This window comes from Phyllostomus discolor, chromosome 3, assembly GCF_004126475.2.
Source record: "Phyllostomus discolor isolate MPI-MPIP mPhyDis1 chromosome 3, mPhyDis1.pri.v3, whole genome shotgun sequence".
Lineage (NCBI taxonomy): Eukaryota > Metazoa > Chordata > Mammalia > Chiroptera > Phyllostomidae > Phyllostomus > Phyllostomus discolor.
The window spans coordinates 38,885,532-39,029,710 of record NC_040905.2 but is presented as its reverse complement, the minus strand read 5'-3'; the positions used below and the strand labels follow the sequence as shown (position 1 = coordinate 39,029,710).

The 144,179-nt window shown below is 40.8% G+C and overlaps 1 protein-coding gene across 4 annotated transcripts; it reads right to left on the bottom strand.

The window, feature by feature from the left end:
- Window positions 1-41,548: 41,548 nt before the first annotated feature.
- On the bottom strand, window positions 41,549-128,438 carry LOC114507880 (regulator of G protein signaling 7 binding protein). Of its 4 annotated transcripts, none has more exons than XM_028525936.2 (6): window positions 127,549-128,438; window positions 126,462-126,628; window positions 74,108-74,238; window positions 59,446-59,593; window positions 56,392-56,462; window positions 41,549-46,090 (listed from the first exon to the last, which is right to left on the bottom strand). In XM_028525936.2, exons 1-6 carry the CDS (start codon window positions 127,711-127,713, stop codon window positions 45,999-46,001), a joined length of 774 nt encoding a protein of 257 aa, XP_028381737.1. In that variant the 5' UTR covers window positions 127,714-128,438; the 3' UTR covers window positions 41,549-45,998. The 4 variants fall into 4 exon arrangements, with proteins under 4 accessions (XP_028381737.1, XP_028381728.1, XP_035876222.1 ...); XM_028525927.2 differs by lacking the exon at window positions 127,549-128,438 and adding an exon at window positions 127,075-127,364; XM_036020329.1 differs by lacking the exon at window positions 127,549-128,438 and adding an exon at window positions 127,227-127,276.
- Window positions 128,439-144,179: the final 15,741 nt, after the last annotated feature.

The following is a 144,179-nucleotide window of genomic DNA, read 5'->3' as shown; positions in this document are numbered from 1 at the left end:
AGATTTGGCCTTGAATCATTGTTTGCCAAGACAGAAGTGCCCCGTAGTCAATTAATATTTGACAAAGGAGACAAAACATACAACGGGGTAAGCAAGGTCTACTCAATAAATGGTGTTGGGAAAATGAGACAGACACAAACAAAAAAAAGAAAGAAAGAAGGAAAAGAAATGAGGCCACCTTCTTACACCACACCCAAGAATAAACTCAAAATGGATTAAAGACTTAAATGTTAGACTCAACACCCTAAAATTCCTAGAAGAAAACATAGGCAGTAAAATCTCAGACAGTTCTCATAGCAATAAATTTTCTGATATATCTCCTCCTATAATGGCAACAAAAGAAAAAAAATAAACAAATGGGACTACATCAGACTAAAAAGTTTTTGCACAACAGAGGAAACAATCAACAAAATGAAAAGACAATCACTGAATGGAAGAATTCACCGATACATCTGTTAAGAGGTTAATATTTAAAATTTATAAAGAACTTATAAAACTCAACACCAAAAAAAAATCTAATTTAAAAATGAGCAAAGGACCCGAATAGGCACTTCTCCAAAGAGGACATACAGATGGCCCATAGGCATATGCAAAGATGCTCAACATCACTAATCATCAGACAAATACAAATTAAAATCACAATGAGATATTACCTCACACCTGTCAGAATGGCTATCATCATAAACTAACAAACAACAAGGCAAGGATGTGGAGAAAAGGGAATCGTACTGCACTGTTGGTAGAGATGCAGATCGGTGCAGCACCTATAGAGAAAAGTATGGAGTCGCCTCAAAAAATTAAAAATGGAACTTGCCTTATGACCCAGCAATTCCACATCTAGGAATTTATCTGAAGAAACCTGAAACACTAATTTGAGAGAATATATGCACTCCTATGTTCATTGCAGCATTATTTACAATGACCAAGATTTGGAAGCTGCCTTAGTGTATATCACTCAATGAGTGGATAAAAAAGTTGTGGTGAAAAATAGTGTGGTGAAGGCCAGGGGAGGGGTAGGGCAGAAGCTGGGTGGGCAAAGGGAGGGAGAATAAGGGACATCTGTAACAGTGTCAATAACAGTAAAAACATAAAATAGCTGTGGTACATTATTCCATTTACACAGTGGAATACTACTCAGTCATAAAAAGAAGGAAATCTTAACATTGCAACAGTATGGATGGACCTGGAAAGCATTATGCTAAGTGAAATAAGCCAGTCAGAGAAAGATAAATACCATATGATTTCAGTCACATGTGGAATCAAATAAATAAAATGGACTAACAGCAAAACAGAGACGGACTCATAACTGGCAGCTGTCAGGGGAGTGGTGTTGAGGGGCTGGGATGGGGGATGGAAAGATTGGGCAAAAAGGAAAAACAGAGAAGAAACTCATGGACACAGACAACAGTGTGGTGATTGCCAGGGGGAATGGGTGTGGGAGGAAGTGGAGGAGGGTATGCGGGCATACATGGTGGTGGAGAGAGGCTTGACTCAGGGTGGTGAACACACAGTGTTGTGTACAAATAATGTGTTGTGAAACTGCACCTGAAACCTGCATAATTTTGTTAACCAGTGGCACTGCAATAAATTCAATGTAAAGGAAAAAACATAAAAAGATGAAAATAAAAGCAGAGAGTCCCTGACAACTTTTGATAAAGTGTTCTTAGACCAGTGATATTTGCAAACCTAAAACAAATTTAACTGAATAGTCATATATAAAAGTTTGCAAACTGAAAAATGACTCCTAAAGATTTGGATCCCTTTGTACCCAAATTTCAGGAGAATTTACGAACTTTAAATAGATAGAAATGAAATTTATACAAAAGTTCATATGTGATACATTCTAGTTAAGCTGTAAGAATGTGTGCAATTTTATTAATGCTGATGTGGCATCAGAATCACCTTGTCTTTAATAGTCATCAGACTCTTACCCCTCATAAATAGCTGCTGTTACATCATTACATTCTTTTAAAAAAAGATTTTATTTATTTATTTTTAGAGAGGGGGAGAGGAGGGAGAAAGAGAGGAAGATAAACATCAATGTGTGAGAGATACGTCAATCGATTGCCTCTTGTATGTCTCCAACTGGGGACCTGGTGTACAACACAGGCATGTGCCCTGACTGGAAATCAAACCCGTGACACTTTGGTTTGCAGGCTGGCCCTCAATGCATTGAGCCACACCAGCCAGGGCACATCATTACATTCTTATGAAACAAAATTTATTTCAGGTATGTCCAATTATGGGGTAAAATAATGTAATTCTTAGGAATTTAACTTAGGTAGATTGATTTAGATATTTGGTTTTCTTTTTTCTTTAGATTCAGGTAACATTTTTTAAATAACAGCATTTATCTTAGTAAGTCAGAAAATTACAAACGAGGCTAGCCAATTAAGTATTCACATTTTCATACAGGGTACTGGTTATTTACTACTGCATAACAAATGATCTCAGATTTTAAGCTGTCTTAGCAGCTTAAGCCACAAACATTGATCTCACCATTTCTGTGGGTCAGAATCTTAGTGCAGTGCAGCTGGTTGCTTCTGCCTTGGAGTCTCTGGAAAGGCTGTGATCAAGGTCTCGGTTAGGGCTACAGTCGTCTTAAGTTTCTCCCAGCTTCCGAGCTCACTCAGCATGGCTGTTGACAGGCTTTACTGACTGTTGGATAAACACATTTGTTCTCTGACACATCAGCCTTTCACAACATGGCAACTTGCTGTCCCCAGAATGAGAGCAACAGTCTTTTTGTAACTAATCTCAGAAGTGACGCCCCATTACTTTTGTCATCTTTTGTTTATTAGAAAGGATACTGTGAAATAATAGAACAAAATCTATCTATCTATCTATCTATCTATCTATCTATCTATCTAATCTTACCCCACTTCCTGGCACAGAGTTCCTAAAATCCTGTAATTTCCTAACTGATGAAAACACTAGGAGCATCTTTTGTTCTAATATTTGGTCTTTGACTCTAGTTCCTTACATGGAGCTACTAAATCCACAGGGATTTCCTGGGTGATGGGAGTATCTTTTGTTCTAATGAGGCAACTCTTGCTGGGCTAAGTGGGTAGTTAGGATCGGGGCCAGTTAACAGAAAGAACAAGCCATAATTAGGAGTTTGGACTTTCCACTCCACCCTTCATCCTCTGGGAAGGGGAGCGGGAATGGAGACTGAGCTAATCATTGGTCATACCTAGATGATGAAACCTCCATAAAAATCCCCAAAATATGGGGTCTGAGAGCTTCTAGGTTTGTGAACGCACAGAAGTCCCCGCAGAGAGGCGTACCTGGAGAGGGTGGGGAAGCTCTGTGCCCTTCCCATACACCTTGCCCTATGTGTCTCTTCATCTGGTTGTTCATCCATACCCTTTGTTATATTCTTTGCAACAGATCTGTAAATGTGTTTCCCTGGGTTCTGTGGGCCCTTCTAGTATCGAATCCAAGGAGGGCTTGTGCAATTGGCATCTGAAGTGGGAGCAGCTAAGGGACTGAGCTCCTGTGGAATCTGCACTAACTCTAGACAGATAGCGTCAGAATTTGATTGAATTACTGGACACCCAGCTGGTGCTGCAGAGAACTGCGTGATGTATGGAAAACCCACACACCTGGTGTCAGAAGTATTGCGAGTAAAGAAAAACACAGGGGTATCTTCCCGAGGCAGGGTCATCAGGTCCAGTCCATGCACAAGGAGAGGGAATTACCCAGGAGTAAACACCTGGAGGGGACCCACTGGGACATTTTACCATACACGGTCAAGTAAGTCTGCTTTACTATTCATGGTTTCTAGTGGTAAGGAACGAGCGCACCATGATCGTGATAATGGTTTTTAAAATTAGGTTTCATGTTCTAACAGCACTGGTGAGCGTTTCTGTCAGAGTCTTGGCCCTGGGAAAGTAAGGTGTTAGCTTTCTGAGAAATGGAAAGGTGGATCATACACTTTTCCATGTTCGTCCCCCTCTCCCTACCCTTGTCACCTCTCTCACTCAAAATGAAAACACATGGAATGAGAGACACAGCACAGAGACCTCAGCTGGAGTCAGGCCTAACAGCTGAGTCACAGGGACCTGCAGATCTGAAAGTAGGAAATATCTATTTGTTGTTTCAGCCTTCAGAGTTTGGGCTGTGTTAATGCGGGGGCAAAGTTGCCTGAGGCCGTCGGGGATGGCAGGGCACACTTCCCAAGGAGCGTCTGCTTCTGTCAGCATTGTCTCCAAATCCCACCGAGAGAGGGAGGGAGAGAGAGAGAGAGAGAGAGATCCTAGAGGATTCCGTGTTTCAAGAGCACTTAGTTCCCAAGGCCAGCTGTATGACTTGGAAAAAATTCTCAGTGCCTTCAGGAAAGTTTTTAGCACAAAAGGAGTATTATTATTATTATTATTATTTTTTAAAAACCCACTAATGTTAAGCTGTTGTGCTGAAAACTTGGCAAATGTTCAGTTTTCTAAAATTTCAGAAATCATATTTACCTCTGTCAAAAACTTTTGAATTTGGTTTACTTTGTAATTGCCATTGAATCCAAATAGTGGAGAAAAGGAAACTTCTAAAATGAAAGAGTGGGCTGGCTATGATTAACTCAGCAGGATGGCTGTTTGGATAGCTATGTGAGTGTGCTGCGTCCCTGACTGTGAGTGTGCTGCGTCCCTGACCATGGAGGTGAGTGTGCTGCATCCCTGACCCTGGAGGGAAGAACCTGAAAGGGATTTGGTAAACAACATGTTGCCTGTAAACATCCCTGGGAACACTGATGTACATCAAGCAATTATATTTGTTTTTTATTTATATTATCTTTATGTTTTGTTTATTTGTTTTCTAATCCGCTGCCTGCATATTCAAAGAAAAGCCAAGGATTGAAAAATTATTTAATACTATCAGGGTCAGAAGTCACCTTGAATATAGCATTTGGGTTATTTGGTCATCTCGTGTGTGTGTGTGCGTGTGTGTGTGTGTGTGTGTTCTAAATCTGTATATCTGGAGTGATTGCTCCTGTTTCCCAAATTCAGCTGTTGATAGCTCGGCCTTCTGTTCTGTGACCTAATAGTCTAATCGTTATATGACATGTAATTTAGGTACAAGAAAAGGTGAAATGTTTGAAGTTACATCAGAAAAAAAAATTCAAATGGTAAATGAAAACCTGTGGTGAGCTGGTCAATGAATCAATGTAATGGAGATCAATTTCCACATAATTTTAATGTCATGATGCTTCTTGAATCACCCCTCCCAATTCAATTATTCTTCTGTACACGTTTTTAAAGAAATTGATACAAAGAGAATAATTTGGATTGTTTACAATTGATTTAATTGTGTACTCCTTTCCCTGCCCCTCTCCGGCCCTTCCCATTCCCCTTCCGTCCCACTGTTGCCATCCTAGTTACAACCCATGGCCTGGACGACTGCCGGGATTTCCAGCCAGCCTTCCTATTGCAGGCCTGTTTCCCTTCAGTTCATCTAATTCCCCAGTGAGGTGCCTTCCTCACCCCAAGAACTTGAAAATGAGGGAAACTTTGCCCATTAGGAGAAGTCATGTGAACTCTGCATGAATGAGAGCGGAGCCAGACACGAGTTAGAAGCAGGACAGCTCCAAGGCCTGCAGGAAGGCTGTTCTGCCGAACCTCTTAGCATGGATTACCAGTCCAAACATAATGAGCTCACCAGAGCGGTGCCCAGCTCTGGTGTTTTTTTAGAGCCTCATTATCTTTGATATATAAAAATCTTATGTATTTAAGGTGTGCAACTTGATGTCTTGCTGTATGTATTCATTGTGAAAAGATCACCACAATCAAGCTAATTAATATACGTACCACTTAGTTACCAGTGGTACTGCATAGTAACCAGTGTGTGTGTGTGTGTGTGTGTGTGTGTGTGTGTTAGCCTCTGTATCTTTTAAATGCTCTCCAGGCGATCATAATCCAGGTGAAGTCTAAATTTGTAATCCTCTGGTAAACTCTAAGTTCCAGTTGTAAGACCAGCTCAGCAGGCTACCTGGGTTCACGCCTTCTCTTAGTCCCAAGCCAGCCAACATCTCATTCTGATGCCACGATCACTGAGCCATCCTCTGCTTACAGGGGCCCTACTATAGAAAGAGTTCACACATCCACTTCTTGTGATGATTCTCTTGCAAATTCTAAAAGAGCTTCTTGTTGTGATTTTCCAATCCATTTATGGAAAGGATACATTCAGGTTTTTTTTATTTTTATTGAATTTATTGGGGGTGACATTGGTTAATAAAATTATATAGGTTTCAGGTGTGTGTTCACCACCCAAAATCAAGTGTCCTTCCATAACTATTTATCCCCCTTTTACCCTCTTCTACCTCCCCCACATTGTTTTTTAACATGAGAACTTCCAGTCTGTGAGACAGTTATATTTCTCACAGAAAATAAATGAATTGGAATTCCAGTGTGCATTCTAGGCTCCTGTGGATTTTAATTATCAGGGTTTGTCTTTCACCCCTTAGTGCAAACAAGGTCCTTGCCTGGGGCCTTCAAAGTAGAAGGTAAGATTTAGCAGGCTTTCCCTCCAGAGCGGCTACCTTATCCTCACCTGCTCCTAGTGTCTACACCTTGAAGCTAAAGTAAATCCTTCTGAAGTGCAGTTTTGGTCCTGTTAAATTCTGCTTCAGAATCTTCCGGACTCCCCCACTGCCTCTAGTCCCGACCTACCTCTCCTCCCTCAGTGCTTTCCTTGAGAACCCAACCCTATGTCACAGGCAACCTGACTCAGGTAGCTCCACATTTTCCTGCGTATTAATTTTAAGCTGAACCGGGTTCCTTATTCTCCATTCTCCCTTCTTACCTGGCTAATTCAATTTACTTTTAAGTGAGCTCTCAACCATGCTGCCGTTCCCCACTTCCCTAGTCAAAGGCGAACTATTCCTTCTGGTCATGCCTTTAGGGACCCCACCCCAACCTGGTTTCTCAGGCTGAGAACTCTGTCCTTGCCCTTCCTACTAGCTAGTTCCCCTTTCCATTTTGTTCTTATCAAATTTAAATCTTTTCCTTGTGGAAGCCTTTTCTGATTCCTAAGCCTTGGTGAGATTCCTAATGTGTGTTCCCATAATGCTCTCCACTTCTCCATCGTGACTATCCCCACAGAGCAATTACGTGCTCAGAGTCTGTGACCCCTGCTGGTCTGTGAGTTCCATGAACATGAGGACAACTCTATGTTACTCATTGCTGAATATCAAGCCTCTAGCCCAGTGCCTGGCACATTGTAGATACTAAATATATATTTGTCAAATGGATGTTGAATGAATTAAATTTCAATTCAACAAAGTTCACTAAGCACCCACAACACCCCAGACGGTGTCCTAGGTGCTGGAGGTATATCAGTGAATAAAGAAGATGAAGACCCCTTCCCTCATGGAACTCAGATTCCAGCAGGGAGAGACAGACAAGAAACATGATAAATAAGGAAATTAAATAGTATGTTAGAAAAGGGTAAGTGCTATGGAAAAATGACAAGCTAAATAAAATGAAAATGAAAAAGTAAAGTATGAAGAAAATGGGGGTGCACAATTTACAACCTTAAACAAGGTGGTCAAGGTGGGTCCCCTTGCAATGGGGGTTTTAAGCAAACACTTGAGGGAGCTGAGGGAGTGAGCCACACAGGCATCTTGGCGCAGGGAAGAGTGCTTCAGGAGGGACGGTCTGTGCAAAGGTGCAAAAGCCCTGAGAGTTCCTGGTGTGTTGGGGGAATTGCCGGAGGCAGTGTTTCTAGAGCAAGTGAGCAACGAGCGGAAGAGTTACCATCCCTGGGGTCCTTTGGCCATTTGCGATGACTTTGACTTCCATGACAAGTTAGAAAGGGAAGCTATTGTGGGGGTTTTGAACAGAATCTGATTGATCTGACTTAACGTTGTACAAGAATTACTCTGGCAGCCAGGTTAATAATAGTTTAAGGGAGGAGGGCAAAGGTTGAAGTGGAGAGACCAGTTAGAAGGTAAGAAAACCTGACAGGACCAGGTTACTTGGATCAGGGTGGTAGCTTTGCAGATGGTGAGAAGTGGTCAAATTTTGGATTTTTGAAAAATGAGAGAGCCAACAAGATTTCCTGATAGTTTGCATATGAGATGTAAGAGGAGAGGAACCACAGATGACTCCAAGGTGTTAAGCCTGAGCAAATAGAAAGATAGAGTTGTTATAAACTAAGAAGGGAAAAGTTGTGGGTTAAGTAGATTTTTGGAGGGGTGTGTGTTGGGGATGGTGGAGATTAAGAGTTCAGTTTTGGACAGGGCTGATATGAAATGTTTATTAGATGTTCAAGTTGGGGTATCAAGAACCCAGTTTGATATATGAATTTCAAGATCAGAAAGAAGGTTTAGGTTAAAGACATACACTTGGGAGTTACCAGCAAGAAGGTGGTATTGAAAGTCATAAGCCTAGATGAGATCGTCAAGGGGGTGAGTGTAGACAGAGAAGAGAAGACGACAAACAATTAAGTTCTGGGACATGTCAGCATAAGAAATATGAAAGAAGCCGATGAACTAACAGATGATTCAAAAAGAGATAGGAGAGAGAGGAGGAAACCAAGAGTATGTGTTCTTGAAGCCAAGAGATGACTACGTCATGGAGAACGGTGAGTCGTGACAAATGCTGCTGATAAGTCAGATGAGACATGGCCACTACATTGAACATTTGATCATTGGTGACTCTTGTGAAAGCAGTTTTGGAGGAGTGGTGGAGGTAAGATCCTGTTTAGAGTGGATTTAAGAGAAAATGGCAGGAGATGAACTCAAGGATGAATGCATGCATGGCGTTGATCTCATTCTACCTTCTGTTAACATCATTATGTCTTTGTCTTGTCTCCTCTTCTAGGCTACAGACTTGAAGACAGGAAGAAGCTACATCTTTGACAACTGCCTAGTGCCACAGAACCTGGCCCAGTGCCAGCATGCAACAGGCACTCAGTAAATGTTTGTTGGCTGATTGATAGGCTGAATTAATATTAAAGATGAAATTCTCCTGCTTTCTTGTACTATGTATCCTTTTTTATTCCCCTGTTTCCTTTATAATTCTTCCTTCCTTTGCTCACTCCCATCCAGACAGATGCCCAGGGCCGTGGTCTTCCCACAACCTTCTAACTGCTCCAGCTTTTCCCAGCCTCCCTTCGCCCCTCACCTGCTTGACAATTTACCCACGTAGAACCTCTTTTCTCAGGAAAGCCATGGTGTGTGTGTGTGTGTGTGTGAAAACAAGATATCTATTCTAATAAGAGAACTCCAGACTGGAAATCTATCATTTCATAAAGGCTTTTAATGGGTCAAATCCACCTAAGAAATCTATTCTAATGCTAGGAGTAAAGGCCAGTAGAAGCCAGACTTCACAATACAAGAAAAAGAACTTGAAATATGAAAGTGTAGTTTTTTCCTTCATTTAATCTGAATTACACACAAGAATAATCCAACAAGAATATTAATCAGCTGTTTCTAATAGAATAAGAAAACAGACAAAATTACCTTCTCATGGTATTAGCTTTTAAATTTGTAAAAGACAATTAATTTTTTTCAAATGAGGCATGGACCTATCTGTCTAATGATTTGACATACTTTCTTCAAACTTGTGAATGTAATGGCTTGGTTTTAGGCTGCCATGTAGTCTTTAGTTAATTCTGGAGTATAGAACTTAAATTGCTGGATTTCATTCATTCATTTATTTAATGGGTAGCTACATATGTTAGACACTGTGTTTTAACAACGACAACCACACTAAAACATATATTTAAAGCAAAGGCCAGATAATAACAGTTTAAGAATTAGCAGCCACTGTTGCAGGCCAAAGCTAACTGTAAGCTTCCTTGTTCCTTTTCTAACATCTTTGCAGTTATGAAATACCATTTAATTATGAGCCTCAAACATTTATACAAATATATTTTGAATAATTGAGTCCTCAATAGATAGGAGCTGCATGCTATTGGAAATGAAAACATTACGGTACAAAGAAGGAAGTGGGCTTAGTTCAAGTTATTTGACGACCAATGTGAAAATGAGCTCAAGCAACAGAATTATCCAGGTGTGAAGTCTGAAAGCAGCTGATAAATACCTTCTACCAGCTTGAAGGTGAGAGTGGTGTAAATTCAATAAATGGAATTACTTCCACGGGGAGAGAGCACACAGAAAGGGTATGGAGAACATTTCTGTCATCTGGGTATCTTATTTTTCTAGACAATTAGCAAAAGGTGACCATGTGATTTTTCCCTGGTTCACAGAAACTGCCTGGAAGCCAAAGATCAGCATCTAGGGTGAACACCAAGTCTCAGTAAAGTGAAAGGAGCTGAGCGTAGTCTGTGAACAAAGTGGTCATTAAAGAACATAAGTGTGTACCTTATAAATTCATTAATATTTTAATCAAAGGAAAACAGACTAAAATGAAGTAAATCTTAACTACTGGGTGAATTCAGGAAATAAAAGGATTATCCATTTAGCAAGGTGTAATAGTCTCGGTTCAGTGGATCCCTGAAACAATGTGGTCTAGGCTAGGCTGCAACAGCTGGAACAACTCAAGCTTGCTCCTGTATTGTTTTGCAATAACATAAAGAGTTAAAAACAGCTAGCTTTTTCCATTTCTCTTTGCAGCCCTTCCGCCAACAATCAAGCTATCAGAACAACAAAATAAAACCAAAACAGTCTCTCAGTAAGAACATTTTATGAGGTTCTTCTCTATCATTATTCTCTTTTGGCTGAGCAATCTTTTTCTGACAAGTGTATTTATCTTCTTTGCAATGCCGGTATTCATGGTCGTTTGCCATCCACCGCAGTAATGATTTAGCTGGATAAAAGGTAACGAGCAAGTCCATTTTGAAAGTCACTTTGTCATTTTTGCATTTTAAACTATTTTCCCTCGTCCTCAAAATCCATTTCAGATGTATTTAAAAGTTAGGCTGATTCAATACTAATGTTTAGAAATCAGTATAGAATATAATTTAATAGCTATGAAGATTGTGAAGAGATATTTTTATAATTCTAAGCTTAGAAACAATAGATAAAATAATAAAGAAAATATTGACAGATTTGAGTACATACAAATAACAACATTTTCACATAAAAAACAAGAAGAAATTACAGTGTTTCTTTTAAGTGCTCTCGGAGAAGAATGAATCCATCTCTGTGGTATTATCAGATCTTCTATTATTGCTTTTGCTATAACATAAAGACCTTTTATAATACACTTTAAAAGGTCTTCAATATCAGTCAAAATAAACCAAAATGAATCATAGAAGATTGAATAAATGGAAAAGTACACTAAGCCTTAAAAAAACATATAAGCAAATGCCGTGAATAGTCAAATTCTCACAAGAAGAAATTGATGGACTTAATAAATATATTGAAAATAAATTCAAGTTCATTAGTGAACAAAGAAATGAAAATCAATAATTTTTTATCACTGAAGTAGAAAAATACATAATTGTACACACTGGTTGTGAAGGTACAAAACAGTGGCTGTACAAATTGCTTCAAAATTTTTGGACCCAATGTTGGATCTAAAATTTTATAAAAATGTCTAAGTTTCTGCTTTCTGTCAAAGTGACAGACCAGCCTGGTCTGTAGATTCCTACCCTCCAAAGCAACTCTGGTGCAACTACAGAAGTGTGAGAGAGGTATGGGTTCCAGGATCCTAAATCACCAGCAACGGTAATCATTGAAGAATCCGCTGGGGATCCTTGCTTCGGTCTGTTGCTATATCGAGAGTTGCAAAACATGGATTCCTCCCTTCTCTCATTTCATCTACATTTATCAGCAGCATTCTTTGATAAAGAAAAGCTGTCCTTTCTTTTAACTGTGGGCTTTTTGGAGGTTATAATCAATTGTCATCATTATTCTTTTTTAATGCTCAAATTGTTCCAAATTTAACCAGTGAAAGTCCCTATGAGTCAATTCCTATACCCCTTTTGATATGACCCAATTCATTCTGGAGCACTTTTGTTTGTGAGAGAAGATGTGTGAGACTCACCTTGAACTTTCTCTGCCCTTGATCTGGAATTAGGCTTTTTCCAAGATGTTCTATTCCTTTTAGTGGGGAATGGTATTTTGAAACTCATCTGGGTGCAGATGTATCTTTAATGAGGAAATTTCAGGCATTTTTTTTCTTTTTTGCAAGGGACCTTTTGGAGTAGTCATGCTCTTCTGAAGGCGTCTCTAGTCACACCATGTATAACCCTGCATGTAACATTGTTTCTCAAAGGCATAAGGCTGTCCTGTGAGCCAGACACCTGTCTGGAGCTTCAGAAGGCTGAATGAGACTGAGGAGGGTTGAGTACAGCAGAGTCCGCCATCTTAGTTTCAAACTCAGGGCCATAAAACAGAAACGACTTTAGGAAAACTTAAGGGCTTTTCCCCCTTGACATTTGGTTCATTGAATAGGCAGACATTGTCCAAGCTAAAACTTCTTCCAGATGTATTCTTCATTTCCTCATTTTCTCCACCCACAGACTTCAGTGTATTTTAAGGTGAATTGAGTAACAGGCTTATTTGTTCAAGACTTTATTAGTCTCCAGGCCTTAGACTATACCAGAATAAACTTTCCTTTGGCCTTGACAGGATATTGTGGAATACCTACTTACTGAATATGAACATGTGTGGTCTGTGTGAATTCTATGTAGCATAAATACCAGTCGATCAGTCGTACCCAGTTTAATTTTCTAGCTTAAACTCTCATGCCCAATTTAATTTCCTAGTTTAAAATTTTCTTGCTCCAGCCACACAACAGAAAGCGACTGGCAGAATGCAGATTGGTGTGCGTTTGATCTCCTGGGTCTGGCCAGCTCCAGAGCTGCCTAAGTTGGTCCAGGCCTGGGCACTAGGACTATAAGTTCTGCTCTGAGGTGTTGCTGGTTATATTAGATGCTGTCATTACTGCTGCCCCAGCCTCCTCATCAGGCTGGTGCGACCATCCGACTGCTTTACGTGTTGGTTGGTAATAGTTCACAGGCGTACCCTTCTTCTGAGAACAGCCCTTGGCCAACAAGAGTCATCTTGCCTGGAAATGCTTGGGATTTTATACCATCCCCTCACAGATGGCTCACGGTCAGTGGGTATGCCGTGATATGAGGGTATGACAGCCTGGCCCCTCATCTTGAGTCAGGATAATGCTGTGGTATTGTTCTCACTCCAGAGCTCCCTGTGGGATCAGGCAAGGGTTGGATATTGATTGAACACATACTTTTACAGACTTTTTCTCTGACCCCATCCTGCATTCCCCATTTTTCTACAGGTTTCTTCCGTGGGCATTTTCTCAGTGAAACATCTGCACAGTAATTTCTATCTCAGTTCTGTTTCTAGGAATCCGACCTAAAACAGTCATCTAACATTTAACCTGGTTAAGCAAAGATGGTCTCCACTTTGCTACTGTCTGTGGATTTGCTAGAACATCCGTGGATGAATAACTATTCAGGATGATCCTTTTGTATTCAATTACAGACACTTCCTATTCTCACACTTTGCTTTATTGCACTTCACAGATGTTGAGTTTTTTATGAATCAAAGGCAAGATCCTCCACCTACAAAATGGCTATGACCTGCTGTATTTCAGCACTCGCTTAATACCTACTCCGAGGTCTGGGACCCACAGTGTCAAGGAGGTGTGACTGTGCAGTTTCCTCTGTGAGAATTCCTCTCCATCTCATCATATGTGTTTACTATTTAGCACCTGGTGCCAAAGTCTCTCCGGAGTTGTATTAAAATGTCTTTGTTTAGGAAAGTGCTGTAATGAGTTGTATGAGGATGGAAGGAGAGACCCTGAGGGCATGCATTTAAAGAGGACGATAAAACTAAAAGATTGATAAATTAATCTGCATAAGAATAAAGAGATTTTTATACTGGGGTGAATCTAGAAGGATAGAGGATTCAGAGAAGAAAGAGATTTGCCAATAAGACAGGAGAAGGAAGGAAATTCCCTCTAGTGGGGTAGCTGAAAGGCATTTAAGACTAAGGACACCTAATATTCATTTACAAGTTGTGTTGTCATGAAGTAAACCTCCCATATAAATCTTCAGCGTAAATTGAATTTGCCAGAACAACCTTGTGGGCTGGCGATTGGGTGAATAAAAGGTCAGGGCAGTGAAAACACCCACCCTCTGCTGACACCTATAGTGAGTAATAGTATGCTTTCAAGAGGGCAAGAGGCTAAGTGTCCTGGCAGCAACTAGCAGTAAAGTGAATGATGGCCCTGGGGACACTGAGAGAGACAGCGGGAAGCAGCTGTGGCATGAAACGGACTCAGGACAGCTATGAGACAAATCCTCCTTGCCCCTAAAAAAACTAGAAAAGCACGACGGAAGCGAGGAGAGAAGGCTGGAATTTGGATTGCATGTGCGTGCACACACACCTCCTAACTCCTGTAAAGTCGTAGCTTTTCATGACATTCTGGCAGAGTGGAACACGAGTATTTAAGTCTGCAGCATGGTTACATAAACTTTACTTATCTTTCTCTCCTGTCCCCCAGAACAGACAACATCAGAGACTATTGATGTGGTCCTTGGGAAGAGTAAGTGCTTTTAAAGTGTGTATCCTGGAATAAACAAAGGACAAGCACAATCTGGGCACTAAAAATAGCTTCACAAGAAGAAAGAGTACCTTTTCTTTCCTCCTCCTCTATGTCCTGCTGATTTTTCTGTGTTCCGTCTCAAATGCCCACCTTTGCCAAGTGTCTCCTGACCTGTTCGCAGTCAGCAACCACTTCTTCCTGCTCTGAGCCCACTGAAACTTACAGTTTGAGGAGCTCTTACAAAACGTTTACTCGGCAGAGTTTCAAGAGTTTTACTGGCCATGTGGAATTCTTCACATCAAGGAAGTCAATCCACTGTAGCAGGCCAAGCCTAGTTCAGAGGTAGGATTTTAGAACGACTTCATAAACTCCAAAAATATATGAACAAGGGTTAATAGTTACATAGCATGTACTGTGTGCAAATTCTTTACTCATATTAACTCCTCTAATTTTCATTGTGATCCTATGAGATCAGTACTGCTCTTGTTCTCACTTTATAGGTGAGATAACTGAAAAGCAGGGACACTAAATAGCTTCTCAAAGGAAATAGCAAAGCCAAGATTGAACCCGAGCTGCCTGCCCTGAACTGGCAAGCCATACTGCCTGTTGTATACATTTTAAAATCCTGGTTTGCAAATTCTATTCTTCTCCCAACGAAACACCTTAAGAACTTACGTGAGTAAGCTCAGAAAGGTAGACAAAAGTGGACGAGGTCAGGAAAAAGTATTTTCTTCCCTCTGTCCTGGGCAGCCTCCGACTCTGTAAATCCTTGAGCTCTTGGTATTCTTCCCTTTAATCAAAGAGATTTCTCATTTGCAAATACTACAGGGCCTGGGCCTTTGCTATATATGTTGCTGCCCCACACCACCATTCAAAGGTCATAACATATATCAGGTACTGGAGAGAGTCCCAGGTCCTTAAGGTAATCATTCCAGCCTATTTATGACCTAGAGTAAGGCAGATATGTGCCCACTCAGTCATTGTCCCTTGAAGAACCTTCTTTATCAGTAAATAGGGAACTGAGCAAATTTGAAAGTTGTCTGCCCTCTCTGAGTTTGCCAGTTAGTCTATTTTAATATTTATCTAGGATGGATAAAATTGATCTGTGTCCCGACTGTGTAATTATTTGTATGTCTTCTTATTTTCCTTACTGGATTGGAAAACTAAAAAGCAAGATCGAATCTTTGTGTCCCCTGTATACCTTGCATAACGCTTTGTATCCTAAAGGGTCATTGAATCGGACTCTTAGTATGTTACATATGTGTGGCATCTGATAAGGTTTGAACAGGAAATAGGAGAGAAATCAAGAAGACAAAGAATCAAAAGAGAAATGGAAGACATTTAAAGAAAGGACTGTTTACAAAGGTGTGGGTTAAGGAAAGGGGGTGAGGCCTGTAGGGGCTAGAAAGAGCAGGAACCTGTCACCTTCTTGGGATCTGAAGGGACAAGGAGGGGCTGTGGCTGTTGGAATCTGGCAAGAGCTGAAGCTGTAGGAGAACGGCTGCCTAATAAGGGCTGTGAACTTGGGTGGTGGTGGTGGGGAACACAACCACTGCCAAATTGTGACTAGAGCAGAGAGGGAGGGAAAGAGAAAGAGTTGATGGAGCAAATACCCGGACTCCTTCCTCTTCCTATAATCAGATCTCCTGGGAGGGCCTTCCAGTAGCTGAGCCAACCGAAAGCCCACAGACATGGAGGAGATGCAGCAGACTACAGAGCAACGTCCATTGATTCATTCAACACCTGTTGATTGCTAGTTTGTATAAATCTCGGGACTCAGTGATGTGAAATAAACAAATATGGAAGAAGCACAGTTCACATATAAAAAGTGATTATTTACATTTTGAAAATGATTCCTAATGGATTACATTAAAAAAGCTTTTACTTGTTTAGAAGTGGACGGGTGCAGTGGGGGTAGGAGTCAGTCACACCAGAGAAGCCAAGGGGGCACAGGGACCTGGGGGCGGGGACTCCCACCCTCCCTTCCTCCCTCCCTTCGTGGCACACACCAAGCTTTGAATGTTTTAAGTGTTCCCAGTAGCCCTGAAATGCAAAGTGGCAATCCGATCTTCTCCCCTCCTCACCATTGCTCCTACTTCTTAGAGGAAAAGTTTGTTTAATTCTGGTGATAATCTCCATATCTCTAAAAATACACTTATATGGACATTTTGGTTGATCAGCCGTAGACACCATTAACGTACCTCAGGAAAATAGTCCCAGAGAAAAGACCTCCATTAAATTAGGGCCACAAATCCCTGGTCTCCACGGTCTGCCTAGTCACGCAGAGCGAAGGCCACCGGCGCGAGACTCCACCCAGCTCTGCGGAGCCTCCAGGCAGCTCCTCTGCCTCGCACACTTCCTAAAAATTTTAGTTTTTTTCAAAGTGATATGTGAATAGTTTTTTAAAATCTATTAGTATTACAGCACTTACAATAAAAAAAAATAGACTCTGTTCCCTATCCTATTCTATGTTCATTTTCCTCTCCACAAAAGTACAACTTTCAAATCTTTTAGCGGTTTCTTCTGGTATTTATCTCTATATTTTAAGTATATAATGATCACATTTTAATTTGTATATACATCAAAAATATTCATAGTAGTTGTATAGATAGCATAATGCTTAAAAAATCTTTAACCTTTGCTTTCTTAAAAGCCTTTATTTCATTTGCTTTTTAATTCCAATCTCTCCACACCTCTGGATGAGGTTCTCAAGTGAAAATTCAATACTATAGAGATTTACAAATTTCAATAAGACATAAAAAAGGTATATTTATGCCCACAAGTATTTACTAGATATAGTCTTGAGATATGCATAAACTACATTAACAAATTGATTTCAAGTTTATTTCAGGAAACTTAAGAAACTTACTATTTAAAAATATATTTGCATGTGAGCCATTTTTCAAAAATTATTTTGTTTCCGGTTTCCTGTTTATTAGTATTATATACCTTATTCATTCCATCTGATGTCATATGTACTCTAAAAATATCCTTGTATTCAATTTATGACTTATTTTGACATGAAGATAATTTCTTTCTCTATTTGTCTTTCATTCTATAAGATTTTTCTCTATTAAATATAATATTGAGTCTCTGTCTCTATTATCTCATTTTGACCCTAAATTTATTCCCCTCTGGAAATATCTGTATATTTTAGATGTGTATGCTTTGTTCAGCAAATTTGTAGGAAGATTATTATGTTCCAAAGTTGTTTTTCAAGGAACAAATTCAGTCCCATTTTTGAATACCATCATTTCCCATCATTATAAAAATCTTTCTGAAAGCATTCTTCCTACTAAACGATTTGATATGGTGTCTATTTTGAGCATATGAGCAAGCAGAATTATTTCTAAATTGTAGCAAAGTGTTTAAGTTACAGCTGAAAGTTCATCCAACTCTGTAAGCATTTATTAGAGTGGATGTAAATGTCCTTATCACAGAACTGCTGCTGAAGTACGAGATATAGCACCTGAATTCAAGGAGTTTACGGTGTTTGGAGCAATGCATACATAAAAGAAGTAAAATTTTATTTTTTTTGTTTTTTTTTTTACATACATAGGACATGTATGGAGTTTCAGAGCCAGATGAACAGGCAAGCAGTGGAAAGATCAGTGTGAGCTGGGGTAGCTGATGGAAGGTTTTATGTGGTTATTGGGATCAGAGAGCCTTAAAAATGGAGCAGGTCATAGGCAGGGCAGGGCAGTGGAGAACAAGAGACAGTACTGTGGCAGAAGTGAGCTGTGATATCTGGGAAACGTTGAAGGCACTGACTTGTTTGCATTGAGTTGGAGCAGGGGGAGCTAGAATGGAACCAATTAGGTAGGAAGGGCTGTCTTTCAACATTGTGGAATACGACATTGGGATGATTTTTATTGTAAGGAGGACTTGCTAGGGATGTGACGGAGATTCTCAAGTCTCAACTTAGGCAAAGTAGACCTTAGAAAAAATGTTGCATACCATGCACTAACAAAGGTTTGCCATGGGGAAGAATTCTCTGTGGTATGGAACCACAAAGTGATTTGAAGTGGGGAAGATTACCTCAAAGTGAGTGCAAGATATACGTTTTCACAGCATTAATGCAGGCTGTTTCAGGGTTACTTGTACCATGCCACCCCCCTCCCTCCTCCCTCATCCGATTTTCTCCCTCTTTCCTCTTTTGCATTCAGATCATGCCTGGAAGGGTTCTGGAAAGGCTAGACCTGTATTTGGAGAGCCACCCCCACCAGATTTGTCACCAGTCATGCATGATTCATTAGATTTCGTGTTTATGCCAAAATGGTGAAGCTTCAGGTGCCAATGTGGAAGCAATAAAAATGTATCTTAAAGTGCAATATTTTCAACTAGTGCAAAGTTTGTGTTGCTAAGACAATATAGAATCAAAATAAACACCATGGAAGTGTTTTTTTTTTTTTTGTATTTTCTTACCAGGAATCTGAAACAAATTCACTAAATGGCAGTTTATCAAAAGATCAGTTTGCTGAAAAACCATTTTGCTGAGTGTCAGTTTACCAAACCATGATTCATGGACTAGCAATTAGCTGATTGATTACTTATCAAAAGACTTATTTGCCAAATTATCAATACACTAAAAACTTAATTCCATTAATTACTATAGCAGAATGTCATATTTGCTCATTCTATCCACAAAAGTGCAATGGAAATGTGGCTATTTTATTTTGCAACAATTCATTCAGTCTTCCTTAAGAACACTCCTTCCTGCCCCCAAACTCCTACCCTATTTATTAGTGTAGGCCAAGGGCACTTAAACTAAGGATTTATCATTACATTCCGATTTCAAATGTTGCCTTTTAGTCTATGCCTTTTCACTAAATATTTACTCTTTCTCAGTTCTTCACTCTCCACCTTGTCCCCAACAAAGATGGGGTCGTGGCCTTATGTGTTCTTTTGGCAGTGGTGGGGACAGGGGAGGAGAGTGCTCTGATCTGTGAGTGGAACCTTGTGCTTCTGTGGAAATAATGTCACCTGTCCATCTTGTCCCTAACCTCCCTGCTGGCTCACATTGCTGAATGTATAGTCTAGTCTCTCTTGGAGGACTCTAGTCTGTTAGCTCAGACCCACCTGGGCTGTTGGTGATGCTGCATACCCCCACTAAGATCTGGCTGTGAATCCTATTTGGGTTTTGTCCTGAGTCACGATCTTGGAGTCAAGGCTCTCACTGTAGGATGACCCCAAAAGCTTGTCAGCCAGCAATATCAACTCCTGTGTGTCTACCAGAGGCCATATGGGAACTACTAGCAACTTTCCATATTACCAGAAACTGAGGAAGCCTAGGCAGCCCCCCAAGACCATACAATCTCATAAGCCTTCCAGTCTACTCTAAAGCAGCTGCCTTGAGTTTTCAAAGGGCTGCCCGTGGAGTTGCGCCCCCGGCACTGAGCGATGCAAGGGTCTTTAGGTACGTCTATGGAGTCTGCATCTTTCTTTCCAGCCTATCTTCTCTGGGATATCAGCCCAGATCAGAAATTAGACAGCAAATATCTCAAGTTTTGCTTTCTTTCTACTTTTGTCCTTTTCTCTTTTTCATAATCTCCTAGAGCCTGAAAGGGTCCCAACTGCCATCCCTTCCCTTCTATCATGTCCTTCTTCCTGGGAAGGGGGTTTCTCACTCTCCTCCTCCCTTCTTTGGGCTATGATGACAGCATAGCTTCCTGCCTGAGAATTTAATTTACTGGGAAGAAGAAAGAAAACTTTAACCTCTGAGAGACTCAACATTGGTTTTGTGTTCCCAGGGGCACGTTAATTTTCACATGTCCATAATTTAAAGGAGAATGAAAGAGTGACCATTTGTGTATCACAGGTCAACACTGATGAAGTGTGTAAGTATGTGAAATATGAGAGAACTGGTTTTGCTTTGTGTTGTGTTAGAGTAGAGGCCAGTAGAGAAATGTTTTTTTCCACTCAGACTATTTTTCAGCTCCTGTACTCTGCTGCCCTCTCTCAAATAGCTGCCTCTGCCTAGCGTATTAAAACTTCAAGGAAATTTAAGCCAAACTGCGACTACATGGCATCACAGTGGATAATGATGCCACATGCGTTGAAATGATGAATCTGGAATCAAAAAGAGTAACTCCAAAGATTATGTCCTATCTAGAAAACAGCAGAAAATACTTCTTCCCCAAATAAAACACAACACTGAATTAAATTTTATAAATATTTATTGAATAGTATTGAGGGTGAGGCAGCGTGCTGGACACCCCTAGGCAGGGCTTCCACAGAACCGTCGGAGTGCCGTCAGGTAACCAGAAGACAAGGTGATTCATAGTGCGCATTACCAACTGTCCGGGTTTGCTTGGGATTCGGGGGCTTTCCAGGATGCGGGGCTTTCAGTTCCGAAGCTGCTAAACTCCCAAGTAAACCAGGATAACTTGATCTCCCTACTTAGACAGACTCAGCTCCAAATTCTATGATTTTAATCCCAAACTTCAGCTGGACTATAATAGCCCCTGAAAGTTCTAGTCAAGATGGTGGTGTAGATAAATGCAGTTCACAGAACCTCCCACAACCACATCAAAATTACAACTGAATTACAGAGCAACCATCGTTCATAACCACCTGAAATTTAGCTGAACAGAAGCACTACAAATAAAGATATAAAGAAGAAGCCACTTTGAGACTGATAGGAGAGACGAAGGCTGGAATGGGCTTGTCTCACACCCATGCGTGGTGGATAAAAATCAGGAGGGAAATCTCAGCTGCAAAGGTCCTCCTTATCCCAGCCCTACATCAGAAGCTCCAGCTCAAGTTTCTGGTGCCAGGAAGAGAAGTCCCTGTAATTTACGACTGTGAAAACCAGCGGGGATTGTGGCTGAGCGATATGGAGAGCTTCTGAAGTACCAGGTGTTTCTCTTAAAGGACCCCCACACACTTACTTGAGCTTACTCACTCTGAGCTCTAGCACTGGGGCACCTGAATTGTCTGGCTTCAGGAAAAATGCTGGAGGGACAGGTGTGTTGGTGAAGGTCATTGTTCCTTTTCTGAGCATTTTCCCAGCTGAGCCTCCATCAGGTTCTGAGCCTCCATTACTCTCACTAATATTGTTAGCCGCACCTGGATGATTCCCTGAGACCCCACCCATGCCAGCTTGTGAGCCCACCCAAGCCATTTCTAGTGGCTTTTCCATACCAAGGAGCTTTCTTGCCTCAGGCTTTGGACTTGACTAAAATCTCTCAAACAAACAAAATATGGCCTCTGCATGCCCTATACCTCTCACTAAAGGGCTCCAAGCCCGGCACTAATGGCAGCTGGCCTTGGCTGGCAGCTTGGCCTCTCCTGAACACCTCCAAGCCCAGAACAAGTAGCAGTCATCTGCACATGTCTGTAGCTTGTGCTGGGTGGCCCCAGGCGGGGCACAGACAGTAGTTGACCTTGTATCTCTTCAAAGGCCCCAGAGCCAGGCACCCAGTGGACAACTCTAGACCACACTGGGTTACAACCCTACCACCTCCATGAGCGACACACTCGAGGGGCAGGCTTGGTGAGCACCAAAGCCACACTGAAGCATGTCCTTCTTCCTATGGTGTGCTCCTACACAGCAGTTCCTCCTCTGTAGTTGCAGCCAGTCCACGCAGTCAATTGGACTGGGGGTAAAGCACTCCCAGTGATGTGCCAAAACCAATCAAGGCTCAACTACAATGAGACAGTGCACACAGCCCACACAGGGGGTACACCTGGGACATCCAGCTCTAGTGACTGGGGAGGTTCACTACTGGGCCCTGTGGGACACCTACTACATAAGGCCACTCTACCAAGTGTGGGAGATATAGCAGCTGTACTTAAAAGATAGAAATAAACACAGGAAGCAGCAAAAATGAGGCAGAGAAACAGGTACTGAATGAAAGAACAGGAGAAATCTCCAGAAAAAGAACCAAATGAAATGGAGGTAAGTGAACTATCAGATACAGAGTTCAAAACAATGGTTATAAGGATGCTTAAGGAACTTAGTGAGAACTTCATGAGCATGAAAGATGACATGGAAACCATAAAAAAGAACCAATCAGAAATGAAGGATACACTAATTGAAATGAAGAATAAACTAACTGAAATGAAGAATTCATTAATTTTATAGGGAATCCACAGTAGAGTAGATGAAACAGAGAATTAAATCAGCAATTTGCAATTTTAAGGAAGCAGAAAATACCCAATCATAACAGTAAAAACAAAAAAATCTGCCCCTCAATGAGGATAGTGTAAGGAGCCTCTGGGATGACTTCAAGCACACCACCATTCATGTCATGGGGGTGCCGGAAGGAAATAGAATGAACAAGAAATTCAAAACCTATTTGAAAAAGTAAAGATGGAAAAGTTTCCTTAATCTGGTGAAGGAAATAAACATACAAGGTCAGGAAACACAGAGAGTCCTAAATGAGATGAACTCAAAGAGGCCCACACCAAGACACATCATAATTAAAATGCCAAAGATTAAAGACAAAGAGAGAATCTTAAAAACAGCAAGAAAAAAGCAGTTAGTTACTACAAGCAAGCTCCCATTGGACTATTAGCTGATTTAACAACAGAAACTTCACAGACCAGAAGGGATTGGCATGAAATACTCAAAGTGATGAAAAGCAGGGACCTATAATGAAGACTACTTTACCCAGCAAAGCTATCATTAAGACATATGAAGAGCTTCCCAGACAAGAAAAAGCTAAAGGAGTTCATCACCACCAAACCAGTATTACAAGAAATGTTAAAGGATCTTCTTTAAAAAAAAGAAGAAAAGTATGTAAATAATAAATAGCCATAAAAAATAAATTGTTTTGTGACTACCAGGATAGACCTAAGGTATATCATCTTAAATAAAATAAGTCATCAGAGAAAGAGAAATAACATAAGATTTCACTTATATGTGGAATTTAATGAAACATATAAAGGAACAAAGAAAACAGAAACAGATTTGTAGATAGAGAAAATAGATTGATGCTTAGCAGAGGGGAGGCAGTTTCCAGGACTGAGTGGAAAAGGTGAACAGATTGAGAAGTACAGATTGGTAGTTAACAAACTATTCATGGGAATGTAAAGTACAACATAAGAAATATAGGCAATAAATTATAATCACTATATATAATGCCAGGTGGGTACTAGAAATGTCAAGCAGAACACTTTGTAAAGTAGGTAATTGTCTAACTACATTGCTGTACAACGGAAAGTACAATTTTAAAGTTAAAAAATAATAGTAACTTCTGATATTTTAAGTACTTTATGGACTTATAAGCAGAGGTGTACTGGAAAGAGATCTGGTCTTTGGAAAACTGGTTCTGCTGCTTTACTAGCTGAGTGATCTTCATTGTAATTAATCACTGAACTTCATGATATAAATGAAAATAACCATCATAAAGTTTTGTTGTGAAGATTAAGTGAAATCTTGCATGTGATTATGTTTTGCATATTTTAAACTACTGTGCAGATGCGTAATATTGCTTATTTGTAGTCATGTTACTGTGGCAATAATAGAATAATAGAAAACAAAAACTCTGTTTTTTTCCAATCTCTCATGATGAAGTTTTCCCCTCAGCGTGTTTTGTAATTTACCAGTTAAAAACATTTGAAGATACAGTGGCGCAGAAAGTATCATTGTACTGCCATCTTTAGGACACATCTTGAACTACATGCTTGTGCGGTTCAAATAAATTGTTTTTCAAAAGCAATGTAGTTGTTTTAAATGTACCAGCAACAGTGATTATGGTCACCGGGTGTAGAGCCCGAAGGCTTTTTAGCTACTAAATCAATCGTAAGGAATTGAGTCAACAATGACTAAGACCTGTCATGGAGGTATGAATATGAATGAGGCTGGTCTCCTGGAATGATTAGCTGTTAAAACTGGAAGGAACATTAGAAGTCAGTCCTTGCAGATGGCTTCCTGTCTGCTGCCCCTGAACTCAGCTCAGGGATTTAGCAACAGGAAGAGTGTTAGACTTCAGCTGTGGGAGGCGCCCAGGAAGAGTCAATCTCTGGCATAAGGGAGAGACAGCAGACATCCAGGCTGTTCATGTATGTATCACTTATGTATCTATATGCAAATGAATGAATGAATGAATGAATGAAACTGTGGTGGCAGGGCCTATTCATTTCAGACCCTGGCTCTGGGTCGAGGGTAGAAATCTGAGAATCAGCCTTAGAGCCTCTCATCCTAGGAAGATGAGTACTAGCAGAAGGGGAACTTTGTGGGGGTGATGGGAATTTTCTTTTTTAATCTTGATCTAGTGGTGATCCCATATTGGTGCATATAAACAGGCAAAGTTGTCAAGCAGTACACATAAGGTTTGTACTTCATGGGACTTGAGGCTGAATAAGATGCTGTTAAAATCTCCTCTCCTCTCCTTCAACCTTTCCACCAATTAGAATTCCATTTGAGTTTCCTACCTCCTCTTTTACACGATTCTGGTGGGGTAATGGTAGGGCTTAGATCATCCTGCGCTGTCTTCCGGTTTTAGGAAGCAGGAAGGAGGTAGGGAGTATCCCAAGATGACCTGCCTCCACTCTGTAACTTTACTCAGGAGTCAAGTAGTGGCAACTGTTTCAAATGTCACAAAGAACATCCCCACCTACTCCTTGCCTACGGATGAATGGAGCTGGAGAAAAAACACAGCTGTGCTAATTTAGTCTCACATTACATCTAACACCATGAATCTCAAGTCGGTTCTCTGCAAATCCTTGCAATCCTATTATATTGCACGAGTAGATTTGCTTTCCTACTTCCTAAGACTACTTCATACCTAACCCTTTCTCTCTTGAAACCAACCAGAGCCTCTCAGCTCAGACCTTGTTTCGTATTTCGTAGAGAATAGAGGCAATTGGAGGAACACTGCCTCATCTTCCAGCCGCCCAGTCCATCAAATGACCTGCACTTGTACTCCAGCCCTGGGTTCCTGTCTTACTGCATCAGTGGTTGTCAATGGGCGCTACCTGAAGAATTTTAAAAATCCTGGTGCCCAAATGCCACTCCTAGAGATTCTGAATTGTTTGATCTGGTATGGGACATTTTTTTTTAATTCTCAAGGGATTCTAATACATGACTATTATTTAGAACCAAGAATTCAGGATGTTGGAGCTCCTAGAAGGGGGCAGCTTCTCTGCTTATAGAGTGGATATTACGCCCTTCCCACTCCTCAAAACCTTGTTCCTTCACTTATCTCCACATTTTCCTCATGGTCAATTTTTCTGCCTCCACTAGATAATTTCCATCAGTATACCAAAACGCACCACTAACTTCTCTCTTAGGAATGGCCCCTCCTTGACTCCACCTTCTCCTCCAGCTGCCTCCCGTACAACAAAACTCAGTAGGCTGTCTCCATTCTATAACTTCCAACTTTTTGATGAACCTCCTTTGTCTGTATCATTCAATGTTGAAATCATCAACGTCATACATGTTGTCAAGCCAAATGATTTAATTTTTAGCTTTGTCTTTGGCTACTTTTCAGCAACATTTAGCAAGATTGATTTTTCTTGGACACCCTTTCATTGGGTGAGAGAGCTCCCAGTCTTGGGCCCTCGAGCCCCCACCGCTATCATCTTCCTTCTTTCTTACTGGTGGGTGATTTTCTCAGACTTCTTCGCTAGCTCCTCTTCTCCCAGCTGCTCTTCCTGGCTCAGTGCCTGTCCCTCATCTTCTTCGGTCCCCCGTTTCCCAGGATAATCTCATCCAGTCACATATGTGGTTGGCTCACACATATGTGTCTTGAACTCCCATCTCTTTCCTGAGAGCCAGACTATACTCAGTTGCCTCCTCAACACCTCAGTTTTGGGTATCGAATAGATGCACAGATTCTTATTTCTCCACAACCTTCTAAGCTGTAAAAACCCAGGCTTCTACACCTCAGTGAATGGCATCTGAATTACTGAGACCTTCATTTTTCAGCAGCATCCTCTAATCCTTTTCCCCCCTCATACCTTCCAACTCATAAGCAAACTTAGATACCTTCTGAGTATTACCACTTATTCCCCATCTCCTGTTGTCACAGACCTGATCCACGCACCATTATCTCTTACCTCGGATGTTTGACTACTCTCACAATTGGTCTCTGCTGCCGCTCTTACATGACAGCTGGTTCTCACACAGCAGCCAATGAATCCTTAAAATGTAACAGATAATTTTACTCCTAAACTCAACCATCCCTACAACCACCCCCAGGACTTCCTTTAACACATGGAATCAAATCCACACTTCTTAACATGACCTGCAAAATCTCTCATTTCCTACTGTTCTCTCCCTTTCATTCATTCTGCCACAGCCACATGGACTTGCATCTATTTCTCAAAAGGCCAATCTTGTTTCTGCCTTAGTCATGACTCTTGTTTGTCCCTCTGTCTGGAAAGTTCTTCCTAAAGATCTTTGCATGCCTGGCTTGTGAAGATCTTTCCACATTGTCCAGAATTCTATGTTATTGTCATTTTCTTTAGGAAGTCTTCCCCAATCAACTATCTGAGGATAGAGGGAGAGAACTGATGTATGTTGTTTCCTCCTGTATTCCCTAAGACCTGACAAAGGAAGCTCTTGGTGCATATTTGTTGAAGGAATAAGTGCTTCGTGCTGCCTTTAAGCATGAGATCCTCAGGGTGTCTGTAGTAATTGTAGGATATAAGATACAAGGTAACTGTGTATTTGTAGTATACATATGGTTAATTTGATGGGAATTTAATAAAAGGACTTATAGAGTACAGATGGGGGGCAAAGGAAAACTACAAGATATAGTGTGGCACCCCAGGCTCGTAGCAATGGATACCATTTACCCCCTTGACAGAGTAGAACCCGAGAGAGTGTGTGGACAGGGCCATCTACCTGGAGCTGAGACATTCAGTGAAGGAATGCAGCCAGCCCACTGTGACCCTGGAGGGACAGAGCCAGGGTGACACATACTTTGACTTCATTCTCTTTTTCCTCTCCCCTCAGTCCTGCCAGGGCTCCTCTTTGACAAAACACATTTGGCAGCCAAAGGCTAAAGGGGCCCACTGATGGAATTCACGTCAGCCCTTCATTGTCCTGGGGCACAGAGTGGGTTGGAGAAGACTGGAGATAGATCTGGAGATGAGAAAGGAGAATATCCAACACTCTATCAACACTCATGCTTAGGGTCCAAAGTTGCAAAGTTGCTCCTTCCCTCCATTAGGCAGGCACATCCTAATTATTTAAATACTGGCTTATTGTTTACAATACAGTCTTCTTCTCAAGGTTTGTCTGCTTCTTGCACAGTGAGATGCCTGAAAGCAGGCAGTGCTCAGCCAGAGATGGTTTGCACAGAGAATGTGGTGAAGTTATCAAAAATATCTTCTAGAATGGTGGTACTTCCCTCAACTGCTTGAAGTTCTCCTATTTGTGGTCTGCTAAATTGGTATAGAATTTTACAATGTACAGAACTTTCATAGTAGGTTTGGAGATCAGCAGGACAGATATGATTATCTCTACAGGGCTGGTAATGTGCGGACAGATGTCAGCAACTTGTTGGTGCTACGTCGCAGGTGGAGCTGAGGTTGAAAACCAGAACCTTTGACCTACAGTCGAGTGCTCTCCACTATCACATGCTGCCTCCCTATGGGGTCTTTTCTGTGGGCCATGATAAGTCATCCTCAAAATTCTATTTCAGAAAATAATTTAGTTAATGATTGCATGTTAACCCACTTCCACTTTGTGGATGGTACAAGGAAGTGAAAACAAAAACTCCCCTAAGGACTTGAAATTAAAGTTGCCCTCTAAGAATTATTGTATTAGCTCATAATAAATTGCAGCACAGAATGCAGTATCAGCTTAATGAGGCAGAGTTGTTTCCAGGTCTGCCAGACCCAATTATGATTTAATTGAAGGTATTACTATTTATAAAGGAGGATGTATCAGTCAGAGATGAGGTCGGTCTTCCTATGCTTAAGAAAATGAGTTGCAGAAGCCAAGTGTTAGCAGAGCCCAGCCACACCTGTCCTGGAGAAAGAATGCCTGAACCTACTCCCGGAAGCCAAAATATTCTTTTTTCTGGATGTGATTTGATCAGGTTGTTTCAGCCTGACGCTTTTGGATATTCAAGTTACAGCTAGCATCCTGAGCTCTGACTCTATTATCACAGCATAACTATTTGGCCATAATTTTGTTTTCCACAAAGTATGATTACAGGAAGAAAACAACTTGACCAGAAAACATAAATACCTATTAACACTGGCAATTGCATTTCTCATTACAAATTAATCAATTGGCATTCTGGAGGATGCATCAATTTTTGTGAACTTAATGTGATTCTCAATCTGTTAGTGTGATTCTCCGGAGACTCTGCTGACAAATCAGGTTTTGAAGTTATAACACTGAGACCTGGAACCCCAGATGGAGTTCAATTCAGCAAGGAAATGAGGAAGACTTTTTAAAGTTATCTGTGTCAGGTATAATATACCTACAGTAAAATACACTCTTGTTTAGGGTGAATATTTCTGAGTTTTGACAGATCATACATAGTCTTATAACCACCATAATCAGGAAATGGAACACTTCCTCTACCCCAAGAAGTCCCCTCATGCCCTTTCCTAAGCCTATTGCCTCCCTTTCCCAAGAACACTGAAATCTTTCTGTTTCTATACTTTTGCCTTTTCCAGAATGTCATATAGGATCATTTGGTACACCCCTATTTAAGTCTGGCTTCTTTCACTTAGCATGATGTATTTGAGATTCATCTATGTTGCTGCATGTATCATTTTTCCTTTTTATTATGAGAAACACTCACTGTACAGATGTATGATGACTTGTTTATTCACCAGTCGATGGACACTCATTTCCAGCTTTTGGCCCTTAGAGAATAGAGACAATATTATAAGCACTCACATACAAACTCTTGAATTGACATGTTATCACTTCTCCGGGTTAAATACTTTGGAATGCGATTGATGGGATGGTAAGTGTGTCATTTAACTTGATAAGAAACTGCCACACTATTCTCCAGAGTGGCATCGAGTTCCAGGTGTTCCAGTCCTTGGCAGAACTATGTGTTGCCAAGGTCGTGTTTTCCCCCACTTCTAACAGGTGTGTAAAGTTATCCCACTGTGGTTTTAGTTTGCATTTTCCCAGTGACTAATTATGTTGAGTATTTTTTACATGTTTAATAGCTGTATCTGTACCTTCTTGAAGGAAATGGTTCTTCAATCTGTTGCCTGTTTTTATTGGGTTTTTGTTTTCTTTTTAAACTTCAAGAGTTCTTCATATATTTTGGATTTCAACCTTTCATCAGATATGTATTTTACAAACACTTTCTGTCAGTCTGTTACTTGATTTTTTTCAAAGAGCAGAAGGTGTTATTAAAGTTGATGGGTTTCAGTGCATCAGTGTTTCTCCCAGGGTTTGTGCTTCTCATGTCATAGCTAAAGAATCTCTGCCTAACCCAAGTCATAAATATTCTCATCTATATTTTTTCTAGAAGTTTTATGGTTTTAGATTTTACATTTGAGTTTTAAATTTCTTTGAGTGTATTTAGAACTATCTCTGTTTTCTCCAGTGTGGGTTTCTGAATCATTTGTTTGATGATAGTTTTTCCCTTTCTGTTGTAAACAATTCCCAGTGTCTGCTGAGCCTTGTTCATCTGTTTATGGTTAAGAATGTGTAGTTAGGCTGACTGTGTGTGGTAGTTGTTGGCTAATGGCTCATTCTACAATGGTAAATACATGAGGCACACAGCACAAGCTCTGTCTTTAGAATTCCGTGGCATAATTGTCTTTGAACTATTTCTCTGGTTGCCCTTCATCATTGTGCCAATTTTTAGTAGAACTCTTCACTTTCGTAACCATACTGTTACATTTTCATGAAGCAATGCTACTTTAGGTTCAATAAGCATCCAATCTGTCATTGACTGCAGTTTGATATTTTCTATGCCCCTTACCTCGTACTTAAAGATGGTTCCCTGCTATTTAACAAATTATACAATCTTCTTAGCTCAGTGACAGACTCACCATAGCAATATGCAGCAAAATTAAAGTTTCACCTTGGTCAAGATCTGGAGAGGCATGCAGTTGCACCATTGATCTAAAAACTCAAGGGTATGTATAAATCTCTTTCAAATTTGTTAGAAAATAATATACAGGGAAAGTGATTTCTGAATTGATTGACAAGTAGGGAAACTATTGGGTTGGCCATCAAGTCTGTTGTTTTTTTCCCCCTATAAGATGGCTCAAGTAGTGCTGAGTTGTTTTCAACTTCATTTGAAACAATTTTGTTAGATTGTATCATGACAACTGTCATATCAGCATTCATTTTTTAAAAAACTTACCAGAATTGGTGAATTTTTGTGTAGCCATTTCAATATTGAAAATGGAAGATAATAAGCAGCATTTTCAGCATATTATGTCTTATTATTTCAAGAAAGGTAAAAATGCAACTGAAATGCATAAAAATATTTGTGCAGTGTATGGAGAAGGCAATAAGACTGATCGAATGTGTCAAAAGTGGTTTGTGAAATTTAGTGCTGGAGATATCTCGATGGACGATGTTCCATGGTCAGGTAGACCAGTTAGAGTTGACAGAGATCAGCTTGGGACATTAAATTGAATACAGTCAAGATTATACCACATGGGAGATAGCTGACATACTCAAAATATCCAAATCAATAAAGTTATTGATGAAAATGAAAAATGTGTCTTTTATTGTCTGGAAAAAACTAAATGGACTATTTGGCCAACCCTAATATAACCATAGTGGGCTGCTGGAGGAGATGAAAGGGGCAAGCCTGGTCAGTCAGGTGTCACAATCAGGGCTCTGAACATTTGGGGCAATATGAATGCTGACTCCACCTACTCCCTACCTTGGAGTGAATACTCCTCTCCACATCCATATGGAGGATCAGTTCTGATACAAATAAGGAAGAAAATGGAACTCTCAGAGATATACAGTGCACTCCATTAGGAGAGTCAGTGATTTTTAAAAAATGGAATTAGATTTGAGTAAATTCTCCATTGAAAGCCATCCTGCATGCTGTAGTTAATTCTTTATTTCCTCTCTTCCCTCTCAGATACCTACTGCAGTAACTGGATTTGTGATGGCTTTTCCTTAGGCACATTATTCCACCTTCCTGGTGAGGTGACTGGAAACACAGTGACCCAGGGTTGCACAGAATGAGAAGTAAGCAGGCATCCGCAGTCAGGCAAGAGCTAAAAATAAAACCCATATCCCATGAAGCCAGATTCAGAGCACTCTCCCCTTTGTTAGTGCCCTACATTGGGTAATATAATGGGAGCGTTCACCCTGTGAACTTGTGTGACAGTTTACTTAGCTAGAAGTTCTTTTTGCAGAGTGGATATCTAACAGTGGGGGCCCAAGCACCATAAAACTGTAGCTCTATAATGATATTTTTGACATCTGTATTAATTTATTGCTTTTGGGTTATTTTCACCTAATGCATATTGATAAAGACAGAGCTTAAAGAACTAAGAATATAGTTAAACTTCGAAGGCAGTCTCAGCCTCACTGTTGCTGGGAAGACAATAATTGCCAATTAAGGAGTTAAATGCTATGAGGAAAGCCAAGGGTAGAGATATCATTGTTTTGTTGATTGAAAAGATACCCATGTGTTTGACATACCAGATGACCAGAAAGTAATGTTAATGGGCTATTCATTCAAAATAGTTATTCAGGGATGATTATACCAAGCACATTTTTGGACTCTGGGGAAATATCAGTGATCAAAAACAGGCAGTAAAACCTGCCCACATGGAGCTTATACTCTACTGTAGGAGGGCATAAGTAAAAATATGTAAATTTGGTTACATGTTAGAATCTGATAAGCTCTCCAGAAGAAAATAAATCAAGGAAGGGAGCCAAGGAGAGCTAAGCCTCCTGTTTTAATTAGAATGAACATGTGAGACCTCAGTGGAGAGTGACTATTGGGGATGCTATTGGTATCACCTTTTTTGGGGCCAGTGCAACTCCCTCCAGTTGCCACTGATGGTCCACAGTGGACCAGCCTTGACTGTGAGCAACCTGTGTCATACTATGTAACCCTGGGTCACTATGTTTTGGTCACTCGTCTTTAAGAGGCTACTCTGCACATTCCCCCCGCCAGGTGGCTGATGAATACTATGGTAAGAAGCTGGTCTCTTTGCTTCAAGGGGGCACAATTAGGCAATTTGGTTCATACTCCAGACCCTCTCTCTCCTACCCCTGACAGCCTAGATTTTACCTGAGATAACATCCTTGTTCCGCTCCTTCCGTTTTTTTCCTGTCCTGCTTCCTTCTCTCCCTCACACATCTTCCCCAAAGAGCAATCCTTAAAAAAAATATGTTACATGCACACAAACCCTTTTCGTAGGATCTGCTTCTATGAAACCTACCCTAAGAGATTGGACATTAAAAGTAGTCCCAGGAAGCTGATTCTAAGGATGGGAGTACTCCGCAGACACATGGCAGAGAGGTTTCTAGCCCTGATGGTAGGTGGAGCCCCAAGCCCTGGGATGTTGTAGCAGTGCAGTTGCTAAGACAGTCCCCTCCAGTGAATTCAGATGGTATGTCGTTTGAACAGGATGCACTGGCTCATGGGATATCTCTGGCGTGGGAGAACTAGCAATTAGGAAGGCTGTGGAATTGCGTGGTCTCTGATGAAAGAAAATGACAGGCTCAGGGCACTCAATGGGCAATTTAAAGCAAAATGTGAGGCCCAGTGGGCCTTTTGGGAAGAACTTAAAGAGGCGCTCATCTCCTGTAGCTGGAGGCAGACATATCTGAAAACCAGGCACTAGACTTATTTGTAGGAGTGGCAGAGTTTCAGAACAGGCTGAATTCTCAGTACCAGAGATCTGGAAAGGGAACATCTGAGTGTTTTCATGTGAGCATATTAAATCCCCAGATTGTTCTGAACCCTTTGGTCCTGAAGACAGACACCCACTATGTGGAGGGTAAAGTCCCCACCATCCCTCTTTAAAGATGACGCAGATACCTCAAATGAGATGATGCCAGTTTTCCTCAAGGTCTGCCTCCATTGCCTTGTCTGTCTTCTAATCAATAACTGGGATCAGAGGTACAATGAGCAAGTGCTAGGCTTAGGAAGGGAGGTGATGGATGATTATACACAAAGGAGCTGACTCCCGTGTACCAGCAGAAACTAGGAAAGTATGCCTAGCAGTGGATCAGAAGGCTGCAGAATCAAAGGGTGACAGAATGTAAAAAAGGCAAATAAAGACACATTTCCATGACACAGTATTTAACACACTGGTAAGGGCTCTGTAGGATGGTTTTAATATATACTTGAAAGTTTGGTAAAAATTATGGGTCACATTAAATAAAGTTGACATACTTTATTGGAAAAATTAGCAGACTGTAGAAGGAAGGATTTGCTGGAATGGATCCACTATGAGACTGGAAAACCAACCAGCTAATTCTTTTCCTTGGGAGGATTCAAGGGACCCTTTGTTTTCCAAGGCAATGAGGAATGCACAAATGAGGAGAACAGCAGCATCAATACAGAGCTGGGCGGTGCCTGAACTTTATAGGCCAGGGCTGATTGTATTGAATAGATGCCAGTATTGAACTGGGCTCCTGATAGCAATGGGGATGATGGGATCCTGGATTTGTGAAGGCCAGGTGAGAGTCCCTAACCATCACAAGCATGGTAGGCATAATTCCTGTAATGGGCAGAAGGATCAGAATGGGAGCAGGAGAGGTAGACCTGCAGGTATCTTTGGAGATGGCTAATAATGGTGATCAAGTTATTCCTAGGGATAAGGCAAGTAGGTAGGGTATTGCTTAATGTATAGAATTTGAAGAGACAAAAAAAATGGATGAGCAGGAGGCTGACATCTGCTTCCCCAAAGGAAAGTGACAATCTCTTATCCAGTTTCCAGATCTGAGACAATTATCCAGACCTGAGCCTGTCTACTGAAGGGGAGGCTGCATGGACATTAAGACGGTGGCAAGATTACAAAGTTTATACAGCAGTGAGTCTTCTAGTCCTTTCCCAAAGGGTCCCATAGCCATTTATCCAGGTAACACACAACTAACAGAGGAGAACAGCTAGATCTTTCAAGGGATTCAGATATAGGGTGTGAGCTGACACTGATACCCAGGGACCCAACAGCCATTAGGGAAGAACAAATGGAGGTAAGGTCAAAGATGGAGTCCTAACCCAGATCTTGTTCACAGTGGGTCAGCTGTGTCCATTAACCTGCCAGGTAAGCATTTCCATAGTTCCCAAACGTATAATTTTACAGGCCTACTTAGCAGTTGGCAATACTAGGATATTGATTTCTTGATATTCAGGGGAAGAGCTATTGTACTAGGAAAGGTTAAGTGAAAGTTCCCAAGACTTTCTGCCACCTTCACCAAGACAGTTAATGGAGAAAGTTATGACAAATCAAGGCTAACGAGAGATATTCATTGGTGGTGGTTTTCATCATATTCCTCATTTAATTCACCAGTCTGACTCCTTCAAAAATCGGATGGATCATAACAGGTGAAGTGCACTGCCACAAGCTTACCCAAGAAGCACCAATAATAGCTGCTGTGCTGAATGTGGTGTTTTTACTAGAACTGATCAATACAGCCTCAGGTATGTGTCATGAGACTTTCATACAGTTCCAAAGGTCTCTACTAACTGTGCTTCATTAGACAGGAAAATATACAAGAAGTCCAAAAAGGATCAGGATTTAGAGATGCTGTGGGTCTGTAATAAGAGTTGCTGTTTTTAGCTTCCCTGCAACAAATTCACTATCCTTAAGTGCCCCCAGCAGAGGTTTTATGTGGGGAAGGTGGAGAGGAAATCCTCAAAATCCAGAATGAGTTTTTGTCAACCAGCAAGTGCATGGGCCCTATTACAAATTATGCCAGATTGTTATGGGCTTTTTAATCTAACAATGAGAATGCAGAGAACAGAACTTTACGTACTCACTGTACAATATTATTATTAGCAGCTATGTGGCTGGGTTCTAGCCCAACTCCATGTCCTCAGATGACCTTTTGGACCCAGTATTCTCTACCACCAGGAGACCTCACATTTCTATAGCACTTTATGTTCTCATTATATAATGTTTATTTAAATCATTGAGTGGTTGGGTACCTGACATTTAGCACAACTCCATGTCCTTAGAAGACCTTTTGGAACTAGGCTTTGCTCCCCCTAGAAGAACTCACCATAACTTGCAGCAGAATAGCCAGATCCTACCGATCTGAGCATTCGGAGGATCTCACATTTGTGTACACGATGTTAATGATATTGTGTTCCTTGGACCTGGCGAACACGAAGTGGTACATATTCCACATGCCTTGGTAAGACACACGGACTGAAGAGCATGGGAAGTAAGCCTTACAGAGATTCAAAGGCCTGCAACAGCTCTGGCTGGTGTGGCTCAGTGGGAAGGACATCAGTTCAACTTCCAGTTGAGGCACATGCCTGGGTTGCACACCAGGTCCCCAGTTGGGTGTGTGCAGGAGGCAACTGATCCTTGGTTCTCTCACACACTGGTGTTTTTCTCTTTCTCCCTCCCTTCCCTTCTCTCTAAAAAAAATAACATTTCTTTTTCATTTTTAAAAAAGTCCTGATACATCAGTGAAGTTTTTAGTAATCCACTGGTCTGGGGGATGCTGGGTCATACCTTCCAAAGGAAAAGCCAGGTACTGCCCTTGGCATCTCCTCTCACTTGGTTAGCCTCTCCAGGTTTTGGAGGCAGCATATTTCACAGGTGGGGTAGAGCTCTGCTTTATTTATTGAGTCAGTAGGAGCCCTGGTTTTAAGTGGGTCCCAGGGCAATAAATAGGCTCTGCGGCAGCTCTAGGCTTCAGCATAAACAGCCCTGCTACTTGGGCCTTATCTTCTGGCAGAGCCCACGTTACTAGTGGTGTCTGGGCATAAAAGGATGCCGTGGAGACTCTGGCAAACCCCAATAAGGGCGTCATAGAGCAGACCCTTAGAATTCTGAAGCAAGGCCATGCCATCTGAAGCAGAGCGTAACATTCCATTTGAAAAGCCGGTCTTGGCAGAGATGGGGGCTCTGAATGGACCCAACAGCACTGGCTTCAGGAACAATGCCCCCCTAACGATGTTCACACCCAAATTCCTGGAATCTGGAAATATGTTATGTACTTGGCAAAAGGAAATTTGCAGATCTGATTACATCAAGGATCTTGAGATGGGAAAATTATCCTGGAGGGAGGCAGAAGAGCCAGGGTCCAGGAAGGGTATGTGATGAGGGAAGTAGAAATCAGAGACACAGGGAGCGAGGGAGAGAGGGATAGGGTGGAGGGGGAGAGGGAGAGAGAGACAGAGACAGAGACAGAGAGCTAAAGTCACTATGCTGCTGGCTTGAAGATAGAAGGTGTCATGAGTCAAGGAATGCAGGAAGCCCCTGAGGTTGGAAAAGGAAAGGAAATAGATTCTCCCCCCGAGCATCCAGAAACAATGCAGGCCTGCTGACCCCTTGATTTTAGGCCAGATTCTGAAACTTATTTTTAACCTCTAGAAATGTAAGTGATTAATTTGTGTTGTTTTAAGCCACTAACAGCAGCAGCGATAAGAAACTAAGGCAGACTTTTCTCCCCAAGATGAATTTATTTACAGCCACTGCCGAATGCCCGTTTCGTTGGCAACAGAGATTGATGCTGCGCCCTTAATGCAACACTGTTGCTTGGGGAGAACAAGCTGCTTCTTGGTGACAAGTCGACTATTTCCAGCCTGGCAAAGATTCACCTGCTTCCTGGATATGGGTTGCCATTACCAGACACCTGCAGGGCTTCAGCCAGCACCAGTATCCATGGGCTCACAGAGTGTCTGATCTACAGACATGGAATCCACATCACACTAGCTAAGACCAAGGGCCCCACTTTATAGCAAGGGAGGTGCATCAGTGAAAACACGACTCTTGGATTTGCTCTTCCTACACATACTCCACCAGGCAGACACTGCCATCCCAAGAGAGTGGGGGTGTGGCCTCTTAAAGGAGAGGACACTTTGCTACATTGGGTGCTAACCTTCAGAATTCACTATACTCCTTAAATCAGTCAATGGTTCTAGTCAATGGTTCTAGTCAATGGTTCTGAGTCACCAACACACAGACTATGTGGGCTCAAAAATCAAGGGGTAAGTAGGAGCAATCCCAGTGACCTACTGAGAAATCTGTGCTTTTTAAAAAAGATTTTATATATTTACTTTGAGAGGGAGGGGAATGGAAGGAGAAAGAGAGGAAGAGAAACATCAATGCGTAGTTGTCTCTCATGGGCCCCCAACCAAGGACCTGGCCTACAACCCAGGCATGTGTCCTGACTGGGAATTGAACCAGAAACTCTTTGGTGTACAGGCCAGTGCTCAGTCCCCTGAGCCATACCAGCCAGGGCAGGAATCTGTGCATCTTATTTGGGGGTCTAGAATCTGTGTGTGTGGAGGTCCTTTGTCCAACAGCAGAGGAAATGAGTTCACTAGACTTGAAGCTGCCACTGCTACCTGGTCACTTTAGGTTCCTTACGCCAGAAAACTAGTAGGCACATAAAAGTTACCAAGTGACAGAGGTTATGAGTCCTGATCATCATGAGGAGGGACAGTTATGCAACATAACGAAGGCACAAAGGAGTACGTTTGGCACTCAAGATGACCCATCGTGCCACCTCTTATTGTGCTCATGCCTAAGTTTGACTGTAAATGGGCAAGTACAGCAGCCACAATCTACTAGAGGCTTGGTAACCAGGGTCTCAGACCACTCAGACATCGAGACTCACAAGTGCCAGTGCAGGCTGAAGGGAATCCAGAATGGGCGGCTAGAAAGGGATGTGATGAGTATCAGCTATATGGTCTTGGGACCAACTGCAAAGTGGAGGCTGTGGTTTATCACAGTATCCCTCTTTTTGTGTATGTGAATTGTGTCCAAAGAATCCAGAAGCTATACATGGATGGAATAAGTTAATGTGAGGAGCTAGTGGACCAGGGCAGAGCTAGGAGTGAACTGCAGTAGGTGCTTAGACTTGTTTTACTGAGCCACGGCATCCATCTCTCAGCTGCTGTGAAGGTTGGCTGCTAATGGCAGTGTGTATTCTTCTACATCTCGCTTTCTTGCCCTCAACACTATTATGGTTTAATTGTTTTATCTTGCTGTATATAGCTGTAATAGAGTTTATTTCTCTTTACTGTTCTATAGTGTTCAATTATATCAATATAACACAATTTACTTTTCCATTCTTCTGTTGGCAGATCTTTGAGTTGTTTATGGCTTTTGGCTATTACAAATAATGCTACTATGGGTATTCTTTTCACCTGTCTTTGAGTTCACACCCACTTATCATTCTGTTGGGTCTCTACCTGAGATTGAAACTATTGGGTCACATGGTGCACATACATTCTACAACAGTAGTGTTAAACAGTTTTCTGAAGTGGTTTGTGTTCTGTTAGGAAGTATTTCACAACTCTATGGGGTATAAAGACATTCTCCTGTATTATCTTCAGGAAGCTTTATTACTTTATTACCATTTACCTTAATTAAGGTTAATATCAACCTGGAATGAGGCAAGAGAGAAGTTTAATTTTTTTTCATATGCATGCCAATTGACCATTTGATTTTAAACCACTACTTATTTAAAAGATTTCCCTTTGTCCACTGTTCTGTGCACAGTATCATGTCATGTTTCATTGTTGTATTTTTTCTCAGAAAAGAGCTTTGGTGCTAAACAAGAGATCAGACAATTATTGGGATTTTGTGGTATTGATAATACCTTGATTTTACTCTGAGGTAACTGGGGCTCACAGATGTTAATTAATTTAGTGAACGGTTTCTTCTGTACAGAGGTTCACATTACTAATGCCTTAAATAAGACAGAAGTTAATTCATTTATTTAGCAGATAACAGGATAAAGATAGGTGATTCAGGTCTGCTAAGGCACTCCTGTCATCTTCATGCAGTGCCTATTTCTGACTCCAAGACAACTGTTTCCGCTCCATCCTTATGCTGTCATTGCAGCCTAGTGGGAGGAGAGAAAGAGCATGGAAATGAGTGCCCCTTATTTTAGGAATGTAACCTGGAAATTACACAATTCCATTCATATCCTATTGGCTGAAATTCAGACATATAGCTACACCTACAACCAAGGGAGCCTGAGAAATGGAGTCTTTACTTCAGGTGGCCAGTGTCTCGCTGAAATTTGGGGTCTCTGTCACTAAAGGAGAAAAGGAGAGAGTGAATACTGGAACTGCTAGCCATAGCTGTGGTCTTAGTTGCAGAATATCCATGATTCAGACAAAAGTCAGCGTAACTCCTGGCTGTACTGCACAGCCCTTGACAGGAGCTGGATCTCAGAGTTGGACTTTTTTTTTTACTTCTTTTTTAAATTTTTTTATTTTAATCATTGTTCAAGTACAGTTTTCTCCCCCCTACTCCCATTCCAGCCCACCCACCCAACCCTCCCCCCTTCCCCCCATTACCCCCCACCCCTAGTTTTTGTCCATGTGTCCTCCAAATTTGTTCCTGTAATCCCTACCCATTCCCCCCTGAAATTCCCTCTTCTCTCCCCTCTGGCCACTGTCAGACTATCCCCTATTTCAGTGTCTTTGGTTATATTTTGCTAGTTTTTTTTGTTTTGTTTTGTTGTTTAGATTCCTGTTAAAGGTGCTATCATGTGGTATTTGTCTTTCACTGCCTGGCTTGTTTCACTTAGCATAATGCTTTCCAGCTCCATCCATGCTGTTGCAAAGGGTATGAGCTCCTTCTTTCTTTCTGCTGCATAGAATTCCAGAGTTGGACTTTTGACAAACTTCCTGGGATGCACTTTTGTCAGAGTTTAATTCCTAAATGTCTCTCCACATGTGTATATAATGTTCTGTTATTAGAAAATAAAATTATTTAACTCAATGCATTTTGCTGTTGTAGCTATCAGGAAAACTGAACTAAATTTAGAGAACAGTGTTACTGTGAGTGAAAAAGTCTCCAAAACTTATTTTAATCTTTCAATCCTCCCTCCACTGGCTTTACTTTTACTTCTTTCTTTCTTTCTTACCTTTTTTCCTCTTTCCCTCCTCTCCATTTTTTATGTTTTTGTTCTCTTACCCTCCTCCCCTCTTCTCTCCCCTCCCCTCCCTTCCCCTCCCCTCTCCTCTTCACTTTCCCTGTCCTGGAATGGGGAGGATGAGGGGATGAGGTCAAGTGGTTTATAAAATGTTTCTTTCACTTTTTCATTCTTTTTTAAAACTTTTATTAATAGTTTTTATTACACAAGTAGTACATATTCATTGTAGAAAAATTAGAAAACACAGAAAAGCAAAAAGAAAAAATAATCACCCATAATCCCACTACCCATAAATAACTACTATTAACATTTAATGTATGTCCTTCTAGCTTTCTTATGCATATATATACATACATAGATATATTTATATATAATTTTCTTTTTACAAATATTGTATCATACTATACATACTGTTTTATAACATGTGTTTTTTATTTAATATATATTGTGAACATTGCTGTTTATTCCCTGAAAAATTATACAGATACTACATGCTCATTGTGGAAAATTCAAAAATTACAGATATGCCAAAAGAAAATGTAAGTGCTCCAAATCTCACCTCCCAGAGATAAATGATGTTAACATTTTAGCAAATATCCATTCAGTCTCTTTAATGAACACCTGCATATGTATATTTAAAAAAATGGAATAACACTATAGATTTCTTCTGTAACTTTCTTTTTTCACTTAACAATATAGCTTATTCATTTCCATAGATATACATATGGTGCTTATTTTAATTGGTGCATGGTATCCACTGAAAGGATATACCACATTTAACTACCCCATACTGTAAGCTTATTTATATTTACCATTCCTCCAAATATTGCTGTGCTAAACATCCTTTCTTGCATATATTTTTTGAATAATGAATTAATGTATATTAAGTTCCTATCTTCTGACCTTTCAAGGAGAATCTCCCTAAAGTGGAATTACTTGGCATACACATAATTGCCAAAGTGTTTTCCAGAAAGATTGACTCAGTTTAGTCTTGTTGACTCTGCAAGAGAATATTCTTTTCTACACTTCCTTCTGTCCTTGGGCACTTTAAATCTTTATACCATTTGCCTTTCTGATACACAAAAAGGAGTATATTATAATAATTTGCATTTTTGATTACTAGTATATTCAAATTGTTTCATATTTATTATTAATGCATTATTTAAATTTATGGTACATTGCCAGTTTGTATCCTTGTCTCAATTTTCTGCTGGAAAGTTTGATTTTTTTGAGTAATAAATGTCATGTTTTCACAAATCCATTCATTCATTTGATAAATATATTTTTAGGGTTTGCTTTGTGTTTAGCACTGTGTTGGGTGTTGAAGATACAGCAGTAAGCAAAGTAGACATGGCTGCTGCCTCCTTGAGCTTCCAGTTTAGTGGGTAAAGGCAATTCAATAAGCAATGTTGACAAAAGTGCAGTATGAAGAGGATGAAATGGGAACATTTGGCTAGTCAGGGGGTTGGAGATCATGGGAACCTCCCAACGCAGTGGAGTTTAAGCTGTTGACATGTATTAGAGGTCCACACTTTTCGCTGCATAAAGTTCAAATTTTGTTTTTTTTGAATCTTTTGTATCATATAGGAGTTTTGCATTTTTAATTTGTCAATTCCATCCATCTTTTCCTTTGTGGTTTCTTTCTTTAGTGTCCTGCTTAGAAAGGCTTTTTTGTCCACCCAAAAATTACATAAATATTCATTAGTACTATCTGCTTGTCCTCTTCTATGTTTATTTATGTGTTTTAACATTCAAATCTTTACTGCACCTACAATTTATTTTGATAAAAGTTATGAGGCACAGATATAATATTTCTCCCAAGAAATGGCTAACCAGTTGTCACAATATAATTTACTTAATAATCCAACATTTCCTCAGGGATTTGAAATGTCATTTTTATAGGGTACTCAATTCTTTTATGTCCTTTGGTTTATTTCTGGACTTTATATTTAATTCTAATGATTTATTTTGAACCAATAGCATTACTGCTCTTTTTCATTCTATCTATAGTTACCTGAAAGTTGAGCATTTGCTGACATCCTAGTATGCAAAGAAATGATAGACATTTCTTAGGTATCTGTGTGGGGTGGGAAGTTAGTATGGATGATATCCCTAATCCTTTCACCTCTGAGATTTCCAGAGCCTGAAATTCCTATGGGACCGTTGTTAATCTGGCCCATTTATTTGCTCCCCAAAACCAAATAGATCCTTTTATACTTGGTATTTGTTTTCTCCTCTCACTGTAAAGCTCAGCTTTCAGTAGGTGGCAGTATTGCTAAACAGTTAAGCATCCTAGTGCTGCAAGAGCACAGAGGGACAGAATGACCTGGCAGGATTTCAGTTTCCCCAGAGCCTTCATTAGAGGAGGTGCCTGGGCTGTGCTCCTTCTAACGTCTTCTCTGTACTCTAGAACAAGGGCACAGCCAGAAGTGTGCAGTGAATCTGTTCCTAGATATGTGCAAAACATACTTTAGAGTGACACCTTGGCCTTATGGGCATTTCTGTCCAAACCTTATCCAAAAGCGCCTTTGGACCCCACCACTGACTGATACAAAGCCTGGAAATGTAGTTTTAAACAATGTGATTGTGGTGGTACTCAGGTGATTTTTTTTCTTTATACTTAGTGGTATTTTCCAGATCTCCTACAAAGAACATGAGTTGTCTCTGTAATCTTAAAAAAAAAAAGTCAACATGGGGCATTGAAACTATGGTGGTAAAATGGACGATTGTGTGTCAGAAAATGTTCACATCCTTTTGTTTTTCAAGTATGTGAGTACATGCAACAAACTGGGTTCAATGCTCTCTCCTTATCCCTAGAGATCAACTCAGTGTTATTGCTAATCTTATAGCACGTTACCAGCAGGAAGCTGAGACAGTAGAACTCTATCTCATGGAACTACACCTGAGAAAGTCCTTTGGTAGGGAGAGGAGAGTGCGATCAATTCCTAAGAGATGCACTGGCATATCCAGCAGGTGAATTACCTGTTGCAACCATGCGCCAGTGTAGGTTATCAGGTCTTTGAGCACTAAATTTAATTTTAGGACCTGCTACTGAAAAAAGATCTATAAATCTTGGAGTGTGTCTAAGGGAACTACAAAACTGATCAAAGGCTGGGAAACAGGCACTATGAATAAAAGATAAAGTGGCTGAATTTGTTTACCTTGCGTACAGAAAGCCTAACTAGGGAATTAGACAAATTCCCATCTCCATGAAATGCTACTGTGATCCTCCCAAACACGGAGGTGAGACCTGAATTTATTAACAGTCTTCAGTTGTACAAAGGACAGTTGCACAGAAGCTAAGTGTTACTTTTACGCTGAGACTAAGGCTAGAGTGAACACAAATTAACTGAGCAGAAGTGATTGAGGCCAAGCATTTAGAAGAACGTGCTGAACACCAAGGTTGGACTTACCAGCTAATAACTTTGTATGAATTAGTAGGAACCAGAATGAAGCTAAGGGTTTTATATAGTAGAAAGTTGGGAGAGAGGAAGAGATGGGAGTAAGAATGTGCCAAATTGGGCTACTTCATAATCTCTAAAACAGTGGACCTGAAGTTAATTTATCTCAGGGAATAAAAATAAACCACAGTCAGGAAAAGATATTAAGCTTTAACCAAACTTGATCTATGAAAATGAGGGTTTACAGACCAGGTAAATCTGGGAACAGTTGCCTGCTCTGCGGGGACTTTCACCTGAGGAAGCTTTTAAATAGCATATTCCCACAACTGTTTCTGCAAGTATTTGATTTAGAATATGATGATTTAATCATGTAATTTTCAAGGGTACTTCCTATTAAGTCAGGCATACCTATAATCAGGCATCAATTACCCTTCATTGGAACACAACTCTGGGCTCTAAGAATGAGGCTGAAAACAGGCTGGTAGGATCTAAATAGAGACCTGCATAGCCTTTTGAGATCTCTTCCAATTCTTTAACCCTTTCACTTCACTTTCAATCAAAAGCAGCTAGAAGACAATTCCAAGGACAATTTCCACAACATGAAATATTAGGTCGAACTATATGAAATTGCTATTTCTTAGGTCAAAACAGTCAAATACCAGCAATTTCAGATAATTCAACCTAATATAATAATTATTCCAGTAACTTGTCTGCACCTGTCTTTATCTTCACTAAAGCTAAAAGCTTTAATATACTTCATTTTCAGGTCAAAATGTTGGTGGACATGTAAAAGCCCATGTACATAAGTAGGAAGAAATTATAGGGTTGGGATTAAAGATGATTTTTGAATAAATAACTTGTAGGCATCTAGCTCACCCTTTTATTACACTAGACACTGGTGCCTCTTGTCTGACTTCAGGATTTTTCAGACTACAAAAAAAGAAAAGAAGTCCAAAGGCCTGATCTGTCAACCCATGGCAAATTCTGTCTGGGAAATGGGCCAAAGGAAGAACCGGGGGAAATCTAACAAAATTTGTACCATGTTACTAGTTTAGTGGAGGAAGGTCACAACAAAGCTGTGAGCAGAAAAACATGGTGCCTGGCTTCCTCCTTTCTAATATAATAGTATTGCTTCATGTGTCCTGCTTTCAAGAATCTAACTCGTAAGGTAAGACACGAAGTACACATTGGAAAAGTCACATCTGTATAGTCACCTAAAATGAGACAAGCTTAGCTGAACTAAAAAGATTTTATTAACAATGTAAAATGTTAAATATTTGTACGATCTGAGCTAATTCCAGCATGCCCTAAAAGAGTTAACACTATGCTGATGTGCAGACTTCATGCTTCAGATTTCAATTAGAACAAAATGTGATAATATTCAAATTTTACATTTGAGGGCAGTTGTATAAGTTACTACACCATTTCCTAACTGGATTACTTCATTCTCCAAGAAGCTGAAAAAGACACCATTGGATCAAAAGGAAATTAGTTGCCCATATGCATTGAACGAAGGTATTAGGATTATTGTGTATTTACAAAATTTAAATACTTTTCATATATGGTTTTTCTTGCATTATAAATTAAGATATTTTTCAGTTGAAGCTCTTAGATTCTGACAGAATGGAAGACTAAATGTAAATGAAAGCAAAGAAAGCAATAGGTGAGGTGGTATGTTTGCTTATAATATTATTTCTAATGATATTGATAGATTGGATTTTTAACACAATTTTGCAGTTTGAAACAGATTTCTATGTTGAAAGACTTCTTCCATATATGATAAATTGTTAACAAAAGATCAGTGAGAGCTATAGATATACTATTATACATGAAATAATTTTTCTCTGTATAATACATTTTTAAAAACCTTTAAGTAATTTAAAAATCATAATTCTTGCATCTATCATGGTATGGTTTGGAGCAGACATGCACAATGTTGGCTTTAAAAATCCTTTTAAAAACAGCCTGCTTTTTGAATTTGTTTTTTTTTTCCACTTGACAGCAACTCCTTTCAAATGTAAAATCATTTACAAGGACAGAGAGTGACAGGTAAAAGTAATAATGAAGCATAGAAAACATAGTCAAAAACCAATAACTGTGTTTCAGCTGTCTGGAGGTCCTCAGCTTCTGTGACTTTTTTTCTGGTCTCCCCTGGGGTGGGTTTCCAGGAGGAATCTTCTAGCTGGAGACGAGACAACATAGCCCAAAGAACCTTCTCTTCCGTCTTCTCACCAGGGGGTAGGAAGTTAGATTTAGAAGGCTGCTATCATCTGTGATGGGACAAAGCACATATGAGCGAGGTACAGACATAACCTTCTTTTATAAACGTCTTTAACCCCCTCCCCCACCTTTGAATCAAGGTTTCTTAACCTTAATCACCATCGACATTTTGGACCAGATAGTTCTTTGTAGTTGGGGGCTGTCCTGGGCATTCGTAGGATGTTTAGCAGCATCTCTGGCCTCTACTCACTAGATGCCAATAGCAGCTCCCCCACCAGTTGTGACAACCAAAAATATCCCAAGATATGGTCAAATATTCCCTGGGGGAGGGGCAAACAGCCCACAATTGAGAATCACTGCTTAGAATTAAACTTCAATTATTTAGAGCTCATTGTTCAGTTGGGAGAAGCATAGACTCTTAGAAAGAGCCCATGCTTTGGAGTAAAGCTGGCTTCTTTTATAAACTTGCCTCTGCTATTTACTAGCTCTGTGCCTTTGAACGTGTAACTTAAACTCACTAAGCTTTAGTCTGTCCATCTGTGAAATAGGGTTTAATATTACCTAGGTGAGGATTAAATGAAAAACATTTAGCTTGGGTAGATACCTTGATGCCTAGTGGAGAGGAAGCACTTAGTAAATAGAGCTATTACTAATCATTTCCCTTTATACAGGACCATCTCCTTGCCTCCACTGACCTCCTTCATGCCTTAGGAAGAACTTTCAATTTTTCCGTGTTAGTCTGTCCCTGGTACTGTCTATAGATATTTGTAACAAGGGTAAGAGATGATTGCCAACTGTTGAATTCATGAAATTTGGTTTGAAATTTTTAGCATGATGACAAGTAGAGGAATAAATAAGTCCTTAAACCAAATCTAGTTTATTGGGCTAGGATTTTAGGAAATAGTGCCGTCCATAGACAGGGTGGATGGAAATACCCTGTGGAGCAGAACTAGCCAGTGTGAGTCCCAGAGGCCTGAGAAGGACCACAAAGAAGTAAGTTTTTCATTGCCAACTGGCACAGGGCTAGAGCACGGTCAGACTGGAGCTTGGGGCGGCCCCTTGGCTGGTTGGTTTTGACAACCGCTGTGGACCTGAAATCTTCCCGGATGGGTGGCGCCACCCTCCCAGAGCAGAGCTCAGGGGCTCCCTCCTTTCTCCATCTTAAACTGGACCAGAGGCAACGTTGGGAAAGAGCCAGGAATCAAGAGTTTGGTGAAGTGATGAAAAAAGTGAAGAATGTGCCCCACCTCAAGAAAATGGATTGTAGGTGAGGGTTGGTGTTTGTTGATTACTGGGCCTAGACACTCCAGACACTGTCAAGAGCAAAGACAAGTCCTGGCTTTCTGGTCCTCTTATGTAAATGTGTCCTCCAAATGCCTAGGCCTTCCCTCCTCTTCTCCAAAGGTTCTCATGTGTCATACTTTAAAGTGAACTAGCATCACCCACCAAGCTGACAGTGCTCCTCGAAATAGTATGTACTGTGTCATATGTCTAGATGGAACTAGAACAGCAAGTTGGAGCCAGGGAAGCAAACAGGGGCCTCAGCGGGGCACATCAAATTAATGAAACACAGTCCACACTTTAGTCTCCACAGATTAAAATCCTCTCTTAAAACTCACATTCTGTCTTGGCTGGTGTGACTCAGTAGATTGAGTGCCAACCTGTGAACCAAAAAGTTGCCAGTTCAATTCCTAGCCAGGGCTCAAGCCTGGGTTGCAGGCCAGGTCCCCAGTGGGGGGCTTTCAAAAGGCACAAAAACACATTGATGTTTCTCACCCTCTCTTTCTGCCCCCCCTTCCCCTCTGTCTAAAAATAAAGAAATAAAATCTAACCCCCCCCCCCCCTCACATTCTGCTAATATGGAGGAGAATAGGACTCTCTTCATCCTTTCCTTAGTGAAAAATAATTCACTACATTCTGGGTGTTAACACTTTGACAGCTAAAAATAGGGCAGCTCTCTTTTATAATTAAACTTGTTTTAGGAATGGAGAAGAAGGTAAAGCAGGAGTAAATGGTGATGGAAGGAGACTTGATGTGGGGTGGTGACCACACAACACAGTATACAGATGATGTACTATAGAATTGTATACCTGAAACCTATATAATTTCATCAACCCATGCAATCCCAGTAAGTTCAATAAAAAAGTAAAAAAAAAACCCCTAAAAATAAATAAATAAATTTGCCTCCAAATGTTAAGACATTGAAAACTATGTCAGATAGTATATATGAGCCTGATTTCTTAGGATACTATCTTAGCAATGAATCATAGTATGCTTTGGAACAGAAAGATAACTCACTTTCTCACTGTGTTTCGGACTCTTACTTTTTAACCACCAAATAAGCAATGAACTTAACCCAACTGGATATGGCAAAGATACAGCAGACTCTGAAGGGTAAAGAATTTTACCTTTCAATATCTCTTTGGATAGTGAGTACATTTCCTGAAACTCAAACTCAAGTTCATCTGAAATTCAATGCTTCCTTGGAATAGAATTACCAAAACTATAAAGATTATATATATATAATCTTTCATATATATATATATATATATGAAAATCTTTTAATTCTATTTCTTTAAGGCTTGAAAGATCTATTTCCCAAATTCCCATATATATTTCCCTTGCTCAAAATATTAAAGAGGTTTGGGGAGTGACCTAACTGGTATTTATACACATTATAAAATGCAGTTCTGATGTGTATGGTTCGCACTACAAGAGGAAGTATCTCCTACGATGCTGTATTTACAAAGAGAGTGTATATGCAGTTGTTGTGGTATGTGTATGCTGTAGTGGTGTATTTGCCCCCCCATTCTCTTTTTTTATGTATTAAAAGCATGTAGGCATTATACACAGATATTAAGAGTTTTGTATCAAGACTGACAGTTGTCAGAGGCGAGGGGGTTTGGGGACTGGATGAGAAAGGTGAGGGAATTAAGCAGTACAAACTGGTAGTTGCAAAATAGTCACAGAGATGTAGATTATAGCAGAGGAATATAGCCAATAATATTGTGATGAATATGTATCAGGCCAGGTGTGTATTTAAGGCAGTGAGGGGACCACTCTGTGAAGTACATGATTTTCCGGCTGCTTTGCTGTGCTTCTGACACTAATATAGAAAAATACTGAATGTAACCTGTAACTGAAAAGTAAAAAAGACGGACCCTTGTGTCTGTGCACTCATTACAGTGAATCAGAAACCTTTTTGCTACTGCAATTCTCTTCACTCAGTCTTCTTTTCCTATATATTCTGTCACTAGCGAGTGCTACATGCACACCCACAAGCATGTAGAGCACTCACAAGTGAGCAGGAAGTGTTAGGATTGATGAGAAAGCGCTAGGGTGTTAAGCAAAGGGCAGGCTCCTGTTAAGGACGACTGATGGTGTGGGGCATCCTTGCTGAGCACTTTGGTGACACCTTTGTCTAGCCCAGAGCAAGTCTGATTATCACCTGGGGCTGAGGTGACACAAAAGCTCCCAACTTCTTGGCAGACATTCAGAGCAGCTTTCTGCACCGCAGGAAGCCGACACCTGCATAAGTGCTAACATTCACAGAGCAGTACGTCTGCCTGGACGGTCTGAAGTGAATTAAGTCCAAGGGAAGATGTCTTTCCACACTGATTAAAACCCAGTCTGTCTGAAGTGATGGGTTGCCAAAAGAATGTGAGTGGACAGAACGGACTTTTTCCCCACGCATTCTAAACTTTCTGGGCTACGTCACCTGACCTTGTTGAGACATCTTTGATTTTTATTGCAGATGTTTGAGACTTCAATAGTAATGCTGCCGGAGATAATACAGGCACAATTCTAGGAGAATTCAGAGGGGAGGTCTCCTTTCCCAAGTGGAGGAGAAGGAAGAAGACATTTGTGAATCCATGGAGGTCTTGGTATTCATGGTGGCCTGCCAGAGTGAGGGGGACTTGGACATTTGGTGAAGTAGGGGGTTAGGCATTCTAGATGGAGAGAGAAGGGTGAGCAAAGGCAGCCTGAATGTGGGTCCAAATCAATAGTACAGGCTGGCTGAAATGAAGAGTATATGAAGGAAGGGGTAGTACAAAACAGAACTACTAGGAATTCCCTGAATATGGCCGCACCTGCCCCTGCCTCCCTGCCTTTACAGACACCAGTTCTTTTCCCAAGGAAATGCCAACCCCTTCCTGAAGATCAGCTTAAGCATTTTCCCTTACACAGTCTTTTCTGATTGCTTCAAGCTTCTGCATTCCTTCATGCTTCCAAACGTCCCAGCCCTTGCCACAACCCTCTGCTTCCAACCCTGTCTTTCCACCAGCCTATAAGCAACTCTTTATAACATTCTTTACCAATTTAGCCTTTCTGCCTCAGCTCTTCATTTCCCACTCATCTCTCAACGTCCCTTAACGATGCTTCAGGGCCCAAATTCCCAAGTCAGCTGCTTCTGCCACCATCGCCAGTGACTACCTTGTTGCTAAATCCTACAGACACTTTCAGTTCTTACTTAGCTGAGCTACCCTGCAACTTCCTTTATGTATTTCATAAGGCGCTCCAGGTTTCCTTCTCAGGCCCTTTTGTAAACTGCTCCTTTCCCCTCAGACCTTCAGTTTCCGTCTTCCAGGACTCTTCTCTATGCACGTTCTCCTTGGGGGTCCTCAACCCTTCTTAGAGCTTCAGTTACCATCATGCTGATGATGTTTAAATCTGTATTCCCAGTGCTCCCAGTGTGCTTGTCTCAACTCATGTAAGACTTGTACATCCACTTTTAACCCTGGGGGTTGCTCTTTGAGTCCCCCCATGTCCAAAACCTCGATTGTCTTCTGTCTCTACTGCTCCTCTTCTGCTCCCTGTAACTTAGTGAATGACTCCATCACTCACTATGCTTTCCAAGTCTGACCTTGTGATTCATCCTTGTTTCTGCCTTGTTCCTTGGTTCCACCCATCTAATTGGTTGCATCCCTTTTCTCCTTGCTAAATCCCTCCAATGGCTTCGGGTTAAAGTCCAAACCTCTTAGCATGGCTAACAAGGACCTTAATGGTATAGGCCCACCTATCTCCCAAGGCTCTTTTCTAACCACATTCCCTCAAATGAAATGCTCCAAGTTCATCAAAATGCCCCACTCTTTCATCCCCCCAAATGCTTTCACATATCCAGGATCTTCTGCCTAGACCGTATTTTTTCCATCTTTTTCTTTGGCTAACTCTGATTCATCCTAAGAGATCTCAGCTCAGATACTTTCCAAAAAGTAGTTCTCAGTATCTCCACTTCCCCCAAATCTGGCTATGTGAGAGTACAATATGCACTGGCAGCAATTGGTGTCTGTGTCATACTTGTATTATACACACTACTTTTGTCTTTCCAATTGTGTGTGTCGGTTATTTCCAGAATTCACATGCTCCACCCTGAAGACTCCATCACAACTTCTGTGACAGGAGGCATACACCATTTGAAAAAAACTTCTCAGGTATTTCTCATCCAGTCTGTTCTGTTGAGCTGGAGAGGAGAGACATCCCCATCACCTAGCACAGCATCGGACACCTCATAGGTGCCCATCACATGTTGGATGATGGTGGGGACATTAAATACTAGGGCGAGAAGCTTGTTCTTCCTTCAGTAGACAATGAGCAGGCACTTAATGTTGACTTGGGGCTCAGCTTAATCAGAGTAATGCATTAAGGATCTCACGTGTGATCAGTGATGTATGCATCAGACTGGAGGAGAGAGAGGGATTACATATGTCACAATGAGCCCTGGACAAGAGGTTGCAGAGATTACTAAGGATACAGGGCTATCAGTAAAACTGCCCCGAGTAATATTCAGGCACCAACTTGAAGCACACAGTTTCTATATGATGTCCCAGGGGAAGGACCTACAAGGTCACCTCCAGCCTTGCAGGTGGCATAACTGCCCAGTGTTCTTCTGCCAGATTTCAAACTCTTCTGCCTGACATAGTTAGGTTGGTTCTGGATATGAAGGTCCAGATGGGAGTGGATCAGGGCTATGAGTCTGGGAAACTGCTCCTAGACCCAGTTTAGTCTGGAGTAGGGCTGTCCACAGAAAGGGCCCCATTCTGGAACACAGCGAATTCCTGACTCATTGTAATGCTCAGTATTAGCAACAAAATTCTAGGCAAGAGTGAATGTACTAACACATTGAGAGCATTCATTCAGTCAGAATTTTAGAAAAGGTGAAACTGTCTTTCAGGCTTAATTTATTTCCACCCGTTTGTTTTGTCTGATTACAACATGCACTTAGAAGATACTTGTCCTTCACTTTCCAATCTCCTTTTAGCCTTTGTCAGTAACCTTGCGGGCTCTCCACAGGTATTTCCATTTGTAATCCGTTTGACACAGCCAGACGACCGTAATTAATGAAGCTCCCCACAGCACTGTCACTGACCCAGAATGTAGAGCAGAGGAGCCATTGAAGCAGCGGAGAGAACAGCGGGCTGGGAGCCAGGAGGTCTGGACGCTGTCTGGAGGAACAAGGGTGGCTCACTGTGGTGTTTTGTTTTTTTTTAATTTAATTTTTTTTTAATGCACTTCCTTGACCCTGCTTTTTAACTAGAAGGGTGGGGAAGGAAGGCCCTGTCTACAACGAGGGCCTAAGCCACTCATCATTGAGATTCCTGCTCCTGACCACTGTCCTTTATTTGCCACTGAAATCAATTTAAGGTAATCTGTTAAGTCAAGTTTTGGTTGTGGTAGGAAGGGGAAGAGATCTGATGAAATCTTGAAAGGCTAAGACAGACGCGGAGCAGTTTCTGACGGGAGCGCAGGGGCGGAGCCTGGAGAACGGAGGGCCCGGGTGTTCCACGCGGAGGCTCCCCAGCACCTGCCCGGCAGAATTTTCACATGGCCAAGGGTTGAGGAAGGAAAAAGGGGACAAGAAGCAGTATCTTTTCCCTTCTTTCTCTCTGCTTCAAGCACACACATAAATGAAATAAGAAGAGAAAGCAAATAAAAAGAAAGAAAACAGAAGCCTTTCTGTAATGATTTCATCCAGTTAGTATTGTTTTGACCATAAGGCCGTACAGAAAGAAACTGGAATACGTTTTTCTGCACAGCACCCCAGACCACTTCCAGCACGTGCTAACCTAGACCTGTATAATACACAAACCAGCTGGGAAGAATTCCAGGAAGGTTATGGGGAAGTCCCAGTGGTCTAGCTCAGTACAAGTAGTCAGGGAGAGGAATCTGGCGGATTTGCTCATTGACTTGGCACCATATGCATTTGCTAAAAAATGTTCCCAGCTCCAGAGACCTGCTCTCCTTCCCTCTGGCCTTCTTGGACCCTTGTCCGGACTCACACCCTTCTTTCTTCACTGGTCAGCTCACGGTGACGTGATGCTGTGAGTGCCCATTGCACATGCAGAGAACAGAGATGTATCTTCACATGCTGAGATACATCTCCCACAAATGAAGAAAACTGAATTACCCACAAGACTTCACCTCAATCTCTTTTTATTATTATTTTAAAATCCTACTGGATCACTGCCTCCTAAAGAAGTCCTTGCCTCTCCTAGCTTTTGCCTTTTACTTCCCCAAATAGATTCAGGGTTCATGTCCTGGGTATTATTTAATTACTATTATTATATTTAAAATCAGCGCTGGCTGGTGTGGCTCAGTGGGTTGAGTGTCTGATTGCAAAGCAAAGGATCACCGGTTCAGTTCCTAGTCAGGGCACATGCCTGGGTTGTGGGCCAGGTCCCCAGTGGGGGGCGCGTGAGAGGCAACAAACACATTGATTTTTTTCCCCTCTTTTTCTCCCTTCTTCCCCCCTCTCTAAAAATACATAAAATCTTAAAAACAATTATTTTTGTTTATAAAATAATATAAAGTTACAAAAATATAGTATACTTTTTATGATTATACACAATGTCCTAATATGTAAAATGAAAAATTTTTTCCATTAATGCACAGTTTAAAAATGGTTGGAGGAATTTTCACTGAAAGTGGAGGGACTAGTGGGATGGGCAGGTTTAGAAGAGGGGCTCCACAGCACACAGGAAATTCAGACTGGGGCACCCTGGGCAGTCACCCTCCTGGGCAGCTGAACGTGACATACAGCCAGAGGCCCATGTGCTGTTGATGGCGGTAGGCTTGTCAAACATTAGGAAGCTGAGGACAGCTTCAGCCATGAACCTCAGATCCAGAGTCTCGGGGGTCCATGTTCTAAATGACAGGACACTACATATCATCAGTGGAAGCAGAGGTTGCTCTTTTCGATGATGGTTTAGAGTATTTCTGAGCTGAACTGGGTAGGTTAGCCAGTAAATAATAGTCACAATCATAATTGTAGCAACAATAGAGTAAACGTTTGTTGAATGTTTGCAATCTGTAAGGTCGCTAGTAGATATGTGACATGCATTGCATCATTTTACCTTCATAACAACTCTCTTTTTATCAGTTACCTGATGCACCGCCTCGCCTGCCCCTTATTTTCTGACACCATATCCATCCCAACTGGCTCAAGCCACACTACTCCTCGGCCTCTTCGCCTGGTGTTCTCTCTTCCACCTCTCCACCTTCTGCCACACACTCCCTGAGCCAACAGGCGCTGCGTCTCCACGGCCAAATCCTCTCCCTCCCAGCTCAGAGGCAGGCCACACCCTGTGCTCCCTCCCACCCAGGCTTTGCTCCGTGAAAACACAGGAGTTTTTTTCTTACCTTTAAACATCCTTTCCTTGCCCTCTAGTTACCGCTCTCTGAAGCAGATGCTACACTTAAGGTTGTTCTGGCCATGTATGCTTAATGAAAATGCTTATTATTATCTTTTGTACATAGCTTCAGACCCTGGGGCTGCAAAGTGGGTGCAGATTTAACACTGTTTACGGCCACTGTTACTGTACTATCCCCCAGGCATTGCTCTGGGTACTGGAGACATGATAATTAATAAAAGCTTACGGCCATCTCTCACAGCCTTTCCCTCTCCGTGTTAGAGAGTATTCTCCCACAGGATAGTTCTGGGGAAGGACAGCCTGGAATCACCTCCCAGCCTTTCTACCTATATAGTCTGTGTGGCCTTGATCAAGTTAGTTAACCTCTCTCTGCTCAGTTTTCTGCAAATTGGGGAATATTAGTAGCATTTCTTTCAAACGTGTTATTAGAATTAAATAAGTTAAAAGAGTTATGGTCTACAGTATTTAGGATAGTAGCTGTGATACTGTGATTTATAATAAATATATATTTGGTCTTTCTCCTAAAGCCCTTGGAATGGCCTAAGTGCTGAGAGCTATAAAGGTGTCTCATTATGTTAATGAGGCGACTTTTGGAAAGCACCTAAGAATGGGGGCCGATTGGAACCTTGTGTCCCAACCCTTGACCTCCTGGGAGAGAAGAAAGGATGGAGATTGATTTCAATAAACTGATGACCAATGACTTAATTAATCATGCCTGTAATAAAGCCTCCATAAAACCCCAAAAGGATGGGGTTCCAAGAACTTCCAGGCTGGTGAACACGGGGAGATTTGGGGAGAATGGCTTATCTGGAAAGAGGTGGATGCTCTGTGCCCTCCCCCGCCCCCCTTGTCTCATGCATCTTGTCTATCTGGCTATTCCTGAGTCATGTCCTTTTACAATAAACTGGGGATCTTGCTAGGGGAAGTTTTCTCTGAGTTCTGTGAGTCATTCTAGCAATCTAATCAAACCCGTGAAAGGAGTCACTGGAACCTCCAGTCTACAGCCTGCTGGTCCGAAGCACAGGTGACAACCCTGAATTACCACTGTCCTCCAAAGTGTGTGTGTGGGGGAGGGGCAGTCTCTGGGATGGAGCCCTTAACTTGTGGGGTACGACTTTATATCAGGTGGTATCAGAGTTCGGTTGAACTGTAGGACACTCAGCTGGCACCCGCGAGTTGTTTGGCGTATGGAAACCACACCCGAGTTGGGTGCAGAATCACAGCGGCACACGGTCAGTTCTCAATACATGTTAATTATTATTATTGCTTCTTTAGATAATTAAATGTCTAGATGGAAGAGATCTTCCTTTGGAAGTATTCTTGGGTCTCCTCTACTAGGCTGCAAACTTCTTAAAGGCAAGGGGCAAGCCTTCAGACCGTCTGTGTTTGCCGTACTTGGCATAGGCTTTCCACAGCTGCGGCAGCGAATGAATGCTCTTGACCAACTGGCCGGAGGGGAAAGTGTCTGTTGTAAGGTCAGGGCATATCTGGGCTATCCTCAGGCAAAACTGTGTTCACTTGAGAGATTCCATTCCCATTATCATATTTTTTTATAGGAAAGACAAATGTATACTCAGTGCTTTCTGTTGTTTGTGCAACGCCTCCCCCCCACAACTTGCTTTAATTTATCTAGAAACAACTTCCAAGGTTTTCATGTTAAAAATAAAAACATCATTTGCCTCAAAAAGAATGACATGACTCACCTTGATTTTTCAATGGTAAAGGCATAGTTTCCCTGAGTTTGCTTAAAAGGTTTTTCATTTCTCGCATGTCTCTGTAAAATTGATCAAAAGAAAAAAATCGTCAGCTGTAAATTTTTGAAATGCAATCTCAAACAGTCTGTTCCACGAGACAACTGAAGGACAAGAGTCTGTGCTTAATGGTACGAGCCCTGAATCTGCAACAGGCAGCAGGCAAAAATTGAATCTATTTTACTTTTATAATGAAAAGAAGTCTGAGATGGGCTGGCTCTGGGAGGAGAGAGCACGACCCTGGCCAACGTTTCCACAGGGCGTTTTCGCTGGGGGCGCCCTCGTCTCTGCCCTCAGGTGGACCCGGCTGAGGTCAGAGAGGAGCCTCCGGTCCTGAGGACAGGACTTCAGATTTCCAAGGGGAGGTGAAGGACACACAACTAGAATGGTGGGGTTACCCTGGGCAAAGCTGAGGCCGGGTGACAGTCAGACAGCTGTTGTGGTTGTGTAGGTCCCCTTGCTGTTGTCTCTCTTTACCATGGTTGGAGTTCTGTGTAACACAGATGTTAAGACTTCCTGAGGGCCAACACTTATTAAACTGATTTGGAATGATGGGAGAGTATGACAAATTCCACAACTGTCAGAGAAGAGCTCTTCACAGTGGGTGAAACAGAAAGAGAGAGGCTGGGGGGCAGGGTGCCGATGGAACAGCTGGGTCTTCCCCTAGACACTGGCATGCGTGTCTGACACTGCATCCACATCCACCCTCACCCCAGAGTACATCTGATCACGAAGCCACAGAGCCACAGAGTAGTAGCAGGAGGCACGTTGGACTCTCAGGTCTTTGGGACAGGGGTTCCCCTCATATTCAACAATGGTTACCTAGGGGAGTCAGCACGCTTGGAATCCCAAGATATGGTGGTAGATTTCATTTAAAAAAGCAAAAATCAGATATATCGTTTAGTTAACTCTGGGACAGTCAAGCAATATCAGGCACCCAGGGTTTAAGAAAATTTGGGGGTGGGGTGGATAATCATAAAACTGAGAATATTCTATCTATTAATCTATCTTCCTTCTGCCATTCGAGGAAATAGAGATATCATATAATTTTAAGTTTGAAATCACTCAGTTGGTTTCATAAAACACACTGTTTTGTTGAGTATAGTTTGAGGACCACTTGTCTCAGGGAAGCAGAACCCCGTGGGGTTCCCTCCTTGACTATTGACTAGTATGTGACAAGGAGGGGACAGCAGCCTTGTGGATCTGTATAAACACACCTGTAAAAAATGCAAAAACCTTTCCCACAGGTGTAAGGATGTGTCTGCGTGGTACTGCGTGCTGATTAGCCCCAAAGGGTATTTCTAGAAAGAGAAGTGGGGGAGAGGGAGACAGAGGACAGGGCCCTGCATCCAGGCGCCTTCTGTTTTCCTGTAAAGTTCCCAAGAGTAGATGGAATGGGTGGGCGGTGGGCAGACACATGGCGGGAAGGGGCTAGTAACGCAATCTGTGAGACTGAGGCCTGGTCTCCTTGGAGAGCGCCCGTTCTCAGCCTGGGCTGCCGCATGAGAGAGCCACCTGATGCCGAGCCCTACTCCACAAAAGCCCGATTTGGCTAGTTTATGGTGGGGCTCAGTCATCAACATTTTTAAAAAGTCCTCCTGGTGATTTTGATGTAAAGCCCAGTTTGAGAGCCACTGGTCTCTTAGGGCAGAGAGACAGGGGAACTGAGGAAGCCACCCTCCCAGACAGGTCTGTGTGCCTGCTTCTCTCAGTCATTCCCACCTCCAACAACCTGAATCCAGGCTTTCAGGCAGGACTGAAACACTGCCAGGACCGCGGGTATACTCTCCTGTTCTTATTGCCAGCCGTAGCTCGCTTTCTGCAAGCTCACGGGGCTTGGATATGGCATCTCTGCAAAGCTTCTGAAAAGGGAAAAAGGCTTTGCTGATGGATTTACGCCCTGACCACGGGACTCTGGCAGATGTTTCTTCCTGGGAATAGAGCAAAGCATTCTCCATTTTATAAATTAAGACAAATCACTCCCTCATCATTTGTCTATAGTTCTATCAAACTGCGCCAAACAGCTTTATTGTTTGAATGTTGGATTTCCGAGCTTATACAAAATCCAAGTTTTATTAATAGCACATAATTACCACATGCTTCAATTTTCTATAAACACAGAAATTCGGTAATTAGCTTTAGAATTATATCACAATCTGAAAGTAGAACCACAATGGCTATAAATGCCCTCGTGTGTTACTTTTCTAAAAATAAAAAAATAAAATGTTCATTATCTTGTCAATGACTCAAACCCCACTCACAGAGCCCTCAGTGGAATTGCCCGGCATTCATTCATCTGCTTTGAGCCCGCGCTGGGGGCATCAGTAGCAAAGGACAAGATATCAGTGTGAAGACCAGTAAACAAGGACCTTGTCTTTCTGCCTTAAAGAATGGAATTTTTAGCATCCAGATGAGACACAGCACTCATTATTATATTATCATTGCACCCTTTCCTCAAGAGAACCAGAATCACTGTAGAATCTCTTTTCCCCGAGGAAGAAACTCCATCTACAGTCGGGAGCAAGGGCTTGCTAAGGCAAATGCATTAACTCGATTTGACCACTAGAGGGCAGCCAGCTACATGCTGGGAGAACAAGAAAAGGGAGTCTTGCAAAAAAGCTGTTTGTGAACTAGACTGAATGCTCAGCTCCTGACTGGCAGCTAAGCCGGCCGTTCCATACGTCTAAAATCCGAGAATCTATGGGAGACATCTTGGCGCGATTCGGGGACCCAGCCCACTGAGTGAGCTGTGATGGCGTGTAGAGCATTTCGCTTCCATGGAAATGCAATGTGGTGGAGTGGGATGAGCCCGGGCCCGGGAGCCTGCCTCCACTGGAGTTTCTGCTGCCGCTCCATTGCAGGATTTGGACCCCTTACCTTCTCTTGACTCAGTATTCTAAGAGCTCTGTGTCTGCCTCTGAAAGAGAACATCTTGACTCTCTGTAGTCCCGAGGAGTATTAAGTGGAGGAGGAGTGGCAGTCTATTTAGGGCGACTTCCCACTTACCTTTCAGTATTCTCAATGTCTGTGGAAACCTGCCAGGAATGTTGCTGAGTATCTATGGGGGAAGATGAGGAGTCCTCTACAGCGGGTGTTTCAGCACTTTCCTCAATTTTGCAATCCAAAGTCTTGGTTCCCCCACCAGGCTCCTTTCCTAAGGGGCAGGGAGGTGGGGATGGGGGTGGGGATATTGGTAAAGAGAAGATAAGAAATGATAAATGCAGTTGTATACCCAATATGTCATTACAGAGCTTGGTTATGCTTTGAATCAAGTGCTCTATTAACACAAATTTCTGAATACTAAAATAATTAATATATAAAAATAAGTGTGCGTGTGTGGTATGCTTTCACAACATTCTGGGAAAGACAGTTTGTGGCGGATGCAATTTGAAGATTCAGATAAAAGCAGAGGTCCTGTCTTTGATGGAGTATTGGCGCTTTGTGAGTTAGATCCGGTTAGCTTTGGAGGGGGTCCTCAGCCTGTGAAATCAGGCTGCTTTTTGGTCCTCAGATTCAGGGGCAGGTAAGATGCCCGCCCCTGCGCACGTGACACCCAGCAGGAAGAATGGGAGCTCCTGTTGATGTTGCTGAATCTGATGCTGGCTCTTTTGGCCTGTGGGAAACATCAGAGATTGTGGACCCACCCTCTGTTTCCTTGGCTCTCCAACCCGTTGAGGTGTCTCCTTCTATGAGGAATGAGCCCAGCCTCAAGAGCCAGCCTTACTTTGCTAAGACCATAAAGTGCCATCAACTAAGGTGCCAGGTACTGGGGAGCCATTCACAGTAACACACTGCCAATCCACTAAGACTTACTGTGCCTGATCTCAAGTGAATAAATCAACTCTGTGGAATCAAATTTCCAAGTTGATTCAGCCATAATTTATATGAAAGTAAGTGGGAATTATAGTCTGAGACCAGGTTTCCTTTGTTAATGTCTATTTCTGCCTTAAACATTTGTGTACTCAAAGGTGGATATCCTGACCATTGTGATGGCCTGTGTGGCTGGAGAACTAGTGGGTTCGAACCTGCCTTTGTCAGTCATTCATTCACTCACTCATTCAGTCATTCACTTGCAAATCTTTTTGAGTGTCAGCTAAATATCAGGTGTTGGTCTTGATGCTAGAGATATAAAAGTGAAAGAAAGACATAGCCTTTTTTTTTTTCCTTTTAGTCTTCGCCTGAGGATCTGTTATTGACTTGAGAGAGAGAGAGGAAAGGAGAGGAACATTGATGTGAGAGAATAACATCAGTTGCCTCCAGTCCATGCCCTGGGGACGAAATCCACAACCTAGGTGTGTGCCCTGACTGGGAATCGAACCTGCAAGCCTTTGGTGTATAGGACGATGCTCCAACAAACTGAGCCACCTGGCCAGGGCAAAAGACACAGTCTTTGTCTTATGGAGCATAAAGTGCTGGAGATAGATAATTTTAAAAATTATACAAATAATTACAAAGCTGCTGTATAATATTGTGTAGTCTGGAAAAAAAAGGGTAGGTATATTGGTTTTTTTTTACTCTTTAATCCAATTTTGTTTGTATTATGTAGATACAGCCCTAGACTAGTTAGAAAATTGTTACAGCCCATATCACTGAGTATTCATGAGACAGCAGCTAGACCAGGTTAGTTTCCCTAATCATGGTGGGACTGTTTTTGCATGTTTTAAAAAAAGCAAAACAAATAAACAGAAAATGAAACAAACTTGTGCAGAGGATGGCTGTTCAATGTAAGATCTAACAGGAAGCTTTTCCTTTAGATTCTTGATCTGAAGGTAACTAGCAAAAATCTCACCTTGGTAATTTGAAAACCATGTGGCAGCGACACAAGCAGAAAGAGACAAGCAATTAAGTGGTAATTAACTGCACACCATTCATCAGCCTATAGTAGAAATGAACCTCTGAATATTCAGCCAAAGTACAAACACAAATTCACTGATGAGAAATTTTGATCATATTGCGTGTACTTTATGCACATTGATCCTGGGTAATGGAATTGCTTTTCCAATTTTATGGCATGCTGTTGGGTGGAAATTAATTAAGCAAATAATTTAGCATATTACCACTTCACAGTTGGAGGGTATTGACCTCTTAAAAGCATTGGCATTGCACTTCCTGGGAGAGTGCAGCAAATGCAGTCCTCTCCCCACCCACCTCTGGGCAGTGTCGGCCTCCATGGGATGTGAGTATGAGCAAGGGCCCCTGAGGTCTGAGACAGGGACAAAGTGGGGTCCCCCAAAGCACCTTCTGCTTTTCAAAACTCTGAAGGATTGGGTCATCTGAAAGCACACACAGCTCCTGTTGTACTCCTGTGGGGTCGAAATGCCTTGGAGAATGGAGTAGGGTTTGGACAGCAAAGAATGTACACACGGATGGAGTTCTCTGCTCTGTGGGCTTTGCCTGGCTTTGGGGTCACAGTGGCCCCTGTTCTGTGGTCAGGGCTACAGCACCCAAAGGTTTTATTCTGAAAAATGGTATAATGTTCTTTCTTGGAGTCCTCTCTCTATCTTCCTCAAGTATACACCTTTTACAACAAAGGCATCAATAGAATACAGTCCATAAGCACTTTGTTTACAGTTACTGCCTATAATAATTCTATTTATAGAAGTCATTTACATAGCTTTTTCAAAGTAAAAATGACAATTCATGTATTCTTGAAACAAGCCTATGAGCTTGTAATGGTGAGGAATATCCTCCTTTCCCTTGTTTCTAGTCCTGGGTCTACTAACGCGGATGAACAAGAGCGCAAACCTCGGATGCTGGACTTGCAGTTTAGTGCCTGTGCCAGCTCACAAACTCTCTGTAAAATGTTCAGAATATGATCTTTAAGTTATTGAGTTATGAAATGACTCCTAAATATGTCTAGGGACAGGTTCTTTTTATAGTAATCATTTTTTGGCATTTGATTGGCATTTGCAATAAATTTTCTCCAATTTTTAATTTTGAAAATTAGCAAACCTACAGCAAACTTGCAAGAATAATACAGTGGACATCCAGGTGTTCTAGTTTCACCCATTGTTAATGTTTAGCTGTATTTTCTTTTATCATTCAGTCTCTCTCTGTCTCATACACATGTGTGTATACATACTGGTATAGATTTCATATATATTATATTGATCACATATATATTTTATCAATACATTATATTGGTCACATATAATTTTAATGTAAAATTATAATATATAATAATTATTTATTATATATAATTTAACATAATTATATATTAAATATCATATAATATATAATATAGTATATAACATATTTTATGTAAAATTATATATTATATATAATTTTTGACAAACCCTTTAAGAGTAAGTTGCAAACATTAATGACACTTTATCCTTATTACTTCAGTATTATTTCCTAAGGAAAAAGGATTTTTTTCTTACATAACCTGTACATAATTATTGCACCAAAAAATCTTTGATTAACTATGATTCAATGCAATATGAATATTTAATAGTCTATATTAAATTTTTCACATGTTCCAATAACATCCTTTATATATTTTTTAATTTAAAAAATATTTAATTTATTTATTTTTAGAGAGAGGGGAAAGGAGGAAGAAAGAGAGGGAGAGAATCATTGTCTCATTCACCCCCAACCAGGGACCAGCCTGCAACCCAGGCATGTGCCCTTACTGGAATCCAACTAGCAGCCTGTCAGTCTGCAGGCCAGGGCTCATTCCACTGAGCCACACCAGCCAGAGCTATAGTTGTTTTCAATCAAGGGATCCAGTTAAAGATAATGGACTATATTTAATTGTTCTCTTTCTTTATTTTCCTTTTATTTAGAACAGCCTTGTCTTTTTTGTCTTTCACATCACCAATATTTTTGAAGGAAGAGTCCAGGCCAGTCGTTTTATAGAATGTCTTTCAAATTGGATTTGTCTGGTTTCCACATGTCTAGATTAAGAGTAAATCTTCTGGCAAGAATATTATAGAAGTGCTATTTTGTCCTTCGTAGTACATTGTGTCAGACAGCACATGCATCATTTGTCCCATTATTAATGATGTTAGTTAAGTATTATGGATTGCTCGGTAAAGGTGGTTTCTGCGGGCTTTTACCATTGTAGGTGCACCCTTTCTTTCTCTCTCTTTTTAAAAATTTTATTTATTTGTAGAAAGAGGGGAGAGGAAGGAGAAAGAGAGGGAGAGAAACACCCATGTATGGTTGCCTCTCACATGGTGATATGGCCTACAACCCAGGCATGTGCCCTGACTGGGAATTGAACTGGCAACCCTTTGGTTTGCAGGCCTGTGCTCAATCCACTGAACTACACCAGCCAGGGCCCTTTTTATTGTTTTAATTAAGCAATCTATGGAGAAATTCATTGATACGCTATAGCCTTTTCAGGTTAAACCTTTCTTTAGTTTTTTTCTATTTTTCTTGGTTATCTACTCTCTATTCTCTCTGTTCTTTCATATTACTACTTCATATTGGAGTTTCTGACTAGTTTCACATTAGAGTCTCTACATAGTTTCTTAACTATCCTCCATAGTCCCTATTTATTCGGGGGCTAAATTCTGGGAGAATACTTTGGATTTGGTCTTTCAGTTAACTATTTTAGCTTCTCAGTATTTCTATTATAAAAATTAAGAACTGTGAAGGGCCTGAGATTTTCCTCTATTTACAGTTTCGATAGATATTGGACGAGGACATGAGACTCCTGGGTCAGAGACAAAGAGCTTTATTGCTCACATAATGACAGTAGCCAGAGTATCAGCACTTATGTTGGTTCTTGAATCCTAATTCCGCCAGGGACATAAACACAGGCCAGATCTTGTCTGCACACACAGGCGGCTGTGTGACAGAGGAGGAACTCTGAGCTTAGCAGTTCTGAGGTTTATAAGCACGTCTGCCCTTTGCTCCAGAGGGAAACATTTTCATTACACTGAGTAGTAAGCATGCCTTGCTCTGGAGGGAGACACTGTCTCTATTTTCTAAGGCATTCACTAAATAAACAACCTTGAAAAGATGGTGTCAAACAAGGGGTGTCAGTGCCTCACCTTGCAAAACGGCAGAAATACAAGAGACTAAAGGAGAAGAATTGTCTTCCAAAAATAATTAACCCAGCTATTGAGTTTTGATTGGCTGGTACTATTTTTATTTCCAATGAACCAGGCTGCTTCCTTCTTGTTGCAGACAATTACTGTTTTATGGGTGTTACAGACTACTAAATCTCTTTGAGAATATTGGTTATATATATTTTAAATTCTTCATCTGTTTCCACTTTAAAATTTCTTCTTCGAGTATCAGTTGGTTGTTCATTGTGCTTGGCATTTCCCTTTTAGAGTGTTGTTTTTTCTTACAAATCAAGTCATTGTTGAATGTCTATTCAGATTAGTCTTCGAGGATCTCTGTTTGCCTATCATTCTCATTAAATGTCCTCGTTCTGGCTATTATGGGGAAGGAGAAGGATGTGTGGCTGGACAAGATGTGTATAAAGCTTATCTTTTGGGTACTTTTTTAAAAAAAAAGAACTTTAAATTTTACTTTTCAATTACAGTTTGCATTCAATATTATTTTATGTTAGGTTCAGGTGTACAGCATAGTGGTTAGACAATCATACATTTTACAAAGTGCCACCTGCCATTCCTGGTACCCACATGACTCCATACATAGTTATTACAGCCCAAGGATTATTTTGGAACTACCAATTTGTACTTTTTTTTAAAAAAAGATTTTATTTATTTATTTTTAGAGAGAGGAGGGAGGGAGAAAGAGAGAGAGAGAGAGAGAGAGAGAGAGAGAGAGAGATCAATGTGCAGCCGTGGCCTGCAACCCAGGCATGTGCCCTGACTGGGAATCAAACCTGCAACACTTTGGTTCGCAGCCCGTGCTCAATCCACTGAGCTACACCAGCCAGGGCTCAATTTGTACTTTTTAATCCCTTCACTCAGCCTCCCAACGCCCCTTCCCTCTGGCAACCATCAGTCTGTTCTCTGTGTCTACAGGTCTGTTTCAATTTTGTTTGTTTACTGACTTTGTTCTTTAGATTTCATATATAAGTGAAATCATCTGGTATTGCCTTTCTCCGGGTGCTTCTCATCAGCCTGTTTTGGAGCCCCATGCCTGCTGAGTTTCCTCTTTGAAACCCCTACTCCAGTGAGATATACTGAGCAACCCATCCTGGGAAAAACTCTCGAGTCATGCGCTTCCTTTCCTCTCCTTCCACAGCTTTCCTTCCGGAGGCTCAGAGTATACTGCACACTCTGCTCTGCTAGGCTGCCAGTCCTTACACTAGCACCAGGAGTCTTCCTGGGGGCAAGTGATGCCACTCTTCTTTGCTCAGCCTGGGGCAGCCCAGCTTCCCCCCTCCCCCAAAACAACTTCAGACTTTAATTTCCCTGACAGCAGTTCCCACTGCCTGCGGTTTGCATTTGTGGATTCCAAGTCTGAAATATAGCTGAAATTGATTTCATTTTTGCAGCAATTTTCTCCGGCATGAATTTCATTTGTTTCTTCACGAGTTACTTATCCAGCTACGGTTTCCTCAGTTTATTTATATCTTCCAATCCAATCCCAATTACTTTCTAGCTTTGAGAAATTCCTCAAAAGTTCTACTTAGTTAAAGTCATCCTTTACTTAGCTTGTTCTTCAGAAGCATGGGAGATGGCTGGTTCTGTGTTTGCCAACCTCTAGTTTCTGTTCCTCTTACAAATAGGAGGGGTCACGGGGCAGAGTTAAGGCCAGTGGATTCTAAGCAGCAGTGATGTATGTCTTTTCCAGACTGGCTGCTAAAAGTCCTCCCATATGATCCCCTGTGCTTTCTTTTCTCCCCCTGACCGCTGGGTGGATATGGAGAACAGAAAGAGCAAGACTGCCCACCCCACTCCAGCTCTGGCACTGGGCTCTGACATGGACAAATAACGAACCCTTATAGCTCTAATCCATTGGTATTTGGTGTTGTTTCGTGCAACAGTTGCCCTACCCTGACAAGTATAAGAACTAATATGGATTTATTCTTTTCATTATATCTTTTTCTGTTATTTCAACAGATTCTCAGTAGGAAGGAAAATACTATATGCATGAATTTCGTCCAATATCTCAGGACAAATTTTGCTTCAATTGTACTCCTCTTTTGACAACAGATACAGAGTGAAAGCAATTCACTCACTTGTTCAATAATTATTATTCAAGAATTTACTCTGCTCCAGGCACTGTGCTAGATACTGGGAATGCAATGGCGGATACTCACCGGGTGATCAAATCCAGAGAGGATGACAGACAGGAAACCAGGCAATTAGCCCTCAGTGCAACACACGCTGCAGTCTGCGCCATGGAAATGTGGGGGAACACATCGCCTTGAGTGTGGTTGGGCAGAGCATGGTGTGAGGGGTGGGAAGGGGTCGTGCTGGTGAGAGATGAGGCTGGAGAGGATAAGGGGTCATAGTTCATTGATGTTCTCCTGAGCTACATTAGGAATCAGCAGAGAAGCACCCCACAAACCTGGACAGTGGCCCATTTGAGTACTTCCACAGCTCCCCCTCTTTGACCTGGTGTTCTTGGGATGGAACCCCTGTTCTCTAATGTCGGGTGGACTCTCAGAAAAGGGGGTCAACCTGCTTACAAATGGTATCTTCCAGTTAATGTTTTACTTCACCTAAGAAAGTGAATATGCATTTAAAATTATTTCACTTCTTATTATGAAATGAAAAACTCTGTGCCCTGAAAAATCAATTTCAGGCCTCAGTGAACAAATATTTTCCTCAGATAGGGAATGCAGGTAAGGGAGAAGGGAACCTTTAGAGCACCTTGCACTCACACCGAGCCTCCTTCAACACTGTTTAGAACTAGGACATCCCAAAGCTGGCCACTTTTCCCGGGGCCTTGCAAAGCTTTCTGCCCCCAGCTCCTCTGGGATTTTCATGTATTTTTAGCCTGTTTATGGATAATATAATAGGCATGTTTGAGGAAATGTTAAGGGAAACCACCCATGAAGCACATACCAGTTTAGAAGGCTGGCTATTCTTACATTCCTGAGAAGTGGTCAGTTGTTTTGGGGGAACAAAAACACATCTGACTTTGGGGCAGACTTCAGACTACCACAGGGCACCCTCAGCCTCAGTGGCCCTAGGCACTGGCCCTGGAAGATTGGGCTGGCATCATTTATTTAGAGTGGAAGCCTTCTTTTATACTCCACTTCAGAGGCCTCTTTCCTTCTCCTGATGTCTCATTTGTCCCGTCCTCTTTCTTCTCTTGTGCTTTTCTGTTCCTTGTTGCTCTCCTTCGTCCTACCAGTGACAATAGGAAGCGTTGTCATGGGCAGTGTCTTTTTTGGAGGCCCTGAATGTGCCTCTAGTGTCCAGCGAAGTCAATTTTATTCACTTATGCAAATTTTTCCAGGAATCAAAACAAAATGAACCAATCTTCTCTGAGCTGATAATGTGTCTGTGCACTATCATTTCTTTGATGGCAGGGGCAAATTTCCTATGTCCTTTGTACTCCTGATGCATTATCTGCTATGATACTATGCCCAGGGAAGGCCTTCAGTATAGTTTTCATACTGACTGTAAACAACAAAATGAATACGGCTTACATGAGACGCCTGGAAGCTTATCCAGACAGTTATTCTCACTCTCATGCATTTTCCTAACTGGTAGATGCTTTTTAATTCCATGCACTGTGAAAAAAACTGGGGAAATGTAGGCTCCTTGTTAAGTAATCCACTTTTACTCTCTCGTTTCTAAAAACCATGTCTTTAAATAGAAATAAGTTACATTAATTCAGTTGTTTCCCTATATGAAGAAATAGTTTCAAATGCTTTTCTGTACTATGGCAAGAAGTCATTCTGTGTCGTGAATACATGGTGGAAAGTAGTCATTACATCATATACAGAGCTCCATTCTTGCCCCAAACTGGGAAACAAACCTTTGCCAGTTCAGGAGAGACACAGAACCATCCCCTCCCTTCTACTGCTCCAGTGCTATTCTGTGATCCTTATGACAGAACAATGAACAAGATGGATTTACTCTACAATTAATTGATTTCAGCTTTCCCACAGTAGGTGTCTGAGGCCACAATCCTTTTGGATTACATGAATGGTGCATTTTATTTTACTTTACAAAGTATAATCATTCCTTAAAATTAAACTTCTTTACCCAAAGGAAAATATTTTATAAATCATTAAATGATCTATGGAGTTAACTTTCCCTTCCATCTTAAAAGTTACTCCCTGAACTTTGTGCTATTTTGGTAAGGAATTAAACACAGTGGATTTTATCCATGAAACATGGTATTTTTGAAATGTGCACACTAATCATCAAGCCAAATCTGTGGATACAGTTCGATCATCATGCCACTATCGGTATTCATTTCTCCATTTGATATGATCTCTTGCCTGTCCCTAAGGTAGCTTAGTGGGAAACCGACTAGTGTAAAGGAACAATCACACACTTTGCAATGGGAGTGATGTTCTGTGTGACTTTGGGACGACTACCTCTTTCAGCCTCAGGTTCTTCATCTGTAAAATGGGGGAGATGGTACTTGGGGATAAAATGAGATAACACGCATAAAGCACCTGGCAAGTAGAAGGCGCACGATCAGTGGAAGCTATTATTCCTTTGATTCCACTGCTCAGTTGACATCTACTTTGACAAAAGGTGGTGACTGTGGTGTTCGACTGACTGTTTGGCATATGAAGACATGAAGATAGAGTAATAATAGGTAATTTCAGATCATGCTTAGATTTCAGACATTGGTCGTGCTTATTTTCTTGAAACAGTGTAAGTGTGTGCTGGTCTTGGGTCCTTTGCATGAGATACCAATGTGTATGCGGTCATTTCCTCTTGTCACTCAAACCTCAGATTAAATGCTACCTCCTCAGGGAGTCTGACCATCACTTCTAAAGTGCCCGGCCACTATCACATTACCCATTCTATTTTCATTATTGACATAGCCCTTATTAATATTTAGAATAGCAGTTATTAATATTCGGGATTTTTGAACATTAAAAAACCACTTCTTTGCACTAGACGATGCAGTCCACAAGAACATGGATGTCTTTAGCTGATCACTGTACCTACATTAGTGCCTTACATATGCCAGGTGCTCAGTAAATACTTGTTCAAAGAATGAAGAATGCATGTTTCCACTCAGGATTTGAATAATAGTCTATTTTAAGATTTAGTCTGCTTCATTTCTTCTAACCTACTGTTATAGTTTAGCATCAGCTGCCTCATTACATTGGAAAATAATAAGGTCTTTACTTGTGTGTACATGCCATTTCTGTCTTTACAGTGCCTGTTTCTTTCATTGGTGTGGGTCATTTCCTTTTCTTAAAACAGGGCTGAGTGCACTGGAGTCTTCACGGCTCACAGTCTGCTCCTTGTCTCGAGTCCATCCTGTTTGTTGCTGGAGAGCAGTTCATTAATTTCTCCTCAGAGCCTCTTGAGCTCTCAGCTCCCACTGGATTTTGTTTTAAGATTTTTCAACTTTTAACACTTCTCTATTCTTTCCCTTTTGTAAGTACATTTCCCCTTGCATAGTTTTATCTCTGTGTTTATCCTGGGTACACATGTCAGGGAGAGAACCTCTTATTTGGGGGGGAAGACGGGGAGATGATACACCCCCCAAGGACCTAAAGACAATTTTGCTGGGAGCTACAGCAGAGGGGCAGAGCCGAGAGACAGCTACCGGCCACCACGGACAAGTGAGATGAGAACAAAGCTGGAAAGAGCAAGGTCATGGGGAGGGGGAGCTGCACTGGAGCGTTCTGTCATCTGTGCTCCTTCCAGAATGGGAAGGATGCCCAAACCGACGGAACAGGGAGAGAATGTGGGAGAGGAAAGCCGTGACCACAAGAGCAGGATCATTTGGTTCCCTTAGAAACCTGGTTCCGCTGCCTGCCACCGGCGTGAATGAAACCTGCAGCCTCATCTCATCCGGTGGCAGCAGACAGGCATTAGCGGTCCAAGTGAAGCACGGACTAAGTTATGGGAAAAGACTTCCTCCCGACCTGTGAAAAAGTGCGGGCAAAACTGTGAAAACATGCGGGCAACTGTTTTTCACTATAAACGTAGGAAATAGACTTTGTCAAGTAATGGCCCAATCTGCAACTTGAAGTGTTAGAATATGAAATTACAAAACATCTAAAATTATTCCCTTCTGTCGTCTTCTGGAAACAAACACAGTTTTTCAGAACCACACTCTGCACGGGGGTAACTCAATAGCCTTTATTAAATGTGGATTTTTCCTCACATTTCAGTAATTTAATTTAATTTTGTTGCCCATAAAAAAAGAAAATAATTTTAGTACCATTTTTTCTCTATTTTTTGGCAATAGCATGATGTTGTTAAGTATAAAAGATTTCCAAGTAATAGATTGTACCAATCAAACTTATGAGACAGCAAAAATTCAGAAGCATTGTATATGCAAAAAGATATGAAGCTCCACTAAAGATATTGTTAAGGACTAAGGATAATTGTAATTTGCTTAATTGAGAGAGAAAGACAATCTTCATTACTAAATTCATGCTCACTGCAGAAACTTTAAAATAATTCAAGGCTTACATTTTCCAGAAAGAAACCATACTCTTTGCATCCGCAGTGACCTTGTGTGCCCTCCACAGAGTAAACTCATCACCACTCAGTGCAAAAGCAAAACTAAATGTGATACACGATACTTGTGGGACCTCTGGTGACAGCCAGAGAGGCGATCAGAAATAAAAATAACTGTGAAACAATTTGGTTTCAGTATTTAATCTCAAAGAAAAATTGACCAGAGACTCTTATTGAGCCCTGCTTAATGACTCAATTACAATTCTTTTTCTTTCCTTGATGGGAAAGAAATACTAAAGGACAGGGGAATGGCCAACCTGTAAGAAAAATTAACCTAAAAGTTATCAAAACATCAGCTTTTATAATAGCATCACAAGAAGCATACCAGAAAAGGATTCGAAGCAGAAAGAAATTTTGAGTGTTACAAGCTAGAACTAGTTACTATTCCCCTGAGACTCTAGGAACTATTTGGTTTCCATCTCTCTCTCTCTCTCCAGAAAGCAAGGGGAGAAACCTGTAATAATATAGGTTAGAATTGATGGTGGCCTAAGAGAACACATGGACAAAAGATTGGAGAGATGTTTAGAAAAGCTAATAAACAACATGAACTGTAAATTATTAAATTTGGGGTTTAAGGCAGTAGAATTTAAGGATGACTAATAATACATTGCAGTTGGCTTATAAATATCTGTTAAATCAGTGAATGAGAAAAGAAAGGTTTATGATTTGGGTACTGGGTGATTGGTGGTGCATTGATTTCTTGAAGGACTTAAGGAGGTCATCTAGATAGGCCCCTTCCCTAGCCTAAGGGGTGCTACTGTATCAGGTGTATTCTTTTTAGAGTTGTATATAAGTTGAGCACTAGAGCAGGGGACAGGGAGCAGGGATTCCCATATTTAAAAGAAGAGGAAGGGAAAGAAGCAGGTCAGATCCTGACAGTGAAGAGAGAGGGCACTCAAGACCAATGAGCTGATCAGAGAAGAGGTGATACATTTATTTGTGTGCTCAAGATCAAATCCATTAAGGAAGAAATCTGTATGAAGGAACCCTTTTACTTTTAAACAGAACTAGTAGACAAGTGTTTTCTTTTAAAAGTCAATGGTGTCCTGACTGGTGTGGCTCAGTGGGTTGGGTGTTGTCCCTCAAACTGAAGTTGCCGGTTTGATTCCCAGTCAGGGCACATGCCTGGGTTGTGGGCTAGGTCCCCAGATAGGGCTGTGCGAGAGGCAGCCAATCGATGTTTCTCTCCTCTTTTCCCCTCTCTCTAAAAATAAATAAATAAAAATACTTTTAATAGGTCAATGGTGAAAAGACAAAAAGTGGGAGTGGATGGCAGAAGGAGACTGACTTCTAACTTCTCAGGTGGCCACCTGAGAAGGTAGAGTGGGAACGAGAGGAGATAACCAGGTGTGGAGGACTGTCGTCAGCAAGGGAGATTCCAGGGGCAACATGGGCATGCAACCCTGCAGGCACAGCCCAGCAGACCTGGAGGGAAAAACTACCCTACCCAGGTTTAAAAAAGATGAAAATTCTGTACTCTGTCAGTGTGTTTATATGTGAACACATGTGTGTGTGTCAGACACACACACACACACACACACACAGGAACAGAGGGGGAGAACAACTGAAGGCACTGGGCTGTGGCCACCTGTTTGGATGTCATCAGTGTGTCTGATGCTCCATTTTCTGATCAGGCTTCAGGGCTACCAACAGCTAATCTCTCCAAATACGTTCACTTGTCTTAGTAACACCAGTAAAGATAGAAACCCTTACAAAGTCAACCTTTAGGATGAAGAGGAAAATAAATAATATTCATATATGGAGAAAGTGTTCTCTCCTCGGAGCAAGTGTAATCCTGGTGTCAGTCCTGCCGTGTGCATACGCACAAGATTTGAATTTTATTAAGCACTGACGTGCTTAGTAAATCATGTCATTTAATTCCCTCCAAATTGCATGCTTATTTGATTTCAAATCTCTACTTTGTTTCTTCACCTGAAATGCCTTTTTCCTTCCCTACCTGAATCTTCTCTTCACAACCCAGCTGAAGTCCCACCCTTTCTACAAGATTTTCTCTGAGTATTAGTTTATTGACCTTTTCTGTCTCTAAAGCTAAATCATAGGCAAGTATTTCATTCAGTGTACCCTTCATTCTCCTGAGCTCAAGCACAAAATGTTTGCATTCGGGAGATTCTCAATAAATTATAGTTGATGAATTTGTGAAGAAAAAATAGGTTCAATCCTTCAGTATTAGAACTTCTCACTTCCTCTCAGTATTTACTCCATTCCACCCTCTCACATCATGTAATAGCCACTGGTTGGATGGGGCTGACACTCTGCTAGTCCCAGGAATGGGCCTTCATTGCCTAAACTAGCCAGTGTAATTCCATCTCTCTGGCTACAGTGATTGGTTCAAGTGTAGACCCATGATCTGACTTGGTCCAATCAGAATGAAGCCTAGGGTGTTTGCTTGTAGGGAGAAGTTCTGTAGTGGGGAGAAGTCCTGTCTTATTATGGACACGGTGATGTGCAGATGTTGTTATGGGAACTATTGCAATCAATTTGCTAATGTGGGGAAAGGCAACCTGAGGATTAAGCCAGGGAAGGGCAGAGTATCACTGAGAATGGGGGTCAGTAGTCTTATCAAACCATTTGGAAGCCATTGCCACTGCTGGAGGCTTCAGTCATTTCAGCCAATATACTCCCTTTATAATTTAAGCTTGGTAATGAGATATTCCTAGTAGTAATATGCCTCCCTATTGTTTGTTGAGTTCTCCCTATTTTAAAATTATTGGAATACAATATGTAATTCATTTTCTTGCAACCTAATTCATTTAGGATAGTAGCAGCAACCTTGGATAGCATGTACTAGCCTAGTAAGATCATTATATATTTTTGATGCTTACGCTGATTCTAACCAAACTCATGTTCAAAAGTGGTAAAATAATAAATTGAGAACCATTTCTACCACAATTTCTGTTCAAGGAAATCCGTGTTCTTATGCACTTAGAATTGATATTGACTTCTTTTATTAATTAATGTGAAACATTTCTGGAACATTTATATCCATTCTAATTGTGTGTAGATAAACATATCGTGCACATAGGCGCTTTGCAAAAGATAAGCTTTTGTTGAACATTCCTCAGGGTTTAGGGTGATATGTTAAGTGTAGATACCTTTCCGGTGAAACTGAAGAGACCCCAGCAGGCATATGGATTTTAGCATCTCTGTTGTGTACATTTCTAAGCAGCACTGCAGCTGGATATAAAGCCGACAGATTTCTGGATGGATCTCACCATCTTCCGGGCTACAAGAGAATAAGAGAAAAGCTGTGAACGTTCTCAGGATTCCACTCATCAGCCATTTGCCTTCACTCTCAGAGGCAAAAATGCTCAGTAAAGCCTCCTTAAAGCTTTGCATCTAAAATTTAGCACTTCCTGCTTTCAAACCAATGACCAATGTCATAGTTCTTACATAAGTGTCTTTCTGACTAACAGCTCTTAATTTTTTTTCCTCTTTCAGCTGCAGATTTCTGCTGGGAGCTTAAAATCATAAATGTTTTAAGTAATTGAAAAGATGAGATATTTTCAATTTAACTGTTGGAACAAATTCCAAAATATGCTTAAACCGTAAAAATATCCTAGACTGCAAGAAGAGATTAGAAGCTCCTATTTTCCAAGAAACAAATGAAGAGCTATTCAATTGCCAGTGATGAGATTGTTCTTTCATATTAAGACCCTTGTATAATATGATGAGAGAGAAGATATAAGTTATTTTTATCACGGGCTTTTGTCTCAGCCTAAAGGATATTCCCTTATTGTTTGCTATGGTTAATTTATGAGAGGCCAAATGTTTTTAATGAAAACATAAAATTTTTATGAAAAGGAGAAAAGTAATAAAACAATTCATAATTATGCTTAACAATCTAATGCTAAATAAACACTCTACTTATATTTTAAAATTTGTTTTATAGTCCTTGAGCCTTTATTAACTATGATAAAACATATAAATGTAAATATGATAAAACAGGGAGTGATCACTTTTATATTTTGATTAAGAAGAGAGGAGTGAGTAGTCAATAAAACTTTTATATGCAAGTAAATTAGCACGTGTTGAATAAAGCAAACTAAACAAAAGGGATAAAGTTTAGAGACAGATTTGAAATGGAAGAAACCTAAAAGTGAACTCTGTCATTTGCCCTAATGTGTTATCTTTAGTTCTATCCCCATTCATTTAAAGTGCCATGAAGTCTGATTAAATCATGCCATGTTTATATTTGATTCCTTTGTAAAGTGGGTCAGTGGCAAAATGTCTGAGGTAATTATTGGGGAAAAATGGAGGCGTCGGTGATTAAGTTCTGGAATCACAGTTAAAAGAATTTGTATTTACGCAGCGCTTTACAATGACAGTTTTCATTTTCAATACTTATTTAGTAGATAAGCCAGAGTGTGCCGAACCGTATGGCTTATATAACACAAAGAGATGCACAGCGTTCTTTGCTTTATTACCAGTGATGTGCAGTCACCCTATGTCTTTCCTGTGTCAGAAAGAACAAAGTGTTTCAAAAGGGCTTAAATGCAAAATGTGGCTTTACCCGAAAAATAAAAGACTACCTTATTTCTCATTTGTGTCTCACGGGTGCAGCCCTAGGCCAACACCGGAAACAAGTGTATCTTTGGTGAAAGTTCCCAGATTTTCCTCCAGAGCTTCCGCCCATAGGTGCCTTCCAGCCTCAAACTGTTCCCCCACATTCGTCTCTTTATTTCATATCGTCTCAGCCTTTCAAAACGCCTCTGATTCTGTCCCATCCCCTCACGGCCCTGCTAGGCTCTGAAGGGATAAATGGGCATTAATGGTTTGTGTAATGAAACATCATCCTGCACATTACCTGCTAATACATTGATTTACATAGAAAAAATTGAAGATTGTGCCTCCTCCCAAAGATGGGTTAGAGGAAAAATATTTTAAGGCAGGGAGGTCTTTCCTGTGTTGCTTCATCATCCCAATCCTAGCTGCCTATTGTCACCTATGTATAACATTGGCCCTGGTGGCTCATATGCAGATTTTTTTAAGCCCCATAATAAATTTGTTGTCTGAATTGTACATTTGATCAGTGGGACAATTAGCCAGTACAGTATCATTCCAAGGCATGGATTATTCTTATTTTCAGAAGTATAAAATATGTGCCTAGTGGCTTAGTTCCAAAAATATGCAAACCTCAGATATAGATGGCATTTTATATAACTTAAAGAAATGACTACCATCTTAACAGATCTTCAGAGCCAGCATGTTTTGTTTATTATTTTACAGCTAAACATAGAGAGATAAAGCAATGTATTAAGTGCTTCTGTAAAAAGGCAAATCAAAACAGAGATTGCAGTGCCGGATTCATAACATTTCCTTGGGGGCTGTCTCCCTAATGCCTCTGTAACCAATGCTGATTCCAGAAACTGTGGAACCATTTTATCCTAACTATTATGGGAAGGAACTAAACAGGTGCCACCGGAAATAGAATCTGCCAAACAAAAATTAATTGATGCTAAAGTTGCATTATAAATTTCCTGGTTAAAAAACTTCATACACATACTCATATATTAGCTTTTGCTGTCTTGGAAAACTGAGGTATACAGAAACAGGGGAGCTAATTAAAGAGCAGAGGAAAGTTATCTTTCGTGTCAGTGTTTCATGATGCCTTGAGCAGGTTACATTAGCCTCCAGACTTGTATATTTTATTTCTCCCATTGTAGAGCACTCAGCTGCATTACTAATTACTAAAGACTCATTAAAAGACAAATTGTCAGATGGGTTATGATATGTCTAATATTATAAGCAGAGAACTGAAATATGTTTTTTTTTAAATATTTTATTTATTTATTTTTAGAGAGGGAAGGGAGGGAGATAGAGAGAGAGAGAGAGAGAGAGAGAGAAACATCAATGTGCGGTTGCTGGGGGTTATGGCCTGCAACCCAGGAATGTACCCTGGCTGGGAATTGAACCTGGGACACTTTGGTTCCCAGCCCACGCTCAATCCACTGAGCTACGCCAGCCAGGGCTTGAAATATGTTTTTGAGAAGCATTAAGAGTGTTTAGGTTATTTTCATCACAAATGAGCAAGCGTCAGAGCAGGGACAATGGAGGAAAAGCCAGAAAGCAGTAACATTTATGTTAAAATAAAATTAAGCTTAAGGACTTCCTCCAGGAACTGGCAGCAACTTACTTGCAGGTAACTTTGCCACATATTCCTCAGACTTAGTCTACAATGATTCCCTCTTCTTAAAGTTTAGGTCTGTGAGACTCACTCTGAGGCGAGTGGTGCTCACTCAATTCACTCAAAGAAATTTTATGAGTTAGTGACTAGATGTGATTTTTTTATGAGCTTAAGTTAAGAGCTAAACTGATCATTTTGATTATTTTGAAAACCTTAGTAACTATAGGAAAACATCCTAAAAATGAACTTTAACAATAGTTCAATGATTTAGAGCTCAAGTTGAATGCAAAAACATTGAAAATAAATGCCAAATTCTGAAATTTTCAATCAACTCCTTAAGGATGAGAATTAGGACTTAATGTCTTAATCTGGCATCTGAACTGATACAGTAATGGGTACGTGTGTGAATATCGCCTAAATCATACATTGCCTTGAGAATGGCAATGTAAGAATATTGTGGATATTCTTATTTTGCAAATCCAAATATTGATGATAATGTGAAGCAACAGAGACTCTCATGCATTGTTGGCAAAGGTTAAATTGGTACAATTCCTTTAACAGTAATTCTGGAAGTTTCTTATAAAAACTAAACATACACCTGCCCTATGACCTGTTAATTCCTTTTCTAGGTAATTACCCAAGAGAAATAAAAACCTTCACTGAAAGATCTCTATAGGAGTATTCACAGTAGTTTTATTTAGAATAACCCAAAACTGGAAATAGGCCAGGTATCTGTCAAGAGGAAAGTGGATAAAGAAATTAGTATCTTCCTACAATAGAGTAATACTGAACAGTTAAAAAGAGTAAACTCTTGATACATGAAATAACATGGATGAATCTCAAAAATACGATCTGGAGCAAGAAAATCCTTAACACAAAAGTGTAAATTCTGTATGATGCCATTTATATGAAGTTGTAGAATAGATAGAACTAATTGCTAGTGATAAATAGTAGGAGAGAATTGACTGGGAAGAGGCCTGAGGGGAGGGAACTTTCTGGGCCGAGGACAATACTCTACAGAGAGAGCTTTGAGTTATGTGGGTGTACATATTTGGCAAAACTTATTGAGTGGTACACTGAAGATTTGTGCATGGGATTGTACAAAAATTTTACTTAAGAAAGAGAACCATAAGCAAATATTGAATCCTAGTTCATGTGCAATACATTGACCTGTTTAGGGGTTAAGTTCACTGATGTCTGCAACTTCAGAAAACTAATGTGGATTAGCAAGTTGGGACGGGGATGAAAAGACAAGTAGATACATGGTAAAGCAAATGTAATAAGATGTTAACCATAGAATCTAGGTGATGGGTATTTTCTCGATGTCCAAGGACTTACATTTCCCAAAATAATTTCATGGCATAAATTGAATAAAATAACTGAGAAGCTTTATGACTAGCGAGGTCAAGTTCAAGAGTGAACACCCTGGGGATTTTAGTTATGAAATGCGTCGGCCCTGCATCTGCTCTTTTGCCAAATTTGCCAGACTTTGGTGTCCTGTGCATCTGCCAACAGCACTTTAAAAACCAGCAAAATGTTGTTTTGAAAGTCTGTCCTACAGTAATGGTTTATATATTTAGTTGAAGGCAGTAAGACATAGTAAAAGGAATATGGGATCTGGAGTCAGAAAACTTAGCTCTAAATATAGACTTTACTGCTTAGAATTGTGATCTTAGGAAAACCACTTTAACTTCTCTGGAACTCCTGAGCTGTGAAATAAGGATAACAACTATTTGAGACTGAAGTTCCTCAAGGTTGTTGCAAGGATCCAATGGGACCATGTGAGGGAAAACAAGAAAAAATTGTGAAGGACAATTAGAGGTTGGCTGCGGTCCATTTTAGTGCACCAAAGTGGTGTTTACTTAGCCTTATGCTTGCATAGAGTCTTTAGTTTAAAAATTACCCGCTATTCTAGAATATTTTTTATTTGCTTACTGCTCCCAAATATGGACTTTGTTTGAATAAACATGTGATTAGGCTGAGAAAAATAGGTGTGACCCCACTGACAACCGCTTAGCCTTTCACAGACTTTAGTGATGACATAAACACAGGGGTTTTCACCTAGTAGAGATGGAAACCAGAGCTCTGCTGTTTTTTTTTTTTAAATCCTTACCAGAGGACATACTGATTTGAGAGAGAGGGAGATAAACATCGATGTGAGAGTGAAACATCAATCAGTTGCCTCTTGCATGCAGCACCCTGACAGGGGACCGAATCCACAGTCCAAGTATGCACCCTGACTAGGAATCAAACCTGTGACCCTTTTGTCTACTGTTCAATGCTCCAACCAACTGAGCCACATCAGCCAGGGTGGAAACCAGAACTCCTGTTGCAGCAAATGTTGCTAAGTTTTTCTTTTCCCAATCACTTCTGTTGTTCGCTATTAAGCCAAATGGCAAGGAAAAATTCAGGAAGCCAAATGTGATGAGTGAAGGGGATGATATCCTTTGCTTTATTTTTCAGAGCAAATAACTAGGAAGGAAAGGGATTCAATGATTTATCCATGGATTTTGATCTCCAGGATACCTCTTCTAATACCGCCTGTGGTTTCCTCTCATATGGATTCCACTTACAAGTATACGCACTAATTCTGTGCCAGATTCAGGGCCAGCACTAGAGCCTAGCTTTAACATGCCTTCCTGGAGGTAGGCTTTGCAAGGTGGCCCCATGACTGTACGTAATCAACAGATAATCAGAGGACAGGGAGGGCACAAATAAGTGTAAGTGTGTGTGTGTGTGTGTGTGTGTGTGAGACCCAGTTGTTATTTTAGGTTTCACATTCTTAAAAGTAATTATAGGGTCTATCTAAGTTCATAACCACAGAACAGAAGCCAGATACCTACTAAATGACTACACTATTTCATACCAAAATAAGCAGTGCAATAAAAAGAGAAGTCTAGTTAGTTAGAAGAAATGGAAACAAGACATTTTTCAAGGCACCTATAGGTATAATAGTTGAGTCTCCCTATGTCTCTATTTTTCTCATAATCTTCTTCTAGTGAGTTTGTACGAAAGTTGTGTTTCAGGAGGAAACCTCCTGTATTTTCTTCATAGAGAGTCACAGCAAGTTTAGTTCCCCCAGGGGCCTTTGAAGAAGTCACTGCAGTACACCCCCTGCCTTTACAGCGCTCCCTTTCATGGGAACATATGGCCATGTGACTTCCTCCCCACGGAACACCAGTCAGGACCAAACTCTGCCCTGGAACATTTCGGGTTCAGTCAGAAACGAAAGGACTTTTAACAGCAAAGTGAAACCAGAAGTGACTTTGGGAACCTTTATGCAAAGCAAGTGGGTTCAGAGGGGCCTGCATCTTTTACGATTTAAGCCCATAGTATTTATGGCCCTCGTCTCCCTGTTCCTGTTGTTTTGCTCTCTAGCAGGACCTTTGACACGACCCCCTGGCCCAGTTGGGAGAGTTGATAAACAATGTGTAGCACTACCAAACAGCTAGTTTATTTTTTCCATTTAAAGAGTAAAAACTATATTTAAACACTTAAAAAAATCAATAGCCATTGGTTTTCTAACACTGTGATACTTACAATGAAATAAGACTAAAAATATGACTATTGAATTGTAAATCATCTTTTATTTATCCTAAAAGTTACTGATGAAGGCATTCCTACGGAGACTTGGGAATAGGTGGTGGCTTCTCTAGCAATTCTGAGATTTCTGGGAATTTCTCAGGGCATCAGGGGTTGAAAGTTAACGAGCTGCACGTCAGAATTTCTTTTTCTTGATACTTGAGACTCATGTTTACTGGTCAGGAGAAAAGGAACATTCACATATAAGGTACTATTTCTTCAATCTCCAAAATATCTTTCTTACTCTGCCTTGGCCTTTTTCCTCATCCTTTTATCCTTTTTGGCTTGAGGAGCTCTTGGCTCTTCCATTTTTTCCCTCTGATTCTCTCAATGTTTTCTCTTCCCAGGCTACTGTCGGGAGTGACATGGAGTCTGCAAACAGCCCATTAGGTCCTGCTCTACCAGGGGTTGTGATTTTTCACAGAGAGCAGACAGAGGCCCATGGCTGACGGAGTCCGAGTCTTGGACTCTTCAGTCTCAGCTGGAATGACAATCAGCACCATGGGTTGCATGGGTGGGGCAGAGTTCTTTCCCACCAACTACAGCCAGGGTCAGCCTGTGTTTAAATATATGTGTGTGTATGTGTTTTTATTAAAGAAGCATGTATCTGTTTCCACATTTTAATCCGGAAAATATTTTTTGCATCTAAAGTCAAGATTTTCAACCTCTGATGTTTATTATTTGTGCCTGATTCCAATGATCTTTAAAGGTCAATTATCATTCAATTATCATGTGATACACTGGAAAGAATTCAACTCATTTACTTTCATTATATTCGAAGTCTGAGTCATTACATGAAGCATGCAGTTCATTCCTGCTTTTATCCACTGGGATTTTAGGGCTCAATATATTGAACTGTTGGTTTAGCTAAATGGTACTTAGCCCTTCATTCTTAATTATGTCATTAAGTTAGGCAATGCCGTATTTCTCTTTAGCTAAAGCTATGGGCTTCATCAATATTGCCGAAACGATAACAGTTTTAAAACAACCTGAGATAACTGGGCTGACCAAATGGAGCTCGCTCAATTAACCCAAAAGAGAGTTTTTGATAAAAAAGGAAATTTCCTCCTCTCCTTTAACTGCAACAGCACAAAATGTTCATCAACACTTTAAAAATTAATTATGACATATCTGTTGTATAGTTACAGAATAACTGATTGTCAAAGCCATCATGGCTGCATTGCCAGTGGCCTTCTCTTATGTGTGCGAGACTGTTCGTTGACAGCAGTGACAAAAGACCAGAAGAATACAAAATAAGGCCAACGCAGGCCTGAAATTCTATTTTGTAGATTCATGGACATAGTTACGCAGAAAGGCTCTTTGGGCGGGGTTTAGGGTTAGGGCAGAAAACTGGCCTGTTTATCATGCTAATAACAACGGGGAACAAGGAGAGCTTCACTGCTTCCAGGTTAGCTCTGTGGTTCATTCTTTAGTTTACATGAAGCGTTCATAGAAGATTTAGAACTTTTTTTTTAGCGTTCTGCAGTTTACTTTTTCATCTTCAGACTCATGCCCAGCACTAGAAGTTCTTTAAATTTTATACCTAATAGGATCCTATGGTGTTATTCTTTCTATTGGCGTGCAATGAACATCTGTGGGTTTTGCATAACTGAAAAGATGATACTTCATGCCAATATGGGAATGTGCATTTTTAGACAGATGTAAGAGCTATGTTCTACAAAAAGACAAAAGCTTTTATGCAAACAGAACAAACTTGTACTCATGTACGTGAAAAATATCGTATTCCACCGTGAGTTTTTTTCACTGATTATAGATTCCTTAAGGCCAGCAGGTTTACCTTGTTTATCTTTATAACCTGCAACACGTAACAGATTGTCTGGTACGCAGTAGGTTCTCAATTAATTGGTTCCTAGTATGTCTTTAAAAAGCAGTACCTATGTGATATGAGGATTTGGAAGGCTGGGATTACATTTTACCATTAGAGATGGGCTTCCTAAGAGTTTCTTTTCTTGTGACCCTCTTTTTTTTCTTTAAGTAATGCATACTAACAGACGCTTTATGTGGAAAAGTAAAAGAAGGAAAAGATGACATACTAATACTAGAGGTATCTATTATTAAGCCTTTGGTATATTTCCTTCCAGATTAATATCCCCAAGTGCAGAACATTTTATGCATTATTTCTGTTTCCCAAGCACTTAGCAGAGCGTCTGGATCATTGAAGACTCTCAATCCATATTTGTTGAAATGAATCAAACCGTTCAAGGCTGACCACGTGATAGATGTGCTGTTCTCAAAGGGGCAAGGCTGGTGATTTCAGCGTATTCAAGTCAGTGAAAAAGCAACAGTAATATGACTACAGGAGGAGGAGAGCCCACTGCCCTACAGTAGTTTATATTTTCTCAAAGAAGGAATAAATATTAACACAAAGGCTATCTTCCAGCCTCCGCAATGAAGCATAAGTGCTCTAGTGTCAAACGGTTCCAGGTTAATTACATTCTGATTTCGTGACTTATGACATGCGACCTTAGGCGAATTTCTTAACCACTCAGTGCCTCAAATAGTGCACTAAAATAATATTAGCTACTTCACAGCGTTATGAAAAGACTTAAGCGAAATAATATATGGGAGCTACATGGTCATAACAAACACTAGTGAATGGCAAAGTATTCCAGAAAGGCAATTCAGCATATTATGTCTAGACATACGTCTACCTTTGTTACAGGCTTTATTCCTATTTAATTATTAATTCACAAAGTATTTATCGATTTCCTGCTCTTCACAAAGGGTGAATTTGGAAAAGATAAGAAAGAAGTGTTACTTGTTCTGGAATTCTTTTGTAAGAATTCATTCAAACTCCCATTATTATCCTGTGGTGTTTTCATTTGATGATAACATATTGTAGTCTCCTTTAAGACACATTAATTTTTCTTAATAGTGATCAAAAACTTACAGTCTTTTATTCCTTCTTTGATGTGATATCCTTTTACTGCCTTCAAGTTCTCAACTAAATGGCTCCACTGTGGAGAGCTACATATAATTTTTTCTTTCTTTCTTAATCATGAAGTATAATGTACCATTAAGTGAAACAGAATGAAAGGACTTGGCACCTCTGCCAATTGTTAAGCTCAAGAACAGAAATAGCTCTTCCAGGCAGACAGACATATGGGCAGGAGGAGATAGTGATTAACAAATGTTTAGGTCAGTCTCTCCAATAGAAGCATTACTTTTGATGTTCAAAGTAGCATAAATTATGTAAGATCATTAGTCCTTTGCTAGGGGGGAAAGGTTAATGAACTTACTGACAAAGGACTTGAAGGTAGAAACCCACTTTACCATTTCTGGGCCTTTGATTCAGCAGTAGCAAAATACTGTAGAACTAACATGTACTGGGAGTTTACTATGTGCCAAAGACCATGCTAAATAAGCACTTACATCTCATTTAATTCTCATGAAGTAGCTACTGTCTTTATTCTTAATTTACAGGTTGAAAAATAATTACTGAATAATTATTTTTTCTACTTTTTTTTTGTGGAGCCCATAAATTATTTTGGCTTAAAAATTGGCCCTACTTTTAGTTCTTTCATTTTTCTGTAATAAATGTATGATGATATTTTATAATAAATGTATGATGATAGTTTCCACCTAGCTCACACAAAGGGAGTGTAGGTGTGCGTATAACACAGGAGGCACACCAGGCTAACGTAGGCTGCTGTGTTCGGGGGCCTGGGGGAAATCGCCAGGCAAAAGCAATGGGAGTGGGAAAAGGCATGGCAAGGACTGGGCATAGAATCCCCTTCCAGTTCCCTGTCTCCTCTCTATGCACAAAAACGAGTGCACTGAAGGGAAGGAGGAAGGTGTCACTGATGCTACTCATAGGACATAATTATTGTGTCCTTGTCCAAGAGGCAAAAGCATCCAGAATGCAATGGAGAGGACTTTTTTTGACCATTTTACCAAGAATGTGAGAGCTCCCTGCACAAATGGAAAAATGAGCACTGTAAATTATTTGCAAAGCGTTTTAGAAGGGAGCACTGAGATAAATATACAGGGGTGGACAAAAGTAGGTTATAGTTATTTGTGTGGAAGATAATACAATAATTAAATAATAATACAAGAATAAAGTCTGTGTTTCGAGTACTCCCAATGGCAAGCCTACTCTTGCCCACCCCTGTATTAATGCAAAGATAGCATTGTTGGTGGTTAATGGCTCAGATGGATGTAGAGCATAAGAATTTTTCAGTGTTAAGACAAGTGGCTTCAAGCATTGTATATCATGCATCCCTATCAATAAAAAATTACATATGCCTTCTTAAAATACAAAATGCATTTGTTGATAAATTTTTCTTATACAGTGATACTAACATGTTGAGTATATGAAAAATGTACAAAAAGAGAAATTAGACAAGGAGACTGTAAAACACAAAGTTATAGTATTTTCTTTCAGATCATCTCGCACACACATCACTTTGAAGCCCACAGGCTTAGCTGGGAGGTTCTCAAACTTAACCATGCTTTAGAATCACTTAAAAGGCCACAGTGCTGGGCTCCATCCCTAAAGTTTCTAATTCAGTGGGTCTAGGCTGGAGCCTGATCATCTGATTTCTAATAAGTTCCCAACTGATCCAGGAACCATCCTTTGAGAGGTAATGGGTTAGCCAATTATAGTCATATGCCTTAGGGAAGGCATCTAGCATCTATAGGGAAGAAGCAATAATGTAGCCATGCCAGTGGTAAAGCTGCCGGCTACGGTAAGTTCCAGCAGACGACCCTATAGAGTGCCCCCAAATAATAACCCACAGCCACAGAGCTAATTCCATTAAGCAAGAGTAGCTTCAGTAAACATTCAAGTACATTCCAGGCACATAGAGGAAAAAATGTTTTCAGATGACATTCAGGATACACGTTACGGAAATCTTAGTAAACAGATTCAAGCCTACACCTTAGCTCAAACTTAAGCAGATGGAAGAGACCATGGGAGGCCCCAGGACATCAGTGATATGGCACCCGCATGACAGGCACCCCCCTCCCACTACACAGAAGCCAAGCATTGCTTGGCAGATTCTTCTGAGAGGCCTCCTGGAGGGTGTGCATTCAAGTTGCAAATCCTATTTGGTTTGCACTCCAGGTTTTGCTGGGCAAGGTTTCATCCTGATTTTTTAAACATCTTGTTTTAAAAGTTTTGCTTTGTTTTGGCCTCTTGTCATTCTCCACCCTTGAACCCATGCTGCAACACTCTGTATGATCCGACATCTCATTGCAAATCAAAGGAAACGCAGCAACATCTACTCTGCAAATTAGTACCTGAGTTCACAACCAGCCCCACACAGGGAGACGACTGGAAAGCGGTGCTGTTCTGGGCAAGGGCAAGAACAATAAACTCAAAGGCTCTCTGCCTTTGTTCTGAACAAGTCATCTACAGGGGTGCTCACTGGGAAGCATGTGGGAAAGGCGGAGAATGCACACAGGCACGTTCCAGCTCACAGTGCTAAAATTCCAGAGATCCCCAGCAGATATCCAGAGAGCCAGGAGCTGACCAAAACCGCCTGAACAATGTAAGGCTGCAGAATCACTGAGGCCTGCAGTCTCAGTGAAAAACTATAAAGGCAGCTCCTGTCTGTCCTTGGAATGGGTAAAGGTGCTGGTTGCACTCTCTGGACCTGCTGTAGAAACTGCGTGTACCAGGGGTAGGGGTCATCGTTTAGCAGAGTGTAACAGGGAAATTGGAAAAGTGGATCCAGGCAGGAAACAGAAACAATAGGAAGAAGGCTGGCTGACAATACAACAGAGGAAAGGGGCTAACAGGGCAAGGGGTGGGGGGTGTTGCAAATCTGCTTGGGTGCCTGTGGGAACTTAACTGCATTTCACTAGTGGAAGGTCACACGTGTTGGCTGCTAGTGCTGCAGTGAACAGCAGACGGCTTGTTCCTTCCCAAGGATTTAGGTGGACAGGAATTAATTTCTATTTAATTTTTACACAACGATTCCTGTCTTGGTTTTGTTTTTGTTTTAAACCAGTCAGTCCCACATTTTAAACAATCTCGTTCATTTCCTAAGCGGACTACTTAGACCAGAGTGTACTTAAGGTACACTCCCAAACATGAATGTGTGGCGTCTCCAAGAGCTATGCACAGAAATTCATTTCCATCTCCTGTGAATTATGAAGTGCAGTTTCCAGTGCAATTTAAACATGTCATGTAATTAAAGATACAAATCTTGAAATGTTTTTCTTCTCTCGCCACTCTGTCCTTGCATACACACACACAGAGATTTTTTTTTTTAGGTCAAGCACACAGTGTTCTACCAGAAAGGAATAATGTCAAATAACAATAATAGCAGGGATAAAGAAAAATAATCACTCAGTCTACTTGGAGCCAAGAAGAAGACTTAGAAAACAAAGAGTAAGAAGTTGTAGGGCAATTTTCCCAAGCATCGAGCAATATTATATTTGTTCTTTGAAAATTATACAACAGTATTATGTCAATATTAAAATCATTTTTAGATGAAAAGCAAATTACTCCCAAATCCCACATTTTAAAGTATCTAAGATAATTTTTATGATAGATTTTCTAAACTTTGATCATCTCGATGTTTACTTCCACTCAATTAAATTTATTGTAGGCTAATTTTGTGTTCTTCTCTTCCTTTTTAAGAAAACTGATCCCTTTTTCATAGGCATTTTCCCATTTTAAATAATTTCAACATGGTAATGTGGGAAAAAATCAAGCAGGAAACTCACAAAAAAGGAAACATGAAAGGGTAATAAACACATGACAAGATACTCAACCTCATTAATAATCAGGAAAATGCATATTTAGATCAGTGAGACAGATCATGTCATGCCCATTGGATTAGAAAAATAAAAGTCTGAAAACACCACGTGTTTAAGAGGAGCTGGAGCAATGTGCCCATGGGAAGGTCAACGGCTTCTCCGTTGGAGAACAACCTGAAGCACTGAGGACAAGGGAAGTTGTGCATCTCTGACCACCCATCGATTCTGCTCTTGCGTCTGTGCTCTAGAGTAGCACTGTTCACTGGAGCTTCCTGTGGTGATGGAGACAGTCCCTGTGCTGAGCAGTATGGGGGCCAAGAGCTGCATGGAGCTTTTGAGCAACTGAAATAGGCTAATGTAACCAAGGAACTGAATTTTTAATTTTAACTCTGTGAACGTAAATGTCAGTGCCTCCAGCAACATATAAGTATACCAATTTTACCACAGAATTACCAAGACTGATGTAATCATTTTTGGCATTTTGCTAATTTACAATGTATACAGTATTGTATATTCTTTTACCATGTGGCTTTTCAACTATTAACAGAATTCAATATTTTCCAAGTTAATTGATTCCAGTTGTGTATCCATACACTTTATTCATTTTCAGCTAAATTTTTTTGCTATACATCACAGACAATATGAGGGGGGACCAAAACCATCCCCAGAATTATCTTCTGGAGAGTGGACCCCTTGTAGTGCAGGCTTCCCCCACTAGGTGAGTGTTCTAGGAGCCCATCTGTATCAGTGTACCAGCTGGTGGTGTTGTGAGAGGCTGTGTTTGGCTTCAGTGCATTTTTTGAAGACTCTTTCAACACATTTGCCCATTTCACAAGGGGTGGTTTATGATCACACCTGCCCACACCATGCAGAGTAGTCAGAAGTTTTTAACCAAAACCAGAATGACCCCATACCCCACCCTCCCTACTCGCCCAATCTTGCCCCTAGTGACATTTTTTTTTTGTTTCTCCAGATGAAAATAGGCCTCAAAGGGAAATGTTTTGCTGATGTGGAAGAGGTGAAACAAAAAAAAAGCAGCAGAAGCACTAAAAAGCATCAAAATCGATGAGTTCTAAAAGTGTTTTGAGCAATGGGAAAAAAGACAGGTGTATTGCATCAAATGAACAGTACTTTGAAGCTGACTGAAATTTAAACATGTAAGAATAAATGTACACATTTTTATAAATAAATGCTATTTTGGGGGTACATTCTCATATTTTTTTTTCTGGCAATAAATACTACCAGTTTGATATACTCCTCAACTGCTTTCTAATTTGTATCTCCTAGAACTTGAGTACAATTTTTTTCCATTTTATTTTTCAATAAGCATTGAAATATTTCTGCATTTCCACTTAGAGCTTCTCATTTGAAGGTTAAAACAACTTTAGTTAAGGTTAACAGTTACGAATGTGGAGAAACTAAACTACTATGAAAACAAGAGGAAGATGTAAATGCTGAATTGTACTGAGTACAGCAGACAAACACATCAAGTATGAAGAATTCATTCAGTTCAGAAGGAAACAGTCAATTAAGAGGTGAAGGAAAGTGTATTACTCATTTACTGAGTGCCTGTTATCTGTTTATTCCGTTGTCATCTGGCCTCTATTTTCATTGTGGAGAAACCTGCTCTCAGTTCAATTGTAGTTCCTCTGGAGGTAATGTCTTTTCTTTCTGGTTGCTTTTAAGATCTTTCTGTTGCCTTGGTGTCCTGTGGTATCACACTATTCTCTCTATTTCTCCTTTCTGCAGCTCTTACTAGAAATATGTTGGACTTTCTCATTCTAGTCTTTATGTCTTCTTACCCCCTTTTTTATATTTTCTATACTTTTCTCTGTTCCATTTATGGCATTTTCCTTAGACCTGTCTTTCAGTTTACTTTTTTTTTTCAGCTGTGTATAATATATCCATTGTTTTTGTTTTAGTGATTATATTTTCTTATTTCTAGAATTTCTTTGAGTTCTCCTCCAAGTATACTTGGTCTTTCTACATAGTCTCATTGTCTCATGTTTTTAATTCTTCTTTTGTGTCTTTAATAATTTAAGATACACTCTAGGTCATTATGAGGTAATGCTATTAACTGGAGCTCTTGGAGACTCAAATCCTGTTGTTGATTTGGGATGTTCATGCTCACCTTTGCTAGGCTTTTTTTCTAAGTGTTTTATAATTTAAGCTTGAGATCTCATTCAGCAGGACTTTCTCTGTAAATTCCTGAGAAGTATTGCTTTTGGACTGCAATGGCAATGTAAGGTATAGTTATAATTTCTTCATAGGTTGAGTCAAGTAAACATTCTAGTTATCTCCTTGTGCTGGTGGTATGTTTTCTGCAGACTACTTTTTACTAAACATGTAGTCCTTTTAGTGTCTTGGTTTGTATCAGAATTCTAACATCAAACAAATGAAACAAAGAACATTCATTAATATAGGGATTGATTGCAAAGCTATGTGTGGCCAACGGAGGACCATCAGGAACTTGAGGTTGACCTCACGACACTAATGATGAGCGGAGAGGGACGTTGTTGGGACCTGAAAAGAGAAAGCATTGTACAGTGCAGGCCTCTTTGGGCACAACAGTGACTGGTGGTTATGGGACATAGCCAGTTCAAAGGGAGCTAATGGGGGGGAGACAGAAGAGTAAATACCTTGACCTCACTTTTCCCCATCTCTCCAAACTATGGCCAGAGTTCCCAGTTGATGTCACTCAACTGGAAGCTACAGGACATGGGAGGCTGGTATAGGGTGGAGAAGGGAAAAGACTGGATCTGTAGGCAAGAGCAGGCTTGACTTTTTGTGATTATCTCATTTATGCATCACTGTACATTTAAAAAAAGTGTTTGTCATGTCTTCTGCAACTTATGTCTTGTATGTTTAGAGCTCTCTAACTCAACGTACTGCCAGAAATAGAAAACACAAGGCTCTCTGATGAAGATATTTTTCACATTTTAAAGATGAAGAAATGGAGTCTGGGCTACTTTCTCAGGGGTCACAGAGGCTGGGATTGGAACATTGACTCTGAAGTCCAGGCTTTTTCTATTGCACTAAACACTGAATGCAGGCATACTGTGGTAGCTGCCTTTTCAAAAGGAAGGAAGGGAGGAAGGAAGGGAGGGAGGAAGGAAGGAAAAGGAAGGGAGGGAGGAAGGAAAGAAGAAAGGGTGGAGGGGGGACCAGTAAGTTTAACTGTACAATTCCAAAAAAGAAGGAAATATAGGCTAAAACATAAGAATACTAGAAATTTACTAATATAGAGCGAGCATAAAGTAGTATAGGTCTCAGGTGTGAATTGATATTGACATTGATTCTTCCATAGAAGCCATGGTTAAGGGAGGAAAAAGGTAAATCCTAATCACTTGTTTTCCTTTGCACAATATAAATAAAAATATTCTGATTTCAGTTTATCTGAGCATTTGCATGATCATTACCATGATCACGTGACTGTAAAACAAAATCAAGAACCTCCAATTAGATGAATTGGTCAACGGACACCATTGATGGGGGGGGGGGAAGCAACATTTAAAAGTCTAGAAAACCCTCAATTTAAATTCACACCCAGGTATTAGGAGTTGATGTAGAGTACAGAGAAGAAATTCTCATTGCACATCCCCCACCTCCTGCCCTGCAATCACCACACTGTTATCCATGTCCATGAGCTTTTTTTGTTTTGTTTTGTCTTGTTTTTTGCTTTAAAACAAAGGAAAATTCTGCTTTTTTGAGAAACTAGAGCAAAAGTGAAAACAAAGAAAAATAAACCCCTAGAATGCAATAACATATCCTAGTTGAAAGGCCAAATAATCAAGAAAAGTAGCTAATATAGTCTAAAGACTAGATAAATTTCAGGAAGCTATTTAGAAAATATCACTGCCTTTGGAAGCAATAATTGGAATTGGTAGAAGATAAAGGAGTAAAAAATTAAGAAAAATAAGAATTTTCCTAATGTGTACATTTTAAACTATCATTTTGGAAACTGTTATTTAGGGGGTAACCTTTTCTAGACTGTTTACCTTAGAACAACACCCTGCCAACATTTTGTGATCATCAAAGGACATACTGTATTGAGTGTAGAGGCATTTGCTTTAGTACATACTTTGAAAAGAAGGAAAATGAATTCTGGAGGTAAGAGATGAAGAGATGGTTTAATTTTTCAAAAATATCTGCCCTGGCTGGCGTAGCTCAGTGGATTGAGCGTGGGCTGCGAACCAAAGTGTCGCAGGTTCAATTCCCAGCCAGGGTACATGCCTGGGTTGCAGGCCATAACCCCCAGCAACTGCACATTGATGTTTCTCTCTCTCTCTCTATCTCCCTTCCTTCCCTCTCTAAAAATAAATAAATAATTAAAAAAAATCTGACAAAACTACATATGCAGATTCTAATTAATGAGTAAAGATCAAGCTTGTAAGGACTTGGTAAACTGAGCTGGTACTGTTTTGGGTACCTTGGTAAACTTAATGTGAGCATACCACTTAACAAATGTATTTTAAAAAAGAAACTATATGTGAGCCAGATGATACCTAATTGGAACAATAAAACATTTTTCTTGCCCTGGCTGGTGTGGCTCAGTGCTGGCCTGTGATCCAAAGTGTCACAAGTTTGATTCCCAATCAGGACACATGCCTGGGTTGCAGGCCAGGTCCCCAGTAGAGGCTGGGTGAGAGGCAACCACACATTGATATTTCTCTCCCTCTCTTTAAAATTTTTTTTCTTAAAATTTAAAAGGTAAAAGATTTTAGATGAACTCTAAAGAGTAGTATACTAATATGTTATGACTAATTAATTCAATATTAACAACCTCTTAACACACAGAAAGATGCAATACTTCACCAAAGTACAGCAAAAACACACTATATTATGCTCACTTTAAAAAGATCAGAAGCTGCCAGAAAAAGTCCCTTTGGTCTTATTAGCCAAGTGCTGATCTGAAATACTTTTTCTGAATACTTGATGTCTCAAAATGAATTGTAGCACACGCTATGGTCCTGACATAGGTTGACTCCCATAAAACTCCTTAAGACATAGTGTGTTCTATAGAGGGATCTTTTTTTTTTCTAAGACTGTGTTGGCAGAGGGGGCACATTCTGGAACCAGGGTGACACATACATGGAAATCCCAATATGGAGACTACGTGGTAATGACTAGGGTTTCAACAAAATAAAATATCAGTTCAGTAGCATTCAATTTGGGAAATTGTTGCTATAATTGTATTCTGATTTAATAATGTTAGAAAATAATATTTCACAGGTTTAGACCACTTCATTTTTAATATACGTAAAAGTGTATTTGTTTTACAAAATGAGGAATGTCCTGTTATGAACTGAATGTTTGTGTCCATCCCCCCAAATTCATATATTGAAGCTGTAACTCCCAATGTGATAGCACTGGAAGATGAGGCCTTTGGGAGAGTATTAGGGTTAGATGAAGTCATGAGGGCAGGGCCCCATGATGGGATTAGTGTCCTTATTAGAAGAGTCACTAGAGAGCTTGTTCTGTCTGTCTTTCCTCCAGGTAAGGACACAGTGAGGATGGAACCGTATGCAAGGCAGCACAAGGGTCCTCACCAGAACCCAGCTATGCAGGCCTTAATCTTGGACTTCCAGCCTCCAGAACTTTGAGAACACAAATTTTGGTTGTTTCAGCACCCATTCTATAGTATGTTGCTATGGCAGCCGGAGCAGACTAAGACATTCTACTAAAAAGGGAGGCTATACACTTAAAAAAATGTCATAAAAGATAAAGAAAAATTTGTAGAAATATCCTAGATTAAATGAATCTAAAGAGACATGACAACTAATTGCAATACCTGACCTAGAGTGGAACCTATACTTGAAAGCAGGAAAATGCTATGAATGACAATACTAGGTCAACTGGTAAGTATGGAATATGGACAGTAGATTAGATGATCATTGTTTCAGCATGCATATATGATTTTGAAAGCTGTCGTATGTATATGTAAGTCAAGATCCCTATACTTAGGAAATAGACACTGAAATACTTAGGCATAAAGGGCCATGATGTATGCAATGTACCCACGAATGATTTAGAAAATTATAGTTAATGATATGTATTAAATGGTAAAGCAAATAGGGCAAAGCACTTGCAGTAAGTGAATAAAATATTTACAATAGATATGCAGGTATTCTTTAAATTATATTTCTTTTTGTAAGGCTGAAATCATGTTTTAAAAATTAATAAAAATTATTTTGTTTTGAAATCCATTTAAAAAGCCATATTCAGGTTTTATTCAAGGTACTGTTCAGTATACAGAATAACCCTAAAAATAATAAGATCTGTCACAATTGGCTTTGTTAGCATGGTGAACTTTACAGAAAAACTGCTTAAAAACAACTCCTGAGGGTCCATGGAAAAAGTCAGGAGCCCTGGTTCCCCCACTCACCACCATTCCCCTCTGACAGAAGGCAAGGAGTCAGTTCATCTCTATGAGCTTCTCTTTGCTCAATTAAAAAAGTAAGATATCAGACTTATTTTGAGTGCCTTCAGAGGGTTTTGTGGAAGCTCATATTTGGGAAAGTACTTTATGTTCCCCAATATAGATTTAAACTAGAAATATAGCCAGGGCTACAATCAGGTTGATTGAGTGTCATATACTTATTTTTTGTCAGGTTTCAGATATTGCATCAAATAGCATCTGCATCAGAGAGAGAGGGAAAGCTTGTGAGTCAAATTACAGAATAGTTGGTATTCCAGTTTATGCCAATAGTTCATTCTATTTTATTATTTTCTCCCAAAAGACTCAGTAGCATTCTTCAAAACAGTGGAGTCTATAATTCCGACTGTCATTAATGATGATTTAAAATATATTTCATTAAAATGAAAATGAGAAGAGGAAACAGCCATTACCTCCAAACTCACTAGTTACTCGGAATATAAATTGGAATAGATGTAACAAGGGAGAATTTTCATCATAATATAAGCCACCCGACTCTTACTAGGACATTGATGTTAATATTTCTTACATCTTCATAATTAGGAGTGAGATTCTTTCTGACAGGATTTTCCTGATCATTATGTTATAATTTAGCTAACGTTAAAGGAGAATTGAATTACCTCTTTCTTATGAAACATCTGAATTCTATTTACATGTTTTTAATATTAGATTTGGCTTACTGAAGGGCAGTAACCAACAATGAAAATGCTTAAGGCAGAAAGCTTTGAAATGTTTATACATACCAACTGAGAAGCTGTGGCCTGCATAATCTCAGAAAGCCTGCCTTTCAAAATGTCTACTCACCCGAAAGCTGAAATTAAAAAGACAGACAATATCGTGCTTTGGTGAGAAGGATTTCTCTACCTTGATATTGGGAGTGTAATTGGTACTACCCCTTAAAAAAAACTCTGGTTTTACAGGGGTGGGCAAAGTTAGGTTTACATTTCTTCGTATAGAAAATAATATAATTAATAAACAATAATACAAGAACAATAACACTCTGTTTTGCCTACTCAAAACTGTAAACTTACTTTTTCCCCACCCTGAATTTTTCATTTACTCAAACTGAATATTCACTTCTCCTATGATCCAGCATTTTACTCCAAGAGAACTAAGAATCTATGTCCACTAAAAGAATATGTACAGGAATATTCATGGCAGCTTTATTCATAATAGCTTTAAATTGGAAACAACTCAAAGTCATTCAATAGGAAAACAGATAAATTATACTATGTTTTAAAAATTGCTACATGCATCACATCGATGAATCTTGCAGATATGCTGTATAAATTCATTTATGTGAGTTTTAAGAACTGGCAAAAACTAATCTATGGTGATAGAAATGAGAATAGCAGTCATTTATCTCTTGGGGTGTGGTTGAGTGGAAAGAGGCATGGGGGAACATTCTGGGGTACAGGAAATGCTCTACATCTTGATCCAGGCAGTCTCCACGCAGGTGTGCTCACATGTAGGGATTAAATGAACTGTACACTTAAGATTAGTGCACAAACTCACTGTGCTCTGTGTGTGTTCCGCTCCACATGGGAAAAACATTCTGTCACTGAAGTTTTTAACTATATGTCAGTTCCAATAAATACATTCAAGTTTCTCCCACCTTAAAAAATACCTTAACCCTCTGTCCCCTCCCATACCTGTCTCGTTCTGTCCTTCCATTTTGTAGACAAAGTTATTTTTTTAATTGTAGTTTTCTACTATCATTTATCCCCCCAATTCTTTCAAAGATGTATGCACTCGTTGTCTTTATTTCTAATCTCCCAATCTTGCTTCAACTACTCCTGTTCCCTCCCTGAACAGTTCTTCCCAAGGTCCCTGATATTCTTGCTATCAGATCTAATAGACAATTTATTATTTCATGACCTTTCTGGAGCATTTCACACTCTTGACCTCTCTTTCCTTTTCAAAAGTCTTTCTTCCTCTTTTCTGTGCTGCTGCCTTTCTTGGTTTTACTCCTCTGTCCCAGGGAGCTGCTTCTTGGCCTCCCGTGTGGCTCCTTTATCTCTGCTCTTACTGATGGTGTTCGTCGGGGCTCTGCCTGGCACTGTTCATCTCACATTACTCACTCGCCCCTCCGTCTGATCCATTCCCGTTACTTCCATTAATACTTGTAACAGTTACTTCCAGCCCAGACCACTTTACTGAAGGCCAGATCCACTTATACAGCAGCCTATTATTCCATCTTGATTTCCCACAGGTACCCCGGATCAATATTATCATCCTGCCCCCAAATCTTCTCCTCTTGTATTCTCCATCTCAGTGAATGGCATCCCATTCACTCAGATGACCAAACCAGAATTTAATGGGTTAGCCTTAATGTATTCCTCTCTGTCTTTCTTCAGCTGCAATTAACCCCTTTGATTCTAGCTCCTGAATTATGCTTAATTCCTTCTGCTTCTTTCAATTCTTAGTACGCTAACCAATAAATAAAAAAATTTTTGTTAAAAAACAGCCTGCCTGAAACTCCCTCCCTTCCTACTCAGGGAAAATGAGTGACCTTAACCAGAGCTCTTTAAAAACATGTTAATGGTATTTATTAGTGGAAAGATACCAGAGAGTCCTTATCTAAAATAACACTTTTTGGCAGCATAGACCTGGTCTGTCTAGACTGTGTATTGTAAATAAACCTGCAGTTTATGGATTTATGGGGTATGTCTGGCTAGAGATTGGGAAGTAGTCATGTAAGCACTTTCTGTCTAACTAAAGGAGTATAAAACTGAAGCCCCCCCCAAACAAAATGACTTTAAAACAACAACAACAACAACAGGCTCACATAAATTGTTAAGAATTTAGCCATTAATCTGAAATGAAAACATAACCTAATGCAGGAAAGAGGGAGGATAGTTGGGGAGGCTGAGAGTGACGGCCTCAGGCTCCTCTCTGTAAGGAGCGCCCCATCTGGGCTGGGTTCCTGCCAGTGTCCTCTCTCATTACAGTGTGATGGGATCAGATGGGTGGTACTCAACTCTTTGGTTCACACACAACGGATTTGTATGTAATAAGAAGCTCATAAAAGTGGAATTTCAGAATAGGGATACATTATTTATAAAAATAGTGCTGTGAAAATTGGTAAATATTTAGGAATACATGTATCCCTTTCTTAAACATTACAAAAAATAAAAAAGGGAAGTCTAAAAAAACTAGACAAAATAGAAAAACATATTAAAATATTTCTGATTTTGGTGTAGGTAAACTCTAAGCAAAAAAAAAAGAAATAAAAAGATGAACTAGTAGGGGATAACTGGTAATGGAAAAAATACAATAAGAATGAACTATTAAAAAAGATGAACTAGGAGGGAAAGGATTGATAGATAAAGAAAACTTAAAGAAATGTATTTGCACCCCATTATAAAAAGATTTAATGTTGGGAGTTTAAAAATGACTGAAAAAATTAATATCACCACAGGAAAAGGGCAAAGGTGGTGATAATTGTCAAATGCAGAAATATCAACTTTCATCAATGAACATAAGAACAACTACATTACTAATCAAGAAAATTCACAAGAAAAAATAAGATGCAATTTCTTTTTTTGTCTACGACTTTTAAGAATAATAATGTTAATGTCCTGCGGTGTTGACCGGGGTTCTGGAATGCAGTCGCTCTCATAGATGCTGCTGCCACAGAGAAGAAAACAGGCCAGGAGCTGTGCCACGAGCTCACTGCCTCTAGCTGCTTTGCTTTTGGGATCCACTCAAGTGTTCACTGTGAGGCCATGTTCACCAGGGCTCCCAGCCATTAATGAACATGGTGGAGTCACTAGAACTGGGCCACCTCTGCCCAGTGTAAGACTCCTCTCAGAGTTAATAGTGTTCATAGGCTCCTCCTTCATTGGCTGAAACTTTTTCAGGTCTGCCCAGCAATTCAGGGCTCTGCTTACCCATTCTTCCTTCCCTCCTTTCCTTCTGCTCCCTCTCCCCTTAATCCTTCATTTCTAATTTCATGTTAATGTCTGTTTATCCAAACTGCAGAAAAGCAATTAGTATACTCTCTCTCTTGAAGACACTCTACTGGAGTGGGCAAAAGTAGGCTTACAGTTGTTCATACAGAGAAAGACATGCAGGTCATGACTACAAATAACACAAGAAAGAATAAACTCGGTGTTTCACGTACTGACAACTCTGAACCACTTTTGCCCACCTCTGTAGTAATACTCTTGGACCCACACTTCACTTCTAGAAATTGATACTGAGGAAATAAACAGGTATATTTAAACAGGTAAATTTTGTAGAGGATTATTTGACAGTGTTGTTTATAATAGACATAAATATATATTAAAATATAAAAAATAAATATAAAAAGTGAAAATAAACTAATGATAAAGGATTGGATCCAATCCTTTATTATATCTAATAAAATAAAATAGTATAGATGGTCTCACTTATCTTTATAAGATATGGGAAATTAATTATACTTTTAAATGAAAAGAGATTATAAGTGGTACATATAATCATACATATACACAAAAGAAAAAGTATATAGTCAAAGATATAATTTTGATTTTCTTCTCTGTGCTTTTTCCTGTAACTTCTAAATTTTCTATAATAAACACATTATTTTATGGCAAAAATACATGCTATTTAACTTATATACACACTTGCAAAACAAGTAGGGTAATATCAAAATATAATTAGTGGTTATTTGGGGGGCTGATAGTATTATGAGTAATATTATTTTTTATTCTCCTGAATTTTAAAAATTTTTTAAAATTAAAAGTAACCTTCAATGAAATTAGATTTTATTAATTTTTGAAAATGCAAATTGATTAAAAATGGTGCCTGAACAAATAGATATTTATATTAAAAAATATAAACTAAGCCTATTCATCATACTTTATACAAAAAAAAAATTGCTCAAAATGAACCACAGATCTAAATGTAAGCCATAATAGTATAAAACTTTTAAAATAAAACAGGAAAAAATCCAAAAATCCTCATTGTTTTGGATTAGGCAAAGAGGTCTTAAATAAGACACCAAAAACATGATTTATAAAAGATAATGGAAAATTAGAGCCCGTCAGATAATTTTTTAGTTGTTCTGTGAAAGACACTGTTAAAAAACTTAAAATGCAACCTTCAGATAGAGAGGAATATTTGCAAATCACCTATCTGACAAAGAATTGTACTCCATTTACAAAGCATTTATAAAGAATTTGCAAAATTCAACAGTAAGAAAACAACTTGATAAAAATTAAGCAAAAGACTTCAATAGGCACTTTACCAAAAACTGTATATGGATAGCAAATAAGCACTTTAAAATGTGCTCAACATCATTAGTCATTAGGCAAATTCAAATTAAAAACAGAATAAGATACTTCTATGTTCTTTTAGTACGGCTAAAACTACCAACCCAAAGCTAACAATACTAAGTGCTGGCAAGGATGCAGAGAAATTTTAATTCTATTCATCACTCATTGGAATGCAAAATGGTACATCAGTTTGGAAATTTCCTTTGAAGTTAAATAGAATGTCATATGATCCAGAAATTTCACACTTAGGAGTTGACCCCCAAATAAAAAAAATTATATTTTCATAAAAACCCATATATGAATGCTTGCAGCAGTTTTATTCAAAATCACCAAAACTGTCTTTCATTTGAAGGGCAGATAAACACACTGTACAATGGATTATCCTCACAATGGAGTGCTACTGGACAATAAAAAGAAATGAACATTCAACAACATGGGAAAATCTCAGATGAGTAAAAGAAGTAAAAGAAGCCACCTGAGTTGAAAGGCTACATGCCATAGGGCATTTCAACAATGGCAAGATGAGAGGGGTAAAGAACAGATCTGCATTTTCCAAAAGCTGGGGATTGGGGTGAGGGATTGACTACAAAGGGGCAGCCTGATAAGAGTGTTTTGGGGTGATAGAATTCTTCTGTATCTTGATGTTGGGGGTGCTTTGGAGTTTACATACTCTATGCATGTGTCAAAACTTGTAGAAATGTACAACAAAAATTGTACTAAGTGTAAGTTAAATAAATTTTTAAAGTGTAAAAAATAAAGTAGGGGACTAAAAGGGAAAATTTGGGCAATGTTAATGGTTGAAGCAGAAAAAATTAAGCTTTAATTTTAAGGTACTTTCAAAATCTTTGTATGTTAATTGAAATTAGCTATATACATGGTTTTAGGTTGTGTGGATAAAATAAAGCATGTTTATTAGTTATATCAACTTTTAAAATTCATAAATCCAAAAGCAAACATGTTAAAACAGAGGGAAAAGGAGCCTTATATTTAATTGGCTAAGACAATTATGTCTAAGGCTATGATTTCTCTCCTCTTCCTTTCCTCTCATTCCCACTCTTCCCACATAGCTGCCTTCAGGCATTTAACATGGAGTTCAGTTTACCATGTGGTTCTTCAAGTACCAGGCTTTCAATACTATATCAGAAAGCTTAGATAACAGTTTGACAGAGATATTCTTCATACAGTAATCTCTTTTATGAACCTTCAATAAAAGCAAAGAGTCTAACCCTAAAATCATATTTCTGTGAAGGAATTTCCATCATCATTAAGAGCAAAATGGTTTGTGATGCCACTTTCTGGGGATCTGACTGATAGAACTTAGAGAAACTTAAGGCTAACATATTCCTAGGATAGCTCTCTTGAATATAAATGATATTAGCCAAGATTCTGTTAAGAAAAGCTCAGAGACTCCGCAATGCATATAACTAGCAGGTACAGTAGAGATTTTCTTACCCCTTGTCACTGAGACTGGTAATTGGGTGGTTCTACCTTATACTGTCATTTTAAGCTAATAATTACATACTTATCCACCAGTTTTCCAGTGAGATTCTGCTCTTTGAGTTATGGATCCCTTGATTGGGGTTGTCCATTTGTCAAAATCTATGCCCATTATACATCATCTCCAGTTTCTGGTTTCAATTTCTTTCAGGTGCAGCAAGAACTGAAAGACACTAGTGATGGACACCAAGCACAGAACCCTCCTAGAATTTTATTATTGTTCATAGCCTTTTCCAGTTATTTTGTCTACACCTAATTTGATGGCAATTATTTTCTTACAAGCTCACATTTATGGTCACTTTCAAAGTATTCAGCTACTTAGTTTCTATCCTAACAGTTCTCTTTTTGGCTTTCCTGTCTTATCAGATCACCTAATCCAAATTACAGCATAAACATAAACCAACATAACGGACTTAGTAAGCATGCAACCCAACTGGTGGGGCAGAAGTCCATGGCAGGAATTAGAAGATGCTTGCTAACATGGGCATTAGTAGGTTTCACAGAGAGAATGGAGAGCTTCCCTTAATTCAGTGCCTTGAGGAAGTGACGTCAGTTAAAGAACAGCTATAGCACTTGGAATGCAGGTTGGTTGACAGACTGTGTGTGCTTTCATTTTGTTTTGAAAAGTAAGATGTGTGATATGTGTTCCTTGTCTTGATGAGAAATCAGTCCTCTGCACAAAGATGAATTGCAGAAATAAGTGCAAATAGGATCAAGATTTTCATCCTAAAGCAACTACTACCACTACTACTGTTGCTACTACTAAACATATTTGGATTTTTTGTTGTGAATGTACATGGCCAACACCGGAAGGAACATGATCACCCCAGTTAATACAATTTCTTTTTCTCCAGGCTCCCTCTCCCACGGGTATCTGATGCCTCCTGGGTTCCTCACATGGTCCCTCTAAGAATTTCCTGCACCTCTCTACTTCCTCATTGTAATCACTGCCTCTTGCTCCCAACTGAGGTTTGCCCACAGAACTCAGAACTATGTTCCTTTTACTGCTATGGCAGAAAGAATATTGTCTTAAAAATTGGCCCTGCTCCAAAATTACGAGCCACTTTTTGGCTGTTGCTTCATGTCTAACGAAGATATTACCTACCTGAAGAGACTTCTGGACTCTGGTTCTAAAAGTGCTGCTATATAGGGCAAGACTATTTTGACTTTGAGAGTGATACATTATCCTCCTCTGTAAAAGAGAGACTTCAATTGGTACCTCTCCAGTGCCTTATATTGGCAGTGACTGTACCCCAAGGGGCTTGTCTATGTGGATACCCCAGACATCTAAGTCTCTGAGTCTTTTTTGTGTTATCCATTTTGATTCCTGAGACTCTTTCCCCAAAGACTAGCTTTTTGCTTTTTAAAACAGACATTAAGCTGTTCCACTGACAGTAACTGGCAAAATGCATTCAGTTGCTTCTTGAGGCCACAGCTTCAAAGGTACTAGCAGGACTATTGAATCTCCTAACTGCTGTTAGGAAGGTGAAAATCTAGGTCACCCAAAAAGCCGTATAAATTTATTCAAGTTTTAAGTGGAAATGGGTAGGAATGTATGGAAGCCTTACTCTATGCTATTTAGAATCAAATCTCTCTATGTTAGGTAGCTTTCCCTGTCATTTAATAATCAACTTTTAATTACAGCTTTTGAAGCTGACCATATATTTTGCTCTTTTGTTATGATGATTAGCTAGAGAGGTGGGCCTGGGAGGAAGCATCTTTCCAGAAGTTACTGCACAGGCTGAGAACAGAACCAGTTCTATCCCAAACGCTGATTCAAGTTTCTTGAGGCCATTATTCCAAGCAAGGGATTCTCTGAATATAAGATGTTCAAACTGCGGTCAGGCTTCTAGTGTGCATACTTGTGCCCTGACAAGAGGAATACGCACATTGTAATGAGTCTCTCCATTCAAAGGTCTCACTGAGGATAGGGAGGAAGTACATGGCTCCTGGCACAGTGACACTTCTGGTGCTCACGTTAGTAGCCACTGTTTTCAGTTCCTCACCCCTCACTGCCTCTGTAACTTTCTAGTCTGACCTTCTGTCCCCACTACTCATGCCAAAGTCACCAAATACCCCTCTCTCACGAAATCCAGGAGTCCCTCGTCCTCCTTGTCTGTGACATTTCAGCAGCACTTGGCACAGCTATTTCACCCTGTATCTTGAGACACTTTTTCTCTTGACTTCCAGGGCTCTGTAGCCCTAAGTCCCTGGCCTCTCCTCAGTCTACTTGCCGATCTGTTTTCCCCCTAAACTTTAAGAGTATCCTAGTACTCAGTCCTTTGCTGTCCTCTGTTTCCTGCCCATACTATCTCCCCAAGTGAACCCACCCTGTCCCAAAGTTTTAAATACCACCTCCCTGCCAATGATTTGCAAATTTAAATTTACTGCCCTGGCCTTTCCTCTCAGGTCCAGATTTGTGCTAATGGACATTAGCTTCTAATGGATATCAATAGATGCCTAAAGGAATCTCACAGTTATGATGTCCAAACAGAGCTTTGGATTTCTGCTTTCTCATCCCCAAAGTGCGCCTCCCCCAGACCTCCTTGTTCCGTGGCACTATCATCCAGTCGGTTGCTCAGGCCAAAAACGAAGAACTCATTTTTGATTCTTCCCTCTCCCTCATCCCTCCACCCCACCCCCTCCAGCCCTCAATCCATCTGGAAGTCCTTCTGGCCTTACCTCTCAAACAATGCCTCTAAAATAAGCTGCTATCACCCAAGCAACTGATGTCTCTCTTTCCCTCACACATTTTAAAATCACAAATCTCATTCTCCAATGGCTTTTCACTGCCTTTTGAATCAAATCCCCTCTTCCCTCTGACCTAACAAGTCCCTGTGGGCTGGTGGCTAGCTCCAGCCTTGACCTTGTCTTGTCCTGCTCTCCCACCCTCTCGCCACTCTCCAGTCTGGCAGGTTCTGGAACCTGCCAACTCTGTTCCTGCCTCAGGGTTTTGGCACTCGCTCCCCCTTCTGCCTGGAATGCTTTGCCCCAGATTGTCACATGTCATTCCATTCAGGTCTCATCTCAAATGTCACCTCCTCAGAGAAGACCTTCCTTGACACTTACATGTAAAGACTGCCCTAGACAGCTGCCCTTGTCCTGCCCCCGGATGGGACACACTTGCTGTCACATTATCCTTTCATATTATTGTCTTTGTACACACACAGTTTTGTAATTATCTTGTTTATTTTTCTTATTTATCATATGTGTTTTCTAGCAGATATAAATTCCCTGAGGGCACAGCACATCTGCTTTATTTTCTGGGATATCCTCAGGCCTGGTATATAGTAGTAGGTGCTCAACAAATCTTTGTGGATAGAATAACTAGCTCAGAAAGAAACATGAGGAAAAGAGACTGGGATAACTTCCAACCTTTACTGGTAATATCATTTTACCTGCCTTTACTGCCTTTAATGTGTGCAAGTACAAAAAAGCATAAGACTCTGAATGTGTGTGAAATTGTTCTTAAAGTTCAGGTCTCTGGTAGGTGGTTAAATTCATTCAGGGGGAAAAAACATATCAGGTGATGATCTTTATGTTTACTTCCTAATCCTGCTGCTTTCAAAGGCAGTGCTTCTCACCTTTGGGATCACCTAGGTAGCCTGGGTGCACTCCCAGGGAGCTGATGCAATTGATGTGGCCTATGGCCTGAGCATCACAACCTGTCAAACCTTTCCAGGTATTTCTAATATGCAGCCACAGTCAAGAATCCCTGTTCTAGGGGATAGTTTTGGACCTCATGAAATACGCTTTCCAAAGTCCATGAAATCTGGAAAATGGAGCCATTGCTTTTAGAACCTAGTATTAGAGGTTTCCATAGCTTCTTATTCATTGATACACCCAGGGATGGAAAGCCCTGGCTGAATTTCAGTATCACCAAGTACGTCAGGCTCTTCAAAGCTGGGAAGGCAATGAAAAGGCTGATGATGTTTCAGAAGCAATGAGAAGAGAAATGCATGTAGGTGGGGAGGTGATGTTCTACTCAAGAGAATAGCAATGAAGGGGCTACATGTGGGTTCAATGGAGAAGCTGGTATGGTTATCATCTGGACCATATCACTGGGTGGAAGAGTTCTCAGGGAGGGCGTCCAGGACATGACTGGTCAGCAGGGGCGATTACCTGGTAACAGCAAGTTTAAGTTAGCGTGCTCTGGGAAATGAAGACCAGGTTTCAATTAGCGTGTGCATGGGATGAAGTTGCAAGGAAAGATGGAGAGACGCAGGAGGCAAGAGTGGTCCTGGAGAGAAAGTAGCCTGCTAACTTCAGTGATTCAGGCTTCAGCGTGGGCTGACTCAACAGCAGACGTAGTCCCCTGCCACCCAGAGCAGAATGGGGGCAAGGAGGGCACTACGTTCCCCGGAGAATATCAGATGGGGACTGAAGGTAAGACGGGTACCCCAGGAACTGAGAAACTCAGAGAAACTTTCATTATTCACAGACATATTTGAGCAGCCGATGCTTTCACATACTTTGTCCATGACATGTCAACTAAGATCATCGTTAGATGTATTGTTTTAAAGGGAAATGGCCTTCTACAGTAAACACTTAGAAAGCAAACATCAATACTCTAACATTTAACTTCCAGAAACAAAAGGTTATTATTTTGACTCTTGAAACGGTATTTACACAGTTTCTCCTAAGAGTAAATGTTCTTTATAACGCCCATTCCACCCCTCTACCGTTGCAGATTAAGCCTCATTATTCTGGGTTTCTTTCTGTTTCGGTTTATGAAAACACACACTGACCTGATACAACCCTGGTACAGCTTCAGGAAAGAGGATATTACAGCAAACGGTGATGGTGTTTGCATTGTCTAGAAAAAGATTTAAACCATGATAACATTAAGTCATTGTTTAGCTCTTCCCCATGTATGGCTCCAGCTCAGTTCTTATCACTGAAATTAGCCTGGTTTTAAGTATAAATGTGTCTTTGGTGAGTTCTCTTTATTTTTCTGATATAAGTAAGCATGTCAAAAAGATTTGTGAAACAAAATCTTTCAAGACCTGAGACACTCTCTAAAAATGGTACCTCCCTATTGAGAAGGAATTTTTATTCTTTAGTTGTGCATGTATGTATGTAGCAAAATGGGTATAAAAAAATTGAGCAGGAAGTAAATTTTGAAGATGATAAAAATTTTAGGACTGTCTAAACATATTAGCCTCTCTACTCCAGTGTTATTGATAAAGAGGTTCTGTAAATTACCAACATCTCCCACATGGTTTGAAAAATTAGATTATTTCTAATTTTTGCATTGCAACATATACACACTCAAAATCATACATGCAAGGACAGGCCCACTACATACATACACAAACAAGGTTGTTTTTTTCCAGGATCTATGAATTATTTTATCTTGAATTCCCAGAACCAGGTACTGAAAACCTCAGTTTTTAAAAAGTGAATAATATTGGGTTAGTAAAATAAAAACACCATTCAGTTTTTTTCTGTATGGTAGCTGTAGTATACTTAGTTGTAAGTTCATTCAAAACAATATTGTTATATTGTATAGTGACAGCTGTCATATCAGTGTCCATTTAAAAAAACTTGTCAAAATTGGTGAATTGTGTAGCCATTTTAACATTGAAATCGAAGAAAATATGGAACATTTTCAGCATATTATACTTTATTATTTTAAGAAAGGTAAAAACACAAAAAAGATTTGTGCAGTGTATGGAGAAGGTGTTGTGATGATGGAACATGTCAAAAATGGTTTGTGAAGTTTCTCGGTACTATTGACATTTTGGTCAAATAATTCTTTGCTGTGGGACTGTCCTATGCATTGGGAGATGTTCAGCAGAACCCCTGGCCTCTACCCGCTAGAAGCTAATAGTGGGAGATAGCTGACATACTCAAAATATCCAAATCAACAGTTATTGGTGAAATGAAAAATATGTCTTTTATTTTATGGAAAAAACTAACGGACTTTTGGACCAACTCAATAAATATCAGTCAAGTGAACGGACGATCAAGGAGCGTGTTTCCAGACTCTGGCTCACAGCCACCCTGGCCCTCCTGCATGGGGCGACTTCTCCATGCATGGGCACTCCATCGGAAAGCTAACGAGAGAGACTGTGTGCCCACAGAGTGTCTCACAAACTCCCAGCTGCAGAGTGTTTGCTTCTCAATGTGCAAATTGACTGAAGTCTCCAATGACTTTGAGTGATTAAACACAGATTTTTTTAAGTTAAAAGAATGAAGAAAAATATTCTTGTTTTCACAGTAGCTTGTAATTTTCCTTAGAAACCTCTTTTATGAGAGTTACTAAAACTGCAAGAAAAAGAGATATATATTTTTAACTACTGTTGTTCTCGAGGGGACATTTGCCATTTCTTTGGCCATCCAATATTCAACCCTCTTGTTATGGGGAGAGTCCTCATTATCAGTGGCACTAAAGTGGCATTATTAGTGGTCACAATGTCCTGCTTTCTGCTCTAGAAGGTGAAAGGAAGAAGGCCTCAGCCTGGCTGACTGCAGCCAGGATGCTTACTGCCCAGCTGGGCCCTCCTGCCAGGGCTCTGCGCTGCAGGGTGTGGACCTAGGAGGAAGGGGTGGTTGGGCCTCACTGGGCCGCCAGCGGCTGTCAGCGCTGGCTGGGGCAACATCTCAGCCAGCCTGTTTCTGCTTTGCAGTCTCTGTGGTTTTCTCGGTTTGTGTCAATCTTCTAAGCCTTCCCTCGAGCTTTCGAATTTGATTGTACAATCCTCCCCCTGCCCCATAATCTTTCAAGAAATTCTATTTGTTTAAGATATCTAGAGCAGGCTAATCTTGCTTACCAAAACAAAAAAACAACCAAACAAAGAAAACATAATTGATACATTGTAATTACTGATCAATAACAGAGCTAAGCTTATTCCTGGCAGTTATGAATAAAATGAAGATAAATCTATTTATCTAATAAACTTAAGCTATATTAAGACATTATTTGTGTTCTTCCAGTCACAACACAGTGCAAATCTAGTGGCCTTTGAAGTCTAGTGGACTGACCTTACTACCATTTATTGACTGTGTGACTGTGGGAAAGATAGTTAAACTCTATGAGTGTCTGTTTCCTCACCTACAGCACTAGAATAAAAATATCATACAGCTATGCTCTATGGACAATATGGGCTATCTGATCATGATAGCACTTTTAAGTTGTAGACCTATTTTTATTATCCTAGGCCACAAAATCTCTTTGCTATAATCTCATTTTACACACAATCCACATCTACCATGGTATATTTCCTACTTTCATTTTTATTTATTTATTTATTTATTTGAGAGAGGGGAAGAGAAGGAGAGAGAGGGAGAGAAATATCAATGTGTGTTTGCCTCTTGCACACCCCCTACTGGGGACCTGGTCCACAACCCAGGCATGTGCCCTGACTGGGAATCGAACTGGTGACCCTTTGGTTTGAGGCCTCTGCTCAATACACTGAGCAACACCAGCCAGGGCTTCATTTTTAGATAGACCCTGGGAAGAGGCTTCAAATTCTAGTTAAACAAAACAAAACAAAACAAAACAAAACAAAACCTTATTGTAATGTAAGCAGGAAAGCTCAGACTATGTTGAAAAAATGGGTAGATAACTTTTTCGTTCTCCTTCCAAAACCTAAGTTTCTCTTTGACCAGCTGCCCTCCCCGACACAGACACACACACAATGAGCAGCGCTCCAACCACAGCTCGTTTGCTCACTGGTCACCAGCTCCTTCGAGGCCGCTATCCGAACTTTGGCTTCCAACTAAAATTAGTGGTTAAAACATGTTTTCCTGGTTTAGCGATGTCATTTAGTATAAATTAAAGTCCTGCCGAAGGAGGCTCTTAAGTGGACACAAATGGAAGTTTTCTCGTCATGTGACATAGGCGCAGCTAAAGGGAGAGTTGTGGAAAATGAGGTGGAGAGGCAACAAGAGGAGGTGGCCTCAGGCTGGCACAGCCATGGCTACAGTGTGACATCGGGTTGTTGGTCTTGGATGACGAAACAAACTATTGCTGGGCAGCTGGTGTAACTCTTCCAGCAGAGGGCAGGAAAAAGGGGGAAGGAAAGAGGGCCCCACGTCAGGGCTACTCTTCATTGCAGCACCCTGGGAACCCCCTCTTGGGCAAACAGAGAAGGAGACATGCGGTGGCCGGGTCGGGGGAGTGTTTGCTCAGGTGGATCCTTCATCTGTGCCAGTGGTTCTCAAATTTGTCTATGTATCTGAATCACCTGAGGATATTTAATTGATTCTGGAGCCCAGGCCACACCCCATGGCATGTCAATCAGAGTCTCTGGGGGGTGGGACCAGGCACTAGTACTTGCTGAAGCTCCCCAGATGGTTCCAATGGACATCACAAATTTGGGGCTCACCAGCCAATGTTCTCATACTCCATTTCCATAAAGCTTGTAAACTGAAGAAGTTTCTTTTCCCTCCATTTCTCTACCCAGTCCTGGTTTTTTTGAACCCTGAGCCTGACAACAAAAGTCAAGACATGTTCATTATGTTATATCCATATACTGTGTTGCTTTGAAAATATTTCTAAAGCTCTAGTCACTTTTACAACAGAAAAATACTTTCCTTAAACTCAAAGTCATTTTCTAGTATAACCGCTTATATTGGTGGCTCATTGTTTCTCCAAGGTATTCTTTCTGAAATGAAATATTCTATTTTTGGTGTCAAATCACAGAGGAGTCAAAGCTTGAAATAATACATTTTTAAAGGACTGAAATGGTGAAAAAATACATTTCTAATCAAAATATAATCTTCCAATCTATTTTTATCATTCCTATCCCAAACTGTTAAAGCCATAAGCTGGTACAATTCTCTTTTTTCTGGATTATGATAAGAATCTTATCAATAATTCGAGTTTTTTTGGTTAAGGAATACTTGACTAAGGTGTAATGATAATGGCATGTAATAAGCACTTATGTGTTTGATGTTTTCCTAGTGCTTTACCTGTATCACATGATTTAATTCTCCCAGAGACCCAGTAAAGTTAACACTGTAATATCATCCCAACTTATTTCAGGGGTGGAAACTGAAGCTTGCTAGGGATGAGAGTGCTCTAAGGTAGCGAAGTAATTTCTTTCAGAGGCGGAGAAAATGCGTGAATGAACTGAAATTTAACAAGCAATTGCGTGCCTAAATGTGTGCTAAGTCTTTTCACGGTGTCTCATTTTAGCTTTCTGACCACCAACACACCCACACACACATACGACAGAATGCTCTAGGGAGGAAAAACAGATCAAGAGCCTTCTCTCCTGGCTCTCTGTCCTCCTGACTTTCTCGCTTCTGCTTCCTCTCTAATTATTCTCACCAATGAAACGGGGGCAGCCCCATCAGGACCCAGGACAAACAAATGCTGCAGGAGAAAGGCTTCCATATATATATTTTAGATCAGGAAGTCCAAATCAGGAAGATGAACAAGTCCAAGGGTACGACATTTTGAAGGTAACCTAGAGGGCAAGCAAAATGTCAGGTTTTTGCACACAGTGAAATGTAAGAGCTAGAACTCTGCATATGTAAGAGTGATTATATTTGAAATTTCCTAGACCTGTATTCAAGATTGATATTCAAGGTTTCACCTGTGTGAGTAGATTCTTTCCCCTTAGTATTTAGTTCAGACTACTTAGTAGTACTGAGAATACAGAAAAGAGAAATGTAAAAAGAAGAAAAGAAAATGAAGGTCACTTACCCAGAAAGGAAAAACTAAAGATTTCGGTGTACATCTTTGCAATTATATCTAGCTGTGTAGGGTTTCATTTTGTTTCAAAAATAGGGTCATACTGTAAAATTGTTTTTATAATCTGCTTTTTTCACTTAATGCCATTTTGAATGTGTGTATAGTATTATAAGCACTTGGGTATATTGTTATTTGTTTAATTGCTGTTTGGATATTTAGATCATTCCTCAGCTTTCACTGTTGCAAGTGATGCTGTAATGAACTTATAGTTTTGCAGCTTAAAGAAAACTTAGAAACTATATGAAAACTACAGTCCAGAGTAGTCAAGGGAGTTGATCAAAATACCCAGTTGAAAGTCTGGCTAACAGTTTAGACTACTACCAGTCTGGGCCTCTTTCTTCTATACCAGTGGCTCTCAATCCCTTACCAAAGATTCTTAAATCGCCCACAGAAATTTTTAAAAATATCATGTCTAGGGCCTCACCGCAGACGTTCTGGTTGAACTGATCTGGGGTGAGGCCCGGCATCCGTATTTTCAAAAGCCCCTCTGGGGCTTCAGCTGTGCAGCAGGGTTAGGATCCCTGCTCTCCACCAGGAGCCTTCTGGGATCACGACCACACAGAGAGGTGTCCTGGGATCCTACCAGCATTCGCTCCTGCAAGTTAAAGGGGGAACTCGAAACATCCCACGATTATTTTTTCTTGCACGAACAGCACCCACGTATGATACTCTGGTGACTTCTTAGTCAATTTTCACGGGGTGTTTTATCATGAAAGTTGAAAGAGCAGTGTAACTTCTCAACTGTAACTGCTCAGGTTTGAGAGCTCTGGATGTTTACTTTAGAGCTGGGACAAGGGAAGGCCTGGAGGGCAAAGGAGGAGCTACAGCTTGAGGGAAATCTGTGTTTTGGGCTTTTCAGCCCCCTGTTCTCACAACTACACAGCCTTTTAGCATGAGCCCTCAGCTCCCAGCCCTGCGCCCTCACTTGCCTGGTGGCAGCCAGCCTCCCCAGGCTTCTCCAACCCTGAGGTTGTGTTTCTGAAAATACTGGTAGGCGTCTAAACAGCTCACTGTCACAATAAACTGGCCTGAGCCTCAGGCCCCACCTGTCCCACAGAGATGCCAATCAGACTAGAACTTGGCCATCCCTGTCATTTCCCCTTTCTGGCTCCAGTGGAGCTGGAAATTGTACCTCGAGGCTGGGAATGAGGAGTTTACCCACCACTCCTTCAGGTCAGAGATGGAGAGTTAGAAAAAGCCTGCTTGCTGTGCCTTCCATTTATTTGCAGAAGCATCTGGAAGCAAAGTTAATTGGGCTGCAAAGCTCTAGCATTTAGTGATTCAGTTTTCAGTTCATACTAACAGGTTCTATCCAAGGGGCTGGGTTGGGAAGAGTTTAGGGGCCATGCCAAACCCCAAGCACCACTCTCTTAGAAACGGCAGCAAAGTGCCGATTCCTTCTTCCTTATGGCAGCTTTGCTCCTGGGAACTCCTTGCTGTCCTGCCCTATGATCTGGAGTCCTTGGATCTGCATGAGAACATGCACCGAGGGAGTACAAATGGGGAGATGCCCATCCATTTACAAGAGATAGAAGAACCTGCATGGGTGTCAGCTCTGGTTGTATAGAAATTCCTTACAGACACATCACAGGGGACGAGGGAGAGTGGTATCTGTGGGGCAGTGGTCAGGGCTGTGGACTGGAAAGCATGCGACCTGGCTACTCATTCCAACTCTGTCCCTCCCAGGCTATGTGGCCAAAGGCAAGACGCTTCACCTCTCAGAGCTTCAGTGTCCCCATATATAAAATAGGGGAAATAATTCCCAGCACACAGAGGTATAGAAAGGACCCAATGACACAATATTTGTGGAAGCACTTTGCATCCTGTAAAGCACTAGTTATGCATAGGGAGAGTGAGTTCTATCTCCTCAGGGAAGGGCACGTGTACCTCTTAGGAGACCCTAAGGTTTGGGAAGTCAAGGAATTATATACAGCATCCATGTTAACTCTACATGTATGAGCTCAATGAACCCCTGCATTGGTAGGGAGCCCAAAGGGTCTTCATGTGACCACCTAGGAAGGAATATGGGCCCCGGCAGCTATTGTTCCAATTGTCTGAGGGAGGGAAGGGTAGGCAGGGGCAAGGGTGGCAAGGGCAAGCGAAGAACGGATGATCCACGGGCCTACATTAATCTGGAGTTGGGAGGAGAGACATATTGAGTACTGGCAAGGAATTTCTTTCCTTAGTTTTAATTCCAGAAATGCTTAACATGTTCATAAGGCTCAAATGTGTTTGGCCTTAATTAACTAACAATTCACGGCCGGAATACATTTCCCCTCTTTTTGCTATATTTGGTCGGTGTTTCTTTCTTTTATTTTAAAATGAGGTGGCAGGTATTGACAAATTTTAACACTCTACTGTGTGCCATTCTGAAAGCAACAAAGAAATTAAGAAGGCAACAGAGGCCATAGTTACTGACCCAAACACAAAGGATAGGACATCCTGGTGTTTTTCTCATTGTTCACATCTAACAGTCCACATGCATTCCGGGCAAGCAAGCAGGTGATCATTTACAGAGGTAGATACTAATGGCTGAGGTCCATTTTTGGTTGGCGAATATTTTCTGCCGGCCAACATTTAAAAATCATGACATTTCACACACAAACAGGAATTCACAGATTCTTTTAAGAAAAAAAAAGCAAAAAGATTGCACACTTAGCCCACATTTCCACATGGGAGTCAGCAAGCAGTGAAGTCTGGGCGTCCGCTGCCCGCTCCGCATCCGCAGGCGTGTGCCCGGCCTGACGCCACCCCACCTGAGCCTCTTCCTTTTCTCACAGCGCCAGCCTGGGCCCCGACGGACCTGAGTTTGGAGACCCTGAATCACACATGGCCTCCAACCCCTAACCCTACGACCGACCGTGTATTCCCCTTTGTTTCCCTTTCAGCTTCATTCCTTTGTCCATTCGCAGCACTGACTCCTTAAACAGCCTCGTTCCTATAGAACACATTAGTCCCCCTTTCCCAATTTCTTTCTTCCTTTCCAGCTGAATCATTCTCCTTTCCTGACTCTTCCCCCATCACATCCCACAGAGCTGCCTTCGCAGAAGTCGGAGAATGCCTTTATAATTGTTGAGGCATAAGGCGAGACTTTCCCAGAGTGAGTTGTGATGACATTTCTTTTGCAAAGATTACATCTAAATAGATACTCAGTTCATTTTCATATCACATCTACAACTGGTGCCTGAACAATAACCTAACTCTAAAATTTAGAGAATAAAGTAAAGCCACACTCATTCTTAACACACTTGGTAGCTTAAAACACCCTCAGAAATATTTTGGTGCCAGATGAGGGAGAATGGGTTATTCTTTAATTCTAATACAATAAGAATTTTCAGAGTGATAGATTGGTATTGAAAGATGAACAATCAGAAATTACCTGTTTCCTGATACTGAGAGAGAGAAAAATGAAGCATCTTCACATAATTCCTCAGCCCAGTGAGTAGATGGTAAGGGTGGAATCAAGAATTCTAAGCCAAATTGGGCCTCTTCAAAATTAGATGCGCTAAGGGAATAAGAGTCTAAAACTCAGAGACTGAAGCCCTAACAAGCCATCATCATGGCCAAAAACTGGAAATCCCACCAAGGGGGCAACTTAGATGATCCCTAGTATGATCGCCAACTCCATTTGCTGGGAGAACAGGAGCCCTTGTGGATTTATTGACAAGAGCTCGAGGTGCTGGAAGAAATGGTGTTTGGAGATCAGCCTGGGAATCTCCTGCCATTCTCCTTCCCCGTGAGTCTTTCCCACCTTTTCTCCCAGCCTCCGCATAACTTTCCTGAATGTTCCCATCACCCCAGTGGGAACTCTCTCTCCTCTGAGTGCCTCCAGCACTTGGTCACTCCTCACCCTTCCCTCCATTTCTCTTTGCACCCTGTACCCACTCGTGTCTGGAGTGGCCCTGGGTGGCCAGGATCACTGTGGCAATGGTGTGTTCCTCCTCCTCAAATGTCCTCTGCTGGGAAGAAGCAGGTCAGTTGTTGAAACTGGGAATTCTGCCTACCCAGGCCTGGGCCCAAGTCTGATCCAACACGGCCATTTCTAGTGGTTGCTCAGGCAAAAGTACAAGGAGGAGGTGCCTGAGGATGGAGCAGTTCGAGTAGACTGAGCGTGGAGGGAGGAAGCCGGACAGCTTCGGGGCCCAGAGAGAAGTGCTGAGGCCTCTGGAGTGCAGAGCCAAGTTCGGCCACATCTGCTGGCAGCTTCAGGAAGGCCAGAATTTTGTGACTTTTTCCCTCCTTTTCTGTTTTCCCCTTCTTACTATCTGAGTAAACTTTAAAAACCCTCAAATCAGCAGTGTGCCAGCTAAAGAGGTCCTTGTCCTGAAGTGTGTCCAGAGGAGGAGAGACACTCGGAGTGGAAATAATAGTTTGTGGCAGTGGAAGGGAAGCAAAGCACACAGGCTGATCCCGGGGCCACTTCACCATAGAGAGGGCTCCTTGGGAAAACAGCTTCGTGTGGTGTCAAGAATAGGAACTCTGGCGCCAGAGAGACCAGTGTTCAAACCCCAGCCCACCAATTGTCTTGACCAAATATTTCACCTTTCTGAATCTAAGTCCACTACACAGTGGAGACATAAAAAATATCTGGCATATCTGGTGCTCTAGAAAGCTTCCCAGGGTCTCATCTAGAAAGAATCAAGAGACTGCCCTGGACCCTCATTAGCTTTAGAAGGAATCACCATGGGGGGCCATCGGGGAAGAGCCAAAAGAATCACAAGAACATCAGTGCTGACATGCTCAAACTTGTGAAATAATCCCAGCTCCTACCTACCTACAGAGTGGGTGCTGTCACTAGCCCACCACCAGCTAATCTCTGTTTCTCACAGGTAAATGCACTTCTTAGCAAGCCTATCGAACTTTCAAGGCATTATCCCACTGGATTTCCGAGTAAATATCATTTCAGATGAACTCATTTAATGATGCAGTAATATATGATCAAAAGGTATGGCACAGAAATTGCTTCTCCACACATTTGAACTCCTATTTCTGTTTCCCTTGGTTCCAGACAGACAAATAGTGTCCCCTAAGGTTTACTCATTGTAGAGGCCCGGGGCCCCACAAGTAAAAGAGAAAGGACACTGCCACTTGCTCTTACAAAGCCAGGTCTGAGTGGCAGCATGTCCTTTACGAAGTCGTCCTTCCTGGCTACACCCTCTTGAGAACCGCTGATCGCTACCTCCATTGCGCTTCTACAGTATCACCCACATATTTCTGTGACAGCACTGATCACACTGTCTTGCAATGATTTATTCATCTGTCTGACCCTACACAGATTCTAGGTGATATGATCCTCAAGGTCAGGGACTGGGTTTTATTCATCTTTATACTTCCAAAGCCTAGCACAGTATCTGGCCCATAGTAGGTGCTCAGTGCTGAATGCACAGATGAACGGGCAAACACAGTAACAGGAAAGGGGCAGAAAGGAGAGGGAGGTGCTAAGGGACCTCCTTGTACTTCTTTCTCTTTGTTCCAGTACCCTTTTCCTCACTTCTCCCTTCCAAATGCCCTGCCCTGCCTGTCTTGCTAAGGATGCCTTAAGAAGCATGAGTTTAGTGTACAGATTGGAGTATTTTTGTTCTCATGAGACAGCTAGTGTGGAGAGAGATGTATGTAAATCAGGCCATAAAACCTGTAGCCTGGAAAGCCCCTTGACACGGTCCCAGTCAACTAGATGTTCATGGAAGTTTCTCTGTGAGGCTCCTGAGAGAATCCTTCAAAAAGGGACACACTTAATTGCCTTTTGCTCTCTGTCTTTCCTGCTTGCCTGGAACATGGATACAGTTTCTGGAGCTGAAGCGGCAATCTTGGGACCTTGAGGAAAAGGCCTAGAACACTACAGAAACCTCAGCCCGGATGTTCTTGAATTATGAACCGATGCTTGCTCTCCCCTACTGCTGGGTTTTTAATTATGTGAGACAAATAAATCTGTATGTGTTTAATTAAGTCACTGAAATCTGGTTTGTGTTACTTGAAGATGAGATGATTCCAAATTGATAATCCAGTCTTTTTTCCCCTCAGACATGCCAGGGCTGGTTCACCTCAGGACATTTTACACTCGCTATTCCCTCTGGCTGAAATGCTTTCCTCTTGGACATCACCTGACTGATACCTTCTCAAAGTCAGACTTTAAGTCAGAATGTCAGTTTCTCAGAGGGGCCCTTCTGAATGCCCTCTCTGCAAATAACTTCCCCGCATCGCATCCATCATTCTTTAATAGCATCATCCTATCCAATTTTCTTCACTGCATTTATCACCATTTGAAACATTCTTTCCTTGGCTTGTTTCTTTTTGTCTTAGTCCATTTGAGTGCTATAACAAAATACCGCCAACTGGTCGGCTTATAACTAACAGAAATGTATCACTTGCAGTCTGGAGTTGCAAAAATCTAAGATCAGGCACCAGCGGGGTTGTGTTTGGTGAGGACCCTCTTCCTATAGTTCATAGCTGATGCCTTCTCACTGCATCCTCACGTGGGGGAAGGAGTGGGGGGTCTCTTTTATAGGGGCGCTAATCCCATTCATGGGGGCACCACCCTTGGGGGTTTAGGCACCTCCCAAAGGCCCCACATCCCAATACTGTTATCATATTGGGCATTAGGATTTCTACATGTGAATTTGGCGGGGACACAAATATTCAGACTATATAGCAGAACGTATAGCAATGTTCAATCATCCCCACCGTCAACATAGGGACCTTGTCTGCTTTGTTCAGAACTGTAGTATCTCCAGCACCTAAAAGCATGTGGCCTATGGCGAGTGTTCTATGAATAGGTTCCCAGGGAAGGAGATGACTTCCAGAGCTGGGCATGAATATATTTCCCCACAGGAAACACTGTCGCAGATGTTGGATAGGTTTATAGTTTATGGAATTAGGGGCTACAGAGTCCCATTCAATCTCAGGTAGATTTTTTTTAAAGATTTTATTTATTTATTTTTAGAGAGGGAAGGGAGTGAGGGAGGGAGAGAGAGAGAGAAACATCAATGTGTGGTTGCTGGGGGTTATGGCCTGCAACCCAGGCATGTACCCTGGCTGGGAATCGAACCTGGGATACTTTGGTTCCCAGCCCGCGCTCAATCAATCTCAGGTAGATTTTTTTAAAATTGATTTCTTGAGTGTCACTCCTTACGTCCTTGCAAGCTCTATCCCATTTCACATCCTGTCTCGTGGAAATTATATCCGAGCCTTTCAAAGGCACCTTGCCTAACTCCCTGCCTTCTCGTGTGGTTTCCTGAACCACTTATCTTTTCCATGAGTCCATTTCAAAGCAGTACAGTCTTATTCCGTTTGATACCCTGCCTTCTGTTCCAGTTTCCGTGTGAGAAGCATGGCAGACTTTGATGAGATGCTGAGTGAGACCTTGAGATTGAGGAGAGTCAATCACTTCTTTTAATGGCTAAAGAGTATGCGTTATATAGAGAAACCATAGATGTACACTAATAGGACAGGGCCGTCCTGTTACACACACTGAAGGAATAAAGGGCAGACCGTTTGAGTAGGTAAGGAATTTTTACAAGTTCAGTGGTAAAAGATAAGTCGCAGAACACAGGCTGGGGGCTATGACAGGCTGTGTTAGCTATTTCTCAGTGTCCATCTTCTCCCTTTCACTTAGTAATGAGATTCTCCTTCAATTCAAGGTGGCAGTGGCAAAGACTGCATTTCCCAGTCCCCCTGTGGCTAGGTGTGCCCTACCATGCAACTTTGGAAGCAGCTTTGTTTGGGACCACACCTGGAGGGCTGACCCGGCTTGGAAGTGGGGCCTTTTGCCTTTCGTTTTTCTTCTAGTCTGGAACTCAGGCTAAGGGTGGGGCTCCTGCAGTATCTTGCATCCTAAAGCGAGGTTGAGGTAAGTCGAAAACTAAGACCTGGCCACAGAACAATGACTTCATGAAGCCACAAGACAACTTCTGAATTGCCCATTCCAGGGCTGCTTTTCTGTGGGAGAATAAACCCTGGTGTCTTTAAGCAACTGCTCCTTTGAATTTTTTGTTCAATGTAGCCAAATATAATCCATTTTGATAAAGAGGCTCACTAGGAGAGCTTTCAAAAATACCCCAATACCCAGGTGGCATCCCAGAGCATTTAAATCCAAAACCCTAGGGATGCAACTCAAGCACCAGCAATTTTTCAAAGCTTCCCAAGTGGCTCCAAGTGCGCAGCCCCAGTTGAGAATCACCGCTGCAGGCGGACAGGCCTTGTCTTTAGCGCGTTCAAGAGTCTCCTGGGGGATGGGGCGATGCTTGTTAAAATTTTGGATTTCCAGGCCTTACTCCTCAGAGATTTTGTTTCTCGAGGCCTGAGGCTACGCCCAGGGGATTCTGAGACAAGCAATCCAGGAAACCCTTTTGAAGAAACACTTCTTTTGACAATGGGGAAACTTTGGAAGTTTTAAAGTAAAGAAGTGGTGAAATCAGAGAAGAATTTTAGGGTTACTCTGGATCTAGTGAATAAACTGAAAAGAAGAGGTGACAGATTGATAGTACAGAGACCACTGGGAGACACTACAGTAGCTGATGGCCTGAGGGGACAGGATTCTGAACTAAGAGAGTGGTCAGAGCAATGGGAAAAAAGAGAGACAATAGACACTGAAAAAGATGAAACAATACAGGGCTTAGTAGTGGACAGAGTCTGGGTGATGTGGACTTGAAAATACTTCTTAGTGGCTGAAGACTCCACTAGGGGTCTGGCTTCTTCTGGTGAGTACACACCTCCCTCCTTTGCTCCAGCTCAGTTAGGTTGCTGTTGACCACTAGGTCACTGGGCCTCTACAGCTGCCAACACTAAGTTGATTTTGCTAACCTGATGGTGCCTAGAGCTTCCCATTAGATGGGAGGCCTTTCTTTGCCAAATCAGCTCTTCTGTTTAAGGGCTCGGACACTTTATCCTAACAAGAGTCTATTTCACAAATCTTAGTATTTGTTTACATATACATATTTAGACAAGCAATTAAAAGTTTTTTTTGATGAGGTTTTTAAAAAGTCATGTCATGTAGAGCAGAGGAAATAAATAAACGGACTGGTCGTATAGCTACCACCCGGGAGCTGGGATTTATGCATGTATCTTTCTGGATCAGGCACAGTTAAACTTTTAAGGGCTAAAAGTTTAAAGTGGATTTAAAAGGTAATCTTAGTGGAAAGTGGTTATGTAACTACTCAGTATAAAGCCACCAAGCAGACAGATGTTGGGATGATATCCTATCAGATAACCTCCATTAGACACAATTCATGTTTCAGTAATTCTAAAAGACACACTCCCCCCGATTTGTTGTAATAATAAACTCTGTGCCCCAGAATCTGCCTTAGATCTGCTCCTCAAGCCCTCCTTTGTTTAGCAAATGAACATAATGGCATTTCAGCCACAATCCAGAAAAAATAGTCAAATATAATAGAAATGTCATAAAATGTAAGCTAATCTAATTTTTCAAGTCTTACTAAATTAAAGTCTATGTCAAGTCGCAGTTTCTTTTAAGACCAGATTTTAAAATACTAAGTCACCTTAATGAACAAACAAGACGTACATTTCCTTACCGAGTGCCACTCAGGTGCGAACATGAATGAACGCAGTCTTGCTCTCTTGTACTTCACAGTATGAATAGTAAAGTGACAAATTTTCCTAAAGTTTGGTTTAGCATCTAATTTTCCCTCTAATTGGAAAATCTATTAAGAGGGCTCTAACAAGGTGAAAGCCATTAGATTGTTCAAACATGAAAGGGCTAAACTTCAACAAGCAACCGGAGAGCACTTGTCTAGATTCCATATCGCATTTAGTTTCATTGCCAGTAACGGCCCTCTTCTTTAATCTGACGTGAGTCAGTGTTTTGTCGCTTGTTCTAGAGTATGCTTATGGTCCTTAAGCAGCAGTATTAACACCGCCAGGTGACAAGGACCTGCTGAGTTCTCCCATGCACACCTGAGAACGTGAGTGCCCTCTATGTGGACAGTCAGCGGCCTCTCCCTCGCCAGGATTCTCTTCTGTGGTAGGATCTTGGTTCCATCTTCAGATACTAGTCATTAAATTGGTGAGAGGGAGATGCCAACCGTATTGAGGACTGAGTACCTTTGTGGACACATCCATTTCATACAGAAAGCATTCTATTCCACAGTCACAACCCCCGCCCCTGCTATGAGCTGCAGTCTTGCAAGTGATAAAACACTGGGCACTGGGAAGTTTTTGTGCAAAAGTGTTGAGAGAGTATGTAGATAGTTCTGGGCAAAACTCCATCCCCATTGAGCAAAACAAGCCAAAATGTGCATTCCACTGCACGTGGTTCAAGAGAATTTGCTGTGGGTTGAATTATGTCTCCCTTCCTTTCCCTGAACTCATATGTTGAAGTCCTAACCCCCAGCACCTCAGTCTGTGACCTGATTTGGAAATAGGTTGTTACATGTATAATAAACTAAGTTAGCATGGGGTTCTACTCCAGTAGGGTGGGCCTCTAATCCAATATATAACAGGTGTTCTAATAAAAAGGGAAGATTTGGACATAGACATATACACACAGGGAAAGGGACATGGAAAGATGAAGGCAGAGATACAGCAACAAGCCAAGGAGTGCCAGCAAACCACCAAAAGCTAAAGGATAGGAGCAGATTCCTCCTCTCAGCCCTCAGAAGGAGCCAGCTCTGCTTATACCTTGATATTGGACTTGAGGGACAAGACATTTCTGCTGTTTAAGCCACCCAGTTTGTGATACTGCAGTCCTATCACACTAAGAATTGTTCTCCCAGCATTATGGTCGATAGGTAGCATATTCTGTTGGTGTAGCTATAACTTGCCTTTCACTGTTTGACCAGCGAGAGTTGAACATTTGAAAGCAAAAGCACCTGTACTAGGAATGAAAATTAAGGACAAGAGTGGGTGGCTTGGCATGCCTGCCAACCAGGCCTCTGTTACCTACACTTAAGGCCTCCTCCAGCATGTGGGGCAAAGAGAGGTGAGAGAGTGGCCTCCAGGTCACCAGGCACTTTGTCCTCTACCACCCCACGTAACTGCTGCTGCCTCAGCCCGAGTGTTGCACGGGAGCATCCCCGACTGGGCCTTGGTGCTCTCCTCCCCTCCCCCACTTCTCAGCTTGCCAGGAAACAGAATAGGAAACAGAGAAGAACCAGCTAGAAGTGGGCCTGAGAAAATAGAGCAGCAAAGTCAACGAGGAATCAAATAAAACTAAAACAGAGCCCTCCGATACATAAATAAATAGAAGAAAGAATGCGAGGAGAGATGTTAGGAGAAAAATAGAGGAACACAGGCATGGTTGGTCAGAAAAATAATTGCTGGAGAGAAAGCCCTGAAACTTGTGGATCTGGATCTCTAAGATATCCAGTATATTGTTCCAGAAAGCCATTAGGAGGTTAAGATTCTTTTTGTGATCATGCTATGTTCACAGCTTGGCCAATTATTTCTGGAATTCGATCCTCAAACTTCCTCCATTGTGCGTGTTTCCATGGCTCTGCTTGTAAACCAAGTCTATGTGCTTCTACATGAATTACCTTGACACACTGACTCCCCACGCGGATTCAGTCCTCTCACCGAGATGTTCAGAGTTTAACAGACTTGTCCCATGCCACACAGATTATACTAGAGCTACATGAGTAGATTTCATAAATATTATAGGATTCATGAAGCATCCAGGCCAATTTATACAAAGAAAACATTTTTAAACTACTTTTGAACCCTCACATTTCTGTAATCTTTTTAAGGTATTAAAGAAGAGGCCTTTTGATAACCATCTGGGAAATGTTAACTTGGAAAATTCATTGGAACATAGTGTAAGAAACTAAGGTAAAACAAATTTATTCCAGTCAAAACATTTATTTGAAAAAATATTTGATGGAGAAATATATTTTTATATAACTGTATCTTGACCACTTGAATTTTAAATCTTATTGATAATTACACTAACAGTAAATAACATTTACTGTCTTTTAAATGCTTGATGGATGGTAACTTACTCAATCCACACAATACCATATGCTTTGGTCCCATTGCTTACTAATCCCATTTTGCTGAGTAGGAAACTGAGGCAAAGAGAGATGATACCTCTGTCCACAATCACACTGTGAGTGGTGCAGCTGAAGCTCAAACACTGGCAGTTTAGCTCCCAAGTCTATGTACTTAACCACTGTACCAGGCTACCAATTCCCACCCCATGAAGCAACTTGCCTATCAATATACATGCATCCCTAATAAGTGGTAAAGCCAGGATTTCCTCCAGTTCTAATCTGATTTAGGATCAATGCTCTTTCCCAACTTCCACTTTCACTTTCATCAGCAGACACTAGCAGAAGGCTGTGAAGAAAGTCCAGTGCAACAGACACCACAGAAGCAGTACAGGGAAAGGAATCTGAACCACCAGCCTGCCAGCCCCAGCAAAGACTCTCAGGATTCACTGGAGGGTGTTGGCTCTTCCAGGTCACCCCTAGCCTGTGTGCTGTGCTCTGCTCCTCTCTCTTCATTCTCAGAAGGTGGTGTGGTTGATGGAACAGGCGCTAGACTGGGGAATAAGAGACCTGGGTTCCAGTCTTAGAGCAGCCTCGGCCTGGCAACGTGTCACGGACTCCCTTAATGCTCTCAACCGCTCGAGGAGCGTGACCCTTAGTTTACAGGTGAGCGAGCTGGGATTCAGAGAGTTAAGTCTAATTCCATCAAGGTCACAAAAGATGTTATTCTGCCCAGGCCTGCCTGAATGCAAAATCTTCCTGTATACTTGACCAGGTGCCTCTAAAGTCACTTAGATCCTCTAAATCTTAGACTAGTCAAATATAAAACAAGGTAATTGTGCTAAATTAGTTCTCTCTCTGCTGTGGAGCCCTAGGGACTCTTCAAAGGTGTCTCAGAAGTCATTTGGGGAAGGAAGACCATGGAGACAGGGCCAAGACAGCCACACACACACACACACACACACACACACTCACCCCCCTCCACATACACACACCAACCCCAACATACACACACTGCAGTGCAACACCACTTTGGTCTTATAATTCTGGCTTTCTGTGTTTAAAGGGGAGGTTCTTCTGCTAAAAGAAGTTTGGGGACCACTCTACCAAGTGATCTTTAAGGCCCCTCTTAGTTTTAATACCTAGGAGAGGATCAGCATTGTAAAGGGACAACAACCGTGGTTAATCAAGCCAGTCAGAGGAGACATCTGATTCATCTGGCTGGCTCAGTCCAGAAATCATCAGATGCCTTTAAAGAAAAGTCTGGCCCTGGCTGGTGTGGCTCAGTGGACTGAGGGCCAGCTTGTGAACCAAAGGGTCGGCGGTTCGATTCCCAGTCAGGACACATGCCTCAGTTGCAGGCCAGATCCCCAGTAGGAGGTAGGTGAGAGGTAACCACAAATTGATGTTTCTCTCCCTTTCTTTCTCCCTCCCTTCCCCTATCTCTAAAAATAAATAAATAAAATCTTAAAAAAAAGGAAAGAAAGAAAATGCTGTACCCAAACTTTTGCTGATCCAAACACAACTTGAGAGAGTGTTGTGATTGTGTGTGTGAAGATGGCCTTCAAACCACGGCCAGTCAGTGAGAAACACAGTTCTTTTGTGGTCACCAGTCCTCGAGGGTTTTAGCTGGTCAGGAATAAAAGGGATGGAGCACTTGTGGTTTGCTTAATTCAAAGGCATTGTTTTTTCTCTTTCTATTTTATCTCACCTCCTCCTCGTTTTTTGCCCTGTCCTCCTTCAACCCTGTCTCTCTCCTCTGGCCCCAAACCAGGCAGTAGACAGGAAAGGAGTGGTCTTTGCTGGTGAGAAGTGAATGACTTCATTTACTCCTTTTTCTCACTTGTAACCCTACGCAGAGCAAACACCAGGCTTAGATTCTAGCAGCCAGGCAGGCATCTTGATGAAAGCACGGGGAGCCAAGTTTTCCTTTCCCATCCCTTACAGCTCATTCCCTTTCACTAACAGTTACACAAGCAGGAAAGAATAAAGCCAAGGGAAGGCAAATGTTAATTATGGTGATGGTGATCACACCTTTAAAAACAACAACTGATGTATACTTTACATTCCTTAAAATTCACACATTTAAGTACACAGTTCAGTGGTTTTCAGTAAATATAGTGTTGCATAACTATCACCATAATTCCACTTTAGAACATTTTCATGCCCCAAAAGATCCCTCAGGCTCATTTGCAGTCACTTCCTGTTCCCACCCCCAGCGCTAGGCAACCCCTCCTCTACTGCTTCTTACAGATTTGCTTTCTCTGAGCATCTCATATATAAATCCTACAATACGTGGCATTTTGTGACTGGCTTCTTTCATTTAGTACACTTTTTTGTGAGTTTCATCCATATGTTGTTAGTGTGTCTCAGTACTTCGTTCCTTTTTACATAACACTTTTTGGAATGGCATCATTATATAGAGGAACGATCATGGATTTCAGGAGCATGCAAAGGTAGGGCTGAAGCAAAGTTGTGCTGATTGTTAAATATGTAGTTTTGGGGGGTTCCTTAACCTCTCTGAGACACATTTGTAGGACAAAGATAGTAATCCTCCTTCAGAGGATTGTTCCATGAATTAGCTGGATTGTGCGACAAATAATGGGCTCTCAAAAAATCCAGACTTTCTACACATTCCCCCCAAAACTTTTGCTTTACTTACCTAATATGCTTCAAATTTTAAGATGAATCCTACAGCCTCCCTACCAGCCTTCACCTCAAGTCTGAAATGAGAGCCCACATAACTAGCAGCATCAGGAATGGAATTCCGCTAAGGGAATTACATCCTTCATTAAATGGAGCCCAGATGGTGAGAGCTAACGGGATTTCCTCTAGTTACATTACTGTCATTTCTTAGAACGGTTAAACTGTATTTAATTATTATTTTAAGGTGGAAACCATTTCAAATTCTACTTTAGAATATTTTATCAAGTTGGCCTTAGCTTTGCACGGCTCCAAGTGCAATATATTTTCCCATTAATTCTTATAAAACGGCCCGTGATAACATCAACCCTCAGGTAACAAGTGAGCAGGGAGCAAAAGGCCGCAAACCCCTGAGTAAGAAAATCCACCTCAGACCCTCAAAATTCAACTTTTAGCCATTAGTTTCAGGATTTTAATTTCCTAAGCCTTTAGAGGAACCTGAGTCGCATACATAGTAAAATAGAATAAATTGAACACCTTATTCATTTTGGCAGTCCGCCTTCTCTGATTAGGACATGTCCTCAATTTGAATGCCAACTTAAAGGGACCATGGCTATAACCCCATTCGACACTCTTGGACACAAAATTTACTTCTGAGCCCTAAGCATAAAATAATCCGTTTTAAACTTACTTTTCCTTCTAAATCATTGTTTCTGTAATCATTTTTAATCCATCATGATTCCCCTTCCTGTTTCTTTTTTCTCCATTCTTGTCTGATATGTATTATAGCTGCATTTCTTCCCTCAATTCCTGAAACAATTTCCCTCCACCTTCGAGACTCATTTCCTGCTAAGTACCGTATAACAATTAAAACAGAAAAGGATAAGGCTTCTCAATATTTCTACCGAATAAAATAGGTTTGTAAGATTTTATTTCTCGCTCACTTCACGGAGGTTAGTAAAGTGTATCTGTTTTTATCATAGAAAATGCCTGTTTTCAAATGTAAACTAGTTATTAAGAGAGGTAACATATGGTTTCCTAATCTTTATATCCCAATAATGGTCACTATGTATAATATTGGCATTAAATATTATGCTATATGTCAATTACTTGTATCTCCCTCCCCCAAAGGCACATACACACAAAAATACAACACAAGAAAAAACTTCCCTCTTGCCTAGCTCCAGCAAATCAGAGAGTCAATTAGATCCAAGACTTCATGTTAGGGATTTTATTTATCTCATGGTATAAATAGTTTAGTAAATCTGGGATTTACCAAAGATTTTCCTTCCACTGAACAGGGCTTTTGTGCAGATGTTTAGCAGCAGATGACAAAATAATCTTAGGGCATGATGATTAGACTGCCCTTGATGTAGCTTTGGCCCATAGTTTGTTTAAAGAACCCTGATCTCAGGATGATTGGTTAAAATCCCAAATTTGCACACTTCACCTATGAGTCCTTGACCACCAAAATAGCTGTCAGTATGCACGCATGCCGTGTGAATAACCACCTAACGCCAAGCATCTCCTACCCTGAGATGGCTGCAAGTTTTTGGTGCGCCTGACGGGCCATTTCACAGCCTCTGGTTCTTGTCTTGTGCATTTCCGTCCGGAGTGAGGGGCAGCTGACCGAGACGTCCCCAATAGAAATGACCAACTCTCGGAACAGGGCCACTTGCGTGTTGAACTCTTGGACAAGCTGGAAAAGAAGGGAGTTTCTTTCAAGAAACAACCAGAAAATTTCCCATTTTGGGGGTACATAAACAAGGGCTTCACTGACACTGGAGCCCCCCCCCCCCCCCACGCCCAATCTCCAGTTTAAAAAGCCTACAAATTATTTAAAGATTAAGGTGCAAAGATGGTAAATTCTCTTTTTCGTAGGCAAGGGGTTTTTTTCTCCCTCCCATCGGTAAGTCCGGTCATGGAAGCTCTATTTCGAGACCTACTCACCCCCACCCGTTCGGACTCCGTTTCTGAAGACCAAGAAAGCATATTTGGAGCGTTACCATTGCCACTCCCAGGTCACTAGAGAGCGATGCTGGGAACTCTCCCATAGAACTCTCCCGTCTCCTACAGCTAGGATATGAATTTGAAGTTGCGTGGGGATAAAGGCCAAAGGCGGGTTGTTACAGGCAAACTATTCACCTTCTGCGGGGCCACTGAACTACTCAGACTCCAGAGCCTGATGGGAAGACCTGCTACAGCTTCTGAGATGGAACCTTCGTTCCCTCCGCATCGCCTCGCACGCTCTATTTGGGTTTGTTTTCTACCGTCTCCCCACAAAGCAGCACCCCCACCTCCCTGTCCTTTCCCTCCCTGGTGAGCAATCCAGTTCACGGTGTCTTCCGTGTCCACCATTCTCAGAGGGGTTAGAGGCACAACCCCAAGATTCTTGCCCGTGGCACTTCTTTGAGGGGCCATTACCACCACCTGGGTGTCACCCCAAATCTAGAGGACTGCAGATTTAAAAATAGTGCTTGTGCACGTGATCGGCATGGAAGCGCTAAGGGTGGGGGAGTGGCTGGCACTCAAACAAATGATTAACATACACGATTCCCCCACCTCTTCTCCCTCCAAAAAAAAAAAAAAAAAAAAAAAAAAGGCGCAGTTTTCACCTACCATCTTGCAGTCGTCCAGGGTTCGCTGTGTTTTGTGGGTGCAATCGGAGCCACTGCCCCTGCGTTCCCACTCCCCGCTCTGCAGCTGGGGCTTGCTGAGCTGAAAGATCGAGGAGCGGGTGGACCGGCTGGGGCGCTTTTTGCGCCCATTCGGTGCAGAACTCATGCATACACATCCACCAAGCCGAAGCCACTGGTGCAGTGCGCCCCGGCTCGGGCGGCCCAGTCGTTGCCCTGCTCGCTGCCGCCGAGCAGCCGGAGCGAGAACCAGAGGCGCGGCACTCACAGGGTTGGGGCTGGCTGCGCGGGTGGGTAACCTTCAGCTTGAAGGAGAGCCGGGGAAGCGCTGGCTGTGCCGTGCAGCATCGCTTCAACTAGCAGCGAGGAAGAGGCTCAGTCAAGTTCTGCTCAGCAGCATTGCCGTTCCTGTCCCGGGAGCTGGGCACTGGCGCTGGCTCGCACCACCTTCCCCTCGGCATAGATTGCAAGGCTGGACGAGAAGGAACGCGCCTCCCCACGGTTCCGAGTTTCCATTCAGATGGGGGAGCAGCTTTCAAAGCTAGTGCTGCAAGGTGGGGGGCGAGGGGAGGGGGGCGAGTGTAGCTCTTGCTTCAGTGTCTTCCCGCAGAGGAGCTGGGCTCGTCTTTCCCCTCCCTTCCCCGTTGCCAGGCCTGGAAGGGCTGGCGGTCCCCGAAGCAGGCAATTGGCTCTAATCTCCTGTCTTGATCCCTTGTCTCTATGGGTTCCTCTGTTTGAGGATCCCAAATGAATCTGTGGCGGGACTGGCGGACGCAGGGAATCGGTCCGCTGACGTTCTTCGCGGCCCAGCACATTGATAGGACCGGAATACTAATGTGATCCGTCCATACAACCCTCTCCCCCTCCACAGTTTATGTACTTATCCAATCAAATCCCCGGGAACATCAATGGCAATATTACTTCATCTGCTCTATTATTAGAAACGAAAAGTGTCACCAGAGTGGAGCACATTGTCACATGCTGGGATCTAAACAGGGATTTCAAATCAACTAGTGTGGGCTTGAGGCCTCTCTGTCTGAGGGCCCTTGGGCCACAGGCTATCAAAGCCCAAACCTAGGAGGCAGTGGAGTTTTTACTCAAAAGGAAGATGTCTTGATAACGTACTAGGAAAGCTTTGTTTCCCTGGGTTTTGTTCTTGTGGAGTTTTTGCTTTTTGTCTTTGAGAAGGGGGACAGGAAGCCAGTGGGGCAGAATGCACTGAGGCCATCAGTCAAATTGGTCTTCATCTCATCCCGTTTTAATTAGTAAAGTTTGGGTTTTGCATTCCAGAGTGTCAGGACCCCCTGCTCTGAGAGTTTCCCAACAGAGACATGCACAAGTGAGAGCCAACAGGCCTTCCCCGCCACTCGGAATGACCTTCTTCTCCTTTATGGGACATCAGTAACATGGAGGCCTATGGAGTTGGCCTCTGAAAGTGGAAAGGATGCCGGCATGAGAGAGGGTGGGAGTGAGTTCCTGGACCATTTAAGTCCATCCTTACCACGTACAGCCTGAGTTTCTTCAGGGAGGAAGTGAAATGAAGTGAGCATTCAATCCCAATGCTCTGAGGATGCTGGGTGCTGGGGCAGCTTTGGAGGGGACAAAGAGGTCTCCCACAGGGGAACTAATTATGTGTTGAGAAGCCTAGTGAAGAACTCACAGAGCTTCCTGATCAATTTCATAGGGGGATATGTAGAGTATACACAGGGACAGGGAGAGCCAAATATAGCCAGAAAGGCTAACACTCTAAGGAGATGTTAGATTTTTTTTTTTAACAAGTCAGGTAAAAATAATGGGATGGTGTGATATAAAAAGAAAGATACTTGGTCTTTGTCCTAGTTCCTGACACAGGGCTCCTAAAACCCTTGGACCTTCATAAGCCATAAGAGTGGTAAGTAAAGTCTCTTGTCACCAGAAAGACCAAGTCCAACCCCTCTTGCCCTCAACTTCTAGGGAGAGAGGTTGGAGATGATTTAATCATGAAAATCTACAATGAGATCTTCATAAAAACCCCAAATTGGTGGGGTTTGGGGAGCTTCTGGCTGACGACATGGAGTCCCTGGGGGAGGTTTGCCCAGACAGCCGTGGACACTTGGGTTCCCCTTCCCATGCTTTGCCCTATGCACCTCTCCAGTTTGGCTATTCCTGAGTTGTATTCTTTATAATAACAGGTAAGGAGAGTGCTTTCCCAAGTTCTGTTAGTCATTCTAGCAAATGATTAACTCTAAAAGGTAAAGTATGTTGGAACCCCTGAATTTGTAGCCCGGTCAAATGGAAGTGTGGGTAACCTGGGGACTTGATACTGGTGATCTGTCTGTGAAGACTGAGGGCAGTCATGCGGGACTGAGCCCTTAAACTTGTGGAGTCTGCAGATAGAGTTAGTGTTCGAATTGGATTGAATTGAATTGAGTTGAGTTGTAGGACTTGCATTTGGTTTTGGAGAGTTGGAGTAGTGTTGAAAAAGATTCCTTGTGTTTGTTGGGGAGGAAAATAAACTAATAGGTAGACACATGACGGGTACTCGAATGTATTTGCACGTTACTGCACAAAAGATTGAGAGTCAGTTTTCCCCAACAAAAGTGAGGGAGAGAAGTATCAGCACCCACCCAATGCCTTGGTGTGCTTCTGTTCTGCGGGTGTTTAGATGGCCCAGAGGCCAGGATGAAGGGCTCTTCTGTTGGCCAGATCTCCCCAAATATAGGAAGGTAACAGAGGTTAATTCTTCATCAACTCTGTTCCTCTTTCCCTTGGTCTCAATTTTCTTTCTACTTCCTGTGATTAGAGGAGAGCTTGAGGAACACATGAGGTGATTTGGTGGGATTTGCTGGGATTTAGTGGGTGATTGGGATGCAGAGGGGGAAGGTATAGGGGGTGTTAAGGGGCTTTAAGGAAGGAGGGATAATAATCATTTGTAAATAGTTTAAGTGCTGTAACATAAACCCTGTTTGTTATCTACCCCCCACCCCTGCCTTGAAAGTCTGCTCAGCCCGAGGTTGGAGTTGCTTTGGAGAGTTAAAGGAAAAGGGGCTGCATTTTACATGTGTGTAGGCAGAGGATAGAGAAAACGGAACACTGGAGGTCAGGCTTCTGGACATCCTTTGCCAACACTCTGTTATTTCATCCCCTTTCCCTGCAGGAAATAGTGACTGCCACCAGATTTAAGCATCTCAAAGGACCTCAGTAGTAGGTTTCTACTCCAGCTACAACCATCTGGTTTCTACTCCCCCATCCCACCCCCCCACTTCTTCTGCCTAGAGACAATTTCAACAAGTGAAAAGGAAAAAAAAACCCCACAAAAACCCCTGCAACACAATTGTACTGTCATGTTGCTATGCCATATTTCATGCAGGAGGTGGAGGGAGGAGAAAAATGGGTCAAACTCCATGCCACATCTGAAGGACTACAGATTTGGAAACCTACAGGGGGATTAAGCAGAAGCTGTCATTTGTAGGTGCAGCCCAAGCCATCTTCCTGGGAATGGAGAAATACAGCATCCATCCCAGAGCTGTCTCTCCCAGGGACAAATGCTGTAATCAGAATAGCAGCAGGCAGGCTTAGTTCCCTCACCTTCCCCCACATTCAAAACAGCATGCATTTACATTCCTGGGGCTGTCTGACTGCCAAAGAGAAGGATAGATGCAGTTGGAAATTCCAACAAGGGCATGTTTTCTGGTTATCCAGACCCAATTTTTGCACAGCTCCATTAATGGGTCCTCCATACATTTATGGCTCTGACCTGAGTCACATCCTAGATTCACTCCAATATAAGATCCACTATATGGTTCATGTTTTCTTTATGGCAACGTTAGGGAAATCATTTCGATTTGGAATTCTAAGCAAATGAACATTAGTTTTGAGTGAATGTCAGCAACTTGGTAAGCTTCCTCAAATTGGTGTTGTAAGAAGCCACGGTGGGGCCCAGAGATGCCCATCTCAAACTGGACCGGCCTCTCATGAAAGGAGATGCTGGGAGGCAGGTTTCTTCTTGGAGTAAAGTTCAAGGAGGGGCAAAAGTGAAAAAGGACCTTAACCTGTGTGCGTCTGGGATAGAGGCAAAGAAAAATACATTAAGATGCTGAGTTCTGAGACATTGGGGAGATCTGAAGGGAATAATCTAGTTATTTTCTGTTAGTGTCAAGAGAGATTAAGTTATTGTGAAGAATTTAGTGAATAAACTATCTAATAAATGGTTTATTTCCACTAAAAACAAGCAGAAGCACAATACATCAGGAACACTTGTTTGTTAATTTTACAAATAGTTTTGAGTGTTTTTGTTAGTGCATTTCTGGGTTCTGTTGTTCTTAGAGCTTATATAATTTGGGGGCCCTTCTTTAAGAGAAAGTATCCCCAAAATTAAAAACAAAACTAGATAAATGGTCTCAGGCAGAGCCTGTGCAAGGGAGGTTCCTTGAAATTTAGGCTTCCTTACCTTGTGTTTGGTGTCTATTATACGCACTGTGGGCATCTGGTGTTTTACCTCCTGTGTTTTTATTCTCCCTTTTCTGATGAACTGCAAGTGGCAAGATTTCATTCTTATGAAAATATCTATTCAGGTCCTCTGTCAGTTTTTAATTGGATTGTTGTTGTTGTTTTTTGCTATTGAGTTGTATGAGTTCTTTATATATTTTGGATTTTAACCCCTTATTAGATATACGACTTGTAAGTATTTTCTCCTATTCTATAGGTTGCGTTTTCATTTTGTTGATGGTTTCCTTTGCTGTACAGAAGCTTTTAAATTTATGATCCCACTTGTTTATTTTTTGTTTTGTTGCTTTTTGCTTTTGGTGTCAGATTCAATAAACTCATCATCAAGATCAGTGTTGAAGAGCTTAGCATCTATGTTTTTTCTAGGAGTTCATGGTTCCAGGTCTTACATTCAAGTCTTTAATCCATTTAAAAAAAATCCTTACCCAAGGATATGATTACTGATTTGAGAGAGAGAGAGGGTGAGACATAGATTGGTTGCCTCCTGTACATGTCCTGACCACAGGACAAAACCACAGCCTAGGTATGTGTCCTGACTGGGCATCAAACTCACAGCCTCTTGGAGTACAGGTTGACACTCCAACCAGCTGAGCCACCCAGCCATGGCTTTAATCCATTTTGAGTTAATTTTTTGTGTATGGTTTAAGATAGTGGTCCAGTCTCATTTTTTTTTTTGCATGTAGCCATCCCAGCACCATTTATTGAAGAGACTGTCCTTTCTCCATTGTCTGTTCTTGGCTGCTTTTTCAGAAATTAATTGACCATATATGTGTGGGTTTACTTCTGGGATCTCTAGTCTGTTCCATTAATCTGTGTGTCTGTTTTTATGATAATATCTTAGTGTTTTGATTAATATAGCATTGTAATTTAGTTTTAAATGAGAGAGTGTGATGCCTCTGGCTTTGTTCTTCTTAAGATTGTTTTGGCTACTTAGGATCTTTTGTGGTACCATACAAATTATAGGATTGTTTGTTCTATTTTTGTAGAAAGTGCCATTGGAATTTGACAGGGGTTTCACTGAATCTGTATATTGCTTTGGGTACTGTGGACATTTTAACAATATTCTTCCAACATATGAACATGAAATAGCTTTCATTTATTTGTGTCTTTCAATTTCTTTCATTAATGTCTTATAGTTTTCAGTGTACAGGTCTTTCACCTCCTTGATTAAATTTATCCTAGGTATTTTATTGTTTTGATGCAATTGCAGAGAGATTGATTCTTAATGATATTATCGGGACATGTACACCCAGCTTTGCCTTAAGTCATATTACACCTACAATTTCAGTTGAGGGAATCAAATCCCTTTTATTTTATTTCTTTTTCTCTTTTTCATTTTCAATTATAGCTGACATTCAATATTATTTTATATTAGTTTCAGGTGTATAGCATAGTGATTAGACATTTCTGTAACTTACAAAGTGACCCCCCAATAAGTCTAATACCCTCTTGGCACCATACATAGAATCTGGATAGATGGGGGAGTGGGGAGAGATTTTGTGGAGTTGGCTACTAGTAGGAGCGCAGGCACAAGAATGGCGTGCGTAAGGAGCCTGACCTGAATTGGAGGGTGAAACAGTGGTTTGGGTGAGATCACAGAAGGAGGATAAATGGCCTGATTCCTTTGGTTTCAGACAGGAAGTGGACGTTAGGTGAGAAACAGAGAAAACCTAACAATTTTCTTTGGATGACAGTAATGTACATGATTTGAGGGCACACACGGAATCTGATACACCAAAGGACCAATCTGATGTCTACCACAGGCATTCTGTGCTTTTGAAGGAATGGACTTGGAGGCTGAACTCCAGTGTTCGAGGAATCAGTAATACAAGTTATGGATAGACTGGGGGTTAGCACTAGCTAATGAAGGCATGACTCAAATTACCTAGCACTTTTAGAGTGAAACAGAGGAGTTTGAACCTGATGCAGGTTGTGGTAGGCTGCGAACAAAAGAGGACCACTGCCATTTCTTAAGTGAATTAATAAGAGACAAGTGATGTTTTAAGGAAATTAATTTGGCAGTGATATATAGCATGCATTGCAATGAAGAGCTAGTGAAGCCATTTCTTAGGCTATTGTAATAATCCAAGTGGAGGAAGAACCTGACTGCCAGTAAGAATTAGGGAGAATTGTAAGAGGGTATTACGGTCAAAGCATTACCTCATAACAGGACTGACTAGAAAACAACCTAAAATATCCAAGATAAAAGCAAGGTAAAAAGCAACAGGTGTTTCAAACTCCCATGGAGATAACAAAAGTTATTAACTATTATCCTTGAAATTTGCATTTAATGCTGGCTCTGTAGAATAGTTCCTGCCTTTTATACACAGGGGACATGCACCCACTGGCCATATTCCAGCCTTTCTTGTCTGTGGGTTGTACTGAGTCTCTTGCCCATTAACTAGACCTCTTTCTAGCTAACCATGGCTGTGACCTGAAGGTCGTCTGCACCACACCAGAGCCAGGCACTAGTCAGCCACTGCTTTGCTGGCCCCATTTTCCTCTGCCAGTCCTACCAACCCTGTCTGCAGTGACCATTCTTTCCAATACAACCTGGTTCCTTTAAGGACACTTCTGGGTCTGCCAAGTATGCCGCAAAACATGTTGCAGGAACACTGCAGTGGACAGGTTGTGTCTGCAGAACCAATGCCTTAACTGTCCTTTGACCCACCTGTCCACTGGCTCATTTCTGGCCATTCCATTTCCTACCTTTGCTTTATATTCTCTGGTTCCTCCTGTGTCTGGCTGGCTGGTGCGTGCTCTCGAGTGTTCTCTCTCTCTCCTTTTTTCCCTCTCTCTCTTTTTCTTAACCCCCTCTTCTCTCTTCTCTGTCTTTCTAATAATAACACAATGAATACAAACATAGAGTTTTCTTGTTCTAAAAAAAAATACATTGTCAATAAGGATAAAGTCCTCTTCGACTACCATCCCTGCCTCAGTCCTCTCCCACTTCCCCAGAAATAATTCTTCTTATCGGTTTGCTATTTAGATCTTCTATTTATTACATAATTGTGTATTGACTTAGTCCTGTAAAGATATATAGTGTTTCAGTGTTGTTTATGTATGTGAATTTATTTATAGAAAGGATACATGTATCATTCTGCAGCAAGCCTTTTATCTTTATAGCCATCACTACGTCTTTGGAGAGACTTGTATTAGCATACATCTACCTCAATCTTGTACTTCTGCATAGTGGTCTAGAATAATTGATATATGATAGTTTGCAAAAGCATTCCCTCATTGGGACAGCTATATTATTTCAATATTTTAATATTATTAACCATGCTGTGATAAAACTCTTAATGAAGCTGGGTCCTAGAGTACATGCATTTACATTTGTAAGGGAGTCTCTAAAATTTCTTTCCAAAGTGGTCATGTAAAATTACATGCATGCTGGAAACTTACAAAAGTAAACACCTGTTTCTCCACCTACTGGTCAGTTCAATACTATGAAACTTTTAAATTTGCGCCAACTTGATTTTTCTTTTCTATTTTAATATATTTTATTGATTATGCTATTACAGTTGTCCCATTTTCCCTCCTTCACTCCCCTCCACCCTGCACACCCCCCCCCCCACCCACATTCCCCCACTTTAGTTCATGTCCATGTGTTGTACATATAAATTCTTTGGCTTCTACCTTTCCCATACTATTCTTACCCTCCCCCTGTCTATTTTCTACCTACCATCTATGCCAAGTTGACTTTCTATCTCGATGCTATATTCTTACCTCTGAGACTTCCGATGACTCAGTCTGAGCAATGAATCTCTGTAGGCTGATACTCTACAGACTGGTAATGCTCCCTTCCCCACGCTCACATCCTATGATCCCAGAACACCTGCTTCTGTGAGTAGCCCTGAATTGGTGTGGCCCATCTCTGAAAGAGTGGGCTTTCAAATTGCTTACTATTAGGAAAAAGAGGCAGTGTAGAGATTAGAAAAAAAGTAAAAGATGCATTTGAATTTCCTACTCTGAGAAATTATAAAATGGAGCTTTCCCTGATAGAACTGGGCAACTGAAAACATCAAACTAGGCAACAGGTTAGGGCTAGAGATGAAACTTGGAAGGCAGAAGCATAAAGGCGTCAATTAAGCCTTGAGAATGGGTGTGCTTCTAGGAAGAATTAAGTGTAGGAAGGAAAAATGGCAGATGGGTGAAGATGAGTCCTGAGACATGTCAATAGTTAAGAAGTGAGAGGAGGCACAGGATCAGCACAGAGATGGAGAGGAGGCAGACAGAAAGATGGAGGATCCGCTGAATGCTGAGTCACAGAGAAAAAGGCAGAGTCACTGTCAAGAAGTGAGATGGACCCTGTCCCTGAAGTGTAAAGGAGGAAAAGGACTTAGAAAAATACCTTTCTAAGCTGAAGTCATTGTGGAAAGTTGGCACATCTCATGAATAGAAGGAGTAAACCCTACATTGTAATGGAACAATGAGGATAAGAAATGGAAGACACAGGTAGGCATGACAAGTAAGAGAGCAAGGACAGAGATAAGACAGTTGTTACCGAATGGCAGGTTCTGGTAAGTGTGTGTCTGCCTTCTAAAGGACATGTTGGAAGCAGTGGATAAGCACAGAGAAATGTTGCTTTAACAAGAAGACATAATTTCAGAAAGAAAGCATCAGAGGAGAAAGAATGTGGTCCAAAATGGAAATGAATGGAAATTTACTGATTTTTTACAAATGAGAAGACTCTAGAAAATCTTTCCAAGAGTACTCAGTAGGAATTCAGGATTGTTGACCTTAGTGAAATACTGAAAATGAAATCCAGGTTTAAAGTACCTGTTTCCTTAGAATATGTTAGTAAAATAATCTGTTGAATAAGTAAAAAGCTACAAAATAGCACCATTATCTGACTTTGGGGACTGAGGCATTTAAACTCTTGAGTTTTTAACCTAATTACTGAAATTTTGATGCATTGCAGGGTGGGAAGGGACCTTCCGTCTCCCACTAGGGAGGCCAGCTCAGGTCCTGGCCTGTATTTTCTCCTCAAGGCTGGTTCTGGAAAAGGATTCTATAATTCCTCTCAATGACCTCTCCTAGCATCCAACAAACTTTGCAGTCAGTACATTGTTCTTTATGTATATTCTAAATATCTCCCTGGAGCAATTTAATTCCATTTCTTTAGTGATATGGGAAATAAATAACATTTGTTGCCAGACTTAAAGTAAGATAGATGAGTTAAAATAAAAGCTGGCTTTTCAATATCATGGTGTATCTAAGACGTTTATAAACTCTGACAGAAGTGGGGAGGGAATTAGGTTGGGAGAGTGGACACTCCCAACTCCAGGTAGCTGGGGAACAAGGTGGCCGATGATGCAGGGTGGAGGTTGCAACATCAGACCAGGATGCAGTCCAGCCCCTTCGTTCTGGCTCATTCTGCCCCCTGTCTGTTTCTGTGGAAGTTGGAAGGGTTTAGATGATGTCTCTGTTCTGGTAGTCTGGCATAAGGAGAGGGCATCTGACTTTCAATTTGGCAACAAATGCAGCCGCAGTCCTTGCTTTTCCAAAACTGCCAACGCTGGGTCTATCACCAGCTCTACGGGCTCATTGCATGACCATGGCTACAATGTGGTCACTGCTCTCTTTACAGTGACCCTCACGTCCTGAAAGAGTCATATCAAGTCACCTTTCAGGTTCTTTTTTATTTTCTGGCAAAAAATAGTTTAGTTCCTTCATCCTTCCCTCAAATATAGGCACAATCATTTTTGTTATTTCAAGATAATTAAAACTAAACTCTAAAATAAGGTTTCTAATAATAACCTGATTAAAGTCAGAGCAACTTTATTATACTTTCATATTATACCTAAATAATTCATTGAGGCTCTAACTACTACTTGTAAAATTAAATGACTGCTTTAATAATCTGTTGACTCTATGGACCAAATGACATATATAAGATAATTCTTACCTTATAAGATAATATTAGTCAGAGCAAGGTGTAACAATAGGCTTTTAGAGCACATCTGAATACACATAAAATAGATAAGACAGAAATAAAGGTTAATTTATCCAGAAATTTCAAAAGGAAAGGCCTTTATTATTACTTGATTATTTTTTGCATATTAAAAAGAACTATTAATTTCCTTCTTTTTATAAATCCAATCTTTCTTGGTACTGTATAGTTATAACTGTGATAAAAACTATTGAAAAACTCTTAGGTAAGGACACTGAGAGTTCCCCACATCTAGAGGAAGTATTTGAATCTGGCACAATCCAGGGATATAGTAAGGAATACGAAACTTACAGTGAATGATTGATGGGTAGTTCTTCACTACAAGACCAAAAGACAACGGAGCACTTTAGTTTTATACAGTAAACCCACATCATCATCAACAACAAAACTTTACTGACTGTCAGGTGTTTTTAGGGCACTAGGCCATGCAATAGGGAGTCCAAGAAATCAGATGACAACTTTCACTCTCAGAGCCATCCACACAGATGTCAGTGTGAGACAGCGAATGCTGAATGTCATGACTCATTCCTGACTGTGAGGCATTCTGGGAAGTCAGTGGTAGAAGCTGACAAGAAAGGAGAGTCTGGGCAAGACTCAAACAATGAAAACTGCTCCTTGATGGGGAACTAACTGTCCATTTTATCATGTCCAAAGAGTCAGGACAAAATGGGCGGGTTCCATATTAGCTCAAATATTCATGGAAATCTCATTTAACTAGAGTTTGTTTTTTTTTGCAGGAGGAGAGTTCAAAAAAACATGACTCAGACCTACTCTGTGCTAGTTGCTGAAGATACAAAGTCAAATAAGGCAAATCCCTTACATTACTTGCAGTAACATAAGTAGAAAAGGGGAAGCTATGTAAGTGGTGGCAGTATCCTCTGCGAGTGAGGTCTGTTGGAGTGAGTCTCCCAACAGACATGAGCTTAGCAAGACTTGAGGTCACAGAGAAGTGGATTGAGATACAGAGCTGGGCTCCATTTCCAAAAAAAAGTGCAGAGCTGAGGAAAAATCTGAAGCAGAAGTTCAGTGATATGGACCATGCTAGTACTCTTGGGGGCAGAGAAGAGCTGAAATTCAATGACCATGCTGGTACATACCAGGCATCTGGCGTTTGGTAACAAGAGGGATTTTAGATCTGGAGATTTTTAGTTTGTTACCTGCCTCAGAGAGTTGTGTCTTGGGATCTGGGAATATTGCTGAGCAGGCCTGTGGCACACAGTGACTCATTTGACCACAGAGGGGAGGGGCTCACATTTTGTTACTAAACAACTAGTAGCCAGGATGCCCATAGAGGAGGAGCCAGCATATTGTTGAGGCTGTAAAGAAAGGGTTCAGGAAGAAGTGAAATTTGAGGTGGGTCACAAAGAAAAGAGGTGGGACTTCGACATGGAGGAAAGAATGATGAAAGCATTCAAGGCATGGAATCAGTATGAATAAAGCACAAAAGGAGAGTTCAGATGGACATTGTGTTTATGGGGAATGTTGAGTACATCAGCTTGGCTGGATCAGAGGGTTTGTATAAGCAAATAATAATCAAGTAGATTGGAAAAGTGGGTTGGAGCCAGATTATAATAGATATTGAAATATCAGGCTAAGTATTGGACTGTATCTTATGAATTATAAAGAAAATTGATTTTGTGTTTAATTTTGGAAGTGCAAGTCTAACAATATTTTGAGAAGATTAATCTGATATCAGTGTATAGTTGGATAAGATAGAGCTTAGAATGAGTGACTGTTACTGTAAGAACCTGGAAATCAGAAGCAGCAGTGGGAAAGCAAAGGACAAGTTTGGAAGACATTGCAGAAGACACTCAATAGGAGGTACTGAGAATGTCTCCAGAGTTTTATATTTAGGAGACTGAAAAATGATGGAATCATTGCATGAAATAACAAAATCCTGAGGAGAAGCTGGTCGGGTGGGAAAATGATTAGCTTGGATTCAGACGTGTTAAACCGAGGTGATAACGCAACTTCTTAGGGAAGTAGTCCAACAGATAATGATGAATGCCAGGTCTGAAACTCAGTGAAGAGATTAGCACTCAAGATTTAGGGCTGAGAATCCTCCTGGTAGAAGTGAAACGTTAAGCCCCAAGAACAGTTGCTTTTCCAGGAGACTGTGTAGAACAGCAACTCTCCATCCAGGCAATGTGTCAAAACCACTGTGCAGGGGCAGCTGTAGAGTGGCCTCTCTTCCTGACCATGGGATTCTGGTGGCCAGGGGGAGGGACCTGCAATGATGGGGTTCCACTTTCCATACCATAAAGGCTGGCCTGCTATCCAGTCTGGGCAACCAAATCTCTCATCCCCTAGATATAGTGACTGGTCCAAAGCAGGGGTGGGACTCAGTGTCATTTTAGTATTTAGTCTGGAGACTGAGGTAAAGAAGGCCTAGCTCTTTCTCTAGAGTGACTGTCTGTAGAAGGTGGGAACCAAAAGCTCCCTGTAGCCCTCTTTTCTACCACATAAAGAAAACCTACCCAACAATGCAGCCACTGTGGTAGGAAGCAGAGACAGAGTCCTACTGACATCATTTGCACCCTTAGAACCAGACATTCCTGAACATAGTCCTAGCATGACTGCTAACATGACCCCTTCCTGTCTAAGCCGTCAGCTGCACTGGGGGGAGCATGGGAGAGCGCTGACAGAGGCTGTCTGGCTTCAGTTGGCTAAGTCATTTCATACATTTGTCTGTTTAGATCTTTGTGATGATGCACCAGTTCTGTATTTTGATGGCAGTGGTAGTGACACAAAACTACACATGTGGTAAAATGACATAGATCTATACATGCATTGGATCGGTGTCAGTTTCCTGGTTTTGATGTTGTGCTCTGGCTATGTAAGATGGAGCTCTTGGGTGAAGATGGGTGAAGGTACAGAGAACCTGTCCGTAATGTCTTTTCAACTTCCGGTAAATCTGTAATTATTTTAAAATTACAGGCTTAAAAATAGTTGTTTATAAGAAACATACTTAAATATAAAAAAAATTTTTATACAAAAAGTTTTTGTATATACTTATACAAGAAAGTGGAAAGTTAAAGGATGAGGAAATATACCCCATGCAAATAATAAACAAAATTAACTTATATTTATTAATATCGGGAAAATAGACTTTAAAGTAAAAGGCATTAGTGTGAGATAAGAGCCACTTCATTGCAGTAAAACCTTTAATTTACTATGAAACTATCTGATAGCATAAACTCAAAATATATAAAACAAAAATTGACTTAGTGAAAAGAAAAAACAAACTCACAATTGTAATGGGAGATTTTAAATGCTTTTCTCAATAATTAATAGATCAAACTATTAAAAATTTAATAGTAATGTAGATCAGGATAGGATAATAAACTGCCCAGGATTCTACAACTATAGAGTGTATAAACTTAGGAAATCAACTCCATGCTGGGCCGTAAAGCAAGTTTCAACATTTTTCAAAGGGCTACAAATGTTCTGACTCTGTTCCTTGATTACAGGATGGCTAGAAGTCACAAACAACAGGTAACTAGAAAATTCCATGTTTGGAAATTGATAAAAAGCATAGTGCTAATTGCTGATGTGTCAAATAACTCATACTATAAATTTTAAAATATTTACATTGGGTAATATAAAAGCAATTCTGTATCTAAAGTTGTTTGATGAATCTAAAATATTATCTAGAGGGTGATTTTGAGCCTTAATTACTTACATAAAGGCTAAATCAATGAGCTAAGTATCCAAATCAGGATGTTAGAGAAAGAATTGCAAAGATAAAAACCTCAAAGAAAATCTAGGAAGAAAATAATAAAGATGAGAACAGTAATGAATGAAATGGCAAACAAACTGACAATAGAAAGGACTGACAAGACTAAAACTGTTTTTTTTTAAGGATTAATAAATTTCACAAACCTTTAGCAAACTTTTGGCTATTAGGAACAACTTTATGTCAATATACTCCAAATAGATGACATAAAAAATTCTTAGAAAAACTTACATTAAGAAACTAAGATAAAATTCTTTCACAGAGAGAAAATATCAACTCCAGATGGCTTTGAGGCAAGTTTTATTGAATATTTAAAAAAACCCTCTAATCGTAAGCAAGTTATTCTTGAATATAGATAAGGAGGGGAATATTCCTGATTTAACTTATGACACTAGCATAATTTTGACAAGGATGGTACAAGAAAGGAATATTATAGGGCAATCTCATTGATCAGAATACATGCGAAACCCTAAAACATTAGCAATCAAAATCTAACTTTGCAGGACTGTCTCCCTACAGTAACTACACGGGGAAAGACGTGGAAGTGAAGGGCTGGCCAACTGTATTTAAGAAACACAACATATTTCATTGCTGACACAAATGACCATTATGATCTGTATTCCACTGTGAAATAACATTTGAAAAGAATTTATTTGAATTCAACTTAGAAAACATTTCCAATAATATCATGGTACCTATCATCCTTTCAAATGAGTCAGTTGCTCTATATAATATGCAATAAACACAACCTACATAATGCCTTCCAAAAAATCTTACTATGGAGGAAAATGTTACTATATTATTATCAAGTTGGATTTGTTACTTCTGTGAAAGGTTGAGTTGAGAAAACCAGCCAATGTAATTTTTCATATCGCCTGCTTAAAGGAGAAAAATTATGTTTTTTAACAGATAAAACTATTTGATACAATTTGACAGTTATTCAATATAAACAGTATATAAGCAATCTAGGGAATAAAAGGAAAATTACTGAAACCCTGAAAACAGATCCTTTAAGATCAGAAAAACTACAAAAGTGCCTGTCATCACTATTTGCATTTGACATTGAATTAGAGATCCTAGCCAACATGATAATATAAGAAGAAATGAAAAGAATAAGAATTGGAAAGGAATTATTCTATCTATATAGAAAACCTAAAATAGTCCACAATTAAATCGTTATAATTAAAAGAAGTAAAACATGCTCATACTGAAAAAATAGATGACATAAAAGAAAAAGAAAATTATTATCTATAGTCTTAATGCCCAGAAATAAACAGAGGCAACATTTTGGTGTATTTTCCTTTAATCTTTTATCTATGTCATTAAAAATATTTTATTTTTTACATACTTAACATTGTATTACATTTATGCAGTTTTGTTGCCTTGCTTTTCACTTTAGCCTTGCAGTTTCCTTGGTTTTAAAAAATTATGTAAAAATCATTTTATTGACTTACAATATGCTGTTATATGGATGACGATTACTTAATCTTTTTCCCAAATGTTTAGGGAATTTCCAAATGTTTCATTGTAAATAATTGTGTGGTAAAGACCTTTGTCTTCATTTCACTGTATGTCCTCATGAAACATTCTCAAAAACATTCTCCCTCCCTCCCTTTTAAAAACAGCATTAGCCAGGACCTCTGATAACCCGTTAACCAGTGGTGGTGATAGAGGTCTGTCTCATTTTATTTCTAATTTTGTAGGGAGCATATTTGAAGTTAGTTTATTATGTGAAATTATATGCTGTTGGTTCACCAAGCTGTGTAAGGTCCCTTTATTTCTTAAACTTTTATGAATTTTAAATAAATACTATTTACCTTTTTCAAAGACTTTTTTTGCATCATTTACCACAATTATCTCAATTTTATATATCAATGTATTAACAGGGTGAATTAAACCAATAGATTTTTTTATGCTAAACCACATTTACATTCTTGGGATGAACTCTAAAAAGTGTAATTTTGAAATGTACTATTGGATTTAGGTATTTTTAAAGGTTTTATACCCAAATTCATAAGTAAAATGAGTACATACATTTTTCTTTTTCTACTGTTATTATTTAGTTTTTAAAAAAGATTTTATTTACTTATTTTTAGAGAGAGGGGAAGGGAGAGTGAAAGAGAGGGAGAGAAACACTGATGTGTGAGAGACACATCAATCAGTTGCCTCTCTCATGCCTCCAACCAGGGACCTGGCCCACAACCCAGGCGGGCACTCAGTGCACTGAGCCACACCAGCCAGGGTTATTACGTGGTTTTGGAATCATGATTACTCTAGCCCCGTGCAATATGCTAATCAGCTTTGTACAACTCATTTGTTGAACATTCTCAGCCTGTAGTTTCTTGGAAGGAGAAATTTTTGGTCACCATTTCAGTTTCTTTAATGTTCACTTACTTGTTTGAGTTTTGTTTTTCTTATTTTATCAAATTTGTTATTT

Excerpts from the sequence above, each read along its gene's own strand:
- LOC114507880 (XM_028525927.2), bottom strand. The coding sequence starts at position 127,350 with ATGGCCCCTCAAAGAAGTGCCACGGGCAAGAATCTTGGGGTTGTGCCT. Across the intron at positions 74,239-126,461 it reads AAACTTGCAGCCATCTCAGG|CCCGGAAGATGGTGAGATCC; the intron begins GTAGGAGATGCT and ends ATTCTCTTGTAG. Across the intron at positions 56,463-59,445 it reads GACATTGAGAATACTGAAAG|AGACATGCGAGAAATGAAAA; the intron begins GTAAGTGGGAAG and ends TCAATTTTACAG.